This window comes from Acomys minous, assembly GCF_964271855.1.
Source record: "Acomys minous genome assembly, chromosome: 17".
Classification (NCBI taxonomy): domain Eukaryota; kingdom Metazoa; phylum Chordata; class Mammalia; order Rodentia; family Muridae; genus Acomys; species Acomys minous.
Genome location: NC_140500.1, coordinates 43,249,100 through 43,367,921, shown reverse-complemented (window position 1 = coordinate 43,367,921; position 118,822 = coordinate 43,249,100). Strand labels below are relative to the sequence as shown.

Sequence of the window (118,822 nt, the reverse complement as noted above, 5' to 3'; positions counted from 1 at the left end):
GGGAAATGTATTTCTTTATTAAATAAAGTACAATTAATAATGGTGAATGTACCAAAATGACATCACTCAATTCTATGAGAGGTCTGCATTTTAATCTATAGTTTAATAGTTTTAATATTTATTAGCTATTCCTATGTTGATCATAGATGAAAGTTGTTGCTGTTTATACAGATACATGTAGGATACTGGTGGAGGGTCTCTAGGGCAGTTGCAATAATCACATTGTGAAACCATGTTCAACAGGCTGTAGGTGCCTTGGCCCCTTGGAAGTCATTTCCACAAGTATTGTTAGATGGCACTTACAAGACACATTGTGCACGGAAAGCATCAGTTCTAACATGAACTGAGTCATTCGTGAATGTTGAAAAGGCAAGTTTTAGTACATGTTTATGTACCCAGCAGAGTCTTGTAAGAAGACTGAGGGAGACTGGTGGCTGAAGTAGCTGATGACCCTTTGATATTGAACAGATTCTTGGCTGTTTTTCCAATGAGACAGTATACGTGTGACATGGTTTTTTTGTTTTGTTTTTGCCACTTTTACCTTTTAAAAAGCGACACATTTTTGGAAAATGTCTTTAGTTTTGGAAATACAGCAGAACTGAAATGAGTAGTGAAAATATATTTTGAGTGTTATTAGATAAATTTAACCCACTTAATGTTTGTCACAACTCCAGCCTTCCCCATGTGTAGCCAGAGCAATGGAGTTCGAACCCTTTGGCTTTGGAAAGCTATCCCAGAAATCCTGTGTCAGAAAGCATTGAGTTCCCAGTGTTCTTATTTTGGCAGTGTAGATAGGCATGTATTTATGCAATTGTAAAATCAAGTTTTAAAATAATTATGTATGTAATGTGCTAGCTTAACGGTACTTGGGCAGAGCCTAAAGCTACTGCAGTGTTGGAATGTGAAAATTGTAATGATAGGATGGAAATGTACCTGCAGAGCCAAAGCAAATTCTGGGTAGTGTTTTAAATTGCCTTTTGAGCAGGAGTTTCTTAGATTTATTGGTTTTGACAAAGCGAAGATCAGTTCTTGAGATTTGTGCTAATCATAAGATGAACGGATACAAAAACACCTTGTAATTTTGTATGGAATAATGAAAACTAGCTTGCTGGGGTTATTGGGCTAACAAGGATGCTAGTATGTATTGGCTAGAATACATATATTTCACATTTAAAAAATAATCCAGACACCAGAGTTTTATTTCAATTTGGAGCCTAGATCACTTTGCCAAATAAATGTATTTTCATAATGCAATAAAGTGTAAAATAGAAGAATGTCTTCATGTGTGTAGTTACTTCGTTTACTGTTCTAGTACACCTGCTGGCCATTGCCCTTCAGTTGAGGATACACTAAAAAGAGATGAACGGGTGGCAGCGGGGAGATGCTGAGCTGCATGGACACTGGGTGGAATTGTCTCTGTTGGCATAACTCAGTACTGGTTTGCATGTAGTAGTCTATGCTTGTGTTGGAATCATTGAGAAACCCCACCTTGAGGTATTGGCATGCTAAAGTGTTAGGAGAGAGTTTACAGTTTGTGGCTTTATAGAAAATGTTGCAGGGTAGGATGAGTTGAGATTTCTCATTCCTCTTTGGCCTTTGTAATTTGTCTCCACTTAATTAACTGCTCAGTGATGCAGCTAGTACAGAGTTGGGCTGGAGTTGACTTACTACCAGGAACTGGGTGGTCTCTGGCTACTTTGCTCTTAAGGTGAAGCTAGTGAAATAGGCTTTAGTTTAGAGTTTTATGGTCCTTGTTCAGTGTGTACATTTGGGGGGGGGGCGGGCGTGGTGGCACACGCCTTTAATCCCAGCACTTGGGAGGCAGATTGCTGTTGAGTTTGAAGCTAACCTGGTCTACAAAGTGAGTCTAGGACAGACAGGATAACATAGAGCAACCCTGTCTTCAAAAAATTAAAAATATTTTTTCAGTACTCTGAGTGAGTAGTGAAAATATATTTTGAATGGTGCTTGTTAGATAAATTTAATCCTGGGTTTGATTCCTAGGACCCACATCTGTAATTGCATTCCCAGGGGTACTGCAGGCATGTGGTGGACAGACATTCACACAAAACATCTATATGCAAAAAGGGAGGCAATTAGGAATTAGGTACCTGGGTTTGAGTGATGAAGAGGGTCAGGATAGTCTGCCAAGCACATCAGATGTGGGGGCCTCTTCAGCCCCCATCACTCCAGTTTCTGAGTAGCTTGTCCCACAAAGGGGGAAAAGATAATTGACACCCAGCTACAGCACAGATAAAACTGCAAATACGTATGTTTCTGCCCCAAGCCTCTTGTTCCCACACCCTTAAACTACACCCTTCCCTATACCAGTCACTTTTGCTGCTCTTGGTGGCTTTTGGTAATCGGGTTAACTCTTGTCTCTGTAGAGAATCTTCCTGAAGATATGGTCTGTGGTGATTCTCTTTAGTGCACATGCTCCATCAGCTGGAGTGACTGCATTGTCACCTTGGCTGGAGCCCCACTGTGAACATTGTGCCTTTTCTAGGTGATACGAGCTACAAGATCAAGAGACATGTCTGGGTTTCCAAGATGTTGGACTTAGACTTCTCTGGTAGAGTCATCAACTATCGTGAGACACTCATTTGTTCATAACTTCAAATTTAGGGACCTAAGATGTTCCTCAGCTGGGGCATGCAGGAGTTACTGGAAGTTAAGGTCAAATACATGAAAGATGGCTGCAAATGCTTGGACTTAAACAGTAGGGGCAGAACAGGAATGGATGGTGTCCTTCTCTGGATGCTTCTGAAATAGCATACTGAGCACAGTGATTGTCCTCCATTGAATGGCTCAGTCTTAAAACAAAAACCCCATGAAAACATACACTTGTTTTTTTAATTATTTTTAATTTTTAAAATATTTCTTGTTTATTATATATGTAGTGCTCATCAGAGCATATTATAGATGGTTGTGAGCCACCATGTTGTTGCTGGGAATTAAACTCAGGACCTCTGGAAGAGCAGTAGGTGCTCTTAACCACTGAGTCATCTCTCCAGCCCCATCCACTTGTTTATAAACACATTATCTATGATAATGTTTCTGACAGCTTCTATCCCAGCCGCTGAGAGCCAGCTGCAAGGAGCCATGGATGGAGCTGAAGATGGAGACAGGCAGGTCCAAGGCTGCAGTGCAATGATTGGGGCAACTGACTAAAGTGTGCTCAAAGGTGTCACAGCTCTCATCTTTTTTGGAGCACGGGGTTTAAGACACGGTTTTTCTGTGTAGCTTTGGCTGTCTTGGAATTTTGTAGACCGGCCTGGCCTTGAACTCACAGAACTGCCTGCCTCTGCCTTCTGAGTGCTGGGATTAAAGGTGTTCCTCCCACTCACCCCCTACACACACACAACCTTCCAGGTCACAGCTCTTTTTTTTTGGGGGGGGGGGTTGGTTCGAGACAGGGTTTGTGCAGCACAATGCGATCGGGGCACTTTTCTATAGGTCTTAGATGCTATCTGATGACACGCATAGCTTTTGGGTTGGTGGAAGCTAGTGGTCTGTTAAGTTATTAGATTCCAAAAGGTTGTTTATTAGTCACCAGATGTTAATTCTGATGCAGAAAACACAGAGGTGAGCAAGGAATGGCTGTCCCTCTGGGACAGCACTTGCCCAGAATAAGGTGCTCAGTCTGTGGACCTGCAACACTCCAACCTCTGCAGTTAGAACAAGTTCGAACAAGTCAATCAGTGTCTGCAGATACAGTTTTCCCCTGGGAGTTCTCATCCACAAATTCCCACCCAGGACCAGCAGATGCCAGAAGGGTCTTCTAGAGCAGTCAGACGGCAGCTGCATTATGGTGACTGCAGCAGAGCACTCAGGTGATAAACCCACCTTTGGACATTCACAGAGGGAAAAGACAGTTTTTACATTTTAGCGGTTGGGAAAAAGATCCAAGGAATATCAGGCAGGACTTTGTAGCATGTAGGAAATTATTTGATGCTCAAAAATCAGCCTCTATATTAAAGTGGGCTTTAAAACACTTTTTGATATTTTTACTTTATATATTAGCATTTTGCCTGTGTGAACGACTGTGTACCATGTGCCTGTGGAAGCTGATGGGTCCGCTGAAACTGGAGTAGTTGTGAACTGTCGTATTGGTGGTGGGAATCGAACTTGGGTGTCCTCTGGAAAAGCAGCCAATATTTTAAAATGCCAAGCCACCTCACTAGCCCCATTTCTTTTCTCTCTCTCCTTTCTGAAGACAGGATTTTTCTGTTACCTTGGCTGTCCTGGAACTCTGTAGACCAGGCTGGCCTTGAACTCAGAGATCTTCCGATCTCTGCCTCCCTGGGATTTAAGGTGTATGCCACCACCACCCAGAATGTATCTTTTCTTTTTTTCATATATATTTTGTTTTGTTTTGTTTTTGGTTTTTGTTTTTGGTTTTTTGTTTTTTTCAAGACAGGGTTTCTCTGTGTATCCTTGACTATCCTGGAATCGCTTTGTAGACCAGGCTGGCCTTGAACTCACAGCGATCCGCCTGCCTCTGCCTCCCAAGTGCTGGGATTAAAGGCATGCGCCACCACCGCCTGGCATGCCTCTTAATTTTTAATTTTCGAGCACAGCCATACTCATCAAGCAGTGGTTGTCTTGATGCATGAACACTTTTGTAAATGTGGAGCCTCCCATGTCTACCTTGACCCCTTGACGATACAGAGCCTGACAAAGATGGGAGGGAACGGCACAGAGCCTGAGTGGCCTTCCACCAACAGGCCACACCTGGGCTCGCTTGGGGGGGGGGCGCAGAACCTGCCATTTCACTGACCAAGGGGTGAAGAGTATGTTTTATCTTCTCTGAAGCCTTTTCTTGTTCTTTTTTTCCCCTTTCCTTTAAAGTTTCTTTTCTTCCCTTTTTTCTTAATGAGACAGGGTCTCTCTACATAGTTTTGCTTGTTCTGGAATATACTATGTAGGCCAGACTGGCCTCAAACTCAGAAATCCACCTGCCTCTGCTGGGATTAAAGGCAAGTGCCCCAAAGCGTGGCCTGCCTTTTCTTTCTGTGCTATTGTTTTTTTTTTTGAGACAAGTACAGAATCTGTCCTGAGAAGAGGGTAAGATTCTATCACATGCAGACAAGTGACCAACCCACCAAAGAGAAGTCCTAGTGGGCTCACCTACAGCTGCCACCCACCACTTGGCATCATGTGACGAAGTGAATGCTGGGAAGGGGGAGTTTTCCTGGGCTGGTCTCTCCCCACCCCCCTTTGCCCTTTCCTTCCTCTCTCACTATCCCCTCCTTCTCTCTGCCTCCTGGTGCTGGGCGTTGAACCAAGAGCTAGGTGCTCTGCCATTGAAATACATCTCCAGCCTTCTTTTTATTTTTTTATTTTGAGGTAGCCTTCCTAAGTAGCTCAGGCTTGCCTTGATCTCACACTGCAGGGTGGCCTTGAACTTGCAAACTCCTGCTTCAACTTCCAGAGTAGCTGGCCTGATCGTATCACTTTCTGTTGACACTGGCCCAGTCTGCTATTCTCTGCGCCTCTGGAGGGTGACAGCGCCTGAAGGTCCTTCCTAAGAACAGTTACTCAGTCCACTGTTCTACTTTTTTTTTTCTAGATATGGTTTCTCTGTGTACTCCTGGCTGTCCTGGAATTTGCTCTGTAGACCAGGCCAGCCTCGAACTCATAGAGATCTGCTTGCCTCTGCCTCCCCCAAGTACTGAGATTAAAGGTGTGGGCTTGACCTTTCTACTTTTTTTTTTTAACTTGTTATGTTTTATTTTGTGTGGGTGCTGAATGAGCCTGCCACTGCACACAAATGGAGGTCAGAGGACCACTTGCAGGAATCAGTTCTCTCTCTCCACTTGAATGTAGAATTCAGGGATCAAGCTCAAGGACAGGGCCCACGTTTGAGCAGCAAGCCCCTTCAGCTGCTGCGCCATGTTGCCAGCCATCTTTGAAAATGCTTGTATTTTAGCCCCTGATCTGATGTGTCTACCAAGAGTTGGTTCTTAAATCTACCCTGGTTACAAAGCCTGGGAGGAACGGCAGTGATCAGGGTTGATAAAAGTTTCATCAGAAAGCCAGAACTTGGGAAAGCTGAGTTCAGAGTCAGCCCGGGCTGTGTTGGGACACCCCATCCCAGACAGAACAAAACATTTGTAAGCTTTCCTGAAATCTTTTGAGGACCATGAAAGGGATCTTTTTCTAACCACAGATATGCAGTCATTTCACTTTTTAAAATTGACAGCAAAAGGTGCCACTCACTTGACTGCAAGTTGTGTGGCCTGAAATAAAGGTCATCCGGTAGCTATTTTGCATGAGCAGGGCGAGGCAACCATTTCCTATTCCTCACACACCTCAGCCGCAGGAAGTAGACACCGCTATTGTCCTTACTGCAGAGGCGAGAAAGGCTTCTCAGAGAGGTTGGTTCACTTCTCTGGTGACAACAGCTGTGTGAACACTGAATAGGATTTTATGATCAGTTTTTCCTTTTGTCTAAATTTTCTTGCCTGTACAAGGGATATTTGCAATAATTTCATGCTCACGGAAAAAAAAAAAACCCTTTCCCGTTTCCTTTTCCCTACTTATTCCAGACTCCTCAACCGACCTTAGTGATGGCATTCTGGAAATGCCACTGGAAGTAATCAGTATGTAAAAATGGCTGGAGTTTAGCAGGGCAGTGGTGGCACATACCTTTAATCCCAGCACTCCAGAGGCAGAGGCAGGTGGATATCTGTGAGCTTGAGGCTAGCCTGGTTTACAAAGTGAGTCCAACAAGGCTGCACAGAGAAACCGTGTCTTGAAAAACCAAAACCAAAACCAAAAAAAAAAAGCAAATAATGGATGGAGTTCAGATGCCTCCCAACTGCTCTCTAAGCTTGCTGGCTACTCCCTAGTCTCCCTCCTCCTCCTCCTCCTCCTCCTCCTCCTCCTCCTTCTTCTTCTTCTTCTTCTCTCTCTCTCTCTCTCTCTCTCTCTCTCTCTCTCTCTCTCTCTCTCTCTCTCTCTCTCTCTCTCTCTGTAGGTATGCACACTTGTGCATTTATAGAGAGGCCAGAGATCAATGTTTTCTTCCGTGGCTCCCCACCTTGCTTTTTGAGACAGGGGTTTTCTCTGTACCCAGAGCTTGCTGCTTTGCCAAGTCCCACTGCTGAGATTACAGATGCTGTCCCTAGCTAGCGTTTATGAAGGCGAGGAGGATCTTACTGACACTTGAACACCCCTGTCCACAGCCTGTCTTTACTCTTTTGAAGGTTCCATTATGAAGACAGATTTTCTGAATGCTGCAGCTAACAAGATGTTCAGTTTCTTCAGTTGGTGCTCACTGCTGTTGCTCTGTACATTTCACCCAACTGTGACTTAAAAACAAACAGGACAAAGAATACTTGAACTTCAGTCGTTACAAAGCCTCAGGCACCAGGAAGAAATCATACATCTTGTTACTCTTATTATTGTTCCAATAGATAGCTTCTTAGCCTGCTGCTCCAAATAAGTGTCCCCGTTTCGAATTTTATGTCTCAAACCGAAATGACTTTTATGAAAAATGGCCTTGTTGGCCAATGTGCCAGACCTTGCCATCACACAGATGAAGCAGACGTACGGCCTTGTGCTGCCCCCTTGTGGTCATGAGTTTATATGCAAGAGGGTGTTGGCGGTTTTTCTTTAGGGGAAAAAAAAAAGGAAACAAGGTCCAACATATGTTTTCAGTCAGCACGTTTTAAGATGTGACAGACCCGTCAAAACAATACAATTCATCAAAATTTAAAGTAACTGCTGCATAAAATGTGGACACGTTCCTCAGCGTTCTCCACGGGCCTAACAGTGAGGGATGCCGAAACATTGTGAACAGCAACGAGCTAAGGAAGGGAAACTGGGAGAGTCATGTGTAAGTGTGTGAGAAGCAGAGCCTGGACCCAGCTGGCGGGGCGAGAGGCAGAGAGGCCATGAGTGCAAGGCCTGGGGCTGGATGGAGCTGAGCTCACCTGAGCTTTACGAAACTCGAGCTTCCTTCCTGGGTTGCCTGCACAAGTTTGAACAGGGCCTCTGCTATCAAGGGGATCCAATTTCAAAGAGAGAAAGGGGCACAAGAATAAACACACACACACACACACACACACACACACACACACACACACACGGAATAAAGACAGTTTCAGAAGAGAAAGTGCTGTGGTGGGAAGGAAACAATCTGGGAGCTTTGTTAAAAGGCTTGTCTAGAGACCCACACTGTACAGTAAGAGAAGACTTCTGGGCTGGTGAAACGGCTCAGGGCATAAAAGTGCTTGACACACAACCCTGAGCATCTGAGTTCCATTTTAAGAACATGGTAGAAGGAGAAAGCTGACTCAGAAGTTTTCCTCTGGCCTCCACACTCTACATGTGGCACACCAGTACTCATAAGCCCATTGTACACCATCTCTCTCTCTCTCTCTCTCTCTCTCTCTCTCTCTCTCTCTCTCTCTCACACACACACACACAAACTAATATTTTTATTTATTTATTTTTTAAGACATGGTTTTTCTGTGTAGCCTTGGCTGTCCTAGAACTCACTCTGTAGACCAAGCTGGTCTCAAACTCACAGGATCTGCCTGCCTCTGCCTCTCAAGTGCTAAGGACTAAAGGCGTGCACCATCTCTGCCCGGCTTACACACTGAAAATGTAAAAGTCAAAAACTGAGAAGGCCTTCCCGTATTAATAGCCGTGTGCTACTTGTTACTGCAGAGCAGGCTATGGAGAGAGTCTTAAGTCTAGAGCTACTGTCACAAAAAGCCCTTATTACAAAACATGGAAGCCATGCGTGGTGGCGCATTCCTTTAGTCCAAACACTCAGGAGGCAGAGGCAGGCCAGCCTAGTCTACAAAGTGAGTCCAGGACAGCCAAGGCTACACAGAGAAATCTTGTCTCAAAAAACAAAACAAAACAACCCAACCAACCAACCAACCAACCAAAAACAAAACCATGGAGAAAGCAAGCCGTACTGCTCTGGAAGCTTCACCCTACTGTAGCTTTCACAGTGCTGGAAGGTGCTATGCAGGCTTCTGGTGGAGACTGATTACCTTTCTCACCCATCTGTGAACCCCGCAAGCTACAGACGCCTGCCAGACAAGATACACCCATTGATGTGACAGTGGCATAAATAGTATGAAAGCAACCAGCCACTTTCTGGTTGGATCTGAGGCCTGCTTTCTGAGATGGGCCCTGGGAGAGAACCTCATACTATTATTCTGCTAAATGGACATAGCGCATCTCTCAGCCCCCGTCAGAGAAGCTTCTTCTTGCAGTAGATGGCAATTAACTCTAAGACGCGCAGCTTAGTCTGGTCCATGTACTGAGGATAAGAGATCATGGAGTGCTTAGTCCTAAATGAGATGTGCACATCCCACCCCCATATCCAAGGCTCAGTGATCTTCCAGGACTAGGTGGCCGGGAGATTGTTAAGAGACAAGGTGGCAGGCAACCTCAGGAAATCAGTGTTGCCCAGACACTGGAAAGTTGCACATAGAAGTTCACAGCAACTGTGATGGTATGCACAAGCCCTTCACAAGCTCAAGGCAACACAGAATGGTGTTGGGAGGTGGACAGGAAATCCCACCCCTAGCTGAGGAGCTATTGGCAATTCATAGCTACTGGGAGAGGGAAAGTCAATTGTCTTTAAAGTTGTTACCCTGGTAGAGTGACAAAATGCAGGGCAGTTCCTACTCCCAAGAGTACCTAGGCAACAAAAATGGAGGAGGAGGAGGAGGAAGAGAAGGAGGAGGAGGAGGAAGAGGAGAAGGAAGAGGAGGAAGAGGAGGAGGAGGAGGAGGAGGAGGAAGAGGAGCAGGGCTGGAGAGATGGCTCAGACGTTAAGAGCACTGTCTGCTCTTCTAAAGGTCCCGAGTTCAATTCCCAGCAATCACGTGGTGGCTCACACAACCATCTATAATGTGATCTGGCGCCCTCTTCTGGTGTGCAGATGTACATGCAAGCAGATAATAAAAATAAATACATACATTTTTTTTTTTAAAAGGAGAAGGAAGAGGAGGGGGGCGAGAAGAAGAAGGAAAGGAGAAAGAATAAAGAAAGAAAGAAAAAGAAAGAAAGAGAAGTGAAAACTAGAAATTGAGTGTAGGGAGGTGACGATAGAGAGGGTGGATTTTGGAGGAGTTGGGGGGAGAAAGGCGAATTTGGTCAAAATACATTGTGTAGGGGCTGGAGAGATGGCTCTGTGGTTAAGAACAAGGGAACTGGATTCAGTTCCCAGCACCCACAGGGCAGCTCACAATAGTCTATGACTCCAGATCCAGGGGATCTGACGCCCTCTTCTGGCCTCCTCAGGTACTGCATGCATGTAGTACACAGAAGTGCATTCATACAAAACACCCACACAGGTAGTATTCAAAACAAAACAAAACAAAACAAAACAAAACAAAACAAAATTCCTTCCTTCCTTCCTTCCTTCCTTCCTTCCTTCCTTCCTTCCTTCCTTCCTTCCTTCCTTCCTTCTTTTCCTTCTCTCTTTTTCTGAGACAGGGTTTCCCTGTGTAGCCTTGGCTGTCCTGGACTCACTTTGTAGTCCAGGCTAGTCGTGAACTCACAAAGATCCGCCTGCCTCTACCTCCCCAGTACTGGGATTACAGGTGTGTGCCACTGCAGCTGGCTAAAATAAACAACTCTTAAAAAAAATACATTGTACAAAATTCTCAAAGAATTAAAATATTGTTTAAAAAAACCCTCCTTATCTATGTGGAGTTTGAATCGCCCTCAGCATACTGTGTACAGGTGTGAGGACCTGTGAGTGTGTCTCAGTCAGTTCCACCCTAGCTGGATTGTGTACTCGGTGAGGGGAAGGGATCCAGGTATGGACCTGCACTGTGCCCACCTGGGCTTTTCTGAAGATCTGTGATGAGTTTTCCTTGCCTGCTGCTGCTTCAATTGGCCCCATGTTTTCTCACAGCCTCAGCCGACACAGCTGGCTACAGAGGGCGGCTTCCCAGGTGTCTGAGCGGCAGGCCAGTGGAGAAAAACACAGGCTCCTGCCCAGGTTCCTTTGGTCGTGGGTTCCACAAACACGTGCTCACTGCTGTCCCCGAGGTGGCAGGACAGGCTTTGCCGACAAAGTGGGACCTTCAGGGTTCTCGCCCTTAGCAGGTGGAGCAGGGTGACTCCAGACCTGAATACACCAGGCATGAAAATGACAGCTCTTATTCTGGAAGGCCTGAAGACTTTAGACAGAGGGTGAATGTATCCAGTTGGCATGACCCAGGTAAGACCAATAACCTCTGAGCTGAGGAGGCTGCGCTGGGTCTGAAACCTCTCTCCCACAGGTGCTGTTCCCCGTCAACGGAAAAAGCGGTATTCTTACAGTGGCATCCGGGAGCTAAGATGGATAGTGTGAGGCTAGCCTGGGCTACATAGCGAGTTCCAGGCTATCCTGGCCTGTGTCGGGGTGTACTTGTGTCCCACAGCCAGAGTTTTCCCTGTAGCCCTGCCGCTTGGCGTTCCAAGCTTCAGTTTGCCCAGTGAAGAATGGTTTCTCACGGTGGTTGAATGACACCCTCAGGTGGGTTGTTAGAACTTGACTCAGCTCAGGAAGTAAGGCAGCAGCTGGTCCAGGTGGTGGAGAGGGATGGAGGGCAGCAGGGAGTGGTGGGGTGTGTGCACAATGTGGGAGTGCTGAGGCAGCTCCAGAAGCCAGCCAAGGGCAGGGCTGTGTTTCTCTTCCCGGTTCCTGGTGCCGCATGTGGGTGAGGGAGAGAGGCCCTCACTGGATTAGAAAATTCACCTGCGAGAGGCCCAGAGGCGCCCGCGAGTTACTGTAGTGTCCGGGATTGAGCAGTGGTTTTTGGAGATCTTTCTTTATTGTGCTGTGCAGGAACCCAGGCTTTTCTTAGCATTAGAGCAACTTAAGTATTTATGTATTTATGTTTCTGTGTAAGAGTGTTGCTGGGTGGCGGCAGCGACACACAACTTTCATCCCAGCACTCAGGGAGGCAGAGGCAGGCAGGTGGATGTGAATCGGAGGCCAGACTGGTCTACAGAATGAGTTCTAGGACAGCCAGGGCGACACCAAGAAACCCTGTCTGGAAAAACAAGCAAAAAACCCAAACAAACAAACAGAAAACAAAACAAAACAACAACAACAAAAAATCTCTCAAACCAAAACCCAAAACCTTCTGCCTAAATATATGTATGTACACTACATGCATGCAGTACTCAAGATTGCCAGAAGAGGGTGCTAGATCCCCTAGAACCGAGTTAACACGGCAGTTGTGAGCTACCGTGTGGGTGCTGTGGACTGTACCCAGGTCTCCCTGGAAGAGCAGCCAGTGAGTGCTCCTAGTCTTTGAGCTGAGTTGTCACTCCAGCACTGACAGCAGCTTTTTAAGCTGAGTGATCACTTGGCCTTCTGTTGCACCTCCTCCCCTTTATTAAGGCCAGGCTGGCCTTAAATGCATGGTAAAACAGCAAAGTGCTGGGATTACAAGTGTGTGCCACCACACCTGGCTCCCTCTTTCAGTGTTCCTTTTCATCCCAATGGAGTTTGAAAGCCAAACCTGGTAATTCTGATACTGGGCCATATCTTAGACTCGTGGTATGTGTGCGAGAGTCGTTTTTAAATCTGCAGACCCTTGGGCTGCCTTCAGCGTTGGACGCTTGCTTGCTGGGAACCTGCATTGTAGCAAGCAGGGTGCAGGGCATTCTGAGGCACCACCCTTCCCGGCAACTATGGGGCCGATCCGTCTTCCATTTGTGATTTCCTCCTTTGCTGAAAGTGGACTATTTACCAAAGGACCAGTGGGCGCTGCTTCAGTGTGAGGACCCCAGGATGGGAACCGTAGCTCCAGCTTCGGCTCCTGACACCCCTGTCCCTTTGGTCACAGTGGAGACCTGCGGAGTGAGCCACCCTAGGATACCTTGCCCCCTGTGCTTTAGACACACCCCAAGGCCTTCTGTTGTTGCCTGAGGTTTGAGAAGCTACTCGTGCACTGGTGCAATGTGGTTTTGGTTTTGAACCTGGAGCCCTTTTCATTTACGTAGAGTTTGAAGCGCGACACGATGCACTTCTTCACTTCCTGCTTTCTCCAGGTGGGAGGCATTTATCCTTAGAACCTTTTGGGAAGTGAATCTTCCATATCTGAGCTTCTAAGGGTCTAGCAGTTATGAAGACATTTCTTCCCTTCCTTACATGGGATCAAAATCTAGGAGTGAATAACAGCTGACTTTCATCAACGATAATTAATTAATTACAGTGGTTCTTTGGATCAAACTCAGGACTTCAAGCATGCCAGACAAATAATCCATCACTGAGCTCCATTCCCAGTTTTAAAACCAGACTTATGCCTGGTGGTGCCAGCACTTGGGAGGCAGAGGCAGGAGGATCACTGTGAGTTCGAGGCCAGCCTGGTCTACAAAGCAAGTCCAGGACAGTGAAGGCTACACAGAGAAACTCTGTCTCGAAAAACAAAACAAAACAGAAACAACAACAAAAAATAAACCAGACTTATATGATACAAGTGGGAGGGAAAACTGCCAAGGTCCTGCCTCCACCAGCCTCTTGAGGCAGCTACTGTTAACTGTTTGAGGTAGCATTCTGTTTGTATTTATATTACAAACGAATATGCATTTGTGGGGAGTGGGTTGTGGAAGTCAGTTGGGGGGTTCCTGCCCATAGTTCCAGCTCTCCTATTTTTCCCCCCTTTATGCACCTGTACCCATGGCCACCCCTCCAGGCTATAGCTTGTCCCTGACACTCTTTTCCACTCCTGAGTGTGAAAGCTTTGGGTGGATGCTCTCACAGATGAACTTCTGCCCACTGCCTAGTTTGTGGCCACTTAGGGTCAGCAGGGTTTCCTTTGGACTGTAAGGGATGGATGGCAGAGGGTTGCATCCAGAACCCCAGCTCGCTGCCCTCCAAGAGAGCTGGGGAATTTCCAGTCTTGGAAACAGTATCAAGAAATAGTGAGAGGAGGGGCGCCGTTGGAATGGCGTACAATTCAAAAGTTGCTGAGGGACTCGAACTAAGTGGGTCTCCCCGAGGAGCCCCCTTCCTCCCGATGACCCCGGGCTCTTGCTGGGACCACCACACATGCAACCGAAGCCGCCTGTCTCTGGCTTGGCAGCCTCTGTTTTCTGCCTCAAAAGCTCCGGCTTCCCCTTCATTCTCAGGCCTGGTGGATTTCTCTGGAAATCACCCCTGTGTGTTCCGTGTGTGTTTCCATTAATTGGCAGCAGCCTCATCAAAGGAGGTTGCTTAAGAAAATGTTGGCAGCCAGAGGAGGCTCGGAGCTTAGATCCGGTCTTCTTACAGCAGGAAAGCCTTTCTTCCCCGTCTAAACAAATACCAATACTTTCCCCACCTCCCCTTACCCTGCAGGCACAAGTTGGCTTTGAAATCCAAGGGAAAGGGTTCAGGTGTAGCCTTATTTTGGCACAAGCTCCAATTCATGTTATTTTAAGAGTTTTATGCACATTACCCCCTTCCCACATAGAACTTAATAAAAGTCATGTGTATCTATCCCCTTTTCGGGTTGAAGTTCATCTGCTTGACTCCAAGGCCGGTTGCAGCACTGTGGTGTTGCAGTTTATATTTCGGCCACGAGAGGGAGCACGATACTTTGAAAACCACTTGATTTTTCCTTGGTTTTCTGGTAAAGGGAAATCTGTTTTGTAGCAACAGCCCCCTTCACCCGCGCCTCCCACCCCCCAACCCCCCTACCCCCCTATCTTGCAGGTTGTTGCTACATGCGGAGCCGCTAATGAGCGATACAACCAGAGACTGTTGTAGGGGATTTACGAATTCAAAGAGAGACACTTGGTCACTAGTGTTGTTCTGTAAATAATTAATACCGCTGGTCAGCAGGTGGGTGTGGACCGTGCTGGCTGTAATCATTGGCATTTAAGACTTTAAGTGGACAGTGGCTAGAGGCCGGTTTTCTACCTTAATGAGTAAGTCAGAGTCTGCCCCCCAGGCACCGTTAATTGCTAAGAACTGACCTTTGAGCTGGGCTGTAAAGAAGCGCGGATTAATAACATTTTGGTCCCCAGAACTTCGTGTGATAATTATCTTTAGCGGTCTGCAGCAGCAGTAAAGGGATCTGGGCCAGACATTTCAGGGTAAAATTATGGGTTTGGAAGTCCAGGGGAGAACTGAAATGATAGTGGGCTTCTTTGGACTGAGTTCTGGGGCCTTGTACTCTGCATAGAGTGTTCACGGGGCTGCTTAACGTTCGTGATATTCTGGCAAGGTGAAAGTTTTTTTAAACTTTTCCATTTTTAAAAACTTATTTTTAATTAAAAAATTTACTTTACGTGCATGAGCGCCCCTTCCTCCGCCCTTCCCTGCCCCCATGTGCAGAACTACATTACATGGGTGCAGTAGATGCAGTACCACCGAATGCCAGAAGAGGGCATCAGATACCTTGGACCTGGTGGTATAGCCAAAAAACCTTCCTGTAGTTGCTGGGAACTGAACCTGGGTCCTCTGCAAGAGCATCCAGTATCCTTAGCCACGGAGCCATCTCTCTAGGCTGCACTCTCATTTTTAGAGAAAGGAACAGGTGCACAATAGCTGAATATTTATTTGTCCAGTTTGTGTGTGTGTGTGTGTGTGTGTGTGTGTGTGTGTGTGTGTGTGTGGAAAGCCCTGGCTTGATCCCTGTGTTGTGTAGCTCCATCCCTGTTCTATGCAAAGCAGTATGGGGACAGGACAAAGCAGGGACAAGGAAGACAAAAATCTCTGTCATTGTGGAGTTAGCAGTCTAGACTAGGACAATGGATCGAGCAAGAAAACAAAAGAGAGCTATTATTATTATATTATTATTATTATTATTATTATTATTATTATTATTATTATTATTATTTTGTGGTCTTGCACATGCTTGGTGTATTAGTTCCTCTTCTCATTGGTATGGTAAATTACCGGATGAAAGTAACTTAAAGGCTGGCCTAATGGTGGTGTTTTGAATCCCTGCACTTGGGACGCAGAGGTGGAGGTGGAGGCAGACAGACCTCTGTGAGTTCGAGGCCACCTTTTTCTACACACTAAATTTCCTGACAGCCAGAACTACATAATGGGACCTTGTCTTGAAACAGACGTAAGTAAATAAGAAGAAAAGATAGCAAATTGAGGAAAGAAGTGTCTCACTGTTGAAGGGCACAGTTCACCATGCAGCAGTGGCTGCCGTACGAAGCAACTCTGCGTCCACAGTCAGCAAGCAGAGAGCAAGCAGCACGCTGGCACTTGGCTCATTTTCTCCTCTTTATTGAGTCCAGGACCCCCTCCCCCCAAAGCACAGGCCAAGGGATGGTCCTACCCATATTTACAGTGGACCCTCCCTTCTCAGTTAACCCAATCTACAGAATCCTTCATGGATGTTGTCATCCTAAAAGAGTCTAGACCTGTCAAGTTGACACCCGAACTCCCACACTGGGCAAGCACTGTTCCTCTGAGCTGTACCAGCCCCAGGATACTTCCAAGGGCTGTGTAAGAGGAGCAAACAGGTAGCTTGGATGGGCAGCATCATGGGTGCTGGGAAGAATGGCTGCTTTTCAGAGGGTGTCTACGGCTGCAGGGTGGAGAGGGGCTGGAGAAATGACTCTTAAGGAAAAGGCTCCATCTGTGGGCAGAGCATGGAGGTCCATAGGTCCAGAATCAGAGCCCAGCCTATGCAAAGGACCTGAAATGGTCTGGCTTGGGTGAAGTGGGTGAAACAACAACAACAACAACAACAACAACAACAACAGCAGCAACAACAACAACAACAACAACAGCAACAGCAACCCAGGCACATAAAGCTGGGTTTTGTAGACCTGCGTCCCTTACGTCACACCATGGACTCCCAAACTGTCTACCCATGAGTCCGTCTTTGCCAGGCATATGTGTTGCTGTCAGACACAAGACAAGCCTGTGGCTAGATTCCAGCTCATTTCACCTCCCCCCTCCCCCCAAAAAAGGCATTTAATTCATCCTTGCTGGCCTCCCCGGTTCCCAAAGGAAGGCCCAGCTGCCAACTCCCTCTTTATTATAATCTCCCTCTGGCTTCCTCCATCTGCTTTGGACCCTGGTAGGAGCTGGCGCCGTCATCCCTGGCCCATCAGGCCCTACATCTTGTTTAACCTGCTGAGCTCTGACACTGGCCTTGGTTCAAGGGCAAGCCAGGCCTTTGGGATGGTCACAGCACAGAGGACAAAAAAGAAGCAGGCCAGGTGGCGGTCGAGGCCGCGTCCAGGTAGACCATGTGCATGGACCGTGCAATGTGGTGATGTGCATGGATTGGGGGGGGGAGGGGAGCATTCAGCTGCGCATCAGTGGGAACTGGCCAGCTAAATTCTGATTTCTTAGTATCGTAGAGTTTCCAGCAGCCATTAAAATAAGGATCTGTTGTTGTATTTGGCCTAAGGAGTTAGATTCAAAGTCTCCATTGAACATCATATGGGGACCATTTTCTAGGCAATCTGTATGCAGAGGAATTGTCTCAGAAGACAGAGTGGGTCTGTAGATGAAGGTCTCCAGTTGAGGTTGGGGAGATACTCACTGAGGGCCTGAGGGATGTGTGTGTGTGTGTGTGTGTGTGTGTATATACACACACACATATATATGTATATATATATACATACAAACATATACACATATACATACATGTATGCATGTATAATATGTATATGTGTATAACACATATATGTTACACATATATAATGCATATTGTATACATACAATATATTCTGTGTGCACACACATGTATTTAGTTGATTGACCCACTGAATTCCTGTCACACTGATCACATATAAACCTGCTCTGTTTTCATCTGAGTCTATCAGTGAAGAAACGGAGGAAGCACCAGAGAGAGAGAGAGAGAGAGAGCGAGAGAGCGACTAATATTCCTGATGTCACACAGCTTGTGCTGAGTCAGGATTTGAACTCAGATGCTGGCTCCGGCTCCAGAGCTGCAGTGCTCTCCCTGCCGGCCTGTGCTGCAGGGCGTCTCAGAGCCTTTAACGTGCCATTCCACACTCTGATTCTCTGAAGGGTTCAGCAGACCACGGCACCCTGCTTCAGGAACTGACGACCCTTGACGCTTTAGAAGGGGCTTTAAGGAGCTAGATTGCGGCAGATTGTCAGCCCTCAGGATTAAGCCACAATGTCAAACCCCAGCACGAAGTGAGCATAATTTTGGACCCCTACTTAACTGCTTTTGTACCAGATTCATGGGGTTTGCTCCTTCCTTGATACTGATGAGCACAGTTTGGCAACTCTCGGGTTTATTGGTAAGGGCCCCGCATCCTGCTGTGGCTGGGTAACGTCTGCAGCTCAGCTTCCACAGGTCTGATGGCCTCTGAAGATGAGTCCCAAGCTGCAGGGCATCTCTTGCCAAAGCCACAGCAAACCTAAGTTCTGGGAACCTGGAGGAGAGAGCAAGAGGGCCCCCGGCTTGGCTGGCAACGCTGACACTTTTTGATAAGCAACCACAGGCAGCCAAGCATGTTAGCATGTCAGTGGCCCTTCCTCATGGCACACCTTTGCAGGGAGCTTGGCTGTGCTCTGCTGGAAGCCAGGTTCATCACCTCACTGATCCTCTCTGAGGGGAGCCCTGTTTCACTTAGACATGGGGTACGCGTATTTCAGCAATTTCAGAGAACGAACCAGTGGCAGTTAGTTCTTCGTACGCCATCACTGTCCTGGTTCACTGTCTTGGTGACTAGCCTTGGGACCACCAAGCTGTGCCCCCATGCTACAGTGCCATCAAGCAGCCTTCCCCCTTGGCTTCCTGACAGCTCGCTCTTCAAGCTCTGTCTTGAGCCATACATTCCAATGACTTCATACAAACAGAGTTGTGTGCTGTAGCCATTAGGGTTTGGAGTCTTCAGAGTTCATGCGTGTTCTGGCAGTATTATATGATAGCACTCCCTTTTACTGGCTGAGTAATATTCCACTATAGATATGCCGCGCCAACTCTAAACACCATATTTATGCTCATTTTGGTAGTGCTGCTGGTTTTACTCAGAGAAGCTTCTTGCAGTGGAGGGAAGTAAATGCAGAAAGTGGCTAAAGGGCAGGGAATAAATGACTGTCGAATGCTCAGCCTTAAGTGGGACATCTATTCCACCCCCTCCAGGGCTCAGGGAAGGATGGGGTGGAGTGCCGTGGAATGCTGTCTCCTGGATATGATGTGTGACATTGCATCTGTGAGTTCATGATAGCTGTGGTTGCCTGTATAGGAACTGGGCATGTCCAGGCCCAGCCGTGTTTCATCGTGGACAGAGGAGGAGATTCCAAGCATCTCCACTTTCCCCACCCCCCCATCCCCCACCACACCTTGACTCCAAGGATCTATAGGCAGTCAGTGTTGCCAGGAAGGACATTTTCCCCAGTGGGGTAGCCATATTTCCACAAACAACCTCTCACCCGTAAATTTATGGGGTTACAAGACAAAAGAGACAGGTAAGTTGGGAATAGTAGGGGACGAGTTAGAAAGAGAGTTAGCAGGGGCGGGGGTGGGGGTGAGACACCGTAGTAGGGGGATGAGTAAGACCAAATACATTATGTACCCAGAAGAATGTCGTGGTGAAACCCGCTGTTATGTGTAGCTAATATGTGTCAATAAAATAACCGTCCAGGGGCTAGAGAGATGGCTCAGATACTAGTCTTGCAGGAGTCCCAAGCCTGCATTTAGCATCCATGTGGGCAGATCTCAGTTGCCTGTAGCCTCAGCTCTGACAGGTTCTGAACCCTCTTCTGGGCTCTGAGAGCGTCTGAAGTCACATATATGTACCCCCCCCCAAACACAGACACAAACATACTCATGTAAACAAAAACGGCAGCTCATGAAACAAACAGTACTCTGCACTATATGGATGTGTGTAAATCTATAAACACACACAGTGCGATGCATGCAGGATGCGTGCCGTTCCCTCAGAAGATATACATCTACCTGTACACATGCATGCGTAGCATGATCTGTTCATTCGCTTGTTCCTGACATTTTCCACTGTGTGTCATTGAGCAAGTTTCTTTGGGCCTCAATCTTTTTGTCCATAGCAGTAACCGCCCTTTGGTGAAAAGGGTGGAGTTGGGTGTCCGCTGTCTGGCACCATTCCAGGTACATATTGAAGATATCAATAGTGCCCACAAGTGTTACTGATGATGTTGATGATGTTTTGTCTTAATCCAGTGTGTCTTGGAAGGAGACCTTTGGTAAGGATTTGCCTCTAGGTAGTTGATTTGGGAAGCAATTTCAAATAATCATCTTGGGAGGTAAGATTCAGAAAGGGACAGAGCCCAGCTGGTTGGGTTATAATCCCTACCCCACCCATACCTGGAACTCTGGCCACATCTCAGAATCCTCTCACTAGGAGGCCATGGCCTGAGTACCGGATCTCAAACTCATCTAGGGCAGTGGAGGAGTCTTGATGTTCGCACGAAAGGCCATAGAGAGCTTCCTGGCATAGCAGTTTTGTTTTGTGTGAGGTCTGAGTGCCATGCAGTGGGCAGCTTGGCAGATGTGTGTATCCAGGCTGTATCATCTGCTCTGGGCATGAGGGCCCAGCATGCCCATTTCACTCCCTGCTCTCTACCTTTGAGAATCCTGCAGGACATCACACACTATCCCCTTATCAGGAAAGTAGATGGCACACAGTAGGCTTGAGGGCCCAGTTTTGTTTTGACTTCTGACAGAGTTTAGTTATTTTGGGAATGTACCCTTGGTTGACCCAGGGTGATACCCAGATTCTGTGTGGTACAGCCCTCAGCAAAGCGCTGAAGACCAGGGGGGCCCCAGAGAACTACCTAGCCGAGCTGCTCCAGGCTGAGAGGAGAGGCTCCTGAGAGCATCCTGGCCTGTGCTCAGACATATTCATGTCATTGAGATGATTTCAAATAAATTAAACCTAATGAATACCGTCTAATTAGATACAAGTACGAAAGTGATTATTTCTCAGACAACAAAGATGACTACTTCAGGACATTTAGAGTTTTGCACTCATGTGGGTGGGAATTGCTTTTAGGTTCTGTCTCCTTTGGTGGGCAGTGTTGACAGGGAATCTCTTTACCCGTCTCCAACCTTCTTCCCCATCTGCCTCTGCTGTGAGCTCTGAAAGCACTTCAGTCCGGCTTTTTACCGAGGACAGGTCAAAGTCCTCTGCTCACAGGGAGCAGTTCTGAGAACAGCTGTTTTGTAAGCAGCAGACACACCACTTTCTCCCTGTCCGGAATGTAGATGCAACAACTGGAGATTTCAGCAACCATTTTGAAGATTTATTTATTTATTATTATGTATACAGTGCTCTGCCTGCATGTACACCTGCAGGCCAGAAGAGGGCATCAGGTCACGTTACAGCTGGTTGTGAGCCACCATGTAGTTGCTGGGAATTGAACTCAGGACCTCTGGAGGAGCAAGTCAGTGCTCTTAACCTCTGAACCATCTCTCCAGCCCCCTCAGCAACCATTCTGAAACCACAAGGCTACAAGTCATCTGCTGAGGCCAGAGAGACATGCTTGGGGCTTTTCTGATGTCACAGCGACAAAGCACCAATGCGGAAGTATCTGTCTCTTATATTTCCAATATAACTGAATATTTGTGTCACTTAAACCATTGTTACTTGAAATGCAAAATATTCCTAATATATGCTGCTTCTTCTGAGCACTTGATTTCACAATTCCTAGGTGCGTTATGGGTATGGTTTAGGCAAGGGAAATGATGAGCAGCTCCATCTGGGTGACTCATCTCTAGAGGTGCTGCTCACTATCAATTAGGGGACCCATCCTCAAAGGTGCTGCATACCATCAACTAGGGGACTCATCTTCAAACACACTGGTCACTATCAATTAGGGGACCCATTCCCAAAGGAGCTGACTACCATTAACTAGGGGACCCATCCCTAAGGGCACTGATTAGCCTCAACTAGGAGACTCATCTTCAAAGGCATTGGTCATTTATAGAGCTCATGGCTAGCTCTGCATGCTGTAAGTAAAAATGCAAGGCTCTGTGTGTGACCCAGTAAACTACAAGATAAGCGTTAACCGGTCCTACTGTGTGGGAGAGCCTGTAGGGTACCTGGCTAGAATTTTTGAGCACTGCGAGGATCTTGTTTGTTTGTTTTTGGTTTTTCGAGACAGGGCTTCTCTGTGTAGCCTTGGCTGTCAAGGACTCACTTTGTAGTCCAGGCTGGCCTCGAACTCACAGCGATCTGCCTGCCTCTGCCTCCCGAGTGCTGGGATGAAAGGCGTGCGCCACCACTGCCCGGCTACACTGCCAGGATCTTGGAGAACAGGAGTGATGGGAGAAACTGTCCCAGTGCATAGGAGGCTTGTGGTGGGTGGACGTAGAGGCTGAACACACATGGTAGGAGGAACATGCATATAAGAAAGATATTAATGAAAAAAATTGGTGAATATAGCCAGGCATGGTGGTGTAGGCCTATCACCCCTTTGGGAGGCTGAAGTAGGAGGAGCTTGCGGGCTGTCCTGGCCTATAGAGAGAGAGACTCTGTCTCAAAAACCTAAAGGTTCAGTGGTAGAGTGCCTGCCTCCTGAGTACCACCAGGAGAAAAAATATTAGTGAAATTCAAATACGATCTGGAGGTTAGTGAATAAGATTTGCCAATACCAGCTTGCCTTTGAGAAGTGCATCGTGATGACGTAAGATGAGCATCTTACGTCATCATGATGCACATGACGAGGGAGCTGAGCAAGGCTCAGGTGTGTCCTGTTGTGGGATTGTCCTACTGTTGAACTGTCTTGTCGATCCCAAAGCTTTTGAAAATAGTTAATTTACACTTGGGAGGCAGAGGCAGGTGGATCTTTGTGAGTTTGAGGCCAGCCTGGTCTACAATGTGAGTCCAGGACAGCCAAGACTAACACAGAGAAACCTGTCTCAAAAAACCAAAAAAAAAAGAAAAAAAAAAAAAACCCAAAACAAGCCCCCCCCAACAACAACAACAACAACAACAACAACAACAAAAAACCCCAGTTAACTTAAAAATGCTGTACATGAGTGGCTAACAGTTCAAAGTGTGGCGAATTAGTGACTGTGGAGTACTCAGCTCTAACCGTGACATCTCTGCCACACACTCTTCCCCCAAGGCCCAGGGAGCATTAGACAGGTCTTGGAGAGCTGGAGTTAGGAAAGGATTGCCGTGACACCGCATCTTCTGCACACGACAGCCTTTCTACTCACAGACTCACAGTGCCTGTGATTGTTCGCACAGGCCCTACACAAGATCTTGTAGCTGGAATTCCATCAGGGAAGTGGGAGGGCTCACAAAGCTCCACCTCTAGCTGAGGAGCTGTTGGGGGTGGATGGCCACTGGATGAGGAAGAGTTAGTTTTCTTCAGGGGGTTTGGCCTGTGGTGGGTTGCTCAAACTCCAGTGGATGACTCCAAACCGTGTGCAGATGGGCACTAAGCGGACTCAATGATTTATATATAAAAAACAAACCAGAGAGGACAAGAAGTGAGGGGAACACAGTGGGGAAGGTGCCTGGGGGCAATCTCAGGTGGAAATAGGCTAAACATCACCAAAATATATTGTACGCATGCGTGAAATTCTCAAGGAATATGTGAAAAAAAATATTAAAGCACCATGCACGCATTGTTTATTGTTTTGGGGTCTCCTTTGTGAAGGCTTGGGCTTTAGTCACCAACTACCAGCTGTCTGAGAAGATGCTGGGGCTTCCAGAACACAGCCAGTGCTCGCCCATGCTTCTCCCTCTGTTTTCATGGACAAAGAAAAAAAAAAATACAGCAGTCTTCCCTCCTTTCTCATACATGGCATAGCTACTCAGCCCCAGAGATGTTCACATCTCTTACCAAATTTTAAAAAAATGTATTTAAGATGTACGTTTGTATAGTTTACTTATTTTAATTGAGGCAATTAAATTCTTACCATTTAATTTGTAATTTGATTACTTTTATTAATTCAAATTCATATTTGATTTTGTTTTTATGTTATTATTTTATTGTCCTGGGAAGGACGGGGAACAAAGGCGATGGTCATGGTTGGCACAGCCGGCCCTCTGAGATCATGCCTGCTTCCCTCTTGGAGCCCTATTCTCAGCAGCTGGGGCAGGCACAGTAGACCATCCAGGCACACACACAGGGCTTGGCACACAGGTCGGGGGTGGGCTCAAGACTTGGCTGGAGTTCCTGGCTGCGATGCCCTGGGTTTTGGCAGAAGGTGCCAAGCTGTTCCTTGTGTTTCTGGAGCTGGGGGACATCTGTGGCGTGGTCAGAGCAGATGCCTACCTGGCAAGGCACCCGGAGGACAGCAGACCTAAGACTTGGGGACCAGGCCTGCTGACACTGCAGGAGCAGCTGGGTCTAGCCATGGTTGCATCCCAGGATTTCTCTCTGTAAAGAGCCCGTAGAGCTTCTTTGTTTTCAAAGCCACTTCAAGCTGGCTTCCTGCTTCTGTCACAAAGAACCACAAGACTTGTTGAACAGTCCTTGTGCCTGACTTCCCAAGTTACAGCGTTGTCCCTGACCTTATCCTTGGCCGTTCACAGTTCTTAGAGTAAAATTGTCACTGTCTGGTCTTGCTCAAGACTCTGGGCTCCATGGGTCAAGCATCCTCATTCTGGCCCTTTTCTGCTATGAGCAAGGCCTAAGTCTCACCAATCCTGAGGCTCCTTAGAGTCTCAGCTTCCTTGTTTGTACAGTATGAATACCTGACCTCAAAGGGCTTTTGCACTGGCTTGGACCTGAAGCTCAGTGGTAGAGTGCTTTCCTGGCGTACGTGAGGAACCAGGTTCAATCCCCATGGCTGCCAAAGAGCTATTGAGAGGAGGGGAAAGCAGTGCAGTAATGGTCCACATGAACCGTTCACGCTGCGCTTATTTTTATCAGTTACTATTAATAAATGCAGGATGATGGCGGGGAGTAAGCGTGCGTTCTTCTTCTCTTTGTGTACTCAGTATGCTTGCCATGCAGATGGAAGTTGGGAAAATTTTAAGAGAGAGTATTAAGGGATGCTCTCTGTTTTTAGGAATCAAAATGTGAGCATGATGTCATAACCCTGTGGTTCCCCGGGGTTAGAAGAAGCCGTCATTGGCTTGAAGGGCCACCAAAAACAAAGGGTGAACATACCTGAGAAAACATGGCATCAGGTTATTAACACAGCACACACTTCACAGAGGGGCTGACCTGGGAGAGTGTTAGAAGGCTCTCAGGGACCAGAGATAGGGAGACCTCTGTTCGCTACCTTTCCCTGGGGAGATGTCAACAAATGTCCGTTTACTCCAGTACCAACGACAGACCAAATGAATAATCTCACCTAACACTAGCTTGGTGAAGCACTGAGTTTATTTCAGTAAATTACAGGAGAGTGGAGGCAGTGCATTACTCAAAAGGCCCACCCCAACCAGGAAAGCTGTTCCTCAGAGTTCTCTGGCCAAGTGCTGAGGAAGCTTCATTAATATGTGCGTGTGTGTGTGTGTGTGTGTGTGTGTGTGTGTGTGTGTGTGTGTGTGTGTGGGTGCACGTGTGCATGTACCTGTGTGTAAAGAGACCAGAAGAGGGTATTTGGATACCTTGGAACTAGCGTCTTAGGTTGTTGTGAGACCCTCTGCTCAATTTGGGCACTAAGACCCAAACTCAGGCCCTCTGCAAAAGCAATAAGCACTCTCTCTTGAAAGCTGAGTTCTGAGTCTTGTCCTGCTTACCTCTAGGAAGGGATGTTTCCATTCAGAAGAAAGAGCCTTATAAATTTGGTTCTCACTCTGGGTGACTGGGGGAGATGAAGAACATGCCCATTTAACATTGGGGACAGGCAGAGAGGCATCATGTCCCCAGAGCTGACCCTGGGCCTGAGGGACATACTTTAAAAAACAATCATCATTTGACTGCATATCAGATGGCCTGCCTCAGAGAAAAGCTGCTGAAGGAATGGCACTGGTCACATGCCGACTCTGGGTATCTCTTACTTTAAGTTCAACCAAAGCCTATAGGATCAGAATTGTCATTATTTAGACATTATTTATCATGCATGGTTTTATGAAAAAAAATTAAGTGCTAGGAAAAAGATGGTTTCTCTCGCCACTTCTAGAACTTTCCTACAACAATGTAGATTTCTTCTTGCCTTTATTCTCTGTCAAATAAAATCACTTAGGAAGCCAAATTTAAGCCATTTCAGGATTGCAGATGTGCAAAATCTTTTATGAGGAACATTTGACCTGATTTGTTTTACTAATTAACAAATATCTCTCCCCTGGATGGGGTGTTTCACCCGACAGCACATTTTTAATCAAGGCGTAAATTGTAGCAAACCAAGGTTTCTAAGAAAACCATGAAATGCCACCTTCAGCTGGGGGGATGCGCATGTCACAGCAATAACACAGCGGGGACCTGGAGGAGAGGAGCTGGGAGCTCATTTGCGGAGGCAAGTGAAGAGGCCACAAGAAATAACTTCCTGCCCTGTCTGAGAATGTGACAAACAAACGGCCACCAGGAAATGGTGGCTGGAGATTACAACAACTCAGAGTGAGGCCTAATTGTCACCTCGAGGATGGATGGGGCCCAGCGATGTGAGGAACATTGGAGAAGAATTAATTTGCAGGAAAAAAAAATGCCATGAAGTTTATTTCCATGGGAGCCACAGTGTGGGAGCCCAGGGGCCTGTGGGACTTGCTCAAGAGCGGCAAGCAGCACCAGGGTCACAGGAGCTGTCTTTGCTGGAGGCGCTCCATGAGAGATGAGCTGCGTTGGGCCAGAGATGGTTCAGGCTGTGATGTGCAAGGGTGAAGCTCACAGACTCCACTGCGGGAAGGTGAGGCTGTACCAGGAATGCGGCTCCCATGCAACACAGGGAGGCCAACGCCGAGACTGCACTTAAGGCTGTCTACTTCACAGCATGGGTGAACTTCACTTTCTTTTAAGAAATCATCTTTCTTAATTTATTTTTGATAGCACAGGCTAGGCAAGCATGTCACATCTGAGCTATACCTTTGTCCAGCGCAGAACCTCAGCTCTGTAAACCCCAGGAGGATATGCTCGCCTGCCTGCATAGATGGCAGTTATTAGTCAAACACTTGGAGACTAAGGCAAGAAGAGTGTAAGGTCAGCCTGCACTACAGAGAGAGAATTCAAGAATTCAACTGCAACAACCAAAGACTAATTTTTCAAGTTAAACGTGACACATGTATCAAGGCTGGTGAGATGGCTTAGCCAGTAAAGGGACCTGTGGCCAAACATGACAACCTAAGTTTGATTCCCCAGGACCCATACATATGTCAGGTGTGTATGTGCACACATGTTTATATGTACGTGGTATGTGTGTGAGTGTAGGTAGTGTGTATGTGATATGATGTGATGTGGTGTGTGTGTGTGTGTATGGTGCTGCATGCACCACATGTACATACGGAGGTCAGGAGCTTGTGGGAGACAATTTTCTCCTTCTACCGCATGGGTCCTGAGGAATATTACGATCCTATATTAAAGGGTGGTACATACTTCGTTATTCCTTTACCCTCATTTCCCCTTCTCTTTCTTCTATCTCCCCCCCCCCCCCGTGTTTCCTTTCTTTTTTTCTGATTGAGTCCTTAATGGAATCTTAAATCTCAATGGCATTTAAAGCTTGATGAAATAGATCAGAAAACAACAACAACAACAACATGGACACTCCTATTCAAACAACACTATTTCAAAATATAAAATTTCCAAAGTTAAATGTCCTGCATCCCATTTCCCTTGGGTAATGGCTTTTTATAGTTGGCTGCACATTTTACTTTTAAGGCACACACTAACCTACAGCACTGTCTTCTTGGGAACAACTGTTCAGCACCTTTCTTACCCCCCCTGCCATATGGCCTTTCCTGGGGCGAGATGGACAAAGATCTATTCATCACAGGTGGTGCACCTGCGGCAGACCAAAGAAAAGGTCCCACCGAATTTAGCTTTGTAAATCAAGGAGTTTATTGGATTTACTTATAATAGCACAATGACTCATAGGAAGCTGCAACACTGAGGATGCTGATAACTCCCAAAAGCTGCATCCTGGGGCTCTCTGCTCAACTTGCAGGCTGCTCCATCAGAGAGGCCCTCTCCCTCAGTGCGACTGGTCATTGGAGAGGGGCCTTTGACTGCTTCCTGAGCTTGCCGGGTTTCCTGAGTTTCCTTAGATTTCGGAGTCTTAGCATGCTCTCGCCTCACTTCAGCTCTGTGTTCCCTTCCACTCACGGGGAAGAGCCACGTGGCACTTCCTGTTGGTAGCTATTGTAGCTCATAAAGATCTGCTCTGCTTGCTTCCTAAGGCGACTGAGGTGGCTCTTCTGGTCTGGGACCTGTAGGTCCCCTGTCACTTTACTTAATCACTGTGGCAGTGTGGTCTCCCTTAAGTGGCTGTACCTTCCACACCACCCACCCATTCCTCACTGATGCACATGCATCCAGAAGCTCTCCTTTCTCCTGATTCACACCCACAAATAGCCTGCAAAGATTCAAGCTAACAGCATTTCTCTGTACGCTTAAGAAGGAGAAGGCTCTAGGGGTGGTAAGTGTGTGTGCATGCAGGCACGCACGTATGCAAGCACCTACACACGCAGAGTCTTTATGGCTGTATGCATATTCAGAGGCAGCCGAATCTCTATCTCTATGAATTACTTATATATGGCCATGTATATTGCATGGGCTGTGAGAAATCCAGGCAGGTGCAAAGGGCGAGGACCCTGCTCCGTGTGGAGAGCCGTGATAAATAAGCAAGTCTGGAGCCCATGCAGCCATGCTTTGAGCTAGGCTGGAACTAGGCACATGGAGAATAACAGACGGCTCGTGTGGGGTGCGGAGGAGTGAGGTGGTGACAGGACCCTGATACTGAAAGCGCCGGTGGGTAGCCGTGGAGGATACGGAATGCTGCCTCAAACAAGGCAACACAGGGATAACAGGAAGAGTGGTACCAGAAATGAAAGCATCGTTATTCCAAAGAACGCTTCAAGGAAAGCCGACCCAGAGATAGAAAACACAGGAAGGCCAAGGTCACAGTGGTAAGGGTTGGTTTTCTCCTGTCCGCTGATTTCGGGAAGTTTGTAAGCGCAGAATGCCCGAGTTCCTTGTCCTTTCACACTACGGTCTTGCTGATCACAGCACTTCTTTTCCATTTGAGTGGAGAGGGGACGTCGCAGTTCTCTTTTTAGTGTCTTAGATCACGGTAAACTGGAGGAGACTGGCAACGGGAGTGGGCGTTCCCACCATAGCTTGTGAGAGCCCTGCTGCACGTGGAGGTGCTGTGGCTTGGATTAAGAAGTTCCCCCACCCTCACTCTCATGTGTTACATTAATTCCCAGCTTTGCGCTGTTGGAGGTGCTGGAAGAGGTGGAGGCTTTTGGGAGATGTTACGTCATTTCTCTAGAAGGGGACCTTGGGATGCTACACTGTACTCTTCCTTTTTACTTCCTGGTTGCAGCTTCCTCTACCACAAACCACTGCCCATGATTTACTGCCATAGGCCCATAGCCACAGGGTCAGTCAGTCATGGACCGAAATGTTCAAAAGGTGTTGCCCGTGGAAACCTTTCTTCATTTTAAGTTGATTTTTCTCAGGTGTTTGTTATAGTAAGGGGAAGCTAGGAGTCTGGGTGGTGGGACTCAAAGTGGCCCTGATGGAGTTTCCTGCTGTTTTGTATGGTTGGTAGGGGTGGGGTGGGGGTGGGGCGGGGGTGGCGTCAGGTGAGGATGGGATGGGTGTGTGGAGGTCCTACAACAAAACCGTAGGAGATGGTGGGATAATTTGGCATGACTAGGGTGGCAGTGAAGTCACTTGTTACTTTGGAAACCTGGATAAGTGAAGTAGTTTATCTTGGCCTCAGTTTACTAATTTGCAAAGAACACATCCCGCAGGACTGTAATAAATATCTGGTAGTGAATTGTCCATTATTGGAAACAACGTAAGTAGTAGATAAAACCTTAGTCTTCAATTTCTTTACTGTCTTCTTGTTCTTGTTTCTTCCAAACCTTTAACTAGAACTGCAGTGATGTCTATGGGCAGCGCACCACCAGTTTACAGGGACCCTGGCTTCAGGCTTTTCCATAGCAGTGTCCACACTGGCAGAAACCAAGTCTAACTACTATCAACGTCTGGTGGGTGGCTCTCTAATGCAGGTGAACCAATCACAGTAACCCAATTCTCTGGCTGCTGTGATTGGTCCACAAGTTAACATGCCACTCAGGATTGTCCAATCAGTCTCCTCTCTTCTACTTCCTTAAAATGGAGCTCAGGAAGCCAAGGTTCTTTCTGGCCAGAAAGGTGGATGTAGGAACCATCCTAGGTCAAATGTCTGTGGTCATCCGTGTGAAGAAAGACCAAAGAGGTGTGCACAGACTCCTGAGATGGAGGTGTGGGTTCAAAGCTCCAGAGGCTTTTCAGTTCGCCAGTTTAGCTAGTCTTAGCCCCATTCACCTTTACTAGTCCCGGGATTTGGCAGTCTGAGCCAGGATCTCCCAAACTCCTTTGATCTGAGCTGTTTTGAGCCAAGTTGTCACTTGTAAACAAGAACATGACGGTTCCTAGAGTGTGCAGCCAGTCGTGTACGTGTTTCAAAGGCCCTTGGTTTTCTGTGGTTGAGGCATGGCCAAGGGCTGGTTCCGACCCAGGAGTGTCATCAGCTATCTTTCTGTTTAGGAAGAAAGATAGCATCTGCACCAGCCCAGGGAAGGATGACATGTGAGGAGCTGACAGCTCTAACGAGAGGGGTCCAGCATAAAGACAAACAGCCTGAGGGAACGCTCCCTATTTTGTGTTCTGTTTTCTTGTGGTGTCTGCTCACTGAGAGCATTCCATGCTTTCTCCTGGGAGTGGCCAGGTATACTTCGTAACCCATTTGATTTTCAACAAGGAAATGTTTTGTTGTCAAGTTGCAGGGAGCCGACTAAGAGCTGGTGCTCTGAGCCACCATGATCATGAAGACAGTGTCACAAGAAGACAGGGCTACCCCAAGTAGCGCTGCTGGCCCATTCTTGTGGTAGGGCCAGCTCTCTAAGTATTTTTTTAGGCATAGAAAGTGTAGATTTGAAAACCGTCTATCTATTAAAACTACTTTGTGGACTGATTAGAAACTGCAGATACAGATTATGGGCTGGAGAGTTTTTGACTTTCAGTAAAAGCATATCACAGATTTTAAACACTGTCCCCCTGCCATGAGTGTGTGTGTGTGTGTGTGTGTGTGTGTGTGTGTGTGTGTGTGTGTGTGTGTCTCGCCCGTACTGCAGCATGTGGGAAGAAGCCAGAGGACAGCTTGCTGGAGTCAGGCATCTTCCTACTATGTTGCTCCTGCAGGTCAAACTCCAGCCCTCAGGTTTGGCGGTAAGCATTTTTAGCTGCTGAACTTCTTGCTGGGTCAAACTGCCAGCCTTTACAGAGATCCCAAGCATCCTGTCTTTGTTACTTAAAGCGATTCTCAAAGAAAAACGCAAGCAACATGAGAAGAAAAATTAACAATTGAGATTCAAAATGAGAAAATGGTTCACAGAACTGCAGAAGGTGTTTGCAAGTTGTGTGCCTGATGAAGAACTAGTATCCATAATATATAAAGAGCTTTCTTAACTCAACAATAAGAAAGTCAAATTATGGGGCCAGAGAGATGGCTTAGCAGTTCAGATCACTTCTTGCTCTTCCAGAGGACTCTGCTTTAGTTCCCAGAATCCACGCCAGGTAGCTTCCACCTGCCTGTAACTACAGTTCAAGGGGATCTAGTGCCCTCTTCTGACCCCCATGAACACTTGCACACACTTGGCATATGCACATTTACGTAAATAAAAATAAAATAAAATAAAAAATCAAATTACTAGGCAGGTGGATGAGGCAAGAAGGACTGTGAGTTCTAGGCCAGCCTGAACTTCATAGTAAGTCTCAGTATAGACAAACAAGCTAACAAAACCCTAATAATCTAATTTTAAAATGCACAAAAGGTTTTAAGATGGTGAGATGGCTCAGTGGGTGAATGTGTCTGTAGCCAATCCTGATCTGAGCTTGATCCCAGGGTGGAAGGATGGAACTGACTCTGAAAGTGATCCTCTGACCTCCACATGGGAGCGACGGCTAGAGCGCGCATGCATGTGCTCACCCGTGTACCATAAATAAAGAGGAAAAATTAAGAAAAGGATTTGAACAGATGGCTTTCCAAATAAAATAAACACACCGAAAGATATTTCTAGGATAATTAATCAATAACTGTTCCCTAGGTAACAGTGGTAGGTAGAGAAGTCAGAACTTTCATTGGAATGGATATTTTGGCGCAGGTACAATGGAAACTATCAGTTCTTCATAATGCTAAACACAAAACTATATAAGACCCAGCCTTCCCACTCCTAGCTATGTACTTAGAATTAGCTGCATTTTTCATAAGCTCTAGCATATGGAAACAAAACAACCATCCAACAACAAACAAATAAAAGAAACATGGCATGGCTGTATTTTAGAACATTACTCAGCCATTAAAAAGAACACAGCACTATTCTATACCACAGTGGGGATGTACCTTAAAAACATGCTGTGTAGAGCAATCTCCATGGAGACCATCCTACCTTGTGGGCCACTAAGAGGCCTGCACTCACCCGAATGTAGGCTGTCACCAACCAGTAAGAGCACAAGGACAGCCTCTGTAGGACCTATGAGTGACAGCACAAAAGAACACAGGTTTTTAAGGACCATCAATTGAGTGTGTTATTGTGAAGTGCCCAGAACAGCCAAATCCCTGGGGACAGAATGTCAACATGTCTGCCTGGCCTGGAAGCAGGTTTGGGGGCGCTAGAGTTAGTATCCCTCACTTTAGGCCTCTCTGAGCCTGTGCTGGAAGAAGTGTGAAACCACAAGGACCAGTTCTCACCTGTTGACAGTGTCTACTGTAGCCTCCTGGCTTCCCTGCGCGGCATCCAGGCTTGCATGACAGCCCCCTTCCTTTGATTAATGTTCTTTGAGGTGGATTTTATTCCCATTGGGCCAATTGTGGATTAGCCAGAGACCACAGAAGCTGTGCCCCCTTGTGGCTTCTCTGAGGCTTAAATCTGAGGTCTCCAGAGGTGAAAAATTGCTTCTTCAACCCAACACACAGGAGCCTTTTTAAAAAATCTAATTCTTCTGTCGCTGGTGAGGTGGCCATGTGGCCATCACAGAGTTCATTATGAATCACCACACTTGCAAATGGAGGGGATGTTGCTCTGAGCTGCTGCAAAGGCTCAGCTGGCTGAGCTGAGGCATGTCAATAAGCCATGTGATCAATGAAGAGATGGCTGTAAAATGTCCCTTTGCAGCCCTGAGAAGAACGAGACATTTATGGTGGTGGAGCGGGATGTTGGCTATCAAAGGACCAGTCACTGTGGCCATTAGAAGATCAAGATTTAGGGGTTTGGGATGGCTCTTTAGTTGTTTCAACTAGCTCCTGAGGGACAAAGTTTGGTCTTTCCTTGTTGTTACAACACCCGGGTCAAATGTAAATTCCATCTTTCATTGGGAGGAAAGACAAAGCAATCGACCTCTTTAATCTGGGAAAACAGTAAAGAGTTAGAGGGTGGTGGTCAGACATTGTTCTCAGTGCTTCACACTGTCATTTTATTTATATCACGAAAGAGGATACTGAGGCACAAGAGGCTAAGTGGTTTCTCCCAGGTTCACAGGCAATAAGTGGGAGAGCCAGGATCCAATCCAATTGAACCACTGCTGTTTATGGTCATCAGTGATAAACTGAGCTTACTGCACACAAGCACAGCTCTGTACTGAAGGACTTCAGCTTTTAGTGTGGCCTGATGTACTGACCATCTGGGGACTGGAGAGATGGTTCTGTGGTTGAGTTCTTGCTGCTCCAGGAGAGGATCTGGGTTCTTAGTGCCCATATCATGTGACTCACAGTTTCCTCTAACACTAGCTCCAGGATATCAGGACATCTGATGCCTTCTTCTGGCCTCCAAAGGTACTGTATATACAGAAAAGTGTACACACACACAGCAGGGGTCATGGGGCAGTGAATCATGTGGTCTGGAATCCATTTCAGAAGTTAATTTTGTTCAGGTGGAAGTACTTGCCACCAGTTACTCTTGGTGACACCTGTCATTTTCACCTGGCCGGTGGCTGCTGTTTTCTTCTGTATGTTGTATCCTGATCTCCCTCAGAGTCTTTGCACTTTCCTATTCCATGCTGTCACAGTCTTTTGCCATCTCTTCCAAGCATAGGAGCCAAGATGAGCCTGACAGAACATCCCCTCAGAATGCCAATGGTTTTGTACTTGAGTCAAAATCTCTCATACACAAAATGACAGACGTTCCTGTCCCCCTGTGTGCCACGATGTCTATGTCTCGGATGATATATTAGTTGTGTCTTTTCTGTATTAGTTATCTGTTGTCATGGCAGTTGTACATAACAAATAGACCTCTAGTGGCATCCAACAATAGGAAAAGGTGCCTTCATGTCTGGAGTCAGGTGGTACGTGGCTCTGCTGGTGCTACCTGGGCTTGCCCAAGTGATCAGATGTACACAGCTATAAAATGGCTGTACTCCATTCTGCGGGAGGATAGCCCAGGTGTGGCTTTTGCACAACTTCAGAAACAAAACACAGAAAGCCTAATGTATAAGCCCATTTTAATAAAAAAAAATGAAATTATAGTTTCATTTTGAGATGTTAAATCATAAATAACAGAATGAGAGATCATTATTTTCTCAGGTTCCTCTAGGAGGACATCTTATAAAACTATGGAAGTTACAACAAAGATATTGGTAGAATTTAGGAATTGTATTAGTTACTTCTGTGTTGCTATGACAAAATACCTGAGGGACACAGCTTAAGAAAAGTTCATTTGGCTCATGGTTTCAGAAGGTTAAAGCTCATCATAGCAAGGAAAGTAATATAGTTTTGGTCATGTTTAGTGGGAACGTGGGCCAGAGGATGTTTCCATGGTGGTAGACCAGTAAGTCGAGAATCCAGCAGTTAACTAGGGGCTGGCTATGGCCTTCAAAGGCCTTACCAATTGACTTCTGCCATCATGGTCTAAGTGCATACATGGCCCACAGCCTCTCAAAGCAGCATTGCTATCTGGAGAGTAAGTGTTCTAAACATGAGTCTGTGGGTGGTTGTTCTAGCTTTCTATTGCTGCTATAAACACCACGACCAGAAGCAACCTGGGGAGGAAAGGACTTTTTTCACCTGAATGTTTATCGTCCATCACCGAGGGAAGCAGAAACTGTGGAGAAGTTCTACTTACTACCTTGTTCACCTGGCTTTCTTAAATACCCCAGGACCACTTTCCCTGCATAGTACCACCTCCATGGAGCTGGCCCTTCCCACACGAACCATCAAACAAGAAAATATCCCCCAGACTTGCCTCCAATCCAAGGGAGACAGTTCCTCATTTGATGTGCCCTTTTCTCAGATGACTTGAGCTTGTGTCAGGTTGACAAAAAAACCTAACCAGCACAGGAACATTTCAGAGTTTAGCAGTGGTCTAATTCAGACTGTTCCCTTTGACTTGTATTCATTCTTGTCATGTATTTAGTCTATAATTTCATCATTCCAGGAAAGTTACAAACAAGGAATCATGCCTCATGTAATCTTCTGGGACTCTGGCTGTTCATCCAAATTGCAAATCCCATCACCAGTTTTCTTCTTTTTAAAATTATATTTCCTTTTTTACATATACATTTATATCATTACACACAAGTAAAATAAACTACATACATCTGGAAGAACCACAACACAATCAGGAATTATATAAATGTTACATTCATAGTGTTTTGGCTATTTGTATTTGGCAACCTTGAAGAAAACATCTTGGTGAGTCTAAAATTCTGAGTGTAAATTAGTATCTCTCATCTCTCATCTCTACCAACTTAAAACATCTATCTAGACCTAAAAACATCTTAACTCCTAAACAACTAAGCTTAGTTGTAAAACTAAACTATCTGATCTTCAACCCCATCAGAGACTTGAGAAAGAATAAAACTTAATTACCTGAGTAAACTGGAAGTGCAGTTAGCAGCTTCCAAAATGAGAAGGTGACAGAGATAATTTACTGCCTGAATAGTCACCCAAAACTCTCTATAACTTTGGAGCATCATCTTCAGCCTTCTGGCCCAGTATATCTGACAGACATATTTGTGAATCAGGAGCTATTGAGGATTTGATTACCCTGTCTTGGCAGAGTTTGGCCATTGGCTCTGCCTGCATGCAAGCTTGCCCATTTTAAAGCAGAATTCTGTCTGTGGCAGAAACGAGGACATTTTGCCCAGTAGCTGGTTTGCTACATTTGAAGCCATCTCCATAAGGATCATCTTCTTTGAGGCAAGCTGGGTGTTGCCAGGAGTTAACCTGTCTTGTCGAAGAATCTTTAAAATAATAAAAACATCTTTAAATGCCGTATAATGTAGGTCTCTGAGGCTTTTGAAGACCTTCAGTTTTCCGCTTTTAATTGCTAAGTAACACTCCTTGGTATCGTGTAAAAGTAGCTTTTATTCATCTCTGTAATTGTTGTCTCTTTGTTAATCTAGGCCTAGTTCTAGAAGCTTCTAGCCTCTGTTCAATCTAACCTAGGCCTAGAATGTTTTTAGCCTGTGAGACTTACTGCTGAATAAGCTCATCCTATGTAGCTCTTTCTGAAATCTGGCTAGCTGGTTCAACTTATGTTCTGGCTCAAACTTCTCTCCAAGCTGACTGATTCAAACTGACTTCTCTCAGCTTCTGACTGAATTGCTCTACTTGGCCTCAAACTAACTCTTACCAATCTGTTCTGATCTTCTGGCTCCTTCTCATTCTCTGGCTCATTCTATCTTCATTAGTGTCTAGCTTGATCTCACCTCAACCTGTCTCTATAAAACTCTCCTGGTAAGCTGCCTCCTCTTTCTATATCCATCTTTTCTGCACTGCTCTCTTAAGTCATTTTCTTTCCTATCCTCTTGTGAGTTGGGCATATCCTATTCTGCATCACCACTTTCTGCATCTGCCTCTCATTAGACATCATTTTCAAACATGGGTGCTTTCTTCTACTACAAACTAACTTTACTTTCATTGTTTGGGAGTAAAGGTGTGTACTAAGGGTGTGTGTACATTCCAGATGGATCATACTGACTTAGGAGATCTTTGGATGTGATCAGAGCATATTGAACCATATTGCTGGATTCAAATTCCTCTACAGTATGGATTTTTACAGGTTGTTTAATGTTCTTTGATATAAAAACATATGGATTATTTCCACATTGGGGCTGTTACAAGTATTAGCTGATTTTTGTTGTTGTTGCATTCATGATTTTGTGTGACTATAAATGGTCATTTTGCTGGAGAGTATAAATGCTGGTTTGTATAGGTGCTGCTTGAATTCCTAGTTGCAGTGGGTGAATGGTCTAGTTTTTATCTTGCCAGCATTTAGTTGTTACTGTGTTTTATTTTCATAGTTTTCAGTTACATTGTCCTGATATGATATGATAAGATATGGCTATCTTCTTACACTAATATAAGGGCTTAGAGTACATTACACAAGTGCTTGTTCACTGAGCTATATTCCAAGTCCGTGCCCAATTTTTTTTGGGGGGGAGAGGGGGACAGGGTCTCACTGTGTAGCTATGGCTCTATGTAGACTAGGCTCTCCTTGAACTCACAGAGCTCCACCTGCCTCTGCCTCCTGAGTGCTGGGATTAGAGGTGTGTGCCATCATGCCTGGCTCAAGCTCATTTTTTTAAATATTTATTTTTATTTTTTATATTTTATTTAATTTTAATTTATGTTGGTGTGGGAGTCTCAGATCTGGGAGTTACAGACAGTTGTGAGCTGCCATGTGGGTGCTGGGAATTGAACCTGGGTCCTTTGGAAGAGCAGGCAGTGCTCTTAACCACTGAGCCACCTCTTTAGTCCCTCAAGCTCATTTTTTAATCAAACATTTGCTCTTAGTCTTCTGCTTAACAGGCTATGAATGTTTTGTCATCTATAGCATCTCCTAGATTGTGGTCTATCTATCTTTCTGTTCTCTTCTTCTGTTTTCCAGTTTGTCCTTTTATGGACAGACCATGCTTTTGGTGGCAAATCACAGCGCTCATGGCCTAGCCCTAAATCGTGGAGACTTTCTTCTTTGTATTTTCTGAATGTCCATGGTTATGTTTCCTACTTTCATGATTCATTTTTAGCTGACTTTTGAGTGATGTGTAAGAGTCAGGCCTATGTTTGTTTTTCTGTGAACACCATTTGTTCCAGCATCAGGAGGCGACTTTAAAGCTCTGTAGAAAGTAAGCATGACATATTTTCACAATTCCTTCTGGCCTATTTATTCCGTCATGTTGGTCCATGTGTCTCTCTGTTCACGAACACCATATTATTTTGATGACAATACATGTACTGTGCCTTAATTACAGGTAGAGTGGCTCTTGCCACTCCATCCTTTAAAAAACGCCTTTTGAGATTTATTTATTTTTATTTTACATGTATTGGTGTTTTATCTGTATGTCTGTCTGTGTACCACGTGGATATATTGCCCACAGAGGACAGAAGAGGTTGTCAGATTCCTTGGGACTGAAGTTACAGATGGTTGTGAGCTGCCATGTGGGTGCTGGTAATGGGACCCAGGTCCTTTAGAAGAACGGTCAGTACTTTTAACTGCTGAGCTAGCTCCAGCTCCCTCTTCATCCCCCCCCTTTTTTTTCTTCATCCCTTTTTAAAGCCATAATTTCATTGTCTATATTCTAGTTTGTTTCAATAAGTTTGTCTCATTCTACCAAAAATTACTTCCTGGTGCTTTGTTAGAAATGAAGTTATAACCAGGAAACTGAGGCGAAGTTACGTCTTTAATAGGTCTGCTAATCAATGAACATAATATAGCTTCCCGTGTACGTAGTTCTCTTTTAAAGATTTAGTTTATTTTTAATTATGCAAATATGTGTGCAAATATGTGTATATCTGTGTGTGGGCAAGGTGTCCATGAAGCCAGAAGAGGGTACTTAACCCCTTTGGAGCTGGAGTAACAGGCAGTTGTGAGCCATCAGACCTGAGTGCTGGGAAGTGAACTTGAGTCCCCAGGAAGAGCACGAAGGATCCTCAACCACTCAGCCATCTCTTCAGTCCTTACGCATAGTTCTTTCTTGTTTTCTTTTCTTTAATCAGAAAATTTTAATTTTCTGCATGTTTACTTTTCAGAGAAGTATTGCATTGGATTTTTTTTTCTGAAACAGGTTTGTTTGGTTTTTTTTTGTAGACTTGGCTGACCTGGACTTGATTTGTAGACCAGGCTGGCCCCAAACTCAAGTGAAGTGATCCACCAGCCTCTGCCTCCCTGAGTGGGACTAAAGGGATATACACCACCACGCCTGGGGATTGTTTTCTAATCTAATCATCACAGGTTTGTTTTTTTTTAATATACATACATATATACATTTATTTATTTATTTATTTATTTATTTATTTATTTAATGTGTGGCTAGAGGTGTGAGAGTGAGGACATACCACAGCATACAGGCAGGTGGAGCTCAGAAGACAGCTTGTGGAAGTAGAGTCTCTCTTTTACCAGGTGGGTTCTGGGGACCAAACTCAGGGAAGTGGGCTTGGCAGTAAGTGCCTTTATCTGCTGAGCCATGCCATTGTCCACGTGTTCATTTTCAATATTTGGTCATGTGCTGCATGGTAACTCTTTGGCCAGTGATGGATGGCATAGACAATCTTGCTATATAGTCCATAAGATTATAATGGAATGAAAAAATTCCTAGAACCTAGTATTGTTTTTTTTTTTTTAGCTTATCTTTCCTATGTTTAGATATGTTTAAGTAAAAATAAAAATGCTAACCATTGTGAGACAATTACTCAGGGCATTCAGTACAGTAGTAGGCTGTACAGTTTTGTAAAATAGAACATGCCATTTAAACCTAAGTGTGGGGGAGGCTATACAGTCTGGCAGTGTGTGAGGATATTGTATCCTGACCACACTACGACACAATAGCCTAATGACGCATTAAAAAAAAAATACAGCCTTTCTAGGTGACACAAGACTACATAAGGGCAGCAAAGCTTTGTGCATTGTGCTTTGTGCTTTGATCTTGTTATGTGACTCCTGTGCTGCTCACTTTATGTTCTGTTAGTGACTCTGTAGTTTACTGAAGGACTTTCCTAGAGGCCCTGGGTGGCTCTGTGTCCATAGTTGTGTCAGGAGCAGTCATTTCTCCTTCATGATGTGTGTGCTTTCCCTCCTCGCTTAAATGCCGGAGGTGGGTGGGTGGAGCTGGGGTTTTGTAGATGCTCTTTATTAAACTGTGGGAAGTTCTGTATTCTTAGTGTGATAAGGATTTTTTTTTCATGAATTTGTCTTGGATTTTGTTGGGTACTTTCCTGCATTGTTAGATATGATTCGTCTCCTTTAGCGTGCTAATAAGATCTTTGTTTTTTCATGGCTGAGGGTGTCACATAGCAAGAAAGCACATTTGCATGTGAGAGAGGGCAGACTCAGAGGTCGTGATGAGGAGAGCATAAATGTACCCGTGTGGAAGATGGGTTTTACAGCAAGGCATTTCAGCAACATTGACCATGTTAACAGCATCCACTCATCTATGAAGGGAAAGGCCTCCCCACAGTCAAAGCAGTCTTAAGGCCCCACCGCCCAGTATTGTTACAGGGTCAGTTACATCACAGCATAAGCCTGGGAGGAACCATTAACACCACAACACCTTCCTCACATGGCTCCAGGCCCTGTGTGTTGTCTCTTTTCATGCCTGATATTGATATTTCGTGTCTCTTCTCTGTTTTTCTCAGACTTGCTAAAAGTATATCAATTTTTATCAATTTATTTTTCTTTTTCAAAAACACTTATTTTATGTGCATGGGTCCGTGTGATACTACAGATGGAGCCCAGGGCCTTGCATATGCGATATAAGCACTCTACCACCAGGCTGCATCCCCAGACCTCTTAATGTGGCCCAGGATGGCTTTGAACTCATTTTTGGCTGTGCAGGTTTGAGCTTGTTGTTTTTCTGTTCCAAGTTCTGGAGTGGCTGGCATTGCAGGTCTGTACCACTAGTCCAAATTTGATTGATATTTTTGCCCCAGGGTCATATACAGGTCCTGGTCCCATAGTCAGGACTACATCCATCTCAAATGACTTTTGCCAGAGAACTTCTGCTTTATCTGAGGATTTTACCATTGTATCTGATCTCCAATTCAGAGCTGCACATTGACATCCTCTGAGTGTATTGCTTTTACCTCATCTTGTTGCCTGTAAGTAAGTCACTGTCAGCCACCTGTCCTGTCATCAGATCTGCCCTCAGTCCTACTGGAGAAGTCAAAGGGACCACGAAGCAACCACCTGTCACTTCTGGGAAATTAATTGGGAATCAAATATTTGCCCACTTCAGAGTGATTTATCACAATTAAAAGGAGTCGTTATTTGCCCTCTGGGTCAAGTCAGAGATTTCAAGGGGTTGACTGCTGGAATGAGTTAATAAATCAAAGTGGGAAGCGCCTTCTTGACTGGCAGAAGTGTCTACAGGGATGCTCACAGGTGTCCAGAGGAGCAAGTTTAAAGATGGTGGCTAGGGACATTTGAGGGTTCTTTCTCACCTGAGCGAGCCATGCTTACAGACCAAGTTTCCACCATACCCACCTTCTTTTTAAGTTATAACTCATTGTGGTTTGTTCAGAGTACCAGATGTCAGTTAGAATTAGTGACAACGGGACTAGCTGAATCGCGGGTGTCCCCACGAGATGTGCGCTGGTCAGGGTTGGGGAGATGGCTCGGTGGGTAAAGTGCTCGCTGCACAAACATGAGAACTTGAGTTCGGATCAGTGCTTGTGTGAGAAGGCCAGCATGACTGTGGATAACCGTAATGCCGGACTGGGGGGGAGGTGGGAGAGGAGGGTCGCAGGGCCGCCAGCCAGCTAGGCTCGACAGCCTGCGAGCTGCAGGGTCAGCGAGAGACCCTGTCTCAAAGGATAAGGTGGAGAATGACAGAAGAAGGCAGCTGATATTAATATGCCGTCTCTGCACGCACATGCATACATAATACACACTGCACCACATATGTGCACGTGCACACATGGACATGTGGGTGAGCACATGCACATACTGGGGGGGGGGAGAGAAAGGGGGGAGGAGGAGGGAGGAGGGAGGAGGGGGGAGGGGAGGGAGAGGTATGCTGAGTCACATGCTTACATGCTTGAAGGGCAAAAGCTCTTGGCCTTAGTGGAATGATTTTTCTCTGTCTCTCTCTGCCTCTGTCAGTGCTGGGGATTGAACCTATGGCCTCACGAACGCTAGGAAAGTTTTCTATCACCCCCAGCTCCTTCCCTTCCTGTCCCCTCTCTGTACATTTATATTTATTTATTTTTAAATTAAATTTTATTTTTTTTTTTTTGAAAATTCATATAAGTGGCTTTGTAGCAGTCAGGCCTACTATGACACTAGCCTTCCTCTAGTGAGATGCAAAGAAGTCCTGACTTTTCAAAGTTGGCTGTCACTTGTGGAGAGCTCAGTTCTATAAACTGTGCTAATAGCTGGGATTGATTAACCTCCACAAAAGATTCAAATGCAGCTAGGGCAGGGGTCCTCTGATGAGCTAACCTAGAAGTTAAAATGCAACACTGTTTGGGGCACAAGTGCTTATCTTGGGCAAGACTGTTACGATCAACTCTTAGAAACGTTAGTTAGTTTATTTTTAACATTTATTTATTGTGTATGTGGGTGGTGCTGGGGGCAGGTAGGTGTGCTGCAAAACGCGTATGGAGGTCAGAGGACAGCTTCTGGGGGTTAGTCTTCTCTATGCACCATGTGCCTTCTGGATACCTATTTAGGTGGTCAGGCTTGGCCACAAGTGCCTAACACTCACTGAGCCACACTGCAGGAATATGAAGCTTTAAGGGAGGGCAAGTGCTGTGTCCAGCTTTCTCAGCCCGAGGGGCATTTCTGACGCTTGCCTGCGGGGCATAAAGGAGTGCGGTAGAAACAAAGGCCAGCAGCTCAGGATCTGGTGTTTGGAACGTAGGGGAAGGTTTCTTCAATTCCAAAGAAAGTGGTGTATGCATGCAGCTGCTTGACGACAGCTAGTCTGGGTGGTAACAGCCCTCCTAGTGAAGTCAGCAGGGGCAGCTGTCACCTGCCTTCAGGCTGCCTTGGAGACCCTGTGACCTCTCCCCAGGGAAGAAGAGGAAAACTCTTCCATTTAGTTAACGGAAGAACTCTGTGAGATGGGCCCTCTGTGCCCTCACCCTCTCAAGGTCTCTGTTCTGTCCCTTTTCCGCTTCCTTGACTTACTTCCTGCTTTCACAGACGTGAGTACCTTCTGGGCCAACTATTCTCTAAAGGTACCTGGATTTGAGACTTCAATAGTAAAATATACATAACTGGCCATTTTACCAAGTCATCATTTATGAATATAGCTCGATTAATTTGTTTAGTCAGATGTAGAGAGGCAATAAAAAGTGATTGACTAAAAACAATTAAAACAGTAAAAGTAAATTGTTTGTGTCCATTAAAACCTGCTGAGGCCGTCAGTTGAAAATTGTGGGCCTCAACGTGAAAATTAAAACTATTGATTTCCCCCCCTTATGTATGGGAATATCAGGGTTCTAATTTGTTTTGTTTTTACTGGCTGAAAGCCCCTGAGGTCGGGATGAAGGGAGGCCTTCAATAAGCTCTTCTGGTGGAGTTAATAAAGATTTGGAAAGACAAATATGATAAGAAATGGCTTCAGCGTTTTAGGGAAGAATTATGTGTCTGATCAGTTCCCAAGTTGTGCCATGGCATGCTAATATTTTGTAATTTATTGCATTTCTGGGGCAAACTGGAAAATCAAATGCAGAATATATGATATTCATAGGGCTGAAGTTTTAGGGCTTTGCCTTAATTTATGTGAGTGGAATAGGTATTTTTTTTTATTATTGTCATTTTATTTTTTTTATGTGCTACACTAAATCTTGTATTCCAGGAACTGTTATTTTTTTAGTGTTTCAATTAAAATACCAACATAAAAGGAATTTTTATATGGACAGATCTTGACTTCTAATAAGAAGACTTGGGAGAAAGCACTGTGTGTCAGGTGAGGAACTTTCCAATCGAGAGACTCTTAAAGGCTGTAGAAATGGTATGAAATGTTTAGAGATCCAGCTCTGGGACAGTCTAGTATCAAAGTCAGATTGGGCATTTGTCATATTAGCTTTTTGCCACTGATCAATCATATTTTGAGGATGTAGACTGTTGTATTTGGTAATTAAGTGAATGGCTGATAAACAAAACTGACTTTTCTTTGAATTCTTAACTACAAGTGAGGCACAGGATTTTGAAGAAAGGTTACAAAGCTGTAGGATCTGCTCTTTGCATATAGCATTTAAAATGTAGAAGGGTGCTGTATAAAACACCACAGCCGAGGCAGCTCATAGAAGGAAGAGGGTAAGAGTCCATACTTGTGGGGAAGCTTGGCAGCAAGTGGCAAGCGTGGTGTCTGGAGCAGCAAGCTGCGAGCTTGTGTTCTTCAGCTGCAAGTATGAAGCAGACTGGGCAGGGGGAAGCGGCCCTAGTGTTTAAATTGAGTACCAAGTGTTCATACAGGAGCCACTGGGGGAACATTGCTGTTCAGACCACTACAGGTGACTACTTGGGAAGAGGGAGGGGCCAGCAGGAATGGGAGGCAGACAAGAGAGGGTGATGGGGGTGAAGAGGACGAACATAAATGACATATGCATGTGAAAATGTCATAATGAAACCCACCTTTGTGTATATTTAATATACGCTAATAAAAAAAAAACTGAAAAGCAAAAAGGAACTCAGGTAAAGAAAGAAAGCAATTGAAGAGCTGGGGGCCGAGCTCTGGGGCAGAGCGCTTTGCTAGTGTAGGCTGGGTTCCATCCCAGGCCCAAACCAATAGCCCAAAGCACACACAAGATCCCAAATGCAGCCCCGAGTGTTACCCACACATAATTTCTTAACTAATAGTGGATCTTGTTTTGAGAATCTCCTTCATGAGCACTATGGCTGTATCACTTCTGTCCCTTTGTCGTCCCCTCCAACTCCTGTAAGGTCTTCCTGAAAATTCACCATCTCTTCTCTATCATTATATGTATAAAACATGCATATGTATATATATACATATATATTTATATACGTTGCACACATTTATATCTGACCTACTGACTATGCTTAACTTCGTTCATTTGTATATGTGCCCAGGGCTGACCGCTTTGGGATTGGAGCCCTATGTGGGAGTTTGTCACTGGAGGCAACTGATTCTCTCTGGGTCCCACACTGATTTTTCAAGTGAAGCTCAATTGTCTGTCGCCTTCCTCCTCTTGCAGAATCTGTGCGTTAGTGTCCTCCCTTCTGACTTGCCTCAGAGACTGTCTACTGTTGCCTTCACAGACTGTGGCTGTGACTCTCAGGGACAATGTGTAGGACATTTAGTTCTAAGGCCCCGCATGCAAGTATTCTGTTGTGAGAATGGCTGGCTGAGGCCGGAGCATGCCTTTCATGAAGGAGCTCCAGGAGCTTCTGCTGGGCACGCAGCACCATGCGAGGAGAGTTGGCATCTGACACCTCTAAGCCAGAAAAACCCGATGAGAGTCTGCTCAGAATCTTATTCTCAAAATGTCATTGTGTGTACATGCATTTGTGTTGCACGTCCCTGTGTGTGTGCCTGTGTGCATGCCAGAATCCCAAATAAGTTGGCTCTAGTACCAGTGACAGAATAGATTTGTAGGCAACAAGCAAGAACTTCCTTCTTCCTTGTCCCTTATGTAGGCTGCCACCAGAAGGTGTGGCCCAGATTTAAGGTGGGTCTCCCCACCTCAAAAGATTTGGATTTAGGGTGAGTCTTCCCACTTTAAATGATTTAATCAAGGAAAAACCCCTCACAGTTGTACTCACCCACTTGGATTTTAGCTAATCCCAGTTGTAGTCGAGTTGACAGAACAGCCATCACTTCCGGGCAACTTACGATGCTTGTGGGTGAGTAGAGGTCAGGGTGCAGTTGGGATGGAGAGATCAGCTTTATCCATGGGGGACCAAGTCCTTCGAATCCTGCTCATTAGTCACCAGAGGAAAAGGGTAAGAATGCCGGCTAGCTGACAGCCACAGGGCAGCTGGGACAGAGGACAGTTCCTGCTGCCCTTCACCTTCAGCAGTTTTTCATGTATTCCTTTCGCAAACAAAAGGCTGAACTTAGTGACTTAGGCTGTAGCATCCCAGGCTGCAAAACTCATCTTTCCTTTATTTCCCTTTTTCCCTGCTTTTTCTCATTTTTTTCTTCCCTTCCCACCTCTTCCTCCTTTCCCTCCCTCACCCGTCTTCTCCCTTCCCTCCCCCCTCCCTCCCTCATTTTCTCCCTCTCTCCCTTCCTTCCCCCTTTTCCCCTCTCATCTCCTTTCCCTAACCCTAGCTCCACATTCCCCTCTTTAAAATTTGAAATTATGCTTTGTACACTAAAAAGCCCTCTGTCAGGGCTGGCAAGGTGGCTTAGTAGGGAAAGGTGCTTGCCATGCAAAATTGAAGCTTGGAGTTTGGCCCTTAGCACTCACATAAAGGGGAGAGCCAACTCCATAAAGTTTCCCCTGGCTTTCACACATGTGCCATGGCGTGCAGCCAGTGGGTCTTTATGAGTTCCAGGCTCACCAGGTCTCTACGTAGTGAATACATAGGCCAGTCAGAACCATATAGCGAGACCCTGTCTCAGAGAACAAAACAAACAACAACAAACAACAACAACAACAACAACAACAACAACAACAAAAACCCCTCTTTTCTTCAAGGCTTCTGGTTTGTTGTGTGAGTTAAGAGAACTTTTATGCAAGTTAAGCATGCATTTTTGTGTTTCTATAAGACACATATGTATGTATAAATGTGTAGCTATCTGTATAAAGCATGTGAGTTTATCCACATATGCCTATATTTGCTTTCCCCTTTTTATGTTAACACAAGTGGTCACATGCTAAATACGCCAGTTTTGCAAGCTTTAAGTAGAAGCCAGTATTCCTTTCCAGAGTGAGCTCGGGGAGGCATGCTCAAGGTGACCTAACTCGCAGTGAGGACCAGCATTTGTAAGAACCTGTCTCCTGGACCATGTAGAGTTAATGTAGTTTGAGGACTCACCTTGGGGCTGAATCCACAACAGAGAAGGTGTTGATATTTGTCTCAGACTAAACGAAGATCAGACCGCCCCCCACCCCCGTGACCAAGGACCCCAACGCTCCCTCCAGTTTTCTACCAATTAACTGCACCAGCTGTATGTCAGAGGCTTTACATCTCATTAGGAGTGGATCTTCTCCTGAGGAGCCTTCTATAGACACCTCAAACAGGGTTCCATCCTCCCCGTGCCCACTGTGTAGCCCCAAGGTACAAACCTGCCTGTGATAAATTTAGGTACAGACATGTTTTCCTTTTGCCTCAACATCATCCAAAGGTCCCCGTGACTCCCCCTCTCCCCCACCATGTATTGGGACCAGAATTGTAAATAAACATAGTTTCTTTTGATTTCTGGTTTAATCATTACCCTGATGGGTGTTTGGTACTGCTTGTGTCAGAACTACCTGGGGAGGGAGCCAGACTCACAGCGTGAGCTGTGTGGGTCTTGCGGCTGCAGCGATGGGCGGCAGGGTCACAGCCTGTGGGGGTGAGTGGAATGGCGTGCACGGTGTTGATCACAGTTCTCAGTCTAGCTGGACTCTGGCTGCCTGTGCGCCTATAAGCTCTGGCTTTACTATATGAAGCCTAGAGGAGGCTGCGGACTGCTTTGGGGGTGGCTTTAAGCAAAGGGCTCCTTTCAAGCTACGCCATAGCTATGAAAAGTTCTTAATGCCTTTGCTATTTGGTTGATTTTCTAGCATTATAAACCCTCTGGGAAGCTTTGTGAAGGTGTACCATCTTATTCATCGCGTGCTACGACTTCAGTGTACTCCTCGAAAGTTCATATGCCCCAATTCTCTTGTTCGCATTTGGAGCTGGGGGTGTCTTTGAGTGGTAATTCATATCAGAGGAGGTCGTCACGGTAGAGCTTCCATCATGACATTAGTGGCTTTGTAAGAAGAGGAAGAGACACATATGACCATGTGCTTGCTCTGTCTCCTGTGTGATGCTCTTTGCCACAGGATGCCCAGGCTGTCAGGAGGTCCCAGGCAGGTGTAGCATGCTCTTGGACTTCCATCTTCTAGAGATTAAGCTAAGCGAGCCTCTAATCTTTACAAGCTATCTGGCCTGAGCAATGTTGTCAGAGCCACAGAAGACAGATAAATGGTGGGAGGCCTGGAGTAGGCCTGGTTGTCTCGTGGGCTTCCCCCGGACCACTCATCTTCCATTTGGGCTGCATTTACAATCTGCAGGCCACATTTTCAGTACCTTCCGGGTACCTTCCTAGGGCAGTGGCAGCTGCCAGCTCTGTTGGCGTTCCTGACATTGACTGAGTGCTTCTGACTAATTCTTGCAGTACATGAAGGAGGCGGGAGGGAGACCCTTTCCTGTCTCTACTCCCCACCCATCCTGCTCAGCCAATGGCGGCAGGATCCAAAAGGTCTATTTTCCTTGCAGGGGGCCAGTGATGAACCCCAGGAGGGCAGAGTCTCCTTTAGCTTCAGTTTACTGAGTACCAGGACAAGGCCAAGCCGACATGACGCTTGCCCGCCTGGAATTTTAAGGTTTATGTCACTGTGCAAGGCGACTACAGCCCACTTATGTGAGGCTGCGGGTTCTCACATGGACCTTTGGTCTTGACAGTTTTTTGCAAATGTTTCCAGTGAATTTGACGAGGACGGGCCCTGTCTCACGCCTCTGTGTATTGTTGGCTGCACACAAGCATTCTGTTGGGCAGCCCCGGGTCCTTGGCCTGCACAGTGGAGGTGGCACACGTTTCCTTGTATCTGACCTAGCACTTGGAGTTACAGATGCTTGTGAACTGTTCCACACGGGTGCCGGGAACCGAACTCAGGTCCTCTGGAAGAGGACGCAATATTGACTGCAGTCTCCTCAGCCCTTCTTTTTAGAAACCAAACTGTTAATAAAGCCTAAGAATATACATACCTATATATATACATATACATATTTGTATATATATAGTTTGCTCTTTTCTGAATGTTATAGTTAATTTATTCTTTGACAATTCTATCTATCTATCTATCTATCTATCTATCTATCTATCTATCTATCTATCTTTTATTTTGGTTTTTCGAGACAAGGTTTCTCTGTGTAGCTTTGGCTGTCCTGGACTCACTTTGTAGACCAGGCTGGCCTAGAACTTGCAGCGATCCGTCTGCCTCTGCCTCCCAAGTGCTGGGATTAAAGGCGTGTGCCACCACGCCCGGCTCTATCTATCTAAAGTCCATTCTGGTCATAGTCATGTCTCTATCTCCATTCACCTTCATGATGCCTTTCTGTCCCCACGCCATTTTCATGACTTTTTGTGTTTTTTGTGTTTTGTGACCCAGTGGGTGTGACCAGGACCACTTGAGTGTGGCATTATCAGCTAGAACACGAGTGAGTCTCTTACAAGTGGCTGCATCACTGAAGAGAGTGACTGATTTCTCTTCTAGCAGCCCTCGGATGCCATTAGCTCTCCCGGGTAGGGCGGGGTCCCACGGGCCACTCCCCAGAAAGAGCTGAATATTTAGGGGCCCAGTCTTCCCAGCTGCTGAGCCCATGGGTGCTATGGCCGCATCATATCCGGAAGCCAGCTCTTCATGGCCTTCCTCTTCATCCTCTGCCTTTTATATTTATTTCCTCTGCCTCCTCTTTCAGGACGTTGCCGGAGCAATGGAGAGGGTGTTATGGGTGTCGTATTTAAGAACGAGCGCTCAGCATCTCTTGCTCTCAGCAGCTTGGCTAGCCATGAGATTGTATCAGTCACTCCTCGCGGCAGACAGAAGGCTTCTTGGTCACGGCTGAAGATAGCACCGGACTGTGGGTATAAACACAAATATTAGAAAGCAGCCTGACAACATGTCCATTTAGCAAAACAGGAGTAGGGGTGTCTATGACCTCCCCTGGTGTCTATGACCTCCCCAACTACAAGCCTTTCACCAGAACCACAGGATGGGCTCTTGCCCATCCTGATTTTTTTTTTCCAAGACAGGGTTTCTCTGTGTAGTCTTGGCTGTCCTGGATTCACTTTGTAGACCAGGTTGACCTTGAACTCACAGCGGTCCCACTGCCTCTGCATCCCGAGTGCTGGGACTAAAGGGATGCCTGGAACTTGCTATATGGACCAGGCTGGCCTCAAACTAGCAGTGATCTACCTGCCTCAGCCTCCAGGGTGCTGCGAATACAGACTAATGCTATCACACCTGGCTCCTTTCACCACGCTCATGGCAATTTATTTGATCTTAGCTTGGCATCTCCTAGGTACCAAGGATCTTACCGAGATCTGGAAGCAATAGCCCCAAAATGGTAAAGAACCACACCCCTCTAGAGTTTCCCGGGGCTGCACGCAGGCGTGCTGTCTACTGCAGCTGCGTGATGAGCTCCTTTTTCCTTCTGTGTTCACAGAAGTCTGGAGATGGAGGGGCGGCTCCGCAACCGCTCAGAGCTGGTTTCGTCAATGCAGACAAGCTGAGTCTAGTGCGCTGTGGCCTAAGAAGCGTGGTCTAGTTGTGAACTACCCGCTCTGTGGGGACCTGATGAAGCTTGGCCTGGATCTGTAATTTCTCAGTCTCGAAGAGTACGGAGGTTTACTTTAGGAATTTCTTTCCGCACTGCTCCTCACTGGCCTGGACTCCTGTCTTCCAAGTGCCGCTGTGGTTTTGAGAGGTTCTGTTTATCTCTGCAGCTGGATGGACGAGCTGGGGTGGGGGTGGGGATGGTGGGGTGCGGGGAAGCGTGGTGGTGGGAGGGCAGGGATTGGAGGGCTAGGGGGATTAAGGCCTCTGCTAAGATTTGGCATGGTTCTCAGGATTATGGTGGTTTGAAAAAAAACGTGGTTTTTTTTTGTGACATAGTTAGGCATATTTATGGGGGTATAAGACTAATTAATTCATTTATACAACGTGAAATGATGAAATCACAATAATTAGCATAACCATCACCTTGACCTTTGATTATCTCTCTGTGATGAGGATGTTCAAAGTCCATAAAAAAATATTCATGTTGTTACTGTCTCCAGTTCCCCTACAATACAGCCAGGACATGGACCTCTAATGTAACCACACCCCCACAATTCATCCAAAGCTTTCTCCACTTCCCCAGCTTTCACCATCCTCTGGTAACCTACATTCTGCTTTCAACTTTCATCAGATGAAACTTTAACTTCATTAGATTCTAGAAGTGATTTATGGAAGCCAATTCTGTGAGACTGGAGTGTCCACCTTTCTGTGCCTGTGCCTATCTCAATTCGTCCCTACTGCGGCAGTGAGAGGATCTCATCTTTTCTAATGGCTGAAGAGCTTTCTTTGTGTATACAAACCATAGTTTCTTATCCACTTTCCAGAAATAGGTATCTGTAGTTGGTACTACAGAGAAGGTGGCTGTGTAGACGGCTTTGATTCTTGACACTTTATCCTAGCTGCAGCACTATAATAGAATTTCCAGATCATATAGTACTAATTTAAATAAAAATTCTATTAGGGGATATTAATTATACAAGATATTGGCCTATTTTAAATTTTTTTTTTGAGGAATTCCCCTGCTGTTTTCTGTAGCGGTGTTATCATTTTCTATTCTCACCAGCAGGTGTGGCAGCCCTCCACCCTCTGAATTCCCTATGAGAAGCTATTTTTGTAGTAGCTGTCCTAATTGTGGATTTGAATTCTTCTCATTGCTTACCATCATACGGATTTTAGGAGTTGAACTCGGATCTTCAGGCTTGCATGAGCAGGGGCCTTTACTCACTGAACTGTCTCCACTGGCTTGGAATGCCTTTTTTGTTGAACTCCTGTCCCACCCAATCCTTCTTTCCTTCCTTTTTGTTTTTGAGATGAAGTCTAATTAAGTAGCCCTGGCTGGCCTGGGACTCACAGTGCCTGCATATTTTTGTTTGTTTTGTTTTAAATACATACCTATTCAGGTCTTTAGAACATTTACAAATGGGGTTACATTTGTATGTGTGTGTGTGTATGTGTGTTATGTATATGGCATGTGTGTGTGTGTGTGTTATGTATATGGCATGTGTGTGTGTTATATGTATGGCGTGTGTGTATGTGTGTGTGTGTGGGTATGTGTGTGATGTGTGTGTATGTGTGTTATGTGTATGGTGTGTGTGTATGTATGTGATGTGTGTGTATGTGTGTTATGTGTATGGTGTGTGTGTGTGGTATGTATATGGCATGTGTGTGGCATGTGTGTGTGTGGTATGTGTATGGCGTGTGTCTGTGTGTGGCATGTGTGTGGCATGTGTATGGCATGTGTGTGGGGGGTATGTGTATGGCATGTGTGTGCTGTATGTGTATGTGTGGCACATGCATTATGTGTATGGTGTGTGTGTGTGTTATGTGTATGGTTTGTGTGTGGTATGTATATGGCATGTGTGTGTGTGTATGTGTGTGCACTTGCTGGGGTGTGTACACTTGCCATAGGTTGATGTCTAGTGTCTTCTTCAGTGGCTTCCCAGCCTTGTGGTTTTGAGGTGGTCTTTTGCTGAGTCTGGGCCTTGGTCATTTAACTACATGGCACAAACAATATCTTCCTGTCTACACTCCTCTAGCACTGGCTTATGGGTGTGGGTGCCACACCTGTTTTTTTTTAATGTGGGTGCTGAACACCTGTGCTAAGGTTCTCGCATTTGCATGGCAGGCTCTTTACCTACTGAGCCATCTCCACAGCCCCAGAGTTTAAAAAACTTTCCCCTTTACTCTTGGCCTCTGACTTGTTGGAGTTCCTTAAGAATTATAGACATTTGGTTGGACAAATGATTTGCAAACCATTTCTCCCATTCTGCTCCACCCAGGATTTTGTGGAAAATCCTCTCCACAGCTGGTATGATTGAGGGCAGACAGCTCCTTTCCCACTCTCCCTCTGTAAAGGTGGGGAGCTTGAACTGGGCTATGCTAAAGCCAGTAAGCCCTGTGGAGGCCACCCCCAGCTCTATCAGAGAGCCAGGCAGGCAGAGGCACTCTGGCAGCGCGCTTGCCCTTTCTTCTAAGGTCACCTTTGTCTGCTTCCGCTTCCTCTGCCTATCCTGTTTTATAGCGCCTAATAAAACCGAGTGGTTATTTTACTATTTAATAAATTCTAAGATCAAAGGAAGCTCACTAGTCTTTTCTGCTCCTATTAATTAGTCTTTTCTTTCCCAAATTAGTTTTCTGGTGATGTTCTTAAGAGATAAAGGTAATGCCATTTCTTTCTCCGCAAGAGGTCTTAGCTTTTTGATTCAGCCTCAAATTTCAAATAGAAAAGACTGATATAGAGGTCAGAGCAGATATGTGTTAAAAAGGCACCTGAAGGCTGGAGAGGTGGCTCGGTGGCTCAGTGGCTCTGCTCTCCCAGAGGATCTGAGTTTGGGTCACGTTTGGTGGCTCATACCTGTCTGTAATTCCAGTTCCAGCGTACCCTACTCTTTCTTCTAGCCGCCACAAGCATGTGTACACATGTGGCATACAGCCAGCCACACATACACTAAATGAAAAAGATACGTAAGTTGCTTTTTCCCTCCTTTATTCTTATATCAATCAAGCATGCAATCTAGGCACTTAAAAATCAGGCTGGCCTGGCACCTGTAACCCCAGTACACCGGAAGTCGACGGGGGAGGGTCTCGAGTTCCAGGCTTGCTTGGTTCCTGTCTCGGAAAGCTAAAATGAACTAAATAAAATAAAAAGAATGCCTTCTTGCTTTTCAGTGTGTCACCTATAGTTTGTAGCAGGGGTGAGCTAGGTAATTAATATAATTATATATTTCTTTGTTTGTTTGTGTGTGTCTCTCTCTCTCTGTGTGTGTGTATGTCCAGGTAATTTTATGTGTCTGTGTAGTCATGGAAGCCAGAAGAGGGCTCCATATCCCTTATGGAGTTATAGGCGGTTGTGAGCAGGCTGATGTGGGTGCTGGGATTTGAACTCCGTTCTCCAGAAGAGCAGCCAGCGCTCTTAATCACGTAGACAATTTTCCAGCCCCATGAGTCAGTCTTAAAATTTGGGACTTCAGCTGCCTCTGTGATCAGGTTGTCACCTGCTCCCGTGGAGCAGAATTTGTTCTGAGCCTTACCCAAGTGTCCACTCCTGAATTCTAACCAGGCCAACCGCAGTTCCCATCTGCCTGACCTGTGTGATGGTACCACCAGCATGGTAGGTAACTAACATGACATCCTCTGTACCATCCTGGGCACAGTCATCGAGGCAGTGGACCATAGCGTGGGAGAGTGAGGGGCAGGGAGAAGGGAGATGGAGGGGACAGAAACTGCTTTGCTCTGCTCTCTCACAGAAAGGGCTCCTGCAAGTCCTGTCTGCTGCAGGGCCTTTGAGGCTCTTTAATCTACAGGGTCCCCTGCCACGAGAAGTGAAGCAGCTTAAGGTGGCCTTGGAGGTGATATAATAAATCTCTCAGATCAGGGTGGAGAAGGGACAGGGTTCAGGCGTGAATGTCTTCTTGGGCTGTTTGGTGATGGGAGTTTCTGTAGTTAAAATAGCCCTGGAAGAACATAAGAATGTTCAGGGCTATCAACATACAAATGTTTGCAGGAAAACAGCAGCAGACCCCATTTCAGGGACTTGAAAGGCTGCTTAGCTGCTGTTATTTTCCCAGAAGCTGCAGGCACCGAGCCAGCTGGGGCTGAGCCTCCCCATGAAGACACCAAACCCTTTTGGAAAACATGGCAACAAATATGTCCAGATCCCAATTCTCTCTTTGATTTGTCTCCTTTTCACTACATCTTTGAGGAGAGACAAACACGCCGGTGTTTGGCTGATTTGGTGGAATGCTGCTCTGCTCTCTCTAGTGGTGGAGGCTGGACCATCATGCTAAACTAATTAGTCCCTTTGAAGTCCCGAGCCCCTCCCGTTGACTGTCTCACATTAAGTGGGTGGTCTCCTGGCTGCACAGCTTTCTCTATTTTTATCACTGAAAAGAAGGGGTGTGTGCTCTGCATATGGGAAATTTACTTAGGTGGAAAGCATACTTATGTCTACAAGTTCCTTTGAAGTGTATTTTAAAAATTAGATGATTTGGTGGATCAATAACAGTATAAGTAAGTGGGATAAAGCAGGGATAGCCAAATATTAACTGTGGAGTCTGTGTAGTAAGCACATATAGGTGTTCACTGTGACATTCAACTTTCAGCCATGTATAGAATTATTTATAAATAGTGTGGAGAGGGGCATCCTGCTGGACTCTCACTTAAATGAAACCCAGGCCCAAGGAATACTCAAAATTCTTGATCCACAAAGTCTTGATTTACCTGCGAACTCAGAAGGTGTTAATGACCTGAAAACCATGGGAAATTAAGAACACAACAATAGGAAAATAGGGGCTGGAGATCTGGCTCAGTCACCAAAGAGATGGCTGTACAAGCACAAAGATCCCAGTTTGGGTCCACTGTGCCCAAGTAAAAATCTGGGTAGGGCAGCAAGCACTTGTAATCCCAGAACTGGAGATAGAGGCAAGTGTATCCCCAGGGCACGTGGATAACCAGTCTAGCCAAAGTCCTGAGCTCCAGGTTGCCCGAGAGACTGTGACTCAAAAAGGACACTGACCGAAGAAGACACCCAACAGCGGTGACAAACATTTATGTGCATGGTCACACATGTCCACATGCACCCACATGCACATGTGCACACACACAAACATGTATGTGAGACTATACACACAAAAGTAAATATGAGAAATTCTCACTTACTTTATTCTCTCATAATCCTTCTGGAGAGATGGCTCAGAGGTTAGGAGCGCTTGCTGCTTTTGCAGGGCCTATATCAGGTGGCTCACAACCACCTGTAACTACAGCTCCAGAGCTCTAGTGTCCAATTCTGGACCTCAGGGACACTTGCATTCATGCACCTACAGACACGTAGGCACGCACACACACACACACACACACACACACACACACACACACACACACACACACACACAAGAATAAAAGAGCCTTAAAACCACACATTTGTTTTGCTTTTCAAGGCACATATTTAGAAATTAACTAAATACAAGGAAGGTCAGTTGTCTTTTTGTGAACCTATCCAGTGAGCACCCTTCCAACTTCTCTCTTCTCACCATAGCCCTTTTCCTCCTTGGAAGCACCTGCTGCAGGCTTGATTGTGTGTGACTCTGCATGGCCCATGTCTTTCAGGAGCCCAGGAAGGGCTAGTGTTCACGATTTGCTCTGATCACATAGGGTAAAGTTCTATGGCATTACTCCTGAGTCTGCTACCCATTTTCTGCGGCAGGCTCAATAGTAATCAAGTTTTATGAATATACTGCAATTGGTGTAGTCAGTTTTTTAAAATTAATTCATTCATATTACATCTCAATTGTTATCCCATCCCTTGTATCCTCCTATTTCTCCCTCCCTCCCCCTTTCCCACTTCCCCCCTCTCCTATGACTGTGACTGAGGGGGACATCCTCCCGCTGTATATGCTCATAGGGTATCAAGTCTCTTCTTAATAGCCTGCTATCCTTCCTCTGAGTGCCACTGGACTTCCCCATCAAGGGGACGTAGTCTAATATGGGGCCCCAGAGTTCATGTGAAAGTCAGTTTCCACTCCCCACTCAATGGAGGAGAATGTCCTATCCATTGGCTAGATCTGGGTAGGGGTTCGATGTTTAATGCACCTATTGTCCTTGGTTGGTGGTGTAGCCAGTTTTTGACTGGCAGATGTAGCGACCTCCCAGGGAAACCATGACAAAACCCCAAGGACCAAGAGGGTGAAACAGTAGATGTAGTTTTTCACAGTCTGGAGGCAGGAACTCCAAGGGGAAAAGGGTCAATCTCTAAAGAGGGCTTTCCCATTGGCTTGCAGAGACACCAAGCTACGTCCTCATGTGACCTTTGTGTCCAATGATTCTTCTTTGTCCTTCGTGAATGTTCATCTCTGTAATTAAGGCTCCATGTGTCATCACTAAGTCATTAAAAATGACCAGAAAAGCTTCACACATAGATTTTAAAATATTACTCAAGGGCTAGCTTGTTGCCAAGCCTGAGTTCAGTCCCCTGATATTACATGGTAGAAAGAGAGAACTGACGCCTGCACGTTGTCCTCTGATTTACACACATGCCGTGGCACATGTCTGACCCTCCGCCAACAAAATAAACAAAATTAAAGATGTAGTACAATTTAGAAAGATTGCTTGAGTTGGCACCCTATGTCTTTCACCTCCTATGTCTATATGGGGAAGATGAAAGGAAGTTAGTGAATTATATGGTAGTAATCACAGAAGAGGTAGAAAGAATGCGGCTTAAATTAATTGCCTCTGGGAGTGAAAGAGATGTGACACACAAGCATTGCTTGTATTATGTGTCCTGCTGTGCTGGGATTTTTAAAAAAAAAAGTTGTATGTCTAAATTATTTTTATAAAATTAAAATATTTAAGAATGGATTTTTAAAGCAGGGTTTGGGGCCACAGGCTTTTAATCCTAGCACTTGGGAAGAAGAGGCAGGCAGATCTCTGAAAGTTCAAGGCCAGCTTGGGCTATGTAGTGATGATACCCTGTCAAGAAAAACATAACAAAACACAAATATCTCCCCCCCAGACAAGACAAAAGAATGGACTTTTACTAAAAAAACAAAAGAGTGACAGTGTAAGTTAAAGCAACTAGTTCAGTCAATAATAAAATGCTTAATTTATAAGGTGTGCTTTGTTGAGCATGTAGCTCACGGCAGAGAACTACCAGACTACCAGAGTAAAGTCTCTAGGTTCAACTCCTAGTGCCGTATACAGAATGTTTTTTCTTTCCCACACCGGGCTTTCTATATTTCCACCTTAACTGTAGGGCCCAAGTGATGGGTTATTTCTGCCAACAAAATAAGCCAGTCAAACACCAAGAGCATACAGGAGCGCTGTGGGCTCCTTTAACATAAGGTCTGCTACAGGGACAGAGAATGCCATGTCCAGCTGGCTCATTTCTGTAGCTGCTAAACAGAGATGGGCTACCTGAAGGGACTGACATCAACTTGTGTTCATAGCAAACTTCAAGAGGTGTACTATTCACCAGCCTCCCCCATTTTAATAGTGACACATGGAAAAACCCCAATCCTCTATCTGCCTTTTGGCCAAGTGTTTTCATTGAAGACACAAGGAATAGGACCTCTGGGTTTGACCATGTGTTAACATATAGCAAAATGTGGGGCGTGTGAAGAAAAGTTATGGAAGCCTTTGTTGGCTGCATGGTCTTCTGCCATGGAGTGGCCAAGAGAGATTTGAAGGGACCCAGCTGGCATCTTTTCTCAGTGATCTAACTGGACTCCTGTGACTTTAAATTCACGGCATACCTGTTTATCAGGCAGATAGATGGTTTAACAGAAGATGGTTGCAGCTGCTGATGGGTTAAAGCGCCATCCAGGGTCACCTGAGCGTCTGCATAGATGTCTGTAGCTGAGTTGATCAAGGCAGTGACCACACGGAGGAAAAGTGCAGGACTTGTAAAGAAACTGGCTTCCCATTTGGAGTTTTTGATTTACCTGTTACACTGACTAGGGAGACTTCCAACTCCTTTAAGCCTCGTGTTGCCTCCTGCCCAAGGAGAACTTGCGGAGGGTCCCTGGGAGGCTCAAGAGAGAGGTTTCCAGACATCTGGGGGATGGATGGTGGATGAATATTTAGGTAAGGAGAGCTGTTCTCCTCTTGGCTACATATTATCTGAGGGTCTTTGTAGAAAAACTGCCTGGGGCTATTAAAATGGAAGGTTTTTGAGGTGACAGGCATCTAGAAGAAACAGGATTTAAAGAAAACAAGAACAAGTAGAGCTTAACCCATCCTTACCTCCCACCCCTTACACTCCAACTCCCCTTCCCTTCCGGTATCAGCTACCTTTCTTGTGGTAAGAAAATATCTGACCATAGAAACTTAAAGAAGGAAGGAAGGGTTGATTTTGGCACTTTTTTGGGGGCGGGGTGTTGAAGCAGGAGCTCATGTAGCCCAGGCTAGCCTCAAATGCACTGTGTAGTTGCGGATTATCTTGAACTTCTGAATTTTCTCCTTTTACATCCTGGGTCCTGGGGTTACAGGTGTGTGCCGCCACTCCTTGTTTTACACGGTTCTGGGGGTTCTGGGAATGGAACCCAGGGCTGCATGTACGCTCAGTGCACACTCTAACAGTTGAGCCACACCCTCAGCTTACATTGTGGCTAGGGAAGGCATGATGGTAGGGGTATGAGGCAGCTGGTCACTGTGTCCATAGTAAAGAAGCAAAGAGAGGTGAATGCTGACCCTCAGCTCATTTTCTCTGTTCGGTTCTGTTAGGGTTTGGGTGATTTGCTGAAGAAAGGCCCCCCAAGGCAGTACGCAAAAACAAAGAGTGTTTTTTTTAGTCTAGTATGCTAGGACTGCCTCTCTCCTCTGGAGGGCAACCCCAAACTGAGCATGCAGGCTCAATTTATAGATAGAATTGATTCGGGACTGGCTGTTTGTTTGGTTATTGGGGGCTTTTGAGTCACTAAAGTTTTGGCTCTTCCTCAGGAGTTGGCCTTTAGTTTGATTGGATGGGGCCAGCTATGTTCTTTACCAAGGCCATGAAGTAATAAAAACATGTTATCTAGTCATTTTGTTCTGTGAGCTGATTGGCTTCCCATGAGCTGTCCATAGCTGGTGGTTTTTCCAGGAATTGTTAGAAATTTGGCCTAGTTAGGCAGAGTGAAAACCTAAAGCCTGTCATGGAGTTGGTCTAGTCAAGCAACGGGGGTCTTTGGAGGTTTGGGGTCCCTGAGGTTGGGTCCCTTCAGTTCCATCTGGAAGGCAGCCTAGCCCTCAAGGTGAGTTTTCCCACTTCCATTAAGCCTCTGTGGAAACATGCTCAGGGACATGCCAAGAGGTGTGTCTCCTAGGTAATTCCAAATGCAGCCGAATCGACAACCACGATTGACCATCTTATCCTCCAAAGCTGGTCTTAGGTGGTTCTAAGAGCCAGGCTGGGAACTAGTGAATAAACGACAAACCAGACAGATAAGTTGGGAAACAGTCAGATTTAGAAGTTGTCCTACTTGGTAAGTTGTACTGGAAGACATGAGTCAGGTACCGACCCAGGTGTTGTCCTACTTTTTAGAAAACAAAAGTGGATTTAAGTTACTTGTAATCTCTTATTTCACTCACTTGAGTCTTTCTTGAAATGAGAGAAAAAATATATTTTTGACTGGCATGTATTCATTGCATAGCATGTAGTTATGGTCAAGGGTATTTCCACACATATGTACAATGTGGGTTTTTTTTTGTTTTGTTTTTTGAGACAGGGTTTCTCTGTGTAGCCTTGACTATCCTGGACTCACTTTGTAGACCAGGCTGGCCTCGAACTCACAGCGATCCGCTTGCCTCTGCCTCCCTAGTGCTGGGATTAAAGGCATGCGCCACCACGCCGGGCTGTGCAATGTGTTTTGACCACATTCTTCTCCAGTATCCCCCATTTTCCTTCCCCCTCATTTTGTTGTTTCCTTTTGCGCCCTAGACAATCTTGTTTCCACCTTCGTGTCACACACACATATGTGATTCTGTGTGTCCATATAAAACGCTGGTCCTGGGCTGGAGAGGTGGCTCTGTGGTAAAGAGCACTTGCTACTCCTCCAGAGGACCTGGATATGTGCTTCCTGAAGGGACAACTAGATCCGCGCCCCCTTCAGTTTGTTAGGAGCTGCCTTAGCTCTTTTTACTATTTTCCTTCAATAAGTCCGAGATTTCCTCCTTTGCAATTAACCTTTATTTCAAACTTCATCGCTAGTTTCTTTAGCTCATTTGTGTTCCACCGAATGAATTATGCATAACCAGTACCAGATTTGTGTGTGAGTGTGTATGTGTGTGTGAGTCTGTGTGTGTGTGTGTGTGTGTGTGTGTGTGTGTGTGTGTGTGTGTGTGTACGTGTGCGCCGAAGGAGCTTAAAATAGTATGGAGCCAGCTCTCACCAACCTTGTAAATGAGAGCACAAAAATTGTCATAGGAAATGGAGTGTAATTTAAAATTTCACCCTTTCCACAGGTTGACAAAAATCATCTTTCCCTTATCATTAGGGGCTTCTTTTTCCTTCCTCGGAACTTGAAGTGACATTTGGGATTCTGCCGTCATCACCTGTTACTGGGGAGACGGTTGTTTTCTTCTTCCACGGTTTTTGGACAAGGCCTTGACTGGTCTTTGTCAGGTTAAGCTGTCAGCCTTAAGCTGGCTTAAGATGCTGGGGAGGGAGTCTGTCAGCTGCGTTGTCTCCGAGTAGCCCTCAGTGCTAAAAATAGTCCCTTCCCCAGATGCTCGCCAGGTGCTCATGCATCCAGGCTTCCTGGATTCCGGAAGCCTTGTATACCTCCGGTTTCATTAAGGGCACTGGAGCACCCGCAGCCAGTCACTTGGCAACAGAGAATGTGTGCCAAACCCACAGCACAAACCCCTCGGGGCTTCTGATTCCGCTCTGTGTGCCAAGGCGGACACGGGGCTATGCGGAGGCTGGAGACCATCCGTGAACGGAGGTGAAGATGCTACATTGGATAAGGGCAGGAGATAGCTAGGGTGATGCTTGGGCCTTACATCACCTATCTACCCAGCAAGGAACTTGAAGGAAGGTGAGAACCAAAGGCTATTTCTGTCCTACTTGGAGGCGTTCACAGGCTCTCCAGTCCCACCCTAGGGTATCTCTTGTCTGCATCTGTGCACACTGATTTTTTTGTACTTAAGTATAAGAAACCTACACTTTACCCACAGCCTGCCCCGCCCCTCACCCCCTGCAAACATGTTTTTTTTCTCATCATTTGCAGCTAAGCCTCCCTAGGAGGTGTGTGTTTCTCTCTATCCTCCCTGCCGCTCCGAGGCTGCCTGGCAGCTGTTTCACAGATGCTCAGGCTACTGACCTGGCCTTGTGAAATGTGAGGATTTTACAGCTTCTCAGGGACTCTGAAAACTGTTCCTCCTTCTGGGAGCTCCTATTTTCTCCAGCTTAGCTGTGCCAGGAGATGTGATTCACCTCTCTTTCTTTAGTGTTTGGGCCCTTCCCTCTTGTTTTTGGTACCTAGGAATGAGTCCAAATCCGGCTGCATGTTAGGCACACTCTACCAGTGAGCTGTTCTGTCTGCCACCTGTGCTCAGTCTGCTCCCCGTGATGAGAGCCCCTACCCACTGACACCAAGAAGCTCCTCTTAATTTTTTTTTCTGCCCTCCTTTTTAGTTTCACTTGCGTTACTGAGCTTATTTCTGGCTGTTGATGGAATGCGAGCTTCCCTTTCCTGTACAGCTGACGGCTTTCCTTAAGCTCTATCACTGCCATGGCTTCCAGTCCAGAGCAACAAGTCCTTGAACTGTAATTCTCCTCCTCCTTCCCCTCCTCTTCTTCCTTCTCTTCTTCATTTTCTTTCTTCTCCTTGTCTTTTTAAAATATTTATTTTGAAAAACTCATGTGTATGTTTGTATTTGTGTGGGGGGCATGTGCACATGGGTACCTGCAGGAGCCAGAAAAAAGGCATCAGATTGCCCGGCGAGCAGCTGTTAGCTGCCTGCTGTGGGTGCTGGGAACAGAACTTGGGTTCCCTGCAAGAGCACTTAACCTTGGAACCATCTCTGCAGCATGTAACTGTCCTTCTTTTATAGTCAGTACATCATGGGCTTGGCCACAGCTCTAAGTGGACTGTTCTGTTCTTCCGTCCCCTCATTACTCACGAATGGCTGCCTTGCAGGAGGTTCTCCACTGTTACGTGGGGCTCCTTCCATCAGAACCTCGGTTCTGCAGTGTGGTGGAGGGAGCCTGTATCTTGAAGACACCGGGCACAGACTGGACACCACTGTTTAGCAGAATGAAAGCGCATCATCTTCAGTGTCCACATGGCCAGTCTTGAAACCTCTGGCTACTTGCCAGTGCTGGAGAGCTCAGATGCATCTATCTCTGAGATGGGATGGAGTCTGATTCTAGCTGCTTACCCTCACTGGCAGCAGGCCTGGGATGGGAGTTCTGCTCTAAACACAGCACTTGGTAAGCACGTCCTTGCAGCCACCTCTAGTGGAGTCGAGTTCAGAGCTTAATAACATCGTCGGTTCCCAGGCTGCTTCAGGCCAATTTGGACTTGACCACCCCATGTTGGAGCCCAGGCTCTCAGGGGAGTTGAAGGGATTTCCTCACTTTTGGGGTCAAAGAGATTCTTGTTTCATTCTTAGTGTCACTGGCCTCCCGGGACCTCCTAGACTCAGGGACAAAGGGCCAGGAAAAAAAAATCTTGTAGCAATCACAGTGGGGGCAGTGCTGCCACCAGAGAGGTATTTTGGGGGCTGGAGGAGCCTTGCAGTAATGGGCAGAATCTCATGGCATGCAGTGGGTAGAAACAGGGCTGCAAGATGACCTCGTATGTTTGGGATAGCTCTACAAGAAATGAATTGCTCTGAATTCTACATAACTCCTAAAAGCCCCACCAGGCATACATATGGGCAAACCCCATGTGTATTATCATCACACTCTCTTTTTTAGTGACAGAACTCTGGGTGTGTTCATGAGTGTACAAGAACATGCATGTGGCAACCAGAACTCAACCTTTGAGGTGTTCCTCGTCACCCTCCACTTTGTTTTTGGAGGCAGGGTTTCTCACTGGCATGGAGCTAACCAACCAGTTTAGCTAGGCTGGCTGGCCAGCTGATGAGTCCCAGGGATCTGCCTGTTGCTACCTCCCCGGTATTAGGGTTTTAAGCGCAGGGCACCGTACTCAGCTTTTAAAATGTGAATTCTGGGGACTGAATCAAGTCCTCATGCCCATGTGGCAAATACTTTTACCCACTGAGCCATCTCCCTATCTCTAACAAAATTTAAACAAAGAGCTCCATTTTAACAGTTTGAGCATATGCTGTTCTCTCCAGTGACATGACTACCAAGAGTTTAGCACGTTAGAAAAATGGAAGCTGTTTGTATTTGGCTTGTCAATACCACACGTCCAGTCCGTCCTTAGCAAGATCTACTGCGATGGTCTGTGTGTTCGTGTGAGCTGACATCAGTGCATCGGAGTGTTGTCAGGTTCCCCAGGGATTAATGTCAAAATATATGCGACTTTCTTTTCAACCCCTATCCTTTTGTTTTTTCTGCATATTATAGTCAGGGCATCACATTAATTAAAAAAATGCACATGTTAGAAGATCAAGGTTTTATAAGGAGAGATTGGCGTTCCCGAGGTTTATACTTATTTGGAGACAGGGGATTTGCACCCGATGACTGAAGGGACAATGACACAAATACTATAATTCCCTAATTCCGAGGAGGGTATTTCTTCATATTTTAATAATGTTACAGTCACGCTTGCTAGCTGATATTCGTGTTTTGTTGCCTTGGCAATTAATTAGAAAATCAATGCACCACCTTGAACAATTGCATCAGGATGCGTGGAGTCTGGGGTTTGTGTTTTGAAAGTTTCATAATTTAGGCTTGTTCATTTTCTTTGTCTCTTTCACATAAATCCATTCCTCTTTCCTGCCAGTGTTCATATCATGATGTGTGGGACTTGCATGTTTATTGTAAATTGATATATGCAGCAGCAGATTTAGGTTGTATTTTACTTCTGAGCAGAAAGGCAGCTTCACATGGTTAGGGGAATGTCCCCTGAAACTAACCCCAGCTCTGCTTCTTCCTAGCTATGGAGGCCTAGCATCTTCAGCTGTGGATGAGGGCACCTGCTGAAGAAGCTGAAGGTGAGAGTGCCTTAGCTTCTTACCTGTCCTGTCTCCATCAGGGAAAGCCAAATAACCCACGGTCCGAGAAACCACACCACACCTTCAGACAATTTGTTCACCAAGCAGGTACAAGCAGAGGATGGTGAGTCGTCCCCCCCCCCCCATTCTGCTGGTGAAGAGGCTCTTAGCACTCACTCTGCCATCTTCAGCTATTCTGGCTAGCACCTTTCATGCAAACTTGTATAGTGAAAGTTTTGGTTTTGGTCCAAAATGTGGCATGTAGAAATGTTTCTAGTTCATCCTCAGTTGAAAGCAAACTCGTGATTTTGGTCAGCTGAAAACAGACTCAGGAGAGGCATGTGGCTTTTATTAGTGGAAAACAGACCTGTGAGAGGGCACGTGAGGTTTTGCTGGAAGCTTCTTGGGAGAGGGTACGTGATGTTTATCTGGAAGCTGTCTTGTGAGAGGTTATGTGATGTTTTGCTGAAAACAAACACATGAGAGGGTATGTGATGTTTAGAAAGAGTATAAATAGAAGCTCACAGAAAGTGAGACAACACTTTTGCATTGCTGTGCCTTTCAACTGTTTACATTTCTTTGCTGGTCTTCCCTTCACAGAAAGAAATGCTCCGGAGAACTTTTTGTGGCACTCCAGCAGAGTCTGACTACTTCCATTGACTTGTGCCTGTTCAGCGGAGCCTTGCTGTTTCTGCTGGATGTTGCTGTTGCTATGGATTCCTGTTGCTGTTTGCTGTTGGATTCGATTGCTGCTTTCCTGATAATGCAGAGTGGAATTGGCCCAAGGAACTATGTTTAAAAAGGTCCACCCCCCCCCCACCCCCCGCACCTCTATTAACTTTTACTCTCTCTACCTCTGGTCAGTGAGTTGGAAGGGAGGTAGAAGCTTTTGAGAACCCTAAATAAAGTAGGTTTGTGAAAAATCTAAGCCTACAAGGTTGATTCCAGAAACTGCTGTGGTTATCACTAAGCAACTACAACCCTTTCTGCGGCAGCAGGTGGACCCATGCACCAGCCCAGGTACCACAGCAAGGGGAGCGGATCTGCCAGACTTCCCTAGATTCTCACACCTTGTTGAAAGGGGGAGGACGCCCCTCTAGCATCTTAGCCACAGTCCTTTGATGTTACCTGCCAAGAGTTCTCCTTGAACGTTCATTATGCCATTTAGTATCCCATTAATTTTACCAGTCAGTCTGTTTTTGACATTCATTATGCTAACGAGCCCAACTTAGAGGGTTGATGCTAATACAGATAAAGAAAACTTTGTGCTCTGGAGAAGCCCTTCTGACAGGATGGTAGCTAACCACTTCTAGGCATGACTCTCACTCTGTCTCTCTGCCTCTGTCTCTCTCTGTTTCTCTGTCTCTCTGTCTCTGTTTCTCTCTGTCTCTGTCTGTCTGTCTCTGTCTCTCTCTGTGTCTCTGTCTCTGTGTCTCTGTCTCTCTCTGTCTCTCTCTGTCTCCCGCACCCCTGTGTACATGCCTATATGTGAGTATGCATACATGTGGAGGCTAGAGACCAACCTTGAATGTCATCCCTCAGGTGTTGACTTTGGCTTCTGAGACAGGGTCCCTCATTGGCTTGGAACTTACTGAGTAAGCTAGGCTGTCTGGGCAGTAAGTTCACTTGTACTGCCCCCCTCCAGCTCTGGATTACATGGATTCTGGGGTTGAACTTAGGTTCTTTCTGTTGCTGTTGTTGTTTGTTTGTTTTGGTTTTTGAGACAGGGTTTCTCTGTGTAGCTTTGGCTGTCCTGGATTCACTTAGTAGGCCAGGCTGGCCTCGAACTCACAGTGATCCTCCTGCCTCTGCCTCCCAAGTGCTGGGATTAAAGGCATGTGCCACGACGCCTGGCTTAAATTCAGGTTCTTCTTCTTTTTAAAAAAGATTTAATATTTATTATTATGTATACATTGCTCTGCCCGCAGGCCAGAAGAGAGAACCAGATCGCATTATAGATGGTTGGGAGCCACCATGTGGTTGCTGGGATTTGAACTCAAGACCTCTGGAAGAGCAGTCAGTGCTCTTAACCGCTGAGCCACCTCTCCAGCCCCCTGAACTCAGATTCTTATGCTTGCACAGAAAACACTTTACCAACTGGACTTCGTCACCCAGTCCTGAGTATGACTTTTTTTTTTTAAATAAGCAAGAGTAACAAATTGGCTACAGAGTTAAAACTGGACAAGCTGGCACTTGCTTCTTTGTTGCACCATCCACATGGATGTACTTGAAAGTGAATTATAGCTCTGTACACCTTCTGGCTGCTGGGATTCCCACGAGCTGCTCCATGTAATGAATACCAGCTATATCGTGACTGCTGTGTGAGCAATGGCAGATCGTCATCATCATTGTAATTACTTTGGCCTGTTTGCCAGTTTGGAGTCCTAACATGCTTACGAGTCTCATGTTTGTTCCCAAAGATCTCCCCACTAGGAGGTAGGCTATAGGGATGGAGAGATGGCTCAGAGGTTAAGAGTACTGTCGACTCTTTCAGAGGACCAGGTTTGCTTCCTAGCACTCTCATGCTGGCTCACAACCATCTGTAACTTAAGTTCCAAGGTCTACAACACCCTCTTCTGACATCTAGGGGTACCAGGCACACATGTAGTACACAGACATACATGTAAGCCCAAGATACGTACACATAAAATTAAAAAAAAAAAGGAAGGCAGGTTTTAATATTCACTATACAAAGACTGGGTGTTTGTGGATTCACTCCATAATCCCCAAATCAGTATTCAAGGATAGCTCTTGGCCACTTGTAGATATGAACAGTAATGGGTCATTTTAGTTGCCCAGTGGGAATGTTCCCAGATGAAGTGGAACACAGGGACACTGGTCCTTCTTGTCCCAGCTCTCTCACACAGTTACAAGTGCCACTTCTGTGGTCTGTGCAGAGGCATGCTTTTCGCCTTTCTTTGTGGCTTTTGTGGACTATTTGTTTATTGCTGTTTTCTCTGCTAACCCAGCCTCTACACCATCTCCAAGCTAAGGTCATCCCTAGCGTTCAGGCTGTGTGGTGGCCCATGGAGATGTTCCATGTTTGGGCCTGAGTTATGGCTCTGCTGGTTTATCCACTGTCAGAGCTGGCTGAAGACAAGCTGTCCTTGCCAGCGATACACATAAAATAAGGATATGCATTGATCAGTTCACGAACATGTTATGATTGGATCCTAACACCGTGGGATCCTAGCCCTGTTTTCCCTAGGCACAATGGCTCTGTGTTCCCAAACTCAGCATTTGGGGCAAGTTTTTCTTGCATACCACCAGACAGGGTGGACAGTATGAACAAGAGCTTCTTCTTCTTCCTCCTCCTCTGCCTCCTCCTCCTCCTGTTTCTCCTTTTTCTTGACACAGGCCTTCACTATATGGCCATGGGTAGCCTGAAACTCACCATGTAGAGCAGGCTAGCCTCAAACTCAGAGATCCTCCTGCCTCTGCCTCCCAAATGCCTAAGTTAAAAGGTGTGCACCATCACGCCTGGCTTTGGACCAACTTCTTAGGATCCCCATTCTTTCATTTCAGAGCTGGCTTCTTTTCTGTCCCCAGTGTCCTCTCAGGTGGGGCTGGCTGTGTACTTTTCAGGGCTGAATGCAAAAAAAATGAAAACACAGGACTCTTTGTTGAAGATTAAGGATTTAAGGATGAGCTTTAAGCCAAGCCTGTGGTACTTCTGAGCTGGCACATATCACATCCCCACAGACGGCCTTGCTCTGAACTCCAGGCTGGGAGGGAAGGGAGTCTGGTGAGTTGTCACTGGTGTGGCAGCCAAGACTGCTCAGGTTGATAAGTACAGATTATATCCTGGAGCACGGACATCTGGCTGGTCTGCATAGAGGAAGGAAGTTACAGCCCAGGCGCTGCCCACTATTTTACCATTCTCTTTGAAGGATTTTGTTAGTAGAATCCACTTGGCCCATCACAGTCTTCCCTGATGGCTTTCTGCAGCTTTGACTTTTGAGGAGGAAAATTGAAGCCTTCAGTATTTCACTCAGGATGTTCCCATAGCCTGCAGTTCATTTGGTTTACCATTCTAGAATGTTACACAGCAAGAGGGAAGGACAGCCAGCCTCGTCTTCTCAAAGTGTGGCTGCCTGTAGGCCATGAGGAAGAGGTTCTCTAAATGGCCTCACAGCGGACTGAAGAGTTTGCTCCAGGGACTTTCTGGCTTTGCATTAAGAGCCTCAGTGAAGCAGGAAGCTCGGTGGCATCAAGGACATTTAATCTCTATCTACTGAGGCCTGCGTCTCAGTCTGTTGTGGATACTATAACAGGGAGGCCCAGAAGTGGCAGGAAAATGCTCCTCATAGTTTTGAGACGTTGAGAAATTTGAAATCAGGATAACTTCCCCTGGGAAGGTGACAGCCTGCAGCTAGAGAAGACTCAGCAGAGCTAGCTGCAGGCTGAGCTAGCTGCAGGCTGAGCTAGCTGCAGGCAGAGCTAGCTGCAGGCTGTTGTGTTCTTGCTGAGTACTTGTGAGGGGGATGTGTTGAGGGGCTGCTTACGTAGGCTTGATTCTGTTCATAAGAGTGACATGTTGGGGCCACTTTCCCAAAGCTACACATCCTATTTCCATATACTATACCATTTCCTGTACACATACAGTACTACACCTAGACTCGTACCAACTTCTTGGGATCTCTATTTCCCCATTTCAGGACTGGCTTCTTTTCTGTCCCTGGAAGGAAGAAGGCTACCTCCCTCCCTCCCTCCCCCCCTCTCTCCCCCTCTGTGTCTGTGTGTCTGTATGTGACTGTGCATGTCTGCCACAGAGCACATGTGGAGGTCTGAGTACAACTTATGGGATTTAGTTTTCTCCTTTCACCTTGTGGGTTTCAGGCACTGAACTAAGATGGTCAGGCTTGAGAGCAGGCACCATTACTTGAGGAGTCTAGTCTCCTGCCTCAACCCCTTGAGTAGCTGAGAGTACAGCCCTGTTCTATTAAGTCTGGCAAGAGACTGGGAATTTGAACATAGAAAGCCCACAAATGTTCATGTCATAGCACACACACAGATTTGGTGGGGGGCAAAAATTAAAATTAATTGCTAACATTTATATTGAAGGATTTCATAAAGAAATCCCATTAGAGCCTCTCGGGGGAAAATTCTGTATTTCTGGTAGTGGTAAGGCTTCCATTCCCAAGCCTGCCATTGCCTGGGGTGGGAAAGCAGCTTCCTGTCTCAGGGAGCCCCTCTATTCCCATCCGCCCCTCTCCCCCCACTCATCTGTCTCCCGCTGCCCAGGCCACGTATGCGGTTGTTAAATATTTTGAATATCACCCCTGCCTGGAGCCAGTCAAGTTGGTAACCCTGCTCTTCAGAGAAGCAGCTGTCAGCCTCTTCCTTAAAAAACAAATTTAAATCGTGACTCCAGGGTCAGTCTGTTACACCTATTAATCTGTTAGATTGTCAGTATTCACACCATTTCATTTACCCGGAGCTAGCTTTCCAGAATAAATCTAGGAGGAATTCAGAAAGGGCGGCAGAGTGTGTGGTTGGAGTAGGTGCCCTGGGGGACGTTCATGCCGATAAAATGAAGAGCCAGGTAGGGAGAGCACAAGTCAGGAGAGAGGGAAACCACAGTGTCTGATTTCTCTGTGCATCCTGTCTGGTGGGCTCCTCACAGGATTGCCTCTGTCCCGAGGAAGGAAGGAGGAGGACACAGCTTCTCTGCTTACTCTTGGACCCTGTTAGTGTTGAACACAAAGGGACTCATTTTACCATCAATGATGCTCAAGACATCGCACCTGTGTCATGTCCTCTACCCATCACCACACCTGCCTTTGGCTGGCAGAAGCCAGCAAACACTGAATGGCTTGACTGGAGGGGATGCGTGGGTTTCCATGGCAGACAGGGTGCTACTTAGTGCCCCCTCCCCTCCTTCCGTATCCGGAACCTGTTATGAGCGGATACAAGGAACAAACTGGGCTAAATATGGAAAGAGGCAATGTGGCAGGAGGGTTATCTTGGCTGTCATGTTCTTAAAATATTTTGGTGTAGACAGTGTGCATATGTGTGAAGTTAAATTTGACACATACCTTAGGAGGTGTTAGCATTTCACACACATTCCTGTCTGCTTATTGCTGTACAATGCTGCCCTCAAGTTTTGTGGTTTGGAATGCGGACACATGAAGGTTGGTCACAGTTCTGTGGGGGCAACTGGCCAAGCTGGGCAATTCTCACTGGGAGAATTGTGTATTGTCATAGCCAGGGCTGGAAGTCTCAGAGGCCTCCTTAGGCCGTTCGCTTGAGATGGTTTTCTTCTCTCGTGTCTGGCACCTAGGCTGGGATGACTGGCACAGCTGGGGATGGCTCAGGCATACCTTTCCTTTGGCTTCTTCACATGGCTGCCTTGGGCTTCCTGACTGCATGGCCATTTCAGCGTAGCTTGTATCCTGAGAGCGTTCTAGGAGAGCTGTGCCTTGTAACACACAAAACCTCATATCCTGTTGCCTCTGCGTTGCTGTGATGAGATGATTAAATTAATGCATTAGTTTTAGTCCAGGCCACGGTAGTCAGATATTTGGTCAAGCGTTATTTTAGATGAAGATATTTCTTTAAAAAGAGGATATTAGCTTTTTGTGTGTGTGTGTGGTTTTTTGAGACAAGGTTTCTCTATGTTATCTCAGCCATCCTGGATTCACTTTGTAGACCAGGCTGGCCTCGAACTTACAGCGATATGCCTACCTCTGCCTCCCAAGTGCTGGAATTAAAAGCTTGCGCCACCACACCCAGCATTAGGATATTAACATTTTAATCAGACTTTGAGTATGGTAGGTGGCCCATCTAATGTAGATGGGCCTTTTCTAATTAGCTGAAGGGTTCCTGCCTCCCTGTAGGAGAGAGGACTCTGCTGGCCAGTTGCTCTTGGATTCCATATACAGCATCCTTTCTTCCTGAGCCTTGAGCTTGCTGGACTGTCCTGTGGTTTTAGATTTGCCAGCCTCCTCAGATGCACGAGCCAATTCCTTTTATAACGTCTCAGTCTCCTCTCCTCCCCATCTCCACCCCTGACCCCCATGACTCTATTTTTTTTAGAGAACCACAATATAGCGCCTCAGTTGCCAAGATGAGAATTAGACCTTCAAAAGGAGGAACTTCAGCAATAAAATCTCATGCTCTCTAGTTCATTCTTACCTCAAGTCTCTCTCAGCATCCAAGACAGTAGGATAGCACATTCTCTGAGTTCAGGGAGTCACTTAGCATCACTTAGCTGCACTTCCAAAGGCCACCTATTGTTCCATTCAGAGGGGACTGAGTGTGAACGCATGACATTCTCATCCAAGTTTCTTGTTGGTGACCCCAAGGACGAGGAAGCAAGACGTCCCAGAGTGTTGCGTGGTGGTTATTTTGAGCCCCCCCTGCTCTGAGAAGTGACTGCATAAATAGAGCAGCAGACCTGGGCCACGTGCCTCCTACCTACCTCTACTTACTAGGTTTCACCAATACTAATTTTCTGCCCCAAACTAGAGAAAGCGGAATGGCCAATAAGCTCAGGTGAGTTTACAGCAAGGATATTTTTCTCCCTTTCTGCATGTGGCCCTTGGGATTCACATGACTTTGACCTGCATATTCAGTCGAATGAAGAGAAACTAGGACACGGAAATCAGAACCTAGGTAGGCCAGCCAGCAGCTGGCCCCATGTTACTAGAAAGAGCAAGTGACCCACGCAACCATTCTGCTTGGCAAGACTTTTATTGTCCTTGTTCAGGGTGTTGGTGGCCTGTTGGATGCTGGCTGGTCCTTTCTCATTACTGCTCCATCTAAGTGGAGGGGGATGGTGGATGTAAGGAAGTTATTTTACTGTTTTCTCCTCCTGGGGAATGGACCCTTTCTGTGGGGCCATATCAGAGAAGAATACTCCAGTGATGGTGTGGACCACTTGTGCTGCTAATCTCGGTTGCAGGTGCATAGATAATGACAAAGCCACGTGGCTTAGGGTTTCTATTGTTCTGGTAAAACACTACGACCAAAAGCAACTTGAGAGCATTGCGAAGAGTTTATTTCAGCTGAAAACTTTCAAGTCATAGCCCATCACTGAGGGAAATTAGGGCAGGAACTCAAGACAGGAACTGAGGCAGAAGCCATGAAGAAACACTACTTATTGACTTGCTCCTTGTGAGTTGCTCAGCCTGCTTTCTTATAGGACCTGGGACCACCTGCCAAGGGTTACACTGCCCACAATGGGCTGGGTCCTTCCACATCAATCACTGATTAAGAAAAGACCCTATTGGGTTATGAAGCCCGAATTTGCCACTTTGTGAAGCCAGGTGGGACTTCCAGTGGAGGGAGGGGAACAACCCACCCATAAAATCTTCGATCTTAAGTTTGTCTCGCCTACAAGAAGTGCAGAGATAAAGATGGAGCAGAGATTGAAGGAATGGCCAACCAATGACTGGGCTAACTTGAGACCAACTCCTGACACTTTTAATGATGCTCTGCTCTGCTTGCAGACAGAGCCTAGCATAATTGTCTTCTTCGAGTCTTCATCCATCAGATGATAGAAACAGATACAGAGACCCACAGCCAATCAATAAGCCACGTTCAGGGAGTTTTGTGGATGAGCGGGAAGAAGGATTGAGGGAGCCAGAGGGGTCTAGGATACCAAAAGACCTATAGAATCAACTAACCTGGGCTCATGGGGGCTCACAGAGACTGAACCACCAACCAAAGAGCATGCACAGGCTGGACCTAGATCCCCTATACATATGTCATAGACATGCAGCTTGGTCATCATGTGGGGTCCCTAACAATGGGAATAGAGGCTATCTGTTGCCTGCTTTTGGATCCTTTTCCCCTAGTTGGTTTATCTTGTTTGACCTCAATGGGAGGTGATACACTTAGTCCTGCTGTGATTTGAGGTGCCAGGGTGGGTTGCTACCCCTTGGGGGCCTCCTCTTTTCTGAGAAGAAGGAGAGGGGGGACTGAGAGGGAAGGAGTGTGAGGGTGACACTGGGAGGGGAGGAGGAAGGGACCTGGCATTAAGGATGGAAGGACCTGGAGGTGACAAGAGCTCTACAAGAAAACCAACAGAGCCAACCAACCATGGCCCAGATGGGCTTGCAGAGACTGAAGCACCAACCAAGGACCTTGGCATGGACTGGACCTAGGCTCCCTACACAGATGTAGCCGATGGGCAGCTCAGGCTTCATGTGAGTCTTCTAGTAAGGGAAGTGGAGGCTGTCTCTGAAATGGACACTGTTACCTGGTTTTTGACCTCTTCCCCCTAGTGGGCTGCCTTGCCAGGCCACAGAGGAAATGGGCTTGCTCAGTCCTGATGTGACTTGATAAGCTAAGGTAGGTTGATAGGGAGGGGATCCCCTTTCTAAAGGAATAGGGGAGGGGGAGGGGGAAGAGGGAAGGAGGGCGGGACTGGGAGGAGGTGAGGGGAGGGGGCGAGGATCAGGATATAACATGAATAAATTAATTACAACAGTAGAAAACAGCTCAGACATTTCAATAGGCTGCAAAAAACAAATGTATAACACATCCTTCTCAAAAAGAAAAAGGAAAGGAAAGGAAATAAAATGCCTCATAGGCTTGTCTGCAGGCCAGCCCTGTGGCAGCATTATCTCAAATGTGGTTCCCTCTTTTCAGATAACTCTAACTTGAGTCAAGTTGACAAAAACCAAACCCAACCAAACCAAACAAAAAGCAGCAACCAGGACACCTTTTGTGAGCAGAGTGGCCAGGAATCACTGATTATTTCAATGACACTATCTTCGACTTGGTGATGGCTAGAACATGCTCTGTGACCCACGTGCCTTCGTTGTCCCCCTATAGAAACATGAGACTCACATCTAGTATTTTGCATGCCACTTAGACACACTTCTGAGCCTAGGAGACACTAAACACGTGCTTGTTGAGTCCATGGACACTAAGTGGCCAAGGAAGATGGTAGGGAGTTCTGGTAGGAGCAGTACAAGGTTCTAGGACCCAAGTTGGCTGACATGTGGGGAAGCTACACTTAAACGAAATTTGGCTGGTGGACTTTCAGAGTTGATATTTAAATTTTATTGCCTCCCGAATCTCAGACCAGAGAGCATGGCACGGTACATGTTTGCTGCTTTGCCCCATTCACCTATATTACATCCGTCTTCTTTACTCTGCCCTGTGCCCAGGGAGACTGGCCCATCCGAACCCTATGGCTCGATTGTCTTGGCTTCTGGCTTGTTAGCTTATGGGGAGAGCCCTTTATCTGAATAAGGATGAACTAAGAGTATTAAATTTCTACCGTGCCTCTTGCTGACAAGCCTGTGTGTGACAGGACGCCCTCTTCTGCAGAAGTTGTACTTTTACGTCTGCCTCCTTTTATGTCTCCATGTCCCTCCACTTTTCCAACACACTCTCTGACTTTACCTCCCCACTTCTTTCCTAATCGTGTTTCTACACTCTTCCCCCAACATTTGTAGATAAATTCCACATTAAACAGTCCTTAACTCTTATTCCGAGGGTTTCATTAGTTCCTGCCTAGACTCAAGCTCATAGTCCAAGTTAGAGTTTTAAGATGGGGATTTATTTTGTCCCCAGAACAGGCATTTGGCAAAAATCTGGAGACATGGTTGATGGTTGCAAGTAGGGGTGGCCTGGGGTGTGTGCATCTAGTGAGCAGAGGCCAGGGAGGCTGCTGACCCTCCCATGATGCACTGGGCATTTCTCACAGTAGACAGTCACCCAGCCCCAAATGTTAATAGTGCTGCACCTGAGAAACCCTACTCTAGATGTTAGTGCTCATGTCCCGTGTACAACTGAAATATCAGCACAAATTTGTAAGCTACATATAAAGAAAGCAGTAAAGGCGACACAGCTCAAACTTGTAATGCTAATTGAAGAGTCAAAACAAAGTTATTTTGCTGAAATTGAATGGATGCTCACAGTGAGAATGTAGCCTGACTAGTATGGGGTGAGTCACTGCTTGGTTTGCTATGTCTAGAATCTATAACCTGGGTTGTGACTCATTTCTCTCTGAATGTCTACCAGGAAAACTTGTCCCAGCTACACTGCAGGCATGTGTTGGCTTTTATTTGGCTCCCCTATAATATTCATTGGAAGATGACCATTGTTATTGGTTCTCATTAACCTGTGTCAATTGAAATTATGTTAATTGGTGCCAATATGTTCCTAAGTGCAGCCACAAAGGAGAGCCCTGTGGCATTTCTCAGTCTTCAGTCTCATTGGAGATGTTACTAAAGGCTTCAATAAATTAAGAGAGAATATTAAAAGTAAATGTTTATGTAAACTCCTGAGCCCTAGGTCTATCCTGGGAGCCCTGTAGAGGAACATTGCTGGGTGGAAAAATAGAAATAACCCTTGGTTCCTTCCAAAGGTTAATGGGTGAAAAACACAGATGTCTTTGCTGTGGGGTGGCATGTTTTGATGATGAGTAAATAGAGATCTTTTTATGTTTAAAGATGCATCAGTATAAAGAATGTCTTTTGCTTTGTTTTGTTTGAGAAAGGGTATCTCGATATATCACTAGGTGGCCTAGAACTTGATACGTAGACCAGACTGGCCTTGAACTCACAGAGATCTGCTTGCCTGTGCCACCCAAGTATGCTGGGCGTGCTGTGCTTAAAGATGTGTGCTACCACATTCAAGAAAGTCTTTCTAATAAAATCTTTATCCCCAGGAGGAATAGAGTGGGTAGTTTTCCACCCATATTTCAGGCAACATGTTTTGTTTTCTCAGCTATGGCTTTCTAATCAGCCTCTAGGTTGCAATGTGTGTGTGTGTGTGTGTGTGTGTGTGTGTGTGTGTGTGTGTGTGTGTGTGTTCTTTCCCTTTGAGAAAAACATTTGTAATGCTTCATCTTTTTACCCCTCTCTAGTGAGCATGGGAGCTTCAGGAGGCTGGAGATTTTTTTTTTCACACTTTTGCAAAGGGCTGTCTTCTAAATTGCCACCCCCTTATCTCACAACACATCCAAATGATCATCTCAACCACAAAATCTTATGTTACTCTTTATTTCGTTCTTGTATTAGCACCTTTTGCAAATCTAAAACAATTATGAAACCATTTAGAAACAATAATGCTGAAATGCAAATACTTCAATGTTATTAAACTGTTAGCATCTTGGTGAATTATTTCCTATGGTTAATTACTTCATTTCTTTACAGCCAGCCACGATGGACTGCCACTTAGGATTGCTTCCTGTTCTGCCAGAAAATATAGTTACATGTCTGAAAGCTCTCCCAACACGAACCACCACTGTCAAACATCATCTCAAATAATTTTTGGATTTGGTGTCCATGTCGGTGGGGGGACACTTCAATTTGATTTGGATTTTATTTTTAAATAAATATTTGGCTACGATGATTTTGATGAAAAGCTCTTCACTGGCTTTAATGAAGGATTTTTATGGATCTATATAACACCCATGTCTTAATTACTACAAATGGACAATAAACCCTTTCACATACGAGAATGGGGAACATAGCGAGCACCATTAGGAACAATTGGATTTTCACTTGATAATTCAGTAAAAAAAAAAAATATAAATACTGCAAATAACAGCCCAAGGGGGTTGTCTTTGCAGCTCCAGGAGAAACTGTGGAGCAGAACTAATTTTTACAGAGATGTGGCTCTGTGTTTTTCGAGCTGTGACAAAAGCAAAATATAAATTCATGCAGCGAATGAAATAGTCATTCATTTGATGGGTGCTAATTAATTTCTCTCTGTGTGCCAGACATTTAATCCCCCATCATCAGAAGCCCCTGAGTTAATGAGTATGCCCAGAGAGGAATGTCTGAAGCTGAGGAGTTACCTGCAATGTATGAGTGTGGGTGCAGAGGGCTGTTTATTGGAGACAGGCTCTCATGGTTGTCCTGGAACTTTCTATATAGATCAGGCTGGCCTCAAACTTACAGAAGTCCGCCTGATTCTTCCTTCCAAGTGCTGGGCTTGAAGGACTGTGATACTGGCTTTTGCATTTAGTATACTACTGCAAAAAAAAGAAAGCTGACTGTAGAAAGGCACCCCTTGTGATGCCAGCAACAGCCAAGACACCTCATAATTAACCTTGTCTCTTGTCTGCACCCAAAGGCTACACCCATGACCACCACGTACCATCTATATTTGTGTTTGTGCACTCTGTGACATTTACACCTTGACAAAGCTGCCTTGAGATTTGAACATATGCACAAGTGTATTTTACTTTTAGTAATTTCCTATACAGGGGTTTTGAACTAGAACATATCCAAGATCTTCTTGTAAGACTAAACAAACAAACAAACAAACAACAACAACAACAACAATGCCTAGAGTCTCCACTCCAAGGTCTCGACCCCCCCTTGGTTGGGTCGAGTTCCCACTTCTTGTGCTGCTAAGTACTACATGGCTGCACTATGCTGCCAAGACACTGGTTTCTTTTAGCAGGTCAAACATTCAATATTTCTGAAGTTGTTCTTTTTCTGTTCCTGTGTTTCGCAGTTGCACAAGAGTATTTAATTTTGGATTAGGAACATGGGGGTCAGGGCTGGAGTGCTTACCTAGCATGTGCAAAGCCCTGTGCTCATCCCTAGATAGGAAAAAAAAAAGCTGAGCTCATAATTAGACAGGCCAAAATTTCAGAAGCTGGAGAAATGGCTCAGTGGTTAAAAGCACTGTTTGCTCTTTCAAAGATCCTGAGTTCAATTCCCAGCAATCATATGGTGGCTCACAACCATCTATAATGAGATCCGGTGCCCTCTTCTGGTGTTCAGGTGTACATGCAGGCAGAGCAATGTATACATAATAAATAAATCTTTAAAAATTATAAAAAATATTTCAAAAGCATCTCTTGGTTCTCTAAAGGGTAAGGATCTTTTTCTGCGTGTCTTTATGTTTGCATACATCTCCAGGTGTATGTATACATCTGTGTCCATGTATGTGGTGGCCTATAGCCAGATTTTTTTTTCTTTTTGAGATAGGCTTTCTCTGTGTAGCCTTGGCTGTTCTGGAACTCGCTCTGCAGACCATGCTGGCCTCGAACTCATAGAGACTAGCCTGCCTCTGCCTCCCAAGTGCTGGGATTAAAGGCATCCCCCACCCTGGCCTATCTCTACTATATTTTTGATAAAGTGTCCTTTACTGTAGGAGCCCTCTTGACTCAGTGAGACTGGTTATTGGGCAAATCCCAGGGATCTATTGTGTCTGCCTCGTATAGCCCGCCACCACTTCTGGCTTCTTCTGTGGGCTCTTGGGGCTGGAATTCTGGTCTTTATGCTATCTCCCCACAAGGGGCAGTGCATTCTAAGGATCCTCTGAGGAACTGAATGCTAACTTTTGGCAAAAAGAGATTCATATCTAGACTCTGGTGTGAATGAGCAGAAAGGACTAAAACTCTAGGACCAAAATGTGAAGAAAAATTTCCCATTTCCCTAGCACAGATATTGGCTTCTCGCAATACAGTTTTTGCATTGGACTTGGTGGTGCACACTTGCAGTTCATCCAGTTGACTGTAAAGGTAGGAGGGTCATCACAAATTTAAGGCCCGTCTGGTCTACACAGTGAGTTCCAGGTTAGTTAGGGCTATGTACTTACACCCCCATCACTGTTCCCCTCCCCCCACCACTAAGTCTTGGATGTGTTTTCCCATTGGTACTTGGTTGAAGCTCTGTTGTTGAACTGGGGTTTACTTCCTGTAACACAAAGCATCGCCCCTGCCCTAGAACTTTCTCCCCTTTCCCACAGTCCCCAGTACGTCTACAACAAATTCGTTTTCAAACAAATTGGAGCCAGAGCCAGAGAAGTTGTTTCAACCTCATTTTCAGAATCTGTGAAACATTTTCACTTATTTTTCCCTCTAAAAAAATAAAACAAACAAAAAAGCTTAATTCTTTTTTAATCCAAGAGGTCTGACTGAGTTCAAGCACAGTTCTTTTGTTTTACTTAACTAGTCAATGCCTAGATTTTGGGGAAGGACACACGCACACTCTTTGCCCTGTCAGCCTTCCCCTTGACTGCCTCTCTTTCACTTAGCCCTTGTGTATAAGCCCATATTAAAATAGCCTTAATAAAACTCCTACTTCACGAAAATTAGACTTAAGTGTTGATTCAAAAAGTAAGCTATTTCCAATTCTTAAAAGATTACTCAAGGTGTTGAGGAGAGAAGACAGCTCAGTTGTACCACCTGGTTATAACTCAGATGTAACTCTGTGTTAGTATTTTGACAAGGCTGATTTCAGTTTCCAAATTAGATTTTAAAATGATATACTTATTTTTATTTTATGTGTATCAGTGTCTTGCCTACACATGCACACTTGGTGCCTTTAAAAGCTGAAAGGGGTGTCAGATCCCTGGTTGTGAGCTGCCATGTGAGTGTTTGGAACTGAACCCAGGTCCCCTGCAAGAATAGCCAGTGCCCTTAACCTCTGAGCTATCGCTCCAGTCTCCCGACCCCCATCAGATTATGTTTAGAAATAATGTTGCTCTTAGGATGTTATTGATGACATCTGATCTACATGGCTACATCTTGCCTCAGTTACTTACTTGTTCGTTTGTTATTTAGCTACATTGCTTGGGAGCAGAGTGGACTGTGTCTCACTATCTGTTCTGTTCTGTTCTGTTCTGGGCCCCTTCCTGACCTGGCTGTCAGGCTATCTCTCTTTGTTCTCCTGAGAGTCTTATGGCATCTTACTTTGGACAAGTGAAAGAGATTTCTTTCTTCCTCATCCCTCTCTTCATTCATGTTTTTTTTTCCTTACCCCTTACTTTTCCCTTTCCTGGCCCCGCTTCTCTACCCCTCCCCTTTCCTCAGCTGACCTGTGTAGGTGGAAACACTAGCCATCCCAAGGGAACGTCTCAATCAATACCCACACGACACACGGCAGAAAGATTTTTCTCTCTGTTGTTACTGCAGTAATTTGATATTTGCCTTGCCAATAGCCACCATGTCTTCTTTTAGCTAAGTGACATTTATTTGACACTTTTTGTCACATGAATAATCTTCACCCGGTGCAGTCTATTTATCTTCTTTGGGGGCATTTTTTTTTTGTTCACGTAACATCAGTGGTGTAAGTCTATTGGTTATTGAACACTTACAGTGCCCCAGGGCTTGGAATCAGATACATTTCCTCACCTGACCCTTACTTAAGAGATCAGTGGAGGAATCACAGTGAGACCCCAGGATGCAGGAGGCTAAAGGATTTTTACTCACTGTGGCATAGCTGGGGTTCCAACTCTGGCCTCCCGATGCCAGTTGGTGAGGTGGCAAACTGTCCCCTGCCCCCAACAACTGAAGGCACTTACAGAAGGTGTTAAGATGTCTGACAGATAGATGACCTCACAAAACAAAGTCTGTCCTCTTGACAGGAGTTTTAATGCAATAAACCGAATCACAGGAAACCCAGGTTCTTGTAGACGTGTCTCCAGCATCCCCCCCGCCCCCCAATTTCCCACAGTCACAGTGTCCCACAGTTTTAGCCCAGGCCTGGGGCTCTGTCTGCATTTGTTTGCTGTTGCCTAAAGGCTCTAATTTGGAGTCCTTGGAGGACTCAGACCATGAAAGGCTTCTTGTTTCGACCACAGGAGCCTGAGGAGGAGCTGTTTTCTGGTGGAGTTAGCCATGACAGACAAGACACCAGGAGCCTGAGGAGGAGCTGTTTTCTGGTGGAGTTAGCCATGACAGACAAGACACCTAAAGTAACAGAAACCTGTTGGCTGGGGAGGGACTGAGGTGGACAGAAAGGTAGCAGAGGGAGAATCCACTCTGTTGTTCACATGGAGAGGGCACAAATCCTTTCATAGAGAAATACGGTGATCTGGCTGGGAGTCTGGAAGGTTCACTTAGGGGCCAGAAGGGACCACCACTGGGACCCCAGTATAAAAGTCTATTAAGTGACCCTCCGGGCTTGCCAGGCCTGAGACTGCATTTACCCCCACTTAGAAATCTCTTGCTTTAGAAGAATATTTTAAATTTATTTTAGAAAACATCACACATTTATACAATGTATTTTGGCCACGTTTACCCACCATTTCTTCCCTTTGACTCACCCAAGGGCCCCCATCCTGTAGGAGAGAAAAGATTGTGGGGGGTGGGGTGGGGTGGAGTGGGGTGGGGTGGGGTGGAGTGGGGTGGGGCTAGGAAGCTTCAAAAATCCCAGCTCTTCTCAGGTAATTTGGAAGCTGAAGATGAAAGGGAATAAAGAGAAGGTTTTCCTTGTAGCCAGTTTCCTGTGGAGACCACTTACCCATCTCCCTCCCTGTGCAACAAGGTTATTTCAGCTGACAGTTATGCAATACAATGAATGATGGTTGTGGGCAGGTAAGACACGCAGATAGTCAAATGTACCTTTATTGGCTTCATATATAATCACACTATATAAAATAAAAATAAGTATCACCAGAAAAAGGAAATCAACTAAAGCTTTAAATCCCACCCTCCTTGATATTTCAAGACAGGTTTCTCTAATTATCCCTGGCTGTCCTGGAACTCGTTCTGTAGACCAGGCTGACCTCAAACTCAGAGATCCACCTGCCTCTGCCTCTCAAGTGCTGGGATTAAAGGTGTGAGCCACCTGCACCACCAGTGCCTGGATAAATTTTGTTTTTTATTTGGACTCAAATGTGTGTGTGTTTATGTGCTTGTGCCTGTCCATGCACATAAGTGTGTGTGTGTGCACGCATGCCTGTGCCTGTCCATACACAGTAAGTGTATGTGTGCGTGTGTGTGCGTGTGTGTGCATGTGAGGGCCAGAAGACAACTTTGGCTGTTGTTCCTCAGGTGCATTCCACTTTGGTTTTTAAGACTGGGTTTCTTGTGTCCTTGAACTCACTTAGCAGCCTAGATGTCTCTGCTTCCCTGGTGCTGATTACAAGCTCATGCCTTTGTACTGGCTTTTTTTCTTTTAAACGTGTGTTCTTAGATGCTGCGTGTTCCAGGCATCAAGCTTAGGCCTTCATGCTTGCATAGGAAGTGCTCTTCCGAGGGAGCTAGCATCCCAACCCTGCTGTGGCTTTTTAAGAGAGGGAGATCTTATTTATTTATTTGGTTTTTCAAGACAGATTTTCTCTTGAAGCCCTGGCTGCCTTGGAACTCTTTCTTTGTCGACTAGGCTGGCTTAGATCTCAGAGATCAGCCTGAGTGTTTGGATTAAAGATGTGTGCCATCCCTACCTAGTAAGCGGGCGAGAATCTTTACAAGAGTGTGTGTGTGTGTGTGTGTGTGTGTGTGTGTGTGTGTGTGTGTGTAGTAAAAAGCAGTGTTTCTTTTTAAAGCTTTTGCCAATTTGTAGATTTATCAATTACTTCAAATTTAATCTTTACATAGTCAGGCCCAGTAGATAGCATAGTCAGTTCTGACAAGAAGATGATGTTTTTTTCCTTCTAAGCCACGGTCTTTTTATATAGCCAGGGCTGACCTCAAAATCACTCCCCTCTTGTCTCAGTGTGCCAAGCTGCTAGAATTACAGGCTTGGTCCAAGAATACTTCTTATTAACTTTAATTTCAAAACATTCTTTTCACGCAAATGGGCAGATATACAAATGGATGGAAAACGACGTAAGCAATAAACTTAATGTGACAGTAACTCGTGGAAACCTTCTTCCAGCACAAATTCCAATACCTCCCACGTCTCTGTTGATTCAAGATGGATTTTAGTGGCTTTCCGATGTCTTTGCAATTGAAGAAATTTAAACACAAACACTCCAGTGGTCACACTGAGTGACACAATTGAATTAACTTGAATTCAGTTTTCTGGTCCTTCCAGCTGCTGTGCTGTCTCTATTTATTTTGAAGCTCCTGTTTAAACACAGATATACACTTTACCATGGGCTAAAAGACAAAAGCTGTGACCAGAGCAGTGGAGGCGCTGTGGGTACTGAGACGAACGTAATGAATTCTCAGAATCTATTTCCACGTAGAGTGTAATGTTTATTAAAGGATAAATAGAAAAGCCATCCTCGTTAACTTATATTCTACTGAAACTGAGAACAGCAATTGCTTAGCACTTAGATCAGTGGCAGAGGTTTTTTGTTTGTTTTGTTCAGTATTTTATCATTGACATCCTTTAGAGTTTCTAGGACACGAGCCATAGGATGGCTCCATAGGTAAACATGGGCATGATAAGCTGAGTTTTAGCTCTGAGTCAAGAACCAGCTCCAGGCAGCTGTCTTCTCATTGACTTCTACACATGTTGCTGAGGTGTTTGGGTACACAAACACAGACACAGACATACATACACACATATACACACATACACATACACACACAAACACACAGACACAGACATAAACACACATAAACACAGACAGATAGACACACGAACACACAGGCACAGATATAGACACACACACACAAACACAGACACATAGACACACAAACACACAGACACAGATATATATACACACACACAAACATAGACACATAGACACACAAACACACAGCCACACAGACACAGATATAGACACACACACAAATACAGACACATAGACACACAAACACACAGACATAGATATAGACATATAAACACAGACACATAGATGCACAAACACACAGACACAGATATAGACACACACACAAACACAGACACAAGAACTTCATTTAAGATGATAATAAAGAAGAGAACAACTAAAACCCATGATGGATTTGTTCAAGATATCCCAGCCCAGAAGATAAAATCCACAGATGCTCAAGTCCCTGCTACACTCAAGGCATGTCTGGATGACCTGTAATTCCTCATGCAAGGGACACACTATGGAAGTAGTTGTTACACTGTATTGTTAGGGGCTGATGCCAGGGACATTATATGTGTTGAGTACATTTGTTTCCTTCGTGGGCTAAATTGTGCACTCATGAGACACAGGTGAGCGATGCTCAAGTACTGAGCTCTGGAGAGGAACCGAGGATCTGAGAAAAGGAGAGGCCGTGACTGGGCATGCCCACAAAGTACTTTGTTTATACAGATTCAGCATGGTGCCGAGCCATGGTAAATCTGAGTTTTGGAACTTTTTGGAAAAAAAATGTATATTTGATTTCTTGTTTGGATCTTTAGATGCAGAATCCGTGGAGACAGAAGACTGCCTGTTGAAGAAATTTTACTGTTGTGTGCTACTACTTATGGCTCTGTTTAAACAGGGACTTCAAAATAAACAAAGACAACACAGTGATGTAAAGGCCAGGAAGAGAATTCAGCACATTCTTGTGACCACTTGGGAAGGGCACAGCCCCGACCCCATAAGTAGCAATTCCACTTTGCAGGAATGCTTTGACTTCACGTGTCTGAGCCATTACTAACCCAATTCTCCATTCCTTCGCAACCATGTTTCTCAAAGGCCCCGAGACAGCCCGAGTCAGGATTATGAGTCTTTTGGAAATGCGGTGCTGGGAGCAGTTCTTCTTGGAGTGACATGAGCCTGGGGCCCCACCATTTCAACAGGAGTGTAGCGATGCTCACAGCAAGTGGGGCATATTTGTCACACTTCCCATGCCTATGTGGCCTGATTGCCCTATGCTGGGCACAAAGCAAGGTTACCAGCATGCACTCTGCTTAGACTTCTCTCTAACTCTTGGCCAACATGCTCAAAATGCCAGCCCACTCCCTTGGCACTAGAGGCAGAATCAGTGCCATCCTGAATCCACGGCGATGCCAGGAAGTTGTCTCTTAGCAGCTGTATTTCTCATCCTCTCCCAGTTGTGTTTTCTTTCAAAATGGTTTCTCAACACACTGTCTCAGGAGACCACCGTGGCCCCCTAATCCTGTTAGAAGATGGTCCCTTTGCAAGGAAATCTCATCAGAAAATCCCCTGGAAGAAAAATGGTTATTAGATTTGGCTGAGGAAATCCTAATGACATACAAATACAGCCTGTCCAATGGATGTCCCTCAGGAACTGGGGCAAAAGGACCTATGCGTTACCCTTACTCTGTCAGTGCTCACTCAGAGATTTGTTTTTTAACCCCAGAGACACTAAAGATGGCCGGTGATCGTTTGGGTTTTGGTGTAAGGTAGAAAGCCTATGGGAGCTGGGAACACCCAGTGACATTAGTGTTCATAGACCATCTGGAAGAGAGAGGGGAAGGACATTCATTGTTTATTTTATTGTTTTTTTTTTTTTTTTGGGATAGAGTTTCTCTGTGTAACAGCCTTGGCTATCCTGGACTGACTTTGAGGACCAGGTTGGCCTCAAACCCACAGAGATTCACCTGTCTCTATTTCCCAAGTGTTTGGGAATAAAGTGATGTGCCACCATGCTCAGCCCAGAAAGGTCATTTTGTAATACATTATTTTCTTGGTGAATAGTTGTGGCATACTTTGGACTTGGGGAGTAGAAGACAAGTGACTGCTGTAGCTCAGGTCTTTTTTTAAAAAAATTATTTAATTTATTCAGGTTACAACTCCATTGTTATCCCATGACTTGTATCCTCCCGTTCCTCCCTCCCTCCTGCTTTCACCCTAGTCCCCTCCCCTGGGTCTAAGACCAAGGGGGATCTCCTCCCCCATTATATCATCATAGGCTATCAAGTCTCATCTTGGTACCCTGCATATTCTTTCTTTGAGTGTCACAAGGCCTCCCCACCAAGGGAAGGTGGTCAAATATGGAGCACCACAGTTCATGTCAGAGTCAGTCCCCGCTCTCCACATAACTGTGGAGAATGTCCTGTTCATTGGCCAGATCAGAGTAGGGGTTGGATGTTTACTACTTGTATTGTCCTTGGTTAGTGCAGTAGTTTGAGTAGACCCCCTAGGCCTTGATCCACCCATCAAGATGCTCTTCTTGTAGGTTTCTAGGACCCTCTGGGCCCTTCTATTTCCCAATCTCCTATATTTCTCTTACCTAGAGTCTCAGTAGGATGTCCTCACATCTATCCCAATCTCCTGGTAAGTGAAGACTTTCGTGGGACATGCCTTTTGGGCTAGTGCCCAATTACAAGTGAGTATATACCATGTGAGTCTTTCTGCTTCTGGGTTAAGTCACTCATTATAATCATTTCTAGTCCCATCCATTTGTCCACAAATTTTGGGATTTCCTTGTTTATAATAGCTGAGTAGTATTCCATAGTGTAAATGTACCACAGTTTCTTTATCCATTCTGAATAGCTGAGAAACACTTAAAGAAATGCTCAGCGTTTTTAGTCATCAGAGAGATGCAAATAAAAACGATTCTGAGATTCTACCTTACACCCATCAGAATGGCCAAGATCAAAAATTCAAGCCATACCACATGCTGGCGAGGATGTGGAGAAAGAGGAACAGTCCTTCATTGCTGGTGGGAATGCAAACTTGTACAACCACTTTGGAAATCTATCTGGTGCTTTCTCAGAAAACTGGGAATAGGGCTTCCTCAAGACCCAGCTATTCCACTCCTTGGAATATACCCAGAAAATGCTCTACCACACAAGGACGTATGCTCAATCTTGTTCATAGCAGCCTTATTCATAATAGCCAGAACCTGGAAACAGCCTAAATGTCCCTCAGTTGAAGAATGCGCCCCATTTCTTAATTGGGCTATTTGGTTTGGAGGTGTTTAATTGTAGCTCAGGTCTTAAATGCCCCCTAAAGGCCATATGTAAAAGTCTTCATTTGTAGTTTCCATTTGGAGAGTGGTGGGATTTTTAAGAGTAGAGCCTAGTGGGAGGTCTTTAGATCTTTGGGGGTATGCCCCAGGGAATCATGGGATCTTGGTCTCTTCCCTTTCCTTTATTCTGCTTCCTAGTGATAAGGTGGGCAGTTTAGCTGTGTCACATATGCCTATGAAGTGTTGCATTGCCACAGACCCATAGCGGAGATCCGGACCAGTCACAGGTGGAGACTTCCAAACTCTGAGTACAAATAAGACTTTTCTTGTATGTATGCATCATCTTAGTGTTTGTTGTAGTAATGAAAATCTGACTAATACAGTGGCTGCAGAGTCAATTCTGTCTCATATGAAGGATGAAACCTGAAGAGACAGGAAGTTCCCACGGCACCCTACATCATGCGTATGAAATCACATACTTCTTGAATGACACTTTGTTTGCCAGGTCTGAGTTGTCTGTCTGGGACCCATTCTTTGTCATTCCTTTACTGTGCTTAAGGGGGAAAAGGAGGTGACCCTGGCAGCTCCACTGTCATCTGGCTGGGTTGGGCCAATGGGATCCTCAGGTAGGAGGTTGGAGCAAGTCTAGACATCTTCCCTGCGGTTTCTGCCTTTTTTGCTGGGGACAGGGTCTCTGGTGGCAGTAGATGTTTCAGTTTCTGTAGTTGTGGGCATGGTCTAGTTTCCGTGGAGGCTCTTGATCCCCTCCTCAGCAATTCCCATTGTTCTTAGGAAACCAACTTCCCCTTTAAACTTAAAAAAATCAAATTATTATTTTATTTTTATTTACACTGGTGTTCTGCCTCCATGTATGTCTGTGTGAGGATGTCAGATCCCCTGGAACTGGAATGACAGACAGTTGTGAACTGCCGTGTGGGTTCTGGGATTTGAACAGAGCAGCCAGTGTTATTAACCACTGAGCAGTTTCTCCAGCAGCCCCTCCCTCACCCCCTCAAACTTAGTCTGCTTCAGATATAGAAATGTCTCCATTTCTTTTAGATCATGAAAGACACAGCCTAATGCAAGCCATACATGAGACAGATGATGCTTCATTTAATTTTTACCTTTAAAAAAGATTTTTAGTTGTGTGTGTGTGTGTGTGTGTGTGTGTGTGTGTGTGTGTGTGTGTATGTGTGTGTGTGTGTGTATGCATAGGAAGATAGGTGCCTTTGGAGGCCAGAGGCCTTGGATCCCTTTTCAGTTGTAGGTAGTTGTGAATCACCCAACATAGGCTCTGGGTACTGAACCTAGTTTATCTGTTAAGAACAGCGTTCACTCTTAACTTTTGGGCTTTCTTTCCTGTTGTACTAATGTCCGTTCATTGTTCTCCTTGGATTCCATTAAGGTGTGGACCCAGCCTTTCTCAGCTTGTTTCTCTGCAGATGTGGGAATCATATTGTTTTCATGCTTAGTAAGGTTAATCAATTGAATAGACTCGGGGGCTCAGCATTTCTAAGTGCTGGTGTTCCATAGCTGGGAGGAGATAGAGAGATCTGGAATGATTCCTGCCACCCACACTGGCTGTTCTCTACCATGGCTTTCCATTGGGAGGACTAGGAAGTGTCAGGCTAGGAAGAAGTCTATCAACTCAGCATGTCCTCAGACAGTTTTCGGGCTTTTTCTGTACCAGTTCACGTATGTGGGAGGAGGGAGCTGTATGCTTTAACTTCTGTCCTGGCCAAGAGTGTCTTTAATAATCACCCCACTAAGAGAATACATGGCAGGCAGGCCATTCCCCACAAGGACTTGAACTGCTGCTGGGAACCGGGTGTGGGTACTGGGCAGCCATAGTGGGCCAGCACTCACCACTTCTTGCCTAGTGGATTGTTTCTTGGTTGTCATTCCTAATTCTCTGGAGGGTCCGAATGTGCTTGAAGTTTACTCACATGTTGTCTGTTGAGCGTATCATCATTACCATCATCACCATTGTTGTCTTCATTGTCGTCATCATTTTGGATTTTCTTTTTGTTTTGTTTTGTTTTTTGAGACAAGGTCTCTCTGTGTTAGCCTTGGCTGTCATTTTGGATTTCCAAGACAGCATTTCTCTGTGTGGTCCTGGATGTCCTAGAACTCTCTGTGTAGACCAGGCTGGTCTTGAACTTAGAGAGATCCAACTGCCTCTGCCTCCTGAGTGCTGGGATTGAAGGCCTGCACCACCACCACCCAGCTTGAGCATATCTTATTAAAGTTAATTTATAGAGGAGGAACCTGTCTAGCAAATAACAAAATTCGAACAGCTGGGAGAGTAGCACAGCTAGATTTTTGCCTTTGGTAAGTCAGACTCCAAAGCCTGGGGTGGCAATCACCTTGGTGTGGGGTTTCCCACTAGGGAAATCCTGGTAGGAAATGGCCCCTTCCTGCTCTCCTGTACACACAGCTCACTGGACCCTCACTTATACTGACCCAGATTTTGAATGGTGCATTTCCTGAAGGCCCACATGGCAGTGCACAGTTGGAGAGCTACATGCCAGGTCAAGTCTTCTCAGGTCTTCCATTCCACACAGGTGGTTTTCTGAGAACTCTAGATTAGATAGATAGATAGATAGATAGATAGACAGAGACAGAGAGATAGAGAGAGAGGGAAACACACAGAGAGAAACACAGAGAGAGAAACACAGAGAAAGAGACAGAGAGAGACAGACAGAGAGAGAGAGAGAGAGAGAGAGAGAGAGAGAGAGAGAGAGAGAGAGAGAGAGAGAGAAAGGGAAGGAGGGAGGGACGAAGATAGATAGATAGATAGATAGATAGATAGATAGATAGATAGATAGAAACAATGAAAACCAAGCAAGCAAGCAAGCAAGCAGTCTACCTACCTATCTACCACTATGATTGTTTCATTCAGAGACTCACAGAATATAATACTGGTTCTGCAGGGACCACTAAAGTTAGTAAATTGCATTTAGCTCTTGACCCATGCTGAGGGTTGAACCTGGATGGGGGTGGGGAGCAGGCAAGGATTCTACAACTGAACTGTATCCCCAGCTCTTATGTTTTAATTAACTTGACCTTGAAAGTAGTGATCTTCACATCTCTCCTTATGAATGTTGCTCAGGAGAACTTAGTGCAATGAAGTTTTCCATCTAGGCAAACCAAGCAGTATGTTCCCTGCTGGTGGAGAGCATAGCTTGTGGGGATATAGCCATCCCTGACTGCATCCTAGTGCTTTGACTGTGCTGGTTGGGGGTGTGGTGGAGTTCATGCTCTGTAGCATCTTTTGTTCTGTCTTCATACCAAGACCTAGAATATGCTTTAAATTTTTTTTATGGTATTGGCATGGAGTCTAGGCCTCATGGGTGCCAAGCAACGTCTCTATCACTGTGTTACACCTCCAGTCCCATAGCTTCTTTTTGTGAACATCTCTTTCTCTTCTCTCTTCTCTAAATACAAGGGTGCAGCATCTCATAAAAATATTAAAATATATTATGATCTATTTTAGGACTGTAATAATACCAATTTAAGATAACTGGAGGTCTTCTAGGTATTTCATAACAAGATTTGAAGTGGACACCCATGTCAGTGTTTGTTCATGGATTATATCATACTTTGGATTTGAAGCAAGCATGTGACATCATCTGATTTTTTTCCCCTCTCACTAAGCTGCCTAGAAAAGAAAATTCTGTAATTTGATTGGAGCATCCACAGTTAAATATAGCAAGCAATCTTGCTGGGTGGTGGCGGCACATGCTTTTAATCTCAATACTCAGGAGGCACATGCAGGTTGATCTCTGAGTTGAAGGCCAGCCTGGTCTATAGAGAGAGTTCCTGGATAGCCCGGACTACACAAAGAAACCCTGTCCCAGAAAAACAAAACAAAACAAAACAACAGCAATAACAATGACAGCAACAACAACAAAATAGCATTCTTACCTCAAATCCACGGGACCTGACAGCATGTTTTGATATAATGCAAGATTTCTAAGTGGAATTTCCTAGCTTGTTCATGTGTGGATACATTAATGATAGTAGCAATGGCTTCTATTTAGAGACATTGTCATTAGAGAATTAAAGAGTAAGGTCTTTGCAGAATTACAGTGAATGCATTTGAACTGTCAGCCATCTTCCCATGATGCATTGCAGGGCCCATCTTTTGGTTGCAAAGCAGCAAGGCTATAAATCTGGAAAGAGACAGTCAAATTACGAATTAGCCATATTGTGCTGTTAGCTGCAGATTTTATGATAAATTCTGCACATCATAATTCCCCTGCAACAGTTCTATCTATGGAAATTTGTACAAAATCTGTAAATGCCTTTAAAAATGAAGACTGATGAGTAATGTTTTGGGCAAACAATAAATACATAATGAAGCATCACCTTTGATCTTTCTTGCTTTCTATGGGGTCAAAGTTGGAATGGGTTATAAATCATGATTTATGCCTTTATGTCTCTGGTATTTTTTTTTTTATGTAGCCTTTCTCCCCATTGGTTTGCTTTTGAGTTGTTTAATTATTCATCACTCCCCAGTACCCACGCTTCCTCAGAGTTAAGTCTATATGTTAATTTTGAATACAACTAGGCTTTCAATAATTGCTTTCCAGCTCTGCAAAGATATAAACATATAAAAACATCTTTAAAAATATATTGCATTATGGTAGTATTAATAACGGAATGGCATTAACGTGGAGACTGTTGCAGTAATTCTTTGTCTGGGGTTGAGGCTCTCTCCATCCATGTTAGGAGGTCTATTGCTGTCATCCTTGTTCAGGTCATGTCTAGGTAGCCATGTTGGTGAGACGTCACGTGTGTTGCTTCTGACCTTTCTGGAAGACCCAATCTCACAGCAAACTCTCTGTTCATCTGTCTCCCACAGGATTTCTGCCCCTTCTTCTGCAATGGTCCCTGAGCCTCAGGTCCAGGTGTTGTGTTGTAGATGTATCTACGGGAACTGTGCTCCACAGATACTGTTTCTCAGGGGAGAACACGCTAATGGGATTCAGGCACCAAATGGTCAGCCCTGAAAGCATGCATGCAAGCAACATTATGTAACTGAGCAGGTTGTACTTATATATTTAGGAATATATATATATATATATATATATATATATATATATATATATATATATGTTAGGAATATATTCCCATGGATGTATATGCACATATATACATCCACACATAAATATATATAACAATAATTAAAGAAAAAGAAGCCATGAATTTGAAAGGGACGGGGCATACACAGGAGGGCTTGGAGGAGGAAAAGGAAGGAGAAGTTATGTAATTATATTATAATCTCAATTTATTTCTTCTTCTTCTTCTTCTTCTTCTTCTTCTTCTTCTTCTTCTTCTTCTTCTTCTTCTTCTTCTTCTTCTTCTTCTTCTTCTTCTTCTTGAGACAGGATTTCTTTGTGTTCTGGAACTAGCTCTGCAGATCAAACTGGTCTTGAACTCACAGAGATCTGCGTGCCTCTGCCTCCCAAGTCCTGGGATTATGGCACCATTCCTGGCTCAAAAAATTACTTAGAAAAAGACTTACAATAAATAAAAGCTTAAAACTCACTCATGCATATGTACATATGTACGTATGACCAACTGCAAATGGGTCAGTTTCTTTAAGCGAAAAATTTCTGACATTTTCATCTGCCATCTTTTTCTACTTTTCTTTGATGTTCAGACTTCTGACTTCTCCTAGCAGCCGTGAACACCTGTGCTTCTTTACATAGTTACAACAGATCTAAAAATGCTGCCTGACTTAATGGTTCAGACATTTGTAAAAAAGAACTTTTTTTGTAGTATGTGTGTATGGATGCTTGTGTGCACACATGTGTGTAAAGGCCACAAGTCAATGCTGGGTATACCTTTCTTGATGGCTTTTCACTAAGTTTTTGAGGCAGGGTCTATCCCTGAACTTCGGACTCTGTGCTCACTGACTAGGTTAACATGGCTAATTAGTAAGCTCCAGGGATGTCCTTGTCCCTGTCTCCCCAGCGCTGGGTCTCAGGTGCATGCTGCCATGCTCAGCTTTTGAACATCTGTTTTAGAATCTGAACTCAGGCCTGCAGGCTCTTTCAGCAAGCAGTTTACCTGCCTGCTCTCTAGTGACAAAGAACCTTTAAAAGAGGGTGTTTCTTTATATGAGAATTAATTAATATTATAGTAAAACAAAGCCTGCAATAGCTTTGCAGCCCCTGAGAAGCAGAGGATCTTCTCAAGCTAGACAGACAGCATTTGGGTGCTTTTGTGGTTGGTCTTACATTAGGACTGATGGATGGCTGAAACTCTGCCCCACACTTCGCGCCCCCACCCCGACTCTACACTGTTTCATGTTAAAACACATCAATCAACTTTTTAGCATAACTCGATGCTGTAATTGGATACTGACAAAAGCTTATTTCATACATTACTTCTGTTAATTTGTTTTTATGCCCCAGTTAAAGTTACAAGCCACTTAGCACCTTATGGGGAAGAAACAGTTGCCATCATACTTAAGGAAAACCCCCTGGGTGCCTCACACCCAGGGCAAAATCCCTCTTTGCTCTCCCACTGTCTCTATACCTTGTGAGTTAGTTCCCCTAAGTATGAAATTGTTGAAACAGCACAGAATATTTTAGCTAAACTGGAGTCACCTCATTAAGCATCCTATGCAAGGGTTGAATGTGGCCGTGTGGCCACTCTAGTGAATATAGTCCCAGCACTAAAAAACATTTATTGCCACCATTAAAAAAAGAACTTTTAAAATGAGTTTGAAAGAAAGCCATTACCTCCTTAACTACCAAATAAACTCAGTGGTCTATGTAGATTATGATGAAATATCTCTGCTGCTTCAATCTTATTCTCTTTGTTCCAGAAGCTGTAATTCATGCTGTGCTTTTGCTGACAACTTGGTAACTATGTTTGCTCCCTGCCTGGTCCTACCCCCTTCTCATCTCTCGCCTTCTTTCACTTAGGCTGTTTGCTTTATTTGCTGGGGGCTCCTTTCCCTTCTCGCAATAAATTATTCTCTTTCTCTCTCTGTCTCTGTCTCTCTCTGTCTCTGTCTCTCTGCCTCTCTCTGTCTGTCTGTCTCTGTCTCTGTCTCTCTGTCTCTGCCTCTGCCTCTGTCTCTGTCTCTGTCTCTGTCTCTGTCTCTGTCTCTGTCTCTGTCTCTGTCTCTCTCTCTCTCTCCCCTTCTCTCTGTCCCTGTGTGTCTTAAACAACAGAAACTTAAAATAAGCCTTGATTGCTTTGGGGACATGTGGTTGAGAACCGGCTACTGGAGGCTGTGTTACTTAGACATTCTGTTAACACTGTTTTGCAAATCTTGCAGCCTCCTGATGTGCAGGAATGGGAATTCAGGGTCGGCAGAGTGCTTGCCTAGTGTACAGAAGCCCAGGTTAGAGCTCCAGAGCCACATAGGTTGGGTTGCATAAAATATGGCACCAAGCACCTGCAACCTCAGTACTCAGGCAGCTCAGAAGGATTGGAAGTTTTAGGTCATCACTGGCTGAAAAAAAGTTTGAGGCCACCCAGGGCTATATGAGACTTGGTCCTAAAATATACACATATCAAAACATATTTAAGAAAGTATAAGTGAATTTACTTGGATTAGGAATCAAGAAGTATTTCTTCTATCTACCATCAAACCAATATTGTTTTAAAAAATCAGGACAGTGGGGCTGGAGAGATGGCGCAGTGGTTAAAGCACTGTCTGCCCTTCCAAAGGACCTGGGTTCAATTCCTAGCACAATTCCCGCTAAACCAACCCCTTTTCCCAGGTAACTCCCAAGGCCTGAAAATGCTGAGATCAGCCAGAATTTTCTTTATTTTTTAAAAATGTCTTCATTTGTTTTGCCTGTGTTCACGGGAGTCCAGGCAACTATGTGCCATGCCATGCGTGTGGAGGTCAGAGGACAGCTTTTGGGAGTTGGTTCTCTCTCTCCACCCTGTGGGACCCAGGCATTGACCTCAGATCACCAGGCTTACATGTGTGCATGGCAATCACTGTTACTGCTGAGTCCTCCAGACCAAATTTTCTAAAATATCATAGAAAGGAATTTTGCATATTGAGCCCTAAAGTAGTGCAGTAGGGGTAAAGATGCTTGTCACTCAAGCCCTACAACCTGAGTCTGATTCCCAGAACCCACGGTGTAAGGAGAATTGACTCCTGAGAGTTATCTCTTCATCTCCATCCACTTACCTGTCAGCACTTAGGTGCATTCACACACACACACACACACACACACACACACACACACACACACAGACACACACACACACAGACACAGACAGACACACACACACACACAGACACACACACAGACAGACAGACAGACAGACAGACACACACACAGACACACACACACACACAGACACACACACACACACAGACACACACACACAGACACACACACACACACACACACACACACACACACACACGATAAATAAAAAAAAAAGAAATGCTTCTTCCTTCCACAGTCATATCTTGAGGAAATAAGGAGAGAAGAAAATCAGAGAAATACAAGAAAGGCGGACTTCAAAAACATTGCCCAAGCTCCGTGGCAGTGCCCTTTTGAAAGTGATCAGATGATTGGTGATATGACAGTGCTTCTCATGTTTCCAACAGCAAGACACCTTAACACAACAGCTCAACCCTGAGAGTTTCATAGCTCCACTAAAAACAGACCTTCAGGTGGGCTAGAAGACGGGGAGACCTAAGGATCATGTTTCACGGGGAAACTTGTGGCTGTGTAGAGTGCTCATAGGCTAGCAGTTCTTTTGCAAGGCCACGAGAACACAACTGAATAGCATCGGGGTTGGCAAACCTCCGGTTCAGTTCTGCAGAGGGACAACGATGGGAACTATCAAGTATTTAGCACCTCTCTGGAGAGATGACCTGATGGAGTCGGTCACTGTCATTAAGAGAGCTGGGCAGGAGACTTTAGGAAGAGCCTCTTGTCAACCTTCCATGTCCCTTTTGAATTTGGAGCAAAGACTAGAACAAATTTGTGCTCTCATTGAGTTGGCAAATCTTGAATTGTTGGGGGTAGGACCGCATCTTTACTGTGCTGGTGGATGGAGGAGCTCAGTCCTGGGGCTGCCTCCCAGAGTCACTACCATCACTCAACTTGTCAAGGAGAGACAGGTTAGGAAGTGCATATGCTGGTATGCTTTTGAACATGTCTTCACACAGAGGGTGCAGGCAACCTTTGAACCACATGGCAGAATTCTATTGGTTTGTTGAAGAGGGCATGAGACATGGCAACCCCAGGAAGAGTCTTCCTTGTGTCAGCCTGCCTTTAGGGGGCATCTCCAGTAGTAAGTGGGCAGAGCCATTTAGTTTTCAGTGAAGCAACCCAATGTACAGACTTTTTTTTAATGATGGAGAAAGCAAAAGACCTTTACTGTATATGAAGCTTTGAGTAATCCCAGCCTGGAGGAATGATTTCCATAAGGAAAAACCATAGTGAGCATATTAATATATTAGTCAGGGTCCTCTAGAGGAGCAAAACTTATAGAATATCTATATATTTCTATATATATCATTACACACACACATACAGATTTATTATAATGACCTACAGGCCATGGCCAGGCTCTCCTGAGGGATCCACCAGAGAAGACTCCTTGGACACAGGTTCAAGCAAACATCAGTTTTTATTAGCCAGCTGGAAACTAAACTGGGCATTTGGGACCTGAGCGCAATTCCAATCCTTCCTCAGGGAGAGCTTTTAAGCACAAACCCCACATCCTGTGTTGATGTACCTCAACAAAAACAGTTATCCAGAAGTGGAGCTACAAAAGCCAAAAGGCAAGGTTAGTGGGTTTAGAGAGAACTATGGATTTTGATGGATTAGGTCTTTATTTTCATTTTTCTCAGGTGTTGCTGCCTTCGTGCTGGGTTCCAAGGCCTGAGTGGTACTTCCAATATGGCATCAGTTGTGATAAGGTCTAAGGTAAGGGGCTGTCTATCAATGGAAAATCCAAGAATCTAGTATTTGTTCAATCCACAAGGCTGGATGTCTCGGCTGATGTTCAGTGTACACTGGAATCCTAAAGAAGTTGGCTCTAATGCCAGTGAAGCAATGGGTTTGCCAGTGAGAGTGAGAGCAAGCAGGCCAAGAGAACAAGCTTCCTTTACCATGTCCTTTATATAGGCAGCCAGCAGAAGGTGTGGCCCAGATTAAAAGTGTGCCTTCCTATCTTAAAAGATTTAATTGAGAAAATTTCCCTCACAAGTGTCCCCAACCACTTGGGTTTTGGTTACTTTGAGCTAACAACCAAGCATAGCCACCATGGTGGAACTTATTTACAGTAAAAACTACACCAAATAAGCCAAACTTAAAGTAACAATTTGTTACCAAAGTGCCTAATAAAAATAGAACCTGAATAAAAAAAGACTAGTTTCTAGAAAATTCCAACTAGAATGTTTGGCAACAGTTCTTCAGTTTGATAGGACAAGTCATAAAGACCCTTCTACATTTTCCTCTGGTCTGCTTTGCAGCCCATTTAAGTACACACTGGCTCTCTCTGTTTCTTTTTAAAAGCACATTTACTTTTATTTTATGTATATGAGTGCTTGCCTGCATATGTATCTATGTATCATGTGCATGCCTGATCTCAGAAAGCAGAAGAAGGTGTCAAAGTCTTTGGAACTAGAGCTATGCACAACTTTAAGCCACCATGTGGGTGCTGAGAATTGAACCTAGGTCTTCTGGAGGAGCAGCCAATACTCCTAACAGCTGAGCCATCGCTCCAGCCCAGGCTCTGTCTTTAAATGCAGATTGTTTTGTGGTTTGGCCCAGCCTTATGATTATGACACCATCGTGTGGATCTCTACTTCTTATACCAGCCACTATTGTCTTTTTCTAATTCTTCTTATTTACATGGGAATATAAAAAAAATGATTTGAGAAGGAATGAATTAAGTCTCACCATAGTTTTAGAACTAAATGCAAACCATCTGAGATATTTCATGAAACCCAGCTCATGGTGGAAAGCTGTACCTATGTGTGCTAACGTTTGTGTCTGTGGTGCTTTGAATAGGAATGGCCCCCATCGACTCAGCGTGTGAATGCTTGGCCCATAGGGAGGGGCACTATTAGGAGGTGTGGCCTTGTGGAGTAGGTGTGGCCTTGTTGGAGAAAGTGTGTCACTGTGGGGGGTGGCTTTGAGGTCTCATATGATCAAGTTAGTCCTAGTATGGCCCACAGTCTCCTGATGCTGGCTGCGGGTCAAGATGTAGAACTCTCAGCTCCTTGTCCGGCACCGTGTCTGCCCGTATGCCACCATGACGATACCGGACTAAATCTCTAAAACTACAAGGCAGCCCCAAATAAGAGTTTCTGTGGAGCTGGTCTGTGGTAGTGATGACCCTTAATCCAGGCACTCAAGGGGTAGAGTCAGGTGAATCTCAGAGGCCAGCCTGGTCTACTGATTGAGTTCCAGGATACAGAGGCTACATAGAAAAACCATGTCTCGAAAAACCAAACCAAACCAAAACTAAAACAAGAACAACACCCCAAAAACAAAAACAAAAACAAAAACACCAAAACCAAACTAAAACAACCCCCCAAAACAAAATACAAAAAAACCCCAATCCCCTCAAAACCCAAAAAACAAAAACTAAACAAAACAACAAAAGTCCAGAGTTGCCATGGTCACGGTGTCTCCTCATAGCAATAGAAACCCTAACTAAGACACCCACCAATTTGCCTAAAATATAACAAAGAACCAGAAGGCTTTAGAGTTATAGAGTTGCAGCCTAGGGCCAGGGCAGCCAGTGGGCAGACCTGTTCACATTTGTCCCCTTCTTCCTAGATATTACCTGTGTCCTCAGTGCACTTTACCATTCTTCTGGCCTCAGACAAGTTCTGGGCTAAAGCCAAACAAAGCAGTGTGTGTGTGTGTGTGTGTGTGTGTGTGTGTGTGTGTGTGTGTGTGTGTGTGTGTATGCGTGAAAGCACTTGTTAAGAACATAGACTTGTTAGGATGGCTCTACAGTTCCATGTGTGGCTTTGGAAGATGGTGGCCTATGTGGGTCATACAGGAACACTGCTCAGGAGCTCCCTGAACCTGTTCAATGCTCTTCTGTTGTGGTCTTGATGTTCTGAATGGTTTTAGGCAGGCTCTCCATGTTTTCATCCTACAACCGGGTTCCGAGTTATGCAGTTTGTCTTGACTATGGGTCTGTGGTGAGTTTATGCAGATATTCTGTTGGGGTTTCCTGGCACCTGTGCAGGGGTAGCACCATACACACTCTTGTACCAGAGCTCCCATCTGCAAGGCAGAGGCCGATGGCTAAGAAGCCAAGAACATGGAAACCTGGGCCGCTCTCATGTTTGTCCTTTCCCAAAGCTCTGGGACAGTTATAAGTTAAAAATATTTGTGGATAATTGTCTGGCCGTTGTCTCTGCCTCGAGATAAACCTCAGTTGAGATGATGTACGGTTTGAAAATTTATGGGGCAGCTGTGGCTTTGTGATAACTGCAGGAGGCATCACAGGCCCTTGGTGACTGTGGCTCAGGGATGATTAACTTCTACAATGTGCGGGCACACCCACACAGCATAGAAATCTGGATTATACGTGACACTCAAAGGACTAATGCGTATATTCTTCCGTGTGTGCACATGTGGGTATGTTCACATGTACAAAGGTGGAGAGGCCAGAGGTCAACCTAAGTTGTTGTTCCTCAGGAGCCATCATCTTGTTTTCTGAGACAGTCTCTCACTGACTTGGAGCTTACCAAAGAGGATGTGCTGGCTGGCCTATGAGCCCCAGGGAGCCTTCTGTCTCCCCACATCCCCAGCACTGAGATTCCAAGCACACACCTCCATATTTTTTTTCATGGGTTTTGGGTCTTGAACTAAGGTTCTCATGTTTTCACAGCTAATGAACCCTTCACCAACTGAGCCGTCTTCCCAGCCCCCTGCACACAGATTCTTGAGATTGAGACTAGGTTTCTCTTCACAGGTGTCAGGAAGGTGACACCGTCCTCCACAGGGTGTGTCCTGCTTTTGCTTGGCTTTATGACAGCCGGAACCATTCATGGTTATACGTGCAGTAAAATTTGAAATAATACTACAGCCTGGACATCTGGGACTTATTTAAGAATTCAACATCGCATCTGAACTTCTGTCACTAGAAGTAACTGCTTGTGGCGTGGAACTGCTGATGGAGCCCACCCATGAGTCTGCACAGGCTGAAGAAACTAAGACAGCTTCAGGGACAAGGTGATACTTCCTGTGCTTGGCACTTATTCCAAAGTGTCAAGGTGAAGGCACTCCCTCTAAGTAGATGGCAACCCATGATATCTTGTCGTGTGGCCCACTGCAGCACGGCACTTGGTAAGCCATGGCCTGTGGCCCAGGGTCATCCTGTAGCATGTTTTTGTAGAGTCCTTGTGCTAAGAATGGCTCTTTTAATTTTTTGGTTGCCATACTTTAGAGGATGTTAAAAAAATAAAAATAATATTTAACTATGTGGCTCACCCTCACAATTTCTAAACCAGATCTCTCTGTTTTTTTGTTTTTTGTTTTGTTTTTAAATCGAAAAGGCTACTGGTTTCTGGTCTACCATGGAAAATCTCAAGCATGTTTCTAGCAACCCACAGTTTATTATCTTCTATGATCTGTTATCTCCTTTTTTTTGTTGCAGTATGGGCAATGAACAAATTTTGGTAATTTGTCTATGATTGGAGAGCTACCATTTTCTATTAGAAAGTAAAAGACAAGGTCTGATATTTGCTTTGTCAGGTTGGTGTGTTCAAAGACACTGTTTGGGAAGAGCCACATAGAATAGACTTGCACTCTCCTTCTTGCCTCACTTTGAGGCTCTCGGAGGCTGGGCCAACAGTGGAAGCCTGGAGCTAGCCAATGGGAGCTGCAGTTAGCTAAGTCCCTTCTTTCCCATTGTGGTTGCTGGCTTCTGCTCTGGGCCACACTGGGCTCGGATCCTGGATCCTAGCCTGCTCTCAGCTCAGGGATCTCTGCCCCCTTTCAATCTTATTCCTCTGTGCACCCACCACTTTTTCCTTCCACTGCCTAGTGCCCTGGAGATCCCATCCAGCTCTCTGTTGGATGTGGCACATGGTCTCCTAGGTTTTGTTCTTTTGTCTCCCCTTGGATTTGCCTTCTCCTCCTCAACTAACCTTTCTCCCTCCCTCCTTCCTTCCCTCCCTCCCTCCCTCCCTCTTTCACTCCTGCCTCCTGTTTGACTTTGCCTTGTACTGCTGAGAGCAGGTGTGTGTGTGTGTGTGTGTGTGTGTGTGTGTGTGTGTGTGTGTAAAGTATACATGTTCATGTGGGTGCACATACATACTTGTGAGCATGTGTGTAAAGGCCAAAGGTTGATGTGCGGTTTCTTTCTTGTTCGTTGTCCACCTTTTCTTTTGGAGACAGACTTTCTCAATGAACCTGAAGCTCATTTACTGGGCAAGACAGCTGGTCAGGATCTGCCTCTCTCCCCTGTCCACTGCTAGGATTATGGACACTTATCACCATGTCCAGATCCTTCTGTGAGTGTTGGGGATCTGAGATTAGGCCTTCATGCTTGGATGACAGGTACTTCAACAACTGAGGAGCCTCCCTAGACATACTTTTGAGGTTTTATAGTACCTTTCTCATTTCTGGGCCCCATGGTTCATATACCGGAGACTTGTTCCTCAGAGTGGCAGTGCTGAAGAGGAGGGAAAGGGCCTAGTGTGAGGCAATTAGATCATTGTGGACACTAGCTCTGAGGAGATTCGTGTTGTCTTCCTGGACTTGGGGGTCACTTCTCTCCAGAGTGCCTTGCCACTAATTCGCTTGGCCTCTTTTGCACATGGACATTTCTTTCTGAGTCCCTGCCATGTTGTGACAGGATGGAGGAGACTTTAGTAGAGGGTGGGCAGATGGAGCTGACTGATGCTGAGTTTTAATCCTCCTACACGTGAGCTAAATAAAACTTGTATTTAGAGGTGTTTATGCACTTTGCTATAGCAACAGAAAACAAACTAATACTATGCCAAGCCTGTCACTTCTACAAAGGAAAAAAAAAACAACAACAAAGAAGCATTCTTTTGTCTGGGAGCCTGAAATACCCCATATCTAGCATCTGCGTTGGTGTCAGGAGGGCATCTCTCCTTCTTTATCTGTAGTTGGCCTTTTGACAGCAAGTGATAACAATCCAAGAGTCGGTCAGGAATGGATTTTCTGTGCTCATGTAACTTCCGCCTTGGTTGGTTGCAGTTGCTCAGACGAAGTCAAGAATCTTCCTGTCTATTGGTTCTATGTAGCATGTAGCCTTCTACCTGGTGGCCACATTGACTGTGGGTGGGGCAAGTGGCTCTCTCCGCACTCTTTGCTTTTCTCCTATGAAGAAGGCAAGATGCTTTTGTTCCTTTCCATGACACTTCACAATACTAGGCATGCATGATGGAGCTGCCTCCTCTTTTTGGCAGGGCCTGTCTTCAGGATTCTATTTTGGGCTTTGTAGCACAGGATTTTCCCCATGTGGCTGGTGCTTACAGTTCTGTAGGGTGACAGTAGGGGTACAATTATGAGATTGAATCCTATTTCATTCTCCAGTAATGAGGCTGGCTCTGTTCATCCTTATCATCTGACTTCTATATCAATCAATCTCTTTTGTGTGTATATATAGGTTCTAATGGACCTCATATTGACCTGTAAACCTATCTACTGCCTGTATTCATTTTCATTTGACCAGCTCAGCAACCCCAAAGAAGGGCTCCTTCGTCTGCTTTGTGCTAACAGAAGCCTCTCAGTACGTATGCTGGGGTCACAGGACTGTCATTGATCCAGGACCTTGACATACCCAAAGGTCATCCCTGTGAGAACACACCAATTGCAATGAGGGGAAGGGCTGGCTTCAAAGGTGGTGCTACACAAGCAGTGATTGACACATGTGTTCTCCAGGGCTATTTAGGAAGATGCAGCTCCTGATTCGGAGGGCTGTGATTGGTTCTGAGAGCATCCTGCTGCTGCTGCTGCTGCTGCTACTCCTGGTCTGTGGGCAAGGACTGTAAAAGTCTAGTCTTAGATTTCAGTGCAGTTACCACAAGGCAAAGGAATTCTGGGAGACACATGGCTTTCTTTCTCTTGGCCCAAATATCTTTCTAAACCTCTTCTACTCAAATAGACATAAGTTCTACATTTTCCACCAAACTTTTTCCTAACAAATAGAATTAAACTTCTTAACGTTTACTGTTTGAAATCCATCAAATTTTCTGGGATGGTAGGATACACAGGCATGAGAAAAAAAAAACCTGGGTCCTATTTATCCTTGAAGAACTAAGGGAAGAGACCACGTTTTCCTCATCAGGGCCCTTAGTGTGAAGAGCTGTCTCACAGGTGGACCACAGTAGGAAAGGGTTTCTACTGCTTGGGAGTGACCAAGAATTCTCTTTGTCACTGAAGCCAGGGTTGTGACGGCAGTCTCTCTGACCTGAGTAGGATTCTTCTGGACACTTAGTACTGTGTAAATTACCCATAGTGGCTCAAAACTACCACTACTTTATTCTCAAGTGTGCTACCTGGGCAGGGCTTGGAGGGGGACAACTCACTTCTTCTTTGTGGCAGATTTTTTGGGTGGACAGAGGTGGACTCATCAGAAGGCTAGCTCCTGTGTCTGAGCCGGTGAGAATCAAACAGCTGGAGGCTGGCTGGGGTTCTGGAGCTCCTCTCTCTTTTTTTAGTCTCTTTCTATGATGTGTCTGTGGAGGATTTCTGATGTCAGTTTGCGGATGCCCAAGCACATGAGGAAGGGAGACATGAAGATGAAAGAGTAGGGGGAAGAGAAGGAAAGAGAAGAAGATGGTGACAGTGAGAGGAGGAAGAGGAAGAAGAGAAGGAAGAGGAGGAGGTGACAGAGGAAGTTGCACCCCCTTTTGTGAGGAGGGTATCATGGAATCACACAGCATCCTTCTCTGCTGCCCTCTAACTAGTCAATGTATTTTAAAGGGCTTATTTTTTTTTTAAATGGGGCCAGGGATCTGGATTTCCAATGTTGAAAAATATTAATACCACACTGCAAGAAGACCCCAGCAATTGAGTGCAAGGGGTGGTGTATAGCCATCCTTGAGAAAATTAGAACTCCCATTGATGCCATGGAAGAGATTGCAACCTTAAAAACCTGTACTTTCCTGACTCCTCCAAGGCTGATCTATGGCGTATATGGCTGTGGTAGTCTCATAGTCACTCCTACGGCTGCTGCTGAACCAATAGAGTTCATTCAGCAAAGAACGAGGCGTCGGCACCTCGAATTTGCCAGATTACAAGCAAATTGATTTCTTTTCAATTCACCTTGATCCTTCTAATCAGTATCATGTGAAGAACTTAGAATTTTCTAAGGTCAAAAAGGTGGAGACAACCTCCCGGAACTGGCTGCCCAACCCGTGTGTTCAGTGGAACTGTATAATTGTGGAGACTGGTTGGGGGCTAAAACATAGGGCTCCTCGCTCCAGGGCATGGTAGCAGATGGGGCGTGGAGTGTAATAAGCTCCAACTCCCCATAGCAGCCTGGCCACATAAGGAAAACAATAATAACACTCCAAGAATGAAAACATCCATCAGAAGTTGACAGCGCTCTGACATAGATTTTCCCCGTGTTACTCAAGGATCTAGTTAAATATGATGAAGTTGCTAATAAAAATTCTTTGGTGGTCTTAATGAAACAGCCGTGCAGACCCCACTCCCCCTCCTTGTTAGACAAGCAGAAAAGCTGCATGGGAATTTTCCCCGGCTACCCCTGGTCCTAGTCTGAACAAACAAAGGGCCACCAGACCAGTTATCTTTTGGCATTTGAGGTGACACGTTGGTGGATTGCTTTAATGGCAGTTTCCAGCGTAGGGAAGCTGGTCTTGTCATTTTAGACAGAGAGCACATCCCTGGAGAGAGCAGGGGGTGATAGAGACGTAGAACTGCTTGTCCCCCTGGGAATCTGAGAGGTTGCTTTGTTTACTATTTTGTTTTTTGTTTTTTTTAATAAAACATTATCCTTCAAGGCAAATATGATCTTACTTATGGGGTCAGTGGGGGAAAAGAGGGATTCGTTGCATCCTGGAGCAGAGCCTGGCTGTGGTATGAGTGATGAGCGAGACTCCTCAGTTGCAATGTGGCCCCTTGGGCATTGTTAGCGTGTAGGCCGCCTGCCCTGCCTGCTGGCCACTCACTGTCTGGGTGACGTGGCATTGGTTACATTGAACAGCATCTTTCCTTCTGCCTCTGCTTTCGCTTTCTTGCCCATTCACTGAGGCAAAAGTGTTGGGGGCAGATGAGGAGACCAGAGGCTTGTGAGCTTTTGTCTTCCTGTATCCCATGTGGCCATCTCTTCTGAAGTGTGGCTGCTGCCCGTAACAGTCTACAAGTAGGTTCTGCCTCACACCATTCCTAGGACCTAAATACCCTCCAACACAACACCCACTCCAGCTGAATTCCTCCTTCCCGCTCTGCTTTCTTTCCAGACCCACCTTCCTTCCCTCTTTCTTTGGTTCTTAGAGCATTAAGAATTTTATGGATGAAGTTTGTTTGTTTTTGTCCTCCTAGTATAAGGCACAGTCTGTCTGTCTGTCTGTCTGTCTGTCTGTGTTGAGACAAAGTTTCTCTCTGTAACCTTGACTGTCCCAGACTTGCTTTGTAGACCACGCTGGCCTGGAACTCACAGAGATCAACCTGCCTCTGCCTCCCACAGTGCTAGGTTTACAGACCTACATCACTGTGCCTGGATCACAGTCAGTTTTTAAAGAAACAGTTTAAGATTCTGGCATGGTGCCACATATCTTCCATCTCAGCTACATAGGGATTTGGGGGATAGTTTAGGCTTTAAAAAACACAATAAAAACCCAGGAAAAAAGAAATTAAAAAAGGGGGATAATTTATTTTATTTTTAATTTTTTGTTTTATTGGTTTATACAATATACATTATATGTTAAGCATATTGCATCACTATTTATTTTTTTATTTTATTTATTTATTGTATATGAGTACTTTATCTGCAGAAGGGGGCACCAGATCACATTATAGATGGTTGTGATCCACCATGTGGTTGCTGGGAATTGAACTCAGGACCTCTGGAAGAGCAGGTGGCACTCTTAACCACTGAGCCATCTCTCCAGCCTTCATTTTAAAATTTTTTTATTTTATTAATTTATTCAGATTACAACTGAATTGTTATCCCATCACTTATATCCTCCCATTCCTCCCTCCTTTCCACTATTCATTTTTTAAACATATGCATTTATATTATTACACATGAATAAAATAAACTACATACAGCAGGAAGAACCATGGGACAATCTGGAATTATATAAATGTTACATTCATAGTGATTTGGCTATTTGTATTTGGCAAACTTGAAGTAGACATCTTTCCTGTCTTGTTGGCCTTAAACTCCTGAATGAAGATCAATATCTATCATTATCTTATCTCTATTAACTTAAAACACCTATCTTGATCTAAAAACATCTTAACTCCTAACCCACTAAGCTTAATTGTAAGACTAAACTATCTGGTCTTCAAGCCCATCACAGATTTGAGAAGGAATAAAACTTAAATACCTGAGTGAACTGGAAATGCAGGTTGGGAGCTTCCAAAATGAAAAAATAACTGAGACAGTTCGCTGCCTGAACAGTCACCCAACACCCTCTATAACGCTGGAGCATCATCTTCGGCCTTCTGGTCCAATATTTTCGAGGCAGGAACTATTGAGGACTTGCTTACCCTGTCTTGGCAGAGTTTGGCCATTGACTCTGCCTGCTTGCCCATTTTTGATAATTTTTAATATAGACTTAAGCACAGGCATTGAAGGAGAAGGGTGCTTAGGGCAATGAGAGCATACACCTAAGACATGGGTATGTGCTTCTAAAGAGAGTCACACATTTAAGTGACAGGTGGGCTTTTACAAAGCACGGGCACCATGGTCACCAGCCTGCATCTGCCCTCTCCAAGTCACTGAATCTGACACGACCTGCTGGTCCTACAGATGAAGAAACCGAGGCCTGGGAAGGCAGAAAGACAGACATATTCGGATAAACAATGCCATCTGAGGCTGAGTTGGGCTAAAGTTCTACCACTTCCAGTATAGTCTGAGAGTGCTTAACCCCAGCCAGGACCAACCCTTCTCTCGCCAAACAGGGCATGAGCTTTTCATGTGTGAGTTTTTTTTTTTTTAAATTGTGCTATCTAACAAAGTTACCACTTGAACCTTTAAAATATTTTATACAGTTTGTGCTTATTTTTAGTTTAGTTTTAGATCTCTAGACTATCATAGAAAATATACTCAATTTTATCTAAAAATTTCAGCTAAAAAAAAAAACCCCTTACATTAGCATGTGATGTATCAGGTTTCCTTAAAGCATTTTTATGTCTGCTTCCCTCACTCCTCCTCTCCTTCAAGTTCCTATCCCCACCCCAGCCTAGAGCCCTCAGCCCTCAGTGTTCCCCCTTTCGCGTTTATATCACATGTGTTCTAGTACCCTCCCTGCCACTCTCCCTTAAAGCCTATTTCTTTCCTCTCTCTAGCACTTTTCTGATTTCTTGGCATCTCCCCCACCTACAAGTGTTACCTAGATATGCATATTAAAAAAAATAGAAGCCAGAAAACAAAGTAGAACTTAAGGTCCGCCTCTGAGGGAGAACATGAGGTGTGTATCTTTCTGGGTCTGAATTGCCTTGTTTAACGCAACACTTTGCAGGTCTACCTATTTCTTGGAAATTGCATAAGTTCATTTTTTTCCCCCTTACAGCGGGCTGAAAATTCCACTGCATAAATGGACCACATCTTCACTAGTCATTCTTCTGTTGATGGGCATCTAAGGTCTTTCCTTTCCCTAGCTTTTGTGAATGAAACGAGCAGCAACGTACTTGGCTGAGCAAGTGTCTCTGTGATATGATATGGAGTCCTTTGGGCATGCGCAGCCAGGTCGGGTGTGGGCACAACTCTTGGGGCTGACTTTGTCATAGTGCTATCTCACGCCTCTGGACCAAAGGGTGCTCAGGACACCTGGGACTCATGCTTTTCCTTGTGCTGCGGTCATGTGCTCCTCACATGATGGCTGGCGCTTGTGGTGTCAGACGCTGGCTTGCTGGCTACGACTAGGCAGAAATTCTGCATGTGTTTCCTGAATCACAGACACCACACAGAGGAGCATGAAGGTTCTTGCTGTGTTCTGTCTTTCTCTGCTCCGAACTCTGTGTGATCCCATCCCTCACTGATTCCAGTCCTAAAAACCATCCCCACAGACTTGTGATGTCACAGTGGGTGTGGAAAGCCTGTTGGAAGTGCGTGTACTTTGTATCACCTGGGGTTTGTCTCTTTCCTCACTGGACTTGACTTCTGCACAAGAAACGTACAGTGTCATCATGTTGACAAGGAGTCACTGAACAATTAGCCTATGTCATTAAAGGTTTGTTAGCAACCTCATTGCACAAGTGTGGCCCTGGGCAGCATCTCTGTAAGCCGTTGCTCCTCCCCATTTGTTGTGAAAAGAGTTGACTGTGTACTGTGGTGGGTCCATCCTGGAGGAAGGAGTTCTTATTGACAATAAAAAGCTCCCGTCGGGTTTGCTTTGCAAATACAGCCCTCCTCTTGCTCAAGATCCACAGGCCTCAGGTGCCAAGTGGGAACAGAAGGCTGCTTTTGTAGCTCTTTGATGCCATCTACATAATGGGAAACTTTGTTTATGTAACTGGCTCTTTCCTCACCAGCCTGAGTGGCCAGAGGTTGCGGGCTGCTCTCTTCATCACGCTATCTCCATGGTCACCAAGCAGGACTGCCATCACAACCAATCATCCCTAACGGAGATAGAGTGGATTGCATTTCGCGCCTCCTTTTTCTTAAACTTGAGGTCTACTAGCATGTGTATGGCACGGTTGCTTCATAGAGAAATTGTTTGCTTAGCCGAAGAAAGTGAGGACAAGGGACACTTGCCGTGTTTCTGTGTACCAAACGGTGTATCTTTGAAGTGGATAAAAAAAAAAAAAATCACGACATCAACAGGTCTGAGTAGCTGCAGACCTCCCACGTTCTTTCAAGATCCCTTCGGAAATTGCCTTGAAAATAAATCAGCGCAGAACTTAGGAGGGGTAATTAAGTCAGAACATATGTGGGGTGGTATGGGGGAGGGGTTTAAAAATAGGCGGTCCCTGACTTAACTTGGTTCAACTTGGGATGACTTTATGGTGGTGTGAAAATGATACATATTCAGTGGATTTCAAATTCTGAGTTTGGATCTTTTCCTGGGATTGGGATATGTGCTCTGATGTGTGCTCATGGTGCAGGGCAGTAGCAGAGAGTGACAGCCACCAGTCACCCACTTCATCATGAGGACACTCCCTGAGTGCTCCAGATAGCTTGTTGCTAAGCTGCCATGTTCAGTAGGGCAGTTTTATAAAATACACTTTCAACCCAGGGTATTTTCAGCTTATTGTAGGTTTTTCAGAATGTAATTCCATTGTCCATCAAGAGGCGATCTATGAGGCCCAGGACGTCATGGGAGGCCTCCTCAAACCCAACACAACATTCCTTGTTGCTAAGCTATCATGTTCATTAAAGTAAGTGTATTAACACATTTCAGCCTAGGCCTTTTTCAAGTTAGAATGCATTTTTCTAGACTGTGGCCCCATTGCTGTCAAGAGGAGTTGACGAAGGTGTTGAGACTTTATACTCATAGGTCAACAGGTTTGAAGGGAGATGCAGAAGAGCTGTTTAGTTTACATCCCCAAGTGTCCACAGGCAGGTGGCCCTCAGTGCAGGGGGCCCTCAAAGCAGGCAGCTCTCAATGCAGTTTGGTTCTCAGCACAATAACAAAAAGAAACCCTGACTTTTAAGGAAATCTTGGAGTCCCACCTGGGTGAAATTACATATTTTCCAAGTGACATGCAACTACAGAACAGAGGTCTAGTTACCTGCTGCTGCTAGCATAGAACTCAACTTGTAGCATAAAATAAACCATTGGATTCTGTGAGCAGGAGTTTAGGAAGCACTTGTTTCAAACTCACCTGAAGCACATAGCTGGGCACACAGGAGTGGATGACTGATTTCCAAAATGGCTGTCTCATAGAGATGCCCACGTTCATGCTCTCCTTACCACGTATATATTTACTTTCCATGCTTAAAATCTATACAAACAAGTATTTTTAAAATCTCCCTCCCCCAAAACATGGCCTTTTTTCAATTATGCTCAGGGATACAGTGTTCATTGTCATCTGTCTGCCTGTCTGCCTGTTTGCCTGTCTGTCTGCCTGTCTCTCTGAATGACTGCCTAACTGCCCGCCTGTCTGCCCCTTGAACCTCTTCCAAGGCTCTTCACGTAGTTAGCTCATCTTCATCAGGCATAGTGGTCTCTTTTTAGAGGGAGGTTGGCATTGAAGAAGCAGGAACTCGAAGCTGCCAGGCCTGTTCAGAGCTCCGTGCATGGCTGCATGGTGTTGCTCCTGGTGCATATCACACTGGTCAAAGCAGTCATGTGGCCTGCTGAGCCCAGGAATGTCGACAACGGGCTCTGTCATCTGATGGGGGCATTGCACAGGCTCATTTCAGGAGGATCTCGTGGGATGAGGGAGTTGCCAGAGTTGGCATTAAAAATGCTCTCTTGCCTCTAGAACTCCCCTTTACCCCAGGGATTAGGCAAAAAAGAGATTCCCCAGAGCATGTCTGCCCAGGAGGAGGGTCCCCGTAATAGGCACGGGAATGGAAGGAAGTGTTTACTGGTAACAAAATCTGAGTGGTGGACCGTTACTGTCTCCACAGTGACAGACCTTTATTGTATCTCTTTGCATAGTCTCTTGCTATTTTTGAGGAACTAATATGACATGCACATTTTTACATTTACCCCTTTGTGACCTCCCCTGTGTGTGACTCTCCATGGGACAGGGACCTCAGACTTATTGTGTGGCCATGGGACAGCACCCTGATCATGAATCAGTTCTGCATTTGTATATCCACTCCAACTTTCCTTGAGTTTTAAAAATTCATATGCTCCCGTCTTAGCCCTTCAGTGATATTTCCTCTTTCCACTTATACTTAAAAACCCAATTACTTTGCCTCATCAGATGTGGTGTTTCCATTCCGATTTCCGCCTGCTACACTCCTTTGCAATCGATGCTATCATGTCACTGACGCTAACTAGGGGTTTTATTACACGTGAGCAACAAAGAATTGCAGGTTCTTTGCATTTTTAAATGTCTTACCCACATGGAGGCTGTGCATACATTTCACTAAAATGCCTTGAACTTGATCCGCAGATAGCCTCCTCTATGTATTTGTGCTATTACTTTATGCTGAACAACGATTTCACACTCAGAACTGCCCCTGTTGGTCTGAGCGTTTTAAATGTCATCTGCTCATATTTATAAATGTGGAATGAGAATACTTAAATTGAGTTTCTTGAGTCTCAGACACTTCTGATTTGCCTAATGACCAAATAATCAAAAAAAAAAAAAAAAAAAAAAAAAAAAAAAGCAGCAGCAGAGATTAAGAAGAAAAGAAAAAAGAAATCTGAGGCATACAGAATTTCCAGGCAGTCAGGGATTGTTTAAAGCCGCTTTATTCGACAGGAACGGTTAATAAAAGAAACATTTCCCCTAAGAATTGCCGTGGCCTTTAATTAAACTCCTTTCCCATAGGTTTGTAATATAGCATTGAACAATGTTTGGTCAGTTTCCCTGCCTGGCTTTCTTAGTCACATGTTGGACTTTATTGGATCCCGGGTCCTAAGGGAACATTAGAAACGGAGAGAGGCAGGCTGCATCAAATGAAAAGTTAATTGTGTTTAAGCTGTGTTGGAAGCCAGCCTCCTCTCTGCTTTGCTGAGAGCCAAGCTAACCACGCAGGTGTCCAGCTGTCAGGCTCAGTCCACTGTTGGACGTTTACCTGGCTCAAAGCAAGTCCCATGGCCCAGAGCCTGGTGACCCTGGGAAAGACCAGTTCACTGCCTCACCCCTCGGCTACCTCAGGCTGCAGGACAACGGACAATGAGGCGATTCATTCTGCCCGTGGATCTAGAAGTTTGGGTTTTCTTCAAGAAAGACACACTGCTGCACCAAAACAGTTTATCAGGACTCAGAACTGTCTCGGGGAACAGTGGTGATCAATGGCTGTAATGGCTTGGGAGTTAAACACTGTTGTGGCCGCTAAAGAAGCATTTCATCTGCTGTAGGAGTTCTCTGGTGGAATTTTGGGGGTCACTTATGTACACTATCATATCCTCTGTGAATAGGGATAATTTGACTTCCTCCTTTCCCATTTGGATCCCCTTGATCTCCTCTTGTTGTCTTATTGCTCTGGCTAGAACTTCAAGAACTATATTGAAGAAATATGGAGAAAGTGGGCAGCCTTGTCTAGTCCCCGACTTTAGAGGAATTTCCTTGAGTATCTCTCCATTTAATTTGATGTTGGCTATTGGCTTGCTGTATATAGCCTTTATTATGTTTAGGTATGTGCCTTGTATTCCCGATTTCTCCAGAACTTTAAACATGAATGGGTGTTGGATTTTGTCAAATGCTTTTTCTGCATCTAAGGAGATGATCATGTGGTTTTTCTCTTTCAGTTTGTTTATATGGTGGATTACATTGATGGATTTCCATATGTTAAACCTATTGGGGCTTTAGGTGAGAAAAGCATGGGAGAATGAGGGAAATAGAAGGATCTAGAGGGCCCTAGAAACCTACAAGTAGAACATTATGACAGGCAGATCTGGCCCCAGGGGTCCTGCTCAAACTATGGCACCAGCCAAGGACAATCTGTGCAATAAACTTCGAACCTCTACCCAGATCTAGCCAATGGACAGGACATTCTCCACAGTTGAGTGGAGAGTGGGGACTGACTTTCACACGAACTCTCGTGCCCCATATTTGACCATGTCCCCTGGATGGGGAGACCTGGTGGCACTCAGAGGAAGGATAGCAGCCTACCAAGAAGAGACTTGATGCCCTATGATCATATACAGGGGGAGGAGGTCCCACTCAGTCACAGACATAGGGGAGGGGAGTAGGGGGAAGGCGGAAGGGAGGGAGGAATGGGACGATACAAGGGATGGGATAACAATTGAGATGTAATATGAATAAATTAATAAAATATTAAAAAACAAAAAAGCATTTAATCTAATTTTCTTCCTACTTAAAAAATTGTAGTGTGTGTGTGTGTGTGTGTGTGTGTGTGTGTGTGTGTGTGTGTTGCATGTGTGTGCAGGTATATATTTGCCATGCCACCTGTGGGGAGGTGAGAGGATGGAAGAAAACTGGGGTCAGTTTTCTTCTTCCACCTTGTTTTGAGGCAGGATCTCTCTTGTTTATACCACTGAGCTTTGTACACCAGGCCAGCTAGTCTGCGAGCTTCCAACCAGCTTCCCTGTCTCTGTCTTCCATCTTACTGTAGGAATTCTGGAATCCTGGGATTGTAGATGTGTGCTACCACATCTGGCTTCCTTTTTGTTTTTTTTAGAGACAAGATTTCTCTGTGTAGCATTGGTTGTCCTGGACTTTGTCGTTGTAGACCGGGCTGGCCTCATGATCCACCTGCCTCTGCTTTCCTGAGTGCTGGGACTAAAGGTGTGCGCCACCACGAATGGCTCATGCCTGGCTTTTTAATATGAGTTCTGGGAATCAAATTGAGTTTTTTAGGCTTTAGGAGGAAACTCTTTTACCCCGCCATCTCTCTGGCCCCTTTTCTACTCCTGAGCTGAGAATCACTGGGCAGAGCAGATGTATGCATTGAGGGCTTAGCATATTAGACAGCAAAAAGCCTTTATTTCTATGGGGTTGAAGAGATAGCTTAGCCTGTAAAGAGCATGCCCCACAAGCATGATGACATGAGTTTGTATCACCTGCACTCATAAGGATCTGGGTATGGTGACCCATGCCTGTAGTGTCAGCACTGGAGATGGAGATGGATGAATGCTGGCCAGGCTGGCTGAATCAGTGAGTTCCAGGTTCAGTGAGAGACCTTGTCTCAAAAAAAAGTAGAGAGTGACAGAAAAAGACATCTAACATTAACCCCTTCCCTCTGAAAGTATGTATGCATGTACACTTACATGCATGTGCACGCGCACACACACACACACACACACACATGAAAGTAGATCATCTTTCTAAGGATTTGTGGCCTTCTTGTCTGTCTTAGGGTATGTCATGTGCCCTTGTCCATCTCTGGACTCACGTCCTTGGAAGGAGGACTCAGGAGCTTTGAAACACAGCTAACATTCAATTCTTCATCTGGAAGGTGCTGCCACGCCTGTTTACTTTATGGTTATTTATCTAGCAGCCCATGTGTTTACACTACTGAAAAATTAAGTTAAAACACGAATTTGCTAATGGTGGGTCATTCTTCAACCTATAAAAATGGCAGTTTTATGAGGTTCATTTTAATACTCTTTGCACAAAGATGTCATAAAAGAAGAGAGAGAATATTGGTAAATATCTCAGTAGTCACAAAGCTACATTGCCCAAAGAAGCATCTTGTGACCTAGGTATTGGTGATAACTACAGTAGCTTTTCTGGTAAACAATGGTCTTCATTCTCTTTTTGCACTGGGAGTCAGCACAATGCTGGATCTTGCTTGGCCTTTGTCACCTGACGCGCATGAGACTGATCTCCCATGACATGTAACCTGCTCGGTCTTGGGGAAGGTCTTGGGCCTAAGTTTTGTGTCTGATAAAGGAACATGCCTCATATATTGCTGAGCAGGCCACAAGAGACAAACTCTGTCCTGCTCCATGTTACCATCCTTATATCTCCTGGCTCTTTTGGGAATCTGAAACGACTCACTCTGAGTTTCTCTTTACCTCTGTGACTGTGCCAGGCTTCCTTGTGCCAGCCAGCTTGCACACACCCATTCCCTTCCTGGAGAATGCTCTTCTCCCATGAGCTTGCTGACTTGGCTCTTATTTACATTGGGCATCTTGGCTCATTTATTTAGAAGTTTAATTGTGTGTATATTTCTACATGAGTGCAAGTGCCAGTAGAAGTCAGAAGAATGTGACGGAGTGTCCGAAGCTGGAGTTACGAGGTGGGTGAGGCGGGGGCGTTATGAGCTTCTAGATGCTTCTGGATGGGGTGTTGGGAACTGAACTTGGGTCCTTGGCAAGAGCAGTACATGCTCTTATCTCCTGAGCCATTTGTCTAGCCCCTACTAAAAAAGTTGATTTTTGTGGCTATGTGAGTTTGTATACATGTAGCATGCATTTGTGTAAGCGTGTGTGTGTGTGTGTGTGTGTGTGTGTGTGTGTGTGTGTGTGCGTGTAGAGATGTAGAAGTAAAAGGTCAACTTGCAGTGTATTCTTCAGATGCTTTCCTCCTTGGTTTGTTTGTTTGTTTTTTTTTTTTGAGACAGGGTAAAGACCCCAAAAACCATCCTCTTTGCCATAGCCCTTGGAAATAACCAATCTGTTCACATCTTGACTTGGAACCTGTGGCTTGAATGACAATGACATGATAAATTGACTCACCCACATTGTATACATTGTATACCTTAATAAGCAAATGTCCTTAACTAGTCAGCTTGGTATACAATGACGTTATACATTAAGCAATCTAGAAATCTCAGTGATGTATAGCATAAAAATACTTTCTTGCTCGTGACCTGAGGGTTGGGTAGTTCATCTAAACTCTCTAGGTATAGAGGGCAACAGGGCAGCTATGAATTCAACACAACACAAAATCATAAACTTACTTAAAAAAAAGAATTTTGGGCAATTTAAAAAATAACTCAGTGTTGAGTGGTTCCCAAATGTGATCTTCATAGATGGTGTCGTGTCACTATGTCAAAAGCTTGGACACCTGCTAGGCTGGCTAAGTTCTGTGCTTAGAAGATTACCTTCAGAGCCGGAAGCCGGAAGAGAGAAGAACAAGAAGCCACGGGAACCTGTTCCAAGCTATTGGAAGCTCTGTCTAGTGCATTCAACTGGCCCAAAAGTCACCCGGCCAGGCCTGCTGCAAATGAATACAAACATGTACACTATAAAACCTAGTGAAGCTTTGAAAAAAAAATCACACAGTAATGAGAGGGAATAACCCAACTGACCATAATCCCTTTATTCCACAGACTTGGGGGACACAGAGATGGCTTAGATGATAATGGTGTTTGCTGCTAAGCTTGATGGCTTAGGTTCAACTCCTGGAACATACATGTACGTATGTAGTGGTACATATTGGCATACAAAGCTCTCAGTGGAATGCCTGGCATCTAGTCAGTATTTGACAAATGGCCATTGGTATTATAATATTTTTTTGTTATTTTTATTTTTGAAAACACTTTCATGTTCATCTTCTAATGCAAGTGGAAATAAATGTTATCCTGCTACACAAGCAGAATTATCTGAGTGAGTTGCATCACGCTACTTGGCTACAAGTCTCTGTGGAGCGCATTCTTGCAGCTATGATTAATTCTCTTAAATTCTTATAAATTACATGTCTACCTCATTGAGTTGGAACAGAGATATGATTTCAAGCTTATGTTTCTCGTTAGGATATCTAGGCCACAATTAAATGCCTTTGCCCCCTCTCTCCCTGAAAAGAAGAAATCAAAGATTCTTAAAATGGATCGCCATGAAGGGACACATAAATATGTTCCAGTCGATAACTGAATTCTCTAAAGCACCATTGAGACAAAGTGTTAACTGTTCTGATTAAATTTGTGATTGGTTAAGCTAGAAATCCATACGGTTGCATGTCACACAATCTTTAATAAATGGCACATGGAGTCTCTTAATTGTGCCCATTTATCACTTCCTTCTGTTTCTAGATGCATAAAGTTATCAAAATCTGGAAAGTCACACGTTTTCCTCTCTGCTTGCTTTGTTGGTCTTTGTCCTCTGTCTCTCTTGTCCTGAGTCTGGCTTTGAGTTAAATATTTCTGGCAAAGCCTTCACGACTAGTTTACATCTAGACTGTAGCAGGAAATCTCCTTGCCAAGAAGAATATTGGGACCAAAATTTACACCAGATCTTAACTTTTTTTTCACAAGAAAGCTTATTATTACCTATTACATCAGAAATACTTTTTTGTCTCCACCCCCTCCCCCCCAATCTAAGTACTGTAGTCACTGTATAAGTTTTCCTTTTAATTTTTGACCCTGGACACTTAATGCTGCTTTTGATGCTCATAATGTATAGCAGTTGTTAGGATCTGAGCGACATTAGAAGCGGACTCTGGCATGCCGTCGCCTTTGCTATTCGAAGTCTGTCGACGTGAGTTTGAAGTATAATCCTGCCCTTGAACTTCTTGCCGCAAGTTCAATGAAGCACACTTACAGGAAGCAGAGTATAGAGTTATTGGAAGATTCCAAATCAGCAAACTGAGGCATGATTTATAGACATCCCGACGGTGAGAAGATACGCTGACTTGCTCGGTGCTGCTTGAGATGAGCATTGGCAAGTGTGTCTAGCTGGGAAACAGGCATCTTCAGTGGAGGATTGCAAGCTGAAAATTCCCAGGCACCCAGGTGGACACCTCCCCACTACCTCATATCCCCAGGAATCCTTTCACACACTACTGGAATCACAAGGAGCCTTCCCAGCTTGTAAAGCAGTCAGTGGCCTCAGCTTCGTTGGAGGTTGTTATTCTAGGTGTCTGGAGGTGGAAGAGCACATTCATTGTGCGCAGGGATTTGTCATGTCTCTTCTTGGACTGCAACGGCACAAGAAGGCCTGGTAAGAGCTTGATTCATAACATAAGGCCTAATGAGTGTTTACTGTGTCTTAGACGCTGAGTGTCTTACACATACAAGTTTATGTTCTTTGGACACAGGGCCTCACGTAGCTCAAGCTGTACTCAAATTCTCCATGCAGCTAAGGATGACTTTAAACTCCCAATTGTCCTGCCTCAAAAGTCTTTTTAGATCAGCCATTGTACGTTGTACCATCTTTTCATGAAGATTGACCCAAGGTTTCAGACAGGGGTCAGGTGGGGTGCATAGCATGCCATGTGTGGAGCTGGAGGTCCAACCGTGGCAACTCAGCTAGTGAGCCCATATTCGTAATTACTGAACTTCCAAAGTCTCCCAGTTGTTCTACCTTTGAGCCTCCCTCCCTCCCTCCCTCCCTCCCTCCTTCCCTCCCTCCCTCCCGCTTCCCTGAGCTTTTAATGCCAGCACCTCGACAGTGGGCTCTTTTCTAAGCTCTGAGAGGTGGGGTACTTGTCTTCAGGGAGTTGTTAGCCTCCTAGAGGAAATGGTGAACAAATAAACCAGTAAGTAAATGAGTATAGAAAGCAGACAAGTGAGCAAGCACGTAAGTGTGCTTTCCAATTTCAGTTGCAAAATGCTGCGAAAGTCTCACTGAGCAAGGGACTGGATAGTAGTAGGAACATTCTCTGTGTCTGCCCATCTGTCCGTCTGTCTGTCTGTCTGTCCATCTGTCCGTCTGTCTGTCTGTCTGTCTCTGTCCTCTCTTTCTGTATGTGTGTATGTTCGCACGTTTGTATGTGCATGTTTACAAGTGTCTGAGTGTGGGCGTGCACATGCCATGGGACAGTTACGAAAATGAAAGGATAGCCATGGGAGTCTGTCCTCAACTTCCATATTGCTTGAGGCAGGTGAGCTTCCTGGACTTCGCCTGTCTCTGCCTCTTACCTCGCAGAAGGAGCATTGGGATCACAGGCGTACACTGCTGTGCTCAGCTTTATATGTGTTCTGGGGATCTAAACTCAGACCCTTATGTATCTCAGTCAGGGTTTCTATTGCTGTGATAAAGCGCCATGGCCAAAAGCAGCTTGTGTAGGAAAGCGTTTATTTTGAGAGTGTATGGTTCCAAATCACAGTCCATCATTGAAGGAAGTCAGGGCAGGCACGTGGAGGCAGGAGCTGATGCACAGGCCATGGAGGGGTGCAGCTTACTGGCTTGCTCTCTTAGGCTTGCTCAGCCTGCTTTCTTGTAAAACCCAGGACCACCAAC

General features: G+C 45.2%; 1 long non-coding RNA gene across 4 annotated transcripts; it reads left to right on the top strand.

Annotated features, from left to right (window-relative positions):
- Positions 1–11,023: 11,023 nt before the first annotated feature.
- LOC311588648 lies at positions 11,024–76,844 on the top strand. 4 transcript variants are annotated; one of them, XR_014776284.1, is made up of 5 exons: positions 11,024–11,203; positions 64,479–64,659; positions 65,136–65,338; positions 73,766–73,832; positions 76,652–76,844. It is a non-coding gene; the product is annotated as an uncharacterized lncRNA (long non-coding RNA). The 4 variants fall into 4 exon arrangements; XR_014776285.1 differs by lacking the exon at positions 73,766–73,832 and adding an exon at positions 66,464–66,656; XR_014776287.1 differs by lacking the exon at positions 76,652–76,844 and adding an exon at positions 74,133–74,160.
- The last annotated feature ends 41,978 nt before the right edge of the window (positions 76,845–118,822 follow it).